A 144,179-nucleotide genomic window follows, 5' to 3' on the forward strand; every position below is an offset into this window, starting at 1 on the left:
AGGTATGGGTCAAAATTCACCCAACTTTTTGTGGGAAGCTTGTGGAAGGCTACCCGAAACGTTTGACCCAAGTTAAACAATTTATAGGTAATGCTACCAAATACTAATTGAGTGTATGTAAACTTCTGACCCACTGGGAATGCGATGAAAGAAATAAAGCTGAAATAAATAATTCTCTCTACTATTATTCTGACATTTCACATTCTTAAAATAAAGTGGTGATCCTAACTGACCTAAGACAGGGAATATTTACTTGGATTAAATGTCAGGAATTGTGAAAAACTGAGTTTAAATGTATTTGGCTAAGGTGTATGTAAACTTCCGACTTCAACTGTAATTATAGTCTCATCAGATGTATCAGGCAAGGAAACATCCAGTCAAACCTGCTTAGTATCATCCCCTGTAAGACAAAAATATTCCAACTTTAAAAAGCAACAATGCCTTTGGTTACAATGTATTTTAAAAAATTCACTCCCCCCTTGTAAACTGATCTTGAAAATGATAGCACAATCAATGTCAGTTATATACTGTATACAGTATATGTGCATGTTTGCATATTATTTTGACAGGTTGGAAGTAACACGTGTTTGTTCACATGCCCTAATTCACTTTTCCTACATTTTTTTCACAGGGTTTGGTCTGAAAGAGGGGAATGAAGATCACACTTTCACCTGTACTCTTTGTGTCTGTGCTGTGTATAGAATTTATGTATATCCAATACTTTGTTTACTCAGACCCTAGCACTGTAGAACCAGCTGTTTTCTCACTGGGTAACCCCAGTGGAGTTCATTATGACAGCGGGGTTCCAAGACATACACCCAGGTAATTGACTTCTGAATATCAATTCACTGCATTTTGTTTGTTTGACAAGCGCAATGCTCTTGTCTGTTTTTAACGTGAAGCTCTTTTCTAGTCAACTGACTAATTGCATAATTAAGATTGGTTTTGTAAAGCTGTAAGGAATAATTATAGGATGCAGTTACTATATTTTAATTGGTGAACTTGCTATATGGCTGATGTGGTTCATGATTTGGGCATGTTACATACAGGGTTGGGTAGGTTACTTTCTAAATGTAATCCGTTACTAGTTACCTGTCCAAAATTGTAATCAAGTAACGTAACTTTTGTTTTACGCAAACTCAGTAACGTAATCTGATTACATTTAGTTACTTTTAGATTGCTTTACCCTTAAGAGGCATTAGAAGAATAAAAAACGCATGTTACCAATTTGAACAACATCTATTGCAGGATAAATCATTGTAAAAGTTTACATAGCTGGATGTTAAATATTACTTTATGGGTTGGTTATGTAAGCTTCTTCTAACCCATTGCTTTCTACTACATATAATAATACGATTAAATTATATCTTTACATTTAAAACCGAGTCTATCAGAATTCCAGTCATTCCAATAAATGTTATACCCCTTGATCTTCACGAGTAGGACTTGGAAATATGGAAGTATAAATTAGTCAAATGATTTTACCTGAGCATGTCACGCCTGCTCCCGCTCTTCCCTCGAGCGCCATTACGCATTCCTGCCACCATCATTTACGCACACCTGCCTTCCCACGCGCTTCAGCGATATTGGACTCACTCAATCAACTGTTTATTACCTCCCCTATATTTGTCAGTTCCCCAGCTCTGTTCCCCGCTGCTGCATTGTTTGTCATATGTCCGTGTTTCCTGTGTGCTCACGCTGTTCCTGACTTGTCCTCTGTCTGTTCTCGTATAAATGTCTGACTCCCTGTACCTGCTTCTCCTGTCCACCATCGGTCCTCACAGAATGCAGCAGCCATCACACGAAGCATCGGGGAGTACTGGCGTTCCGGTTGGTGGTGACGTCAGTCCTGGGTCGCTGCCAATGGAACCGGGGGTGCCTAGCCAGCTTGTCGGGTTTCCTTGCCCCGGTTGGCTCGGAAGGCGCCATCCCACGTCGGGCCTCAGCCGGATCGTCAGGTTTCGTTCGACCAGCCGGCCCATGAGTTTTCTTGTTTTGTTGGTGACGTCAGGCTTGGATTCTGCCGCCGATGGAACCGGGTGTGCCTAAGCCAGCTCGTCGGGCTTACACGTCCTAGCTGGCTCGAGAGGTTTCCTTGCCTCGGTTGGCTCGGCAGGTTCCCATCCCACGTCATGCTCCGCCGGATCATCGGGCTTCTAAGCCGCAGCCGGATCAACATTTGTTCTTTCCTCAGCCGGATCGCCAGGCTCCCACGCCCCTGCCGGTTCGTGGGAAGTTTACCCCCAGCCGGCTTGCCCAGCGCCCATGTCTCGGTCTGCTCGCCCAGGTGGGATGCCGGGTGGTGCCTCTAGAGGGGGGGTGGGGGCATTGTCACGCCTGCACCCGCACTTCCCTCCTGGCGCTCGAGGGCGCCAGGCTGCCCTGCATTAAGCACTCCTGCCACCATCATTTACGCACACCTGCCTTCCCTCATCACGCGCTTCAGCGATATTGGAGTCACCTGGACTCACTCAATCACCTGTTTATTACCTCCCCTATATTTGTCAGTTCCCCAGCTCTGTTCCCCGCTGCTGCATTGTTTGTCAATTTCTGAGGCTGGTAACTCTAATGAAATTATCCTCTGTAGCAGAGGTAACTCTGGGTCTTCCTTTCCCATGGCTGTCCACATGAGAGCCAGTTTCATCACAGCACTTGATGGTTTTTGCGACTGCACTTGAGGAATTGGATTGACTGATCTTCATGTCTTAAAGTAATGATGGTCTGTCATTTCTCTTTGCTTATTTGATAAGTTCTTGCCATAATATGGACTTGGTATTTTACCAAATAGGGCTATCTTCTGTATCACCCCTACCTTTTCACAACACAATTGATGGGTTCAAACTCATTAAGAAGGAAAGAAATTCCACAAATGTTGTTTACCTGTTTATTGAAATGCATTCCAGGTGACTACCTCATGAAGCTAGTTGAGAGAATGCCAAGAGTGTGCAAAGCTGTCATCAAGGCAAAGGCTGGCTACTTTGAAGAATCTCAAATAGTACATATATTTTGATTTTGTTTAACACTTGGTTACTACATGATTCCATATGTGTTATTTCTACTATGTAGAAAATAGTAAAAATTAAGAAAAACCCTAGAATGAGTAGGTGTGTCCAAACTTTTGACTGGTACTATATATATATATATATATATATATATATGTGTGTATATATATATATATAAGTCCAAAAATGTATGTAGCAGATACAGATTGCCCTTTAAGTCTATCAAATTTAGATTGAGCAATAAAAGCTTCACTTTTATACCGGTAGGCTGGGATCTACACTATGCAGCTGTTGCAAGAGCACATTTTTCATTGGCTGCCCACTGGCTTCAAAAACAATGATTGATAGGCAGTTTAAACTTCTTGAATTCAACCATTATTGGATTCAAATACACATTTAGATTTGTGAAGAGCCATCCACACAACCATAATCCATAAGGGGCAAATAGCTAAATGAGAGAGCAGCAGTGTGATTCACATCAATGCACTATTTAGATATCAATAATAAATCATGTCCGTATCGCCGTAGACTACACCACTGCTGTCATCCTTACCTTCAAGCGTTTATTCAAGTTGGATAATCTTTGGATGCCGACAGCAGTCGCACCATTGGAAGACATAGCTTGGACTGTGGCCTGCAAAAGCCTTTTCCTGCACTTTACCCACGATCCATCAAACACATTTGGTGTCATCATAGTGGTCTCTGATTTATGGTCATACTTGCTCAAGTGGAACAAATTTAAACTCAGTGCTGATTTAAATGTCATTGAGAAAACAAAGAAGTGTGAAATATTCTTTCTGAATTCAAAAGTATCTGTAATCTGAATACAATATTTTTGCTGGCAATGTAACAGATTACAGTTAGCGTTTTTTGTAATCCCTTACTTTTAATGGATTACATGTAATCTGTTACTCCCCAACCCTGGTTACATACCAATCTTCAACATAATAGACATTAATGAATATAGAGCAAATTAAGAAAAACCAACTGGGGTGGTTTAAACTATAGAGTAATTTAATAGAAATGTGTTTTTTAATGAAATCCTTTGTAGTGTGGGAACCACGCTTGGGGTGCCAAGGTCTAGTTAGAGCCCCACAGTGGCGGTGTCATGATACCCGTAAAACCTAGAGGTCATACAGGGAAATGGTTCCAATTGTTTTTCCACCATTTATTTTTCCCATATAGGATTTTAGAAACATTTAAAATAAGGGCTGTGTTTCGTGTAGGCTTACCCTGACGTGACGTTTTGATAACCATGTAGCTCTCTCTCGGACAAGGTGACTTTTGTCAATATATTCGAATCTATTTACTCTCAGATTCGAAAATGCTAATTTGCATCAAAGTAGACATCATGCAAAACTACAAATCCCTGCAAGCTCCTGCACGTCACCTCTAGCTGACACCTTCGCTAACAGGTATTGTGTCAGTTTGAAACTTGCACAAGACAGTTCACAGAATTGTCTATTTAAAGTATTGTAGCCTATTTATTCATTACTACATTTAGCTAACATTAGATAGTTAATCCAGGATTCTTACTTTTGCCTCGGTTCAGCAGTCTCATCCAGATCATTATGGCATATGTAGTTCTTTATGAGGGCCACATTAGCAGCTACTTAGCGTTTCATTTTTGGGAGGTAAATACAGGCGAATATATTGATAAAAGTCACCTTGTACTAGAGAGATTTACACGGTTATCAAAACGTCACGCCAGGGTAAGCCTGTTTGACCTCTAAGTTTCATGAGTATTATAACTCATACTGTGGTACTCTATAGAAATACAGATGACAGCCCAGCACAAAGTAGGGTACATAAAAGTTAATATACAGTGTATTTGTTTATCTTGAATGATATCTAATGAAGAATGATTCAACCTGGATTCAAAACCAGGAAAACAGTATAAGAACACCATAAATGCTATAGCTCATTTGATTAACACGGGTTAGTAAAACAAGGATTTAGGCTTATACTGTAGTAGAAAAAATACATGATTAAAGGTTTTTACAGAAACGTGATTCATGGTACTCATGGTCTATCAGTTAAAGTCAACTGTAATGAGTGCTGACAGTATGGTTCATAGTAATATGATATTGATGGCTTTCAGCAAGCATGCTGCAAGTGGCAGGTAGCCTAGTGCTTAGAGCATTGGGCCAGTAACCGAAAGGTTTCTAGTTCAAATCCCCAACCTGACAAGGTAAAAATCTGTTGTTCTGCCCCTGAACAAGGCAGTTAGGTCGTCATTGTAAATATGAATTTGTTCTTAACTGACTTGGCTAGTTAAATAAAGGTTAAAAAAATGCTAATAAAGCAATGTCTTAGTAATTTGAAGCAAAGGTTTCAATACAAGGGCACATGACAAATATGAGTGTTGACAGCATTTGCTTCCTATTGTTTGATTTTATTACACTCCTAAGTGAACAGCTATCAACTGATATTAAATCATAGGTCACCATTTCTCTTCCTCCCCAGCATATCTGGTGTTTGGGTTAAAGATAAGCTGTGCCCTTGAAGTTGTGAACTCAAACAGTCTGTAAGAGACACAGTGGACAAATTGGAACAGAGTTAGGCTATATTAATAATTGAATAGGATACATTTTTGTCAATATAAGTTGATTTCTAATTATTATTTCTAAATTCGATAGAGTTTAAATAACGCCAGTGACTTAAGACAGTAATTTTCATGGAAAACTGTCCAAAATTAAATTAAGTAGATCCATAGGAATGTTACAAGTGAACCAGAAAAAAGCTGATAAACTGGCACCAACTTTTGCAGGCCCTAGCAGATTTACTAAACAACAAGTTTCATATTTTGACTATTTGATCTCCCAGTGACAGAAAGTACAGAATGCAGCCATTTGTCAATGCAACAGGTCTGTACAATAAGATTACACGTGAAAGGAGCTCTGGGATTGTTTTACTTTAGCAGGTGCTTATTCCGGTATGATTACAGTTGAAGTCGGAAGTTTACATACATTTAGCCAAATACATTTAAAGTCAGTTTTTCACAATTCCTGACATTTAATCCCTGTTTTAGGTCAGTTAGGATCACCACTTTATTTAAAGAATGTGAAATGTCAGAATAATTGTAGAGAGAATGATTTATTTCAGCTTTTATTTCTTTCATCACATTCCCAGTGGGTCAGAAGTTTACATACAGTCAATTAGTATTTGGTAGCATTGGCTTTAAATTGTTTAACTTGGGTCAAACGTTTCGGGTAGCCTTCCATAAGCTTCCCACAATAAGATGGGTGAATTTTGACCCATACCTCCTGACAGAGCTGGTGTAACTGAGTCAGGTTTGTAGGCCTCCTTGTTCGCACACGCCTTTTCAGTTCTGCCCACAAATCTTCTATAGGATTGAGGTCAGGGCTTTGTGATGGCCACTCCAATACCCTGACTTTGTTGTCCTTAAGCCATTTTGCCACAACTTTGGAAGTATGACCAAGCTTTAACTTCCTGACTGATGTCTTGAGATGTTGCTTTAATCCACATAATTGTAACTCCACGTAACTCAATATTAGGAAGGTGTTCTGATTGTTTTGTACACTCAGTGTATGTTCTGCCAGTGTCTGTTTGCGCAAGGACCACCAATAACCACCAAGGACAGCGAGTGTTGCTGTTTTATCGAGTGAAGAACAGACTTCTTGGCGTTTATAGAACATTGGTGCTGTTTGATTAGAATGTATGAGAAGAAATGTGTAGCTGAAATAGGCTACTGCCGAGAACTGTTTCCAATTCCGATGATGATGATGATGATGATGATTATATGTACATGATGTGGATGTGGATTATTACCACAACACAACTTGGTCTTCAGGGTCACTGGCTCTGTGTCAGACAGATTTACTATGGGTTCTATGGTATGTAATTACACATGTTCTGTAATCAGTCAATTTCACACAGTTCACTGGTTTATTTTGATTTGATTTGTTTTTATGTATGTATTTATTTAATAATTTTGTTACTTTACTATCTACCTCCTATTGCATTTTATGAAATGTAATCTGACATAATGACCAAAGTTGCATCCCTGAAGATGATTGACAAGTAACACATGTATTTCTTTGTTATTATTGTATGTTGATTGTTAATGCTGTAAAGGATTTCCCCCTCAATTATATCCCAATTCTTTTTTTTGCCTGCCTAGTACATTTATCCAGTAGAGTCCCATTAAGTCTTTTTACCTTCCTTATATCATTCTTCATTTTCAGGAAGGGTTTTTGGGTTCTTGGAAGCTGCTTTCATTCTGCCACTGTTTGAAATGCCCTGATGGAATGGAGGATAATAGTTTCTTCTCCAAAGAGAATGTTAAGAAAGATTTTTCTTAATTGGTACTTAGCCTCTGGGTAACCTCTCTAAGGTCAGAGGTCACCATAAAGCAGAACATGGTAACCTGGTATTCGATCCCTTAGCTGTAATCCAGCCAAGGTGACTCCCAAGCAAGATGTTCAAATGTATAGCCTACTTTGACCCGATGCAATATTAAACTACGCTACATTGTTTTGACCAGGGTCCCGGAACACTTGGAGAACAAACAGATAATCAAGAGAATTTATGCCTGCCTGCCCTTGAGGACGTTGGCAGATTGCTATGAACCTTTCAGAAGAACGTGTCTGTCTCCTCATATGCATGTGTCTGTCTATTGTTTGTCTATTTAATCATTAAATATAGAAGTTGTTCGCCTTCTGCTTGGGTTCAACTTTTTTCACACCTTGAGCAAATCCATTATTCCCGACAGCTCCATTTTTCAACACTGTTGCATTATCCACTATCAGAGGAGAATAATACCAATATTTCAATACATTTTTGTGTGAACAGGTAAGCTAATATAATTATTAAAATATTCAAACGTGTGTTTGTAACTTTAAAAGCAACAATGATTTTGGTTGAGATCCATTATTACAACGCATTCTTTTTCAAAGACTTTTCCCCCTTGTAAGCTGATCTTGAAAGTGATAGCACAATTAATGTTAGTTGTATACAGTATATTTGCATGTTTGCATATTATTTTAACAAGTTTGAAGTAACACGTCTTTGTTCATCTGCCCAAACTCACTTCTCCTTCATATTTGTATCACTCACAGGGTTTGGTCTGAAGGAGGGGAATGAGGATCAATCTTTCAACTGTATTCTTTGTGTCTGGGCTGTGTATAGGATTTCTGTCTACCCTATACATTGTTTACTCAGATCCGAGCACTGTAGACCCAGCTGTTTTCTCACTGGGTAACTCCAGTAGAGTTCAATATGACAGGGGGGTTCCAAGACACATACACTCAGGTAATTGACTTATTACTTATTATTGATAATAAATGACAAATTGCTGTAATTCATTTTTTATTGCAATGTAATATCATTCAGTTATAAAAAATGAATTTAATTGAAACAACTAGGTTATTGGGTCTCTTTCCTCTTAATATGGAGGTGTACACTGAGTGTACAAAACATTATGAACACCTGCTCTTTCAATGACAAACTGACTTTGTGAATTCAGGTGAAAGCTATGATCCCTTATACGGTTACATAAAAACTGCAATATCTTATGCTTCACGGAGTCGTGGCTGAACGACTAAATTATCAACATACAGCTGGCCGGTTATACCTTGTATCGGCAGGATAGAACAGCGGCATCTGGTAAGAAACGGAGCGGGGGTCCTATGCATATATGTAAACAGCTGGTGCACGATATCTAAGGAAGTCTCAAGGTTTTGCTCACCTGAGATAGTGTGGTCTACAGCTTATCATGAGATACTCTATCTACCTAGAGAGTTTTCATCTGTATTTTTAGTAGCTGTCTACATACCACCACAGACCGATGCTGGCACTAAGACCACACTCAATGAGCTGTATTCCACCATAAGCAAACAGGAAAATGCTCATCCAGAGGTGGCGCTCTTAGTGGCCGGGGACTTTAATGCATGGAAACTTAAATCTGTTTTACCAAATTTCTATCAGCATGTTGAATGTGCAAACAGAGTGAAAAACTGTAGACCACCTTTACTCCACACACAGAGATGCATACAAAGCTCTCCCTCACCCTCCATTTGGCAAATCTGACCGTAATTCTATCCTCCTGATTCCTGCTTACAAGCTAAAATTAAAGCAGGAAGCACAAGTGACTCGGTCTATAAAAAAGTGGTCAGATGAAGCAGATGCTAAGCAACAGGACTGTTTTGCTAGCACCGACTGGAATATGTTCCCGGATTCTTCCTATGGCATTGAGGAGTACACCACATCAGTCATTGGCTTCATCAATAAGTGCATCGATGACGTCATCCCCACAGAGACTGTACGTACAAACCCCAACCAGAAGCCGTGGATTACAGGCAACATCCGCACTGAGCTAAAGGCTAGAGCTGCCGCTTTCAAGGAGCGGGACTCTAACCCAGAAGCTTATAAGAAATCCCGCTATGTCCTCTGACGAACCATCAAAAAGGCAAAGTGTCAATACAGGACTAAGATCAAATCGTACTACACCGGCTCCGAAGCTCGTCAGATGTGACAGGGCTTGCAACCATTACAGACTACAAAGGGAAGCGCAGCCGAGAGCTGCCCAGTGACACGAGCCTACCAGATGACACGTGCATGCGCTGACCAACTGGCAAGTGTCTTCACTGACATTTTTAACCTCTCCCTGTCCGAGTCTGTAATACCAACATGTTTTAAGTAGACCGTCCAGTGTCCCTGTGCCCAAGAACACTAAGGTAATCTGCCTAAATTACTACTGACCCGTAGCGCTCACGTCTGTAGCCATGAAGTGCTTTGAAAGGCATGGCTCACATCAACACCATTACTCCAGAAACCCTAGACCCACTCCAATTTGCATACTGCCATAACAGATCCACAGATGATGCAATCTCTATTGCACTCCACACTGCCTTTTCCCACCTGGACAAAAGGAACACCTATGTGAGAATGCTATTCCTTGACTACAGATCAGCATTCAACACCATAGTGCCCTCAAAGCTCATCACTAAGGTAAGGACCCTGGGACAAAACACCTCCCTCTGCAACTGGATCCTGGACTTCCTGACGGGCCGCCCCCAGGTGGTAAGGGTAGGTAACAACACATCCACCACGCTGATCCTCAACATAGGGGCCCCTCAGGAGTGCGTGCTCAGTCCCCTCCTGTACTCCCTGTTCACTCATGACTGCATGGCCAGGCACGACTCCAACACCATCATTACGTTTGCCAATGACACAACAGTGGTAGGCCTGATCACCGACAACGACGAGACAGCCTATGGGGAGGAGGTCAGAGACCTGGCCTTGTGGTGCCAGGATAACAACCTCTCCCTCAATGTGATCAAGACAAAGGAGATGATTGTGGACTACAGGAAAAGGAGGACCGAGCATGCCCCCATTCTCATAAACGGGGCTGTAGTGGAGCAGGTTGAGAGCTTCAAGTTCCTTGGTCTCCACATCACCAACAAACTAACATGGTCCAAGCACACCAAGACAGTCGTGAAGAGGGCACGACAAAACCTATTCCCCCTCAGGAGACTGAAAAGATTTGGCATGGGTCCTCAGATCCTCAAAAGGTTCTACAGCTGCACCATCGAGAGCATCCTGACTGGTTGCATCACTGCCTGGTATGTCAACTGCTCGGCATCCGACCACACGTCACTACAGAGGGTAGTGTGTATGGCCCAGTACATCACTGGGGCCAAGCTTCCTGCCAGGACCTCTATACCAGGCGGTGTCAGAGGAAGGCCCTAAAAATGGTCAAAGACTCCAGCCACCCTAGTCATAGACTGTTCTCTCTACTATCGCATGGCTAGCGGTACCGGAGCGCCAAGTCTATGTCCATGAGGCTTCTAAACAGCTTCTACCCCCAAGCCATAAGACCCCCCCCCTCTCTTTTTACACTGCTGCTGCTCTCTGTTATTATCTATGCATAGTCACTTTAATAACTCTACCTACATGTACATATTACCTCAATTACCTCAACTATCCGGTGCCCCAGCACATTGACTCTGTACCGGTACCCCCTGTATATAGTCTCGCTATTGTTATTGTCTATTTTTAAACTGCATTGTTGGTTAGAGGCTTGTAAGTAAGCATTTCATTGTAACCTGTTGTATTCGGCGCATGTGACCAGTATGATTTGATTTGAAACCAGGCTACCTGATGGCACTCTGATAAATGCAGAAAATCGCCAATCAAAATAAACGTTCTACCACAGCTACCATGATATTTTTGGGAAGCATATTTGATTCTGAATTCGGGGGTACAGTATAATGTTTGTATGTGAAATCTACGCTACATTGTGGGGGTGCAACTCAATATTAGGAAGGTGTTCTTAATGTTTTGTACACTCAGTGTAAGTGCAATCCAGCCTTACGTCTAAGTATAAGTAGTGTTTTTGTTACCCTGGAGTTGTATTGGATGTGTGTGAGTGAATCTTAAAACATCTATTACTCCTGAAAGCATTGTGGTTCCAAGAGGCCAGTGGGTTAGAGAGCACAGTGCTGGGAACACTAGGTGTTTGATTCCCATATAGAGGACACATATCAGGGTTTGGGTCAATTCCATTTCAATTCCAGTCAATTCCGAAAGTAGACGAAATAACGATTCCAATAAAAAGTGTCCTAATTGAAAAGCACTGGAAGATAATTGGAATTGGAGTTGGAATTTAATTGTACTCCCTGAATTGACTGAAATTGAAACGGAACCCAAACAATCCACATACTGAGGAAAACTACTCAATTTCGAAATTGCACCTTGTGCATTCTACTGTTACAACTTTAAAAAGTAAGTTGAAAGCCGGACTCAGTTCGTGGGGGAGGGGGCGTCCTCTCAGTTTGGGAACCACTGTGCTAAATGACCACAATTTTCATTAATTATCTTTAAATTATCTCTTCCAGATGAGGACAGGAGTGTTGCAGCCAACTTGTCCCAGAAAGTGCGTCTGCTATGTTGGATCATGACTGGGCCTAAGAACCTGGAGTCTAGAACTAAACACATCCGGGCCACCTGGGCCAGCCGATGCAACAAAATCCTCTACATGAGTTCAGTGGAGACAGAATTCCCCACAGTGGGGCTCAACGTAACCGAGGGACGAGACCAGCTCTACTGGAAGACCATCAGAGCCTTCCAGTACATCTACCAACATCACCGCAATGACTACGACTGGGTCCTCAAAGCTGATGATGACACGTTCGTGGTCATCGAAAACCTCCACTACACCTTGTCCAAACAGGACCCGGAGAAGCCTGTGTACTTTGGGCGAAGGTTCCGCCCGTTCGTCCAGCAGGGTTACATGAGCGGTGGAGCCGGCTATGTCCTCAGTAAAGAAGCCGTCAGAAGGTTCATCGAGGGATTCGACATGGCGAAATGTACCCACTTTTCCATCATAGAAGACATGGCTCTGGGGAAGTGTATGGAGACAATGGGTGTGGAGCCGGGAGACTCCAGAGATGTGAAGGGAAGGCAGACGTTTCATCCCTACCCACCAGACAAGTACCTGATCAAAAAGCCACCCAGAAAACGGCCTTGGTTTCTTTTGTACGACTACTACAAACCCAGAGAGGTAAGCATACCCTACCCCTAATCAACTGTTCACTTACATCAAGTACACTCATACCATTCTATTCTATTCTCAACTCTCTGTGTGGTTGTGATGCTCTCTCAATCATGTGTATTATAGGAGAGTTGTCATAGGTGCTTAGGGTTTGGCATTCACAGTGTTATGACTGACTAGCTAAAGTAAATCTTTACTCATAGATTTACTCATGGCTTTGTACTTATTATAAATAAGTAGCCTTGCACAAACCTTGGCGTACGTTAGTGAGCATTTCTCATTTGCCAAGATAAACCATCCACTTGACAGGTGTGGCATATCAAGAAGATTATTAAATAGCATGATCATTACACAGTTGCACCTTGTGCTAGGGACTATAAAAGTGAACTCTAAAATGTGCAGTTACACAACACAATGCCACAGATGCCTCAAGTTTTGATGGAGCGTGTAATTGGCATGCTGACTGCAGGAATATCCACCAGGCTTAATACAGCCTTTCTTTCTCCCAGGGCCCAGAATGTTGTTCAGATCACACCGTATCATTTCACTACATCTACAATGTACAGATGTACATGCTGGAATATCTCACCTATAATCTACGGCCCTATGGATACCAGTACAGGTACAACCCTGATTCTGCAGAAACTGAAAGTGAGAGTAACACCACCACACCTGTCTCTGCCTAACACAGAGATAGCACAGACAGACTACTGCGCTGAAGAAAGTATGTATTACTGAAACAACAGCTGACCCTGCCACTTTGTTTGGTATGCTGGGAAATGAGACTGGGGAAATGTAACCGCTCTCAAATTCATCGACACGGTAGTTTTAAACACATTTTGAAACTATACATGGTTTGTTTACAAAGACTCAAATGACAACTATATTAAAAATGAAGTTCTAGAGTTGTTGTGAAAGGGTCAGTTGTACTAAGCTCATAAGGCATCTATTTATTGTATATCATTAATCAAATTTGATTTGAGAAGCAGGGAATCTTCCAGACTGTAGGTTTGTAATACTGATGACAAGTGTCAATCATTTCCCCTGTTTGTCATTCAAAAGTACATATGATACTTATTGTAGCTGAAAGTGCTTATGATTTAAGCACTCCATGTTTTATTATATATTTATTAAAACAAACATGTTTATTCTGTTGTGTGAGCTTCACATTTCCTTCTTTGCTTTTGTTGTACAATATTAAACAAAAATATATTTTACAGTCAAGTGTTCATTTTACAACTTACAGTAAAACAAAGGTTAACATGGTAGTTTGTTAATATGAAAATAGAAGTATCTACTTTATGTCTTCTACAGATTTCTGGAGGTCTCTGAAACTGAGAGAACTGGACTAAATACAGCACACACATACAGTAGATATGTCATTTTATGTCATGAGAATCCTGACCTGTGAGAATCTGTTCAGATCACAGGGTTTATGGTTTGGAAGTTATTAAGGTGTCTTTTTATTGGACAATTATTTGAAGCAACACAATGGGTAAAAACAATAGTGTGTGAAAATATACAAAATGTAAACAGGTTGAACATTTGTACAGTACAGGGGGTGGTTCACAGACTACATAAAGAACATAACAGAAATAAAGAGACAGTATACAGGTCATCTCGGGAGCATCAGTGTAGCAGTGCTGTCGTTCGCCTGAGCTTTGGTCGAACTGTAAGTAATAGAAAGCCTATGTCCCGATTCTCCACCCTTCTGCGAAGTATGCACTTACACACTCCCCATCCTCAGGAGAATTGGGACGCAGCCATAGATAGATAGGAGCCCATGTCCTCAGTGCATCCCTCTGACATTATCATTGGGGAATTTGCACACGGCCCTTCTCTCTTTAAACAAAGCACAACTGTCTGTTACGTGCGGACGCAAACGCTCCTGCACCCGGCCTCCGACTCAAACTGGTTTCCGTTACCCTGGCAACCTCCGTACCAGAACTGGGCGCAGGAGTTGGCTTCCGGGTCGTAGTACCACTTGACCACATACTGACGACACGGCCCAGGGTCCAACGGCTGTCTGCACCCCACCACTGGAACAGACAAGAGGTTTTTGAAATACTTTTTTATTTATTTATTTTTAGGGGGTAGATCTTTAATATTGCCGATAGATTGTAGCTTCCATCAATGTAATCGTCTGCATCATTTCCAATCGCCCATACATATATTTTTTCCTTTCTATTTTCCCCTAACCTTACCATCCCTCCCCTAACTGGAGTAAACTAATGGACAACAACTCTTAAGCTTCTCCTTCCAGATTATACATACTAAATAGATTTGATGGATACAGTATATGTTACAATAGTTATCTTTTGTTTGTTTTTAGTCCCATCCTTCAGCTCCACTCAACCCTCCCATCTATCTCTGAACACCATCCGGTTATGATTTCTGTTTGTCATATATTTTAACTGGACTGTGATGTTTCAGAAAAGTTCTGATTCTAAATGAAAGATAATTATTTTTTCTAAGAGTATTATATTATTGATCGATTGACTATGACCTTTTTAAATCACCCAGCAGCAATTCCTGAAGCTGCGACCAAAAAAAACTACATGTGGACAGTACCAAAACAAATGATCTAATGATTCTCGTCTCTTCTCTTCAGTATTTGTAAGACTTTATAAAGGCTTCTTCATCCTAATAACAAGTTATAAAGCATTACACTTGTTTTATAAATGCTTATAGGACTTTATACTTCAACACACATAGAGAGACAAACGGGTTAATACGTCTGTTTGTTGAAGATGTGATAACTGGTTTTGTAACATTATGACATACCCTGAACAAGTAAACAGATCTGGGTCTACCAGGTAACAGCAGGTAGCCTAGTGGTTAGAGCGTTGGACTAGGCAGGTAGCCTAGTGGTTAGAGCGCTGGACTAGGCAGGTAGCCTAGTTGTTAGAGCGTTGGACTAGGCAGGTAGCTTAGGGGTTAGAGCGTTGGACTAGGCAGGTAGCCTAGTGGTTAGAGCGTTGGACTAGGCAGGTAGCCTAGTGGTTAGAGCGTTGGACTAGTAACCCAAAGGTTGCTAGACCAGATCCCCGAGCTGACAAGGTAAAAATCTGTCGTTCTGCCCCTGAACAAGGCACTGTTCCTAGGCCGTCATTGTAAATAAGAATTTGTTCTTAACTGACTTTCCTAGTTAAATAAAGGATAAATAAATACCATAGACAAAACATTTCAAAGGAGTAAATGAGGAAATGTTTCCCAATCAATTGTTTGTACAGTTGAGATGTATCCTACATAATGTAATTTCTCAAATGGTCATTAAAAAAAAGAGACTCACCTGGTACAAAGATGTCTGGCAGAGGCTGGGTGGTCTTGGGGATGTACTGCCAGTTGGTGGGTGTCTGGGGCGTCTGGGGTCCCACCATAGAGATAACAGGGGGTTGCTGCCTCCCCCCTTGGCCCCCTGATGCTGCTGTCATGACATCTGGGAGCTTGTTCAGGGGTACCTCGAAGACCGATGTCTTGCCTGTGTCGATTTCATTCTCGTTGAAGCTGGGGGATTCTGGGGCCCATGAGGAGGGAGGGCTCTCAGTCTCAAATATTGGTGGTCCAGGCTGGAGAGGGAGAAATATAGAAAGGAAGAAATATCAAATGACTACGCATTCCAGACATAGTGATCACTGCAGCAGTCATGGTAACAGACTGGATGTTAGAGTCTTACGCAGCTATTTACAGCCCTGTGTAGTTTGTTAGAGTGTAGTTTGTTAGAGTGTAGTTCGTTAATTTGAGTGTAATTTGTGTATTGGTATGATAATGTGAAATGTCTACTTTCATGTGGTTTTGGCCATTTGTTCGTCTTAAGTGTCTTAGTAAGTTCATCGTGTAAGTCCTACAAAATTCAAAAGGCACTCGCACATCTGAGCAATCTTTTTTGCAGGTGCATGGCAACAGTTGAACAGATGAAGTAAAAAGGAAACCGCACACTGCTCTTGATAGTATCACTGATATTTAATAAGCTTACGTATCGGCCTCACGGCCTTCGTCAGAGCTTTTGAAAGTGTGCGGTTTCCTTTTTCCTTCATCCCGTAAGTCCTGAAAGTGTTTTCTCTTACTCTTCTGTAATCGTTCTCAAAGTCGGGTATGCCCCCCCTGTCTGGGACTTCTCTGTAAACCTCAAGGGTGGGTATGGCGTTGGGGATGAAGAGGGTTCCATCGTTGTGCTCACAGATCTGGCTGAGCAGCGTACTCTCCAGGGCTGTGCCAAGACAGACAGTTTAAAAGACTGTAATCTACCTCAAGTTCATTTCAAGCTATTAAAGGATTATATAGTCCTCCAGGGAGTTTCAAAACATAGAACATCAATCATCACCAGTCAGAATGTTACTGGCCTGTTTCTCTAGATAGTGTACGGGAACTCCACTACTCGGTCATGTATATAACCCTTGGTTTAAACTTTAAAGAGCGACTGAACACGTCGATTGGCACGTGTGTTTTTCTGTTGCTCATTAGAAAAATTTGATTTCAGTCTTGGAGGTGTATTTTCTGACTGATTCTGCATTTGGTTAGTGATGTTTGTCCCCCATAAAACACTGTATACGGGGAAGCCCTCCTCAAAATCCGCAGAATGAAGCTAAGATACAGTAACTCAAGAAATCTAATTTGGAAATTTTTGCCGAGGATGTTTTACTTGCACAATTTTACATCTAACTAAGGTGTTTGGTGCCGTATTTCTCAAGTTAAATGTGTGACATGTTGTCTTATGTAAACAAAGTCAGAGCTGCTGGGCAGGTCTGTCTCACTGTCTATGCTCCATTTTAGACGAGACTGACTTTATGATCCAAATTATCCTATTTTGACTTAGTAATCAATTTTGACACTAGAATAACTGTTTCTGACTTATATCATTGAAACAGGACGTTTTCAAATGGATGTGTTGCTTTTTAAAGGCAGCCGTTCTTTAAAGTATCTTATGGCAGTGATGGCAGGCATCACGATTAAGGGTGACATTTTCCCAAATGTCATTTTTAAACAGGCCATGCAGTGAGCATAGTTGGGATGTGATGAAACATTATCTATAACACTTAAAGACTTTACAATACTGCAACTATAGTGACAGCGTTTTGTGCAATGCATTTTCACACTGTTTGTTTATACTCAAATACTTCAATTTTAAATATTCTATTTATATATAAAAGTTAATGCATTATCACGTTATTGTTATAAAGCAATTTTGGCACTGTTCTGTGCCGATCTACAGAAATCAAGATATCTCCTTCACAAACCCCTTAATGGGGCTCTTCAGTAGATTTGTTAGAATAGATGTGTTGTCTGTTCTTTTATCAATTTAAGCATATGTATTTAGATAGGCCGATGCCATTTACATGGATTTAATTTCGTATTGACTGCTATGACTGTGGATGTAAATAAAACCAAACTAGAACCATATACTAGGCAGAGTCTTGCACCTCATCTAGAGTCTTGCACCTCATCTAGAGTCTACAACTTCATCTAGAGTCTACAACTTCATCTAGAGTCTACAACTTTGTCTACAACTTCATCTAGAGTCTACAACTTCATCTAGAGTCTACAACTTCGTCTACAACTTCATCTAGAGTCTACAACTTCATCTAGAACCACATACTGGGCAGCATCATGAAGTCGTCGATCAGGTACATGTGTTCCTCGTCTGGGTCCGAGGCGATAGCGATCATCTCAGATTGGAACTCTGCGTACAGCGGGTCTTTCTTATTCACCACGCCGATGACAAACATCTCAATGCCGGCGGTGTGGGCCTCCCTGGCGGCGTCCTCGGGCTGCACTGCGTCACGCCGGTCTGCCTGCCCGTCGGTTAGTACCACGGCAACTTTACGAACACCGGGCCGCGAGGCCTGGAACAGCTGGTTGGCTCTCCCAATGGCACTACCCGTAAAGGTGCCCTCGCCCAGGTACGGCATCTTCCTCACCGCAGCCTGAGAGAAATTACACAGACAGATGATAGACACACCAGGGGATGAAAGAGTGAGTGTAATTACATCAGACAGAAAAAGGATACAGCAGAATAAACACAGATCTGCTTCAAGAATGTCTAGGCTTTAGCTCAGAGGGCTAATACAGTTGTGACGTGCAGGAGACCCGGGATTCGAACCCAGTCTGTGACAGGTACTCATCTGCTTCAATACTACTGACCTTGACGTCGTTCTGGCTGGACTGCTGCGTCAGACTGACCACCACTATGTCCACATGACTGTAGAGGACCACACCGATCCTGCTGGCCTCGCGGTTCACAGACACACGGTCAATCAGGGTGTTCACAAAGTCCTTGACCACCTCGAAGTTCTCCGGTCCAACGCTCTCTGAGCTGTCAATCACAAACACCAGCTCCAGAGGACTCTCTCTGCACTTCACACCACAGCCTGAGAACATAAACATAGAGACAGTCTATATCAATCAAATGTATTTAAAAAGTCATTTTTACATCCGCAGTTGTCACAAAGTGTTTTACAGTAACCTGGCCTAGAACCCAAAGAGCAAACAGAAGCACATTTGATTTATTCATGTTTATCTATTTAGCAAAGAATTGTCCAGCAATAGTAACAATTGCCACTGTTTTCCAGGGAGCTCTGTGCACAGTTCCTTAGAAAGAATAAATGTTGGCTAACACTTTAACAATGGTGTTTATGTTCTGTAGATATGTATAGTCAATGAGCTGTTTTAACTCACCACAACTTTCCCTGATAATTTTGATGACTTCCTCTCTCTGTGGGTGGAAGAGGAAAACATTTAAGATATTAAAATATGGTTGAGAGACATAACAAAGGTGCCATTATGAAACAGTATGGATTTTGTGCTCTACTCACTGTCAAGCCAGGATCTCCCTTCTCACCGGATTTGCCCTGCAAGTTTGAACACAGGTTAGCGATCAACATATAAATTAACCATGACATACGTTATTTTATAACCATGGGACCAGAAGATTATCATACCATGGGTCCTATAGATCCTGGCTCTCCAAATTCTCCCTTGTCTCCTTTCTTCCCACGGTCTCCAAGAATCCCCCTGTCTCCCTGTGTACAGTAATATGACAACAGTATTGTTAAGAACATCAACAAGAACATTTATATTGAACAGCAAATGGTTGTGTGTCCATGTTGGAATTGAACCAGTCTGTGTGTTTGGCAGTTACAGTCCTGTGTGGCTCAAGCTGCTGGTTCAATTCCTGCAAGGATCAAAAGCATTGGTTAAGTTTGTACCTTTTCTCCTGGAAAGTCGTCCCCTGGAGGCCCCCGGGGGCCCATTGGCCCCTCGAACCCAGGCTCTCCCTGAATGTCGAAAAAAGACAAGACTAATGATTAATCATTGCTAATGTTAAATCAGCTCACAATACTGTATACAGCAGCACACAGAATATTGTACCACGTCAGATTGATAGTACCAAAACCAATTTCCCTCTGAACATACAGGTAGCTGCCAAAATAAAATAAACACTTGAGTAAAAGTATATTGAAAGCAAGTGCTTCCACACAGGTGTGGTTCCTGAGTTAATTAAGCAATTAAAACATCCAATCATGCTTAGGGTCATGTATAAATACGTACAGTTGCCCATTGTCTTGGCTACCATGGCTAGAAGAAGCATAGGGGGGTTAAAGGGTGTGTGTCAGTCACCAGATCTCAACCCAATTGAATGGTTATGGGAGACTGAAGCTGCGCCTCAGAGAGCGTTTTTTCACCACCATCAACAAAATGGAATTTCTTGTGGAAGAATGGTGTTGCATCCCTCCAATAGAGTTCCAGACACGTATAGAATCTATGCCAAGGTGCATTGAAGCTGTTCTGGTGGCACGTGGTGGCTCAATGCCCTATTACCTGTACTTCCCCACTTGAACATAGCACAGTCTTTTGTTTCTGGGTCCATGAATGACATACTGCACTATAATTACATTGGCATTTAATTAGAATTGCAGTTGATATATTGTCACTATGACATAAGTATCCAATAAATCGTCACGCCCTGATCTGTTTCACCTGTCATTGTGATTGTCTCCACCCCCTCCAGGTGTCTCTTATTTTCCCCAGTATATTTATCCCTGTGCCAGTTCATCTTGTATGTTTTCCAAGTCAACCAGCGTTTTTCCTGTTCTCCTGCTTTTTGCTCTTCTCCTTTTTCTAGTCCTCCCAGTTCTGACCCTTGACTGTTTCTTGATTCTGTACCCGCCTGCCTGACCTTTCTGCCTGCCTAGACCATGAGCCTGTCTGCCACTCCTTCTGGACTCTGATCTGGTTTTGACCTTTTGCCTGTCCACGACCATTCTCTTGCCTACTCCTTTGGATTAATAAACATTGTAAGACTCCAACCATCTGCCTCCTGTGTCTGCATCTGGGATTCGCCTTGTGTCATTATATAAATATCACACCATTATCATCATTATGATCATTATCTCAGGCCAGTCCAGTGTGATAATGAGGCCCTACCTTGGGCCCCTGGATGCCCTCTCCTGGGATTCCTGACAGACCAGGTGGACCTGGCTGACCCACAGAACCCTGCAAAACACAAACATTAGTTCAGTTCCACATTACAATTTTCAAAAAGAAACCTTTTATAAAGGACACTGGCATTGAAAAGAAACAAGAGATGTTGACAAAAGGTGTCTACAAGAAGATCTACAGCAGATGAAGGATCTAGGCTAGGGGGTAAAGGGTAGGGGCAAGGGGGTAGGTGCTACGCGATAGGGGATAGGGGGTAGGAGTAACAGGATGCAGGCTGTTTCTGAACTAATCCTGTGTTTCCAGTCATCACTAACCTTAAGTCCCAGCAGACCAATGCCAGGAGGTCCTGTGGGCCCTGGAAGTCCTGAAGAACCTCTGTCACCCTGAAACACAAACATAATATGAATTAATGTTTCATTGTACACATACAGTGCAGTATATACACTCATGAGAGAGAGAGAGAGAGTGTGTAAAACCATGCATGTAAAACTGTGATTCATTGTGTGAAGGATTAGAGTTAACATTGTGTGTATAAGGTAAGTTCAGCGCTTACCTTAGGGCCAGGAAATCCTTTCCCTTCAGGTCCCAACTCTCCTGGTTGCCCTGGCAACCCTGGGAGGCCCTGTTTATCAATAAGAACAAGACCGGGTTCATGTGTTGGGATTTCATTTTCAATGCATACTAAATCCCTTATGAAGGCTATGAGGATGCTATGTAACTTAATAAACAAGAGATACTGGCAAACGGAGTGTGCAGTTTTTATATTATATATATATATATTTCCCACACATCTGCAAGTAACTTCAGATACAGAGATACAGGGCTGGCGAACTAGACTAGGGTTTTTAAATAACTAGCAACATCAATAGTCCCACCTGAGGTCCTGTGTAGCCGTCTCCCTTCAACCCTGGTGGTCCAACAGGTCCAGGGTTCCCCCTCTCACCCTGAATGGGAGAGAAACACACACACAGAAAAATATGTGTCATTGTAGTACTAGCTTGCTGCCAAAACCTTGGGAATAATGTAATAAAGCTAAGCTATGTTCTAGCTGTCCGTTGAGGTTACCTTCGGCCCAGCGATGCCCACTCCAGGGTCTCCTACAGGCCCAGACTGCCCCACTGGTCCAAGTTCGCCCTGTCAATGTGGACCATACGGTTTTAGTGCTGTGTATGACAGAGCCATTAAATGCATGGGTGTGTTACTCAGTAGTCACTTTATCTGAGACCTGAAGACTTGAATTAGTTCCTAGAGTTAATGGCTAGGCTTTAGTTTCCCGGGCTTATGGCGCACAGGGGACCAGGGTTTCCAACACAGGTCAAGAGCTGATATTTTTAAGACACTATGCTGTGTGTGTGTGTGTTTATATGTGTTTACCACTTACCTTTGACCCAGGTAGGCCCCTGCCAGGAGGACCTGGTAGACCCATCATTCCAAAACTGCCAGGCTCTCCCTGAACAGAAGAACAGACGTGAGATACATGACACCATGAACCTCACGGATGACAAACAAACAATAGCCAGGTAACTACAGCAAACACACGCAACCTGTTCCGCTGATATGTTGAACCAGCAGTCAAAAGTCACATCTCATATTATGAGCCAAATCTACTGTAAAGGAGTCTAATGGGAGTTTACTGATATTGCATTATAAAAAATATTGTTAAAAAATACCTCTCATAGGGTAAACAAGCCTAAAGAGATGTAAAATACAGTTATGGGTGGGAGAGCTTACTGGTGTCGTTATAAAGCATATTGTTAATCTGTCTTCTTTATCCTTAATCAAACAATATCATACACCAGCTCCAATAAAGTAGTAACTCAAATAGTTTGTAAAGTAACATAAGCAATACTTATTTAAAAAAAATCTTTATTTAACTAGGCAAGTCAGTTAAGAACAAATTCATATTTTCAATAACGGCCTAGGAACAGTGGGTTAACTGCCTTGTTCAGGGGCAGAACGGCAGATTTTTACCTTGTCAGCTCGGGGATTCGATCTTGCAACCTTTCGGTTACTAGGCCAACGCTCTAAACACTAGGATACCTGCCACCTGTGTGCTTTGAAATCTGAGAATTATGCCATGAAGGCAAACACTGATAGTAAAACAAACTGCATTGTATTGAAGTGACTTGATGCGAATTGATGACACTTAAATGCAACCTGGTCTGAGAGTATTTCATATTATTTTGTACATAAATCCGAGACACCCCAGATATACTGAACAAAAATATAAACGCAACATGCAACAATTTCAACGATTTTACTGACTTAGAGTTCATATAAGGAAATCAGTCAATTTAAATAAATAAATTAGGCCCTAATCTATGGATTTCACATGACTGGGCAGGGGTGCACCCAATGTGGAGCGAGGCCCAGACAATCAGAATCAGTTTTTCCCCACAAAAGGGCTTTATTACGGACAGAAATGCTCCTCAGTTTCATCAGCTGTCTGGGTGGCTGGTCTCAGGCAATCCCACATGTGAAGAAGTCAGATTTGGAGGTCCTGGGCTGGCGTGGTTACAAACGTGTTTTGCGTTTGTGAGGCCGGTTGGACGTACTGTCAAATTCTCTAAAACGACGTTGGAAGTGGCTTATGGTAGAGAAATGAACATTCAATTCTCTGGCAATAGTACTGGTGGACATTCCTGCATGCTAATTGCACGCTCACTAAAAACTTGAGACATCTGTGGCATTGTGTTGTGTGACAAAACTGCACATTTTAGTGTCATTTTATTGTCCCCAGCACAAGGTGCAACTGTGTAATGATCATGCCTTTTAATCAGCTTCTTGATATGCCACACCTGTCAGGTGGATGGATTATCTTGGCAAAGGAGAACTGATCACAACAGCAATGTAATTTTTTTATTTCACCTTTATTTAACCAGGTAGGCCAGTTGAGAACAAGTTGCGACCTGGCCAAGATAAAGTAAAGCAGTACGACAAAAACAACAACACAGAGTTACACATAAACAAACGTACAGTCAATAACACAAAATAAAATAAAAATAGAAAAATCTATGTACAGTGTGTGCAAATGTAGAAGAGTAGGGAGGTAGTCAATAAATAGGCAGTAGAGGCAAAAATAATTACAATTTAGCATTAATACTGGAGTGATAGATGTGCAGATGATGATGTGCAAGTAGAGATACTGGGGTGCAAAAGAGCAAGAGGGTAAGTAAAATTATGGGGATGAGGTAGTCGGGTGCTATTTACAGATTGGCTATGTACAGGTACAGTGATTGGTAAGCTGCTCAGACAACTGATGCTTAAAGTTAGAGGGAGATATAAGACTCCAGCTTCAGAGATTTTTGCAATTCGTTCCAGTCATTGGCAGCAGAGAACTGGAAGGAAAGGCGGCCAAAGGAAGTGTTGGCTTTGGGGATGACCAGTGCAATGTACCTGCTGGAGCGTGTGCTACGGGTGGGTGTTGCTATGGTGACCAGTGAGCTGAGATAAGGCGGGGCTTTACCTAGCAAAGACTAACATTGTGCACAAAATTTGAGAGAAATAAGCTTTTTGTGCATATGGAACATTTCTGAAAACTTTCATTTCAGCTCATCAAACATGGGACCAACACTTTATTTATATTTTTGTTCGGTATAGTACGATATGTTACGTTTCGTATGGTATGTATTAATTTGGGGATGTCCATCATCCATTTAGTATGATATGTTCCGACTTACAATTCCTGTGATATGTTACAAATTCCAATTTGTTGTGGTTAACGTTAGCTGGGTGGCTAGGTGGCTAACGATAACGTTAGCTAGCTGGCTAACATTAGCTAGGTGAGGAGTTAGGGGTTAGGGTTAAGGTTAGGAGTTAGGCTAAAGGGTTATGGTTAGGGTTAGTTAAAAGGGTTAAGGCTAGGGTTAGGGGAAGGGTTACGTAAGTAGCTGCAAAGTAGCTACAAAGTAGTAAGTAGTTGAAAAGTTGCTAATTAGCTAAAATGAGATTCGAACACGCAACCTTTGGGTTGCTAGATGTTCTCATTATGCACTGACCAATCCACTACGACCAACCATCCTCCTTTCGTTTTTGCTTTAAGTAACCTTCTGCCTTCTGTAACCATACCAAACATAACATATCATACTAATTTGAGTGTCCCCGGATTTACTTTACTATGTTACGTCTAGTCTATGAGACCAGACTTTAAATTTGTAGTGATGGAATACAATGGTTGCTGGCTTCTTGTCAATGCTTCTGGGAACCATTGAGGAAACAGAGCACATATTTGGAGTTTAGGCAAACGTTTGCATAGAGGGCCTGATTGAGTGTTGAGATAGGTACAACTCAGACTTCCTTGATGTCAATGGGAGACTTGCTTAAAAATGCGTGAAGATCTCAAGTCAGAATACCACCCAGACTGAACATGAAGTTGAAGAATTCCAAGCAGCATTCCATTCATGTAACTTGAACCCTGACATTCCTTAACATCTAACTACAGCAGGGATGATGGGGGTGGTGTCCACAAAAAAATCACATTTTGCCATGGGACGTAGAGAAAATGTTGCCATTTTAAAGCAAGTTTGCGTCAATTCGACACATTTTGCCATGGGGAGGAAAGAAAATGTGCAGTTTTACAGCTAATTTCCTGCAATTCTACACATTTTTGCCATAGGGTGGAGACAAATGTTTGCAGTTTTTAATATGATAACTGATGATCAATGGGGGTAATTTGACCATGTATACTACAAGTTTAGATATCTGGCCACTAGACTAACTTACCAATCTAAAACATGTTAGCTGACATGGGCTAATTGACTGATTGCTGATGGGCAACCAAATTTCGAAATTACACCTTGTTCGATGAGAGTGCAGGGGACCACTTTTTAAGGGTATGCACAAACTAAGAAGTGTGGCTTTAACATACCTTGGCTCCTGCAGGTCCCACGGGCCCTGGCGATCCTGGTAGTCCCCTCACCCCCCGGTCACCTCGATCACCCTGTAGATAAACACACAAGTGAAATCATTCAAAAAATTTTATGTTGATACAAAGACAGAGAAAGTATGTACCAACCTATGATGTGCATACCATAGAGCTATGGTCTAAAGTAGTGCACTATATAGGGAATAGGGTACTATTTGGGATGCTGACACTGTCAGGATTCTCTGGAATGCAGCAATACTGTGTTTGCACTTCCGTTTCCAATGCAGGTGCCATTCATATCTTATATTTTGATGTATAATATTGCTTGGAATTGCTTTTCAAAGGTGAAGCACCGGTCAGGGAGTCTAGTTGTATTGGATAAAGACTTTGTGAAAATGTTCAGTAAATGTTTATTCATCCAGCCTGATCTATACGGCATGTTTAATATTGCGGTAATGATGCAGATTTCTCTGTTGTCACACCCTCCCTTTGACCGGTAAACTTACTCAACTCAATTGTGTAAGGCCCAGTGCATTATTTGTCCATCCTGTACTTTGAAGGTTGACCATTCAGGAAGTGCTCTCCTGTATTGCTTAAGGTGGAGTTTAATAATCGGTCAGACTCCTATACTGGACGCAGGTAATCCTGTGTTTAACGTAGGTGTATGTAGGTATGCCAGCACTACAGTACCAAAGGTTTCTATAGGACTATGGGTGGTTGTCTGGGTAAACATTCTAGATCCAAAACCTTCAAAAAAAGAACTACCTTTTCTCCAGGAATTCCTTTCCCAGGCTCACCCTCTATCCCTCGCAGTCCTGGCAAACCAATCTCACCCTGTTTCAAGACATCAAGGAGAATATAAAAATGCAGACAATGAACAAGTTAGCAAATGAACTATTTCAAATGTCTGTGCTCTGTGCGTTTGCGTGTGCATTTTATAGCAGTTGGACAAATAAAGATTACTTAAAACTTTAGAGCAAATCATTCCTGACTTTACACTTTAAATATACAATGGGGCCCAATGAACTTTGGCCTCCTTTGACCCCTTAGTTACCTTAGGTCCGACCGCTCCATCTTCTCCGGGTATACCAGGTATCCCAGAAGATCCGTCAGGTCCTGGTTCACCCTGGAGACGACCAAAGACCAGACACTCACCTCCACATTCAACACCTGCTCATCTCAGCTGTACATACAGTGAATGTATATAATATCCGGTGTTGTATATTTCATTGGGGACCTTTGCCATCAACTCACCTTTGACCCTGGCTCCCCGACTCCTCTCTCTCCCTGTGGTCCGTGCTCTCCTGGGAAGCCCTGGTCACCCTGTGGAGAAGACAACTGGATCAGTCCCTGATTAGATGTGAAGAATGAAAACCAGCAGTACTACGGACCTCATGGTCTGGATTTGAGTAAGGGGGCAATGTACCATGTCACCCACCACCATATTTAGTTCCACCCACCTTTGGGCCGACTATTCCCAGCCCTGGTGGCCCCCGAGGGCCGGAAGACCCAGATGGACCACTGTCTCCCTGCAAGGAGAGAGAGGGACAGAGATTAGTCAGTTTAGTTATAATTGAGTGATAAAAAAAACCAGAATGTCAGTTGGATTCAAATTGAAATAGTGGAACACAGTGGAAACAGTAGAACAGTGGAAACAACGGAATAATATAATAGGCCTGCCTTTTCTCCTTGGATCCCTGCACCTGGAAAACCCACCAATCCTGGTAAACCTGGAGCTCCTGTGTTTCCCTGGAGGTCAGAGGTTAAAGGGTTCAGGGGATAAGCGGTAGTCCCTTAGTGCAGGGGTTCCCAAATGTTTTTTTTGCTTCTGGGCCCCTTTTATGATAGCAACTTCATCAGGGACCCTGTCATAATATCAGAACACAGTGCTTCTGCAGTGCATGGCCGGACTTACCAAGTCTCGGCCCCTGGGAATTAACATTTAAAAGGCCCCCCTCTTGGCATCAGAGAGACAATTTTGATGGTTTAGGTTCAGGGCCAACATACCTTGTCACCTTTGAACCCTGAACCCGGGGTGCCGCGGGTGCCCTTAGGACCCTCGTAACCCCTGTCACCCTGAAACACATAATACACCCTGAGCCATTAGCTAGGTACACACTTTACTGAATAAATAAAGATATGTGATTCCTACATGTCATATCTCACGTACAGCACACTATAGCCTACACATACAGAACATATCCAAGCTAGACTATTCAGTGGTATGAACAGCTAGTGACGGTGTCTCACCTTAGGCCCTGGTAGACCCTCTCCTGGGAACCCTTGTGTTCCCTGAACCCCTGGAGGACCAATTGGACCCTAGTAGACATAATAAAGAGGATAAAAATGACTTAAATCCATCAGCAAAGAGCAAAGCTCAATTATTAACAATATGTCTCAACCTAGTGGATATCCTGGCACACTGCAGGGTAATTCTACAATTTTATTTTTATTTTTATTTAACTAGGCAAGTCAGTTAAGAACAAATTCTTATTTACAATGACGGCCTACCAAAAGGCAAAAGGCCTCCAAAAGGACAAAACACATCACAACAAGAGAGACAACACAACACTACATAAAGAGAGACCTAAGACAACAACATAGCAAGGCAGCAACACATGACAACACAGCATGGTAGGAACACAACATGGTAGCAACACAAAACATAGTACAAACATTATTGGGCACAGACAACAGCATAAAGGGCAAGAAGGTAGAGACAACAATACATCACACAAAGCAGCCATAACAGTCAGTTAGAGTGTCCATGATTGAGTCTTTGAATGAAGAAATTGAGATAAAACTGTCCAGTTTGAGTGTTTATTGCAGCTCGTTCCAGTCGCTAGCTGCAGTGAACTGAAAAGAGGAGTGACCCAAGGCTGTGTGTGCTTTGGGGACCTTTAACAGAATGTGAATAGCAGAACGGGTGTTGTATGTGGAGGATGAGGGCTGCAGTAGATATCTCAGATAGGGGGGAGTGAGGCCTAAGAGGGTTTTATAAATAAGCATCAACCAGTGGGTCTTGCGACGGGTATACAGAGATGACCAGTTTACAGAGGAGTATAGAATACAGTGATGTGTCCTATAAGGAGCATTGGTGGCAAACCTGAAGGCCGAATGGTAAAGAACATCTAGCCGCTCGAGAGCACCCTTACCTGCCGATCTTTAAATTATGTCTCCGTAATCTAGCATGGGTAGGATGGTCATCTAAATCAGGGTTAGTTTGGCAGCTGGGATGAAAGAGGAGCGATTACGATAGAGGAAACCAAGTCTAGATTTAACTTTAGCCTGCAGCTTTGATATGTGCTGAGAGAAGGACAGTGCACCGTCTAGCCATACTCCCAAATCATTTTATGAGGTGACTATCTCAAGCTCTAAACCCTCAGAGGTTGTAATAACACCTGTGGGGAGAGGGGCATTCTTCTTACCAAACCATATGACCTTTGTTTTGGAGGTGTTCAGAACAAGGTTAAGGGTAGAGAGAGATTGTTGAACACTAAGAAAGCTTTGTTGTAGAGGGCTATGTCAAGCAAGCGTTGACGTAAGAAAGATATCTTGTCACGCCTGCTCCCGCTCTTCCTCCCCCTGGCGCTCGAGGGCACCAGGATCCCCAGCATTATGCACTCAAGCCACCATCAGTACGCACACCTGCCTTCCCCCCGTCGCACGCATCAGCGATCATTGGACTCACGTGGACTCAATTACTTGTGTCATTACCTTCTCTATATCTGTCTGTTCCCAAGCTCTGTTCCCTGCTTCGGGATTGATTGGTATATGTCCGTGTTACCCGTGTTCTGACGCTGTTCCTGTCGTGTTCTATGCCTGTTTGCCAGGCTCCCACACCCCTGCCGGTTCGCGGGGAGTTTACCCCCAGCCGGTTTGCCCAGCGCTCATGTCTCCACCGGCTCGCCCAGGTGGGACGCCGGGTGGCGCCCCCTAGAGGGGAGTTTCTGTCACACCTGCTCCCGCTCTTTCCCTCTGGCGCTCGTGGGTGCCAGGCTGCCCTGCATTACGCACTCCTGCCATCATCATTTACGGACACCTGCCTTCCCTCGTCACGCGCTTCAGCGATATTGGAGTCACCTGGACTCACTCAATCACCTGTTTATTACCTCCCCTATATTTGTCAGTTCCCCAGCTCTGTTCCCCGCTGCTGCATTGTTTGTCATATGTCTGTGTTACCCGTGTGCTGATGCTGTTCCTGTCTTGTTCTATGTCTGTTCCCGAATAAATGTCTGACTCCCCGTACCTGCTTCTCTTGTCCGGCGTCGGCCCTTACATACAGTTGAAGTACGAAGTTTACATACACTTAGGTTGGAGTCATTCAAACTTGTTTTTCAACCACTCCACAAATTTCTTGTTAACACACTATAGTTTTGTCAAGTCGGTTAGGACATCTACTTTGTGCATGACACTAGTAATCTTTCCAACAATTGTTTACAGGCAGATTATTTCCATTATAATTCACTGTATCATAATTCCAGTGGGTCAGAAGTTTACATACACTAAGTTGACTGTGCCTTTAAACAGCTTGGAAAATTCCAGAAAAGGATGTCATGGCTTTAGAAGCTTCTGATAGGCTAATTGACATAATTTGAGTCAATTGGAGGTGTACCTGTGGATGTATTTCAAGGCCTACCTTCAAACTCAGTGCCTCTTTGCTTGACATCATGGGAAAATCAAAAGAAATCAGCCAATTAAAAATTGTAGACCTCCACAAGTCTGGTTCATCCTTGGGTGCAATTTCCAAACGCCTGAAGATACCACGTTCATCTGTACGAACAATAGTACGCAAGTATAAACACCATGGGACCACGCAGCCGTCATACCGCTCAGGAAGGAGACGCGTTCTATCTCCTAAAGATGAACGGACTTTGGTGCGAAAAGTGCAAATCAATCCCAGAACAACAACAAAGGACCTTGTGAAGATGCTGGAGGAAACAGATACAAAAGTAAAACAAGTCCTATATCGACATAACCTGAAAGGCCGCTCAGCAAGGAAGAAGCCACTGCTCCAAAACCGCCATAAAAAAGCCAGACTACGGTTTGCAACTGGGAACAAAGATCGTACTTTTTGGAGAAATGTCCTCCGGTCTGATGGAACAAAAATAGAACTGTTTGGCCATAATGATCATCGTTATGTTTGGAGTAAAAAGGGGATGCTTGCAAGCTGAAGAACACCATCCCAACCGTGAAGCACGGGGGTGGCAGCATCATGTTGTGGGGTGCTTTGCTGCAGGAGGAACTGGTGCGCTTTACAAAAAGATGGCATTATTAGCAAGGAAAATTATGTGGATATATTGAAGCAACATATCAAGACATCAGTCAGGAAGTTAAATCTTGGTCGCAAATGGGTCTTCCAAATGGACAATGACCCCAAGCATACTTCCAGAGTTGTGACAAAATGGCTTAAGGACAACAAAGTCAAGGTATTGGAGTGGCCATCACAAAGCCCTGACCTCAATCCCATAGAAAATGTGTGGGCAGAACTGAAAAAGTGTGTGCGAGCAAGGAGGCCCTCAAACCTGATTCAGTTACACCAGCTCTGTCAGGAGGAATGGGCCAAAATGCACCCAACTTATTATGGGAAGCTTGTGGAAGGCTACCTGAAATGTCTGACCCAAGTTAAACAATTTAAAGGCAATGCTACCAAGTACTAATACTGGGAATGTGATGAAAGAAATAAACACTAAAATACATCATTCTTTCTACTATTATTCTGACATTTCACATTCTTAAAATAAAGTGGTGATCCTAACTAACCTAAGACAGGGAATTGTGAAAAACTGAGTTTAAATGTCTTTGGCCAAGGTGTATGTAAACTTCCAACTTCAACTGTATCTAGCCATAACGAATATTGTGAACTTACCGGCAGTCCTGGTTCACCCATACCCATGGGACCGGTGGGTCCAGGCCTTCCCTGGTTTCCCTTATTGCCCTGGGATACAGAAGAAATTAGGATTAGAGTCTGAAAGATCATTAGAGGGATTACTAGAGAGATCACTAGAGAGATTGCATGACAGAAAATAGGCAGAAGTAACGCCTCCAAAAATAAAGAATATCTAAACTAACTTTAGGTCCAGGAAAGCCGATGCCAGTATCCCCTGGAGGTCCTGTCACTCCACCAGGTCCACGGTCACCCTGGAAAGAGAGGGGCGTCATTCACTTTACCCCATTTTCCTCAATACATTTTAGCTGTATTTTTATCTAGAACATTTCCGGAGGTATTGGAAGTTTAACGTCATCCTTACTTTGGGTCCTACAAGTCCTTCAGGGCCCTGGTCCCCAGGACCTCCACTAAGACCCTGCAACAGAGACAAGAAAACACCTTGGTCAATGCCTGAATTTAAATAATCTGCAGTAGACTAAATTCACAGGGCTTTGAGTTTTTCCTGGATAGAACCCCCCCACCCCCCTAACTTATTTTGTCATTGGAAATGCGTGTGAGCCGCGATGTGTGAGTTATCCCAAAGTAAGCTTTAGTTTCACATTATCTGGTCAATGTTATGGTATGGCAAACAGATAATGTATAGTTTGGAGGGTCAGGGTGTGGTCAATCAAATGATGTGTCCACTAGCCTCATCCTCCTTAATTCTACAATTATTTGCATAGGGACTCCCTAGTCCTCATGGGAACATGATCTAGAACCAGGACTAAAATTGAAATCTAAAAACCACCACCGTATTCAGGTGATGGACTGCTGTTGTCATGCTAACGCAGGAGGGGCGTGAAAAGCGTTTAAGGAGGAATTAAAGGGCGTGGATAACGTGCCGAAACACTAATCCTGCAGGACAATAGTCTGGTGGGAGATAATAAACTGCAGGCTTGGAGGGACTGCTTTAGTTAGGCTCCATTATGGCGGGATAAGGACTAAGCCAGGACTCACATTCCATAAGTGCAGACTGGGAGAAGAGCTTCATACTCAGTGTGCATCTCCATGAGATACTGATGGTTCCAGTGGAGGGTCGGATGTAGGGGTGTAGACACAGGAATCGTTCAATTTGACCACTCACTCATTCACACACAGGTATGAATGGGCAGAGTGTTGTGTGAGGAGTGGGATTCTTCCAAATGTATAAAGCCATGGGGATTTCTTCTCAGTACGTAAATCGAAGACATTAATTTAGAACACATGCAAGTACATATACTGGATTCTGAAGATACTCAGGGCCTTATTCAATTAAACCTAGTTGTTTTACTGTTTCCAGCAGAGGAGGCTGGTGGGGAGAGCTATAGGAGGACGGGATCATGGTAATGGCTGCAATGGAATATTGCAACGGAGTCAAACACATCACACATATGGAAAACACGTTTGACTCCGTTCCATCGATTCCATTCCATGCATTACAATTAGCCGTCTTCCTGTAGCTCATCCCACCAGCCTCCTCTAGTTTCCAGGGTAAGTCAAATATAATATTTTCCCCTTACAGTGCTAAAGTGTGTTCGAAAGAATTGATATGAAGATGAGTTTTCTTTTTGTTTCACAAGCAGTACAGACATAATGACTTTGACTTATCCCTGGGACTTGGCTATCTATTTTGATCTATTTTGTAGGGCCCCAAGTCTGTATCGACAACCAAACAAACATTGTCTGAGGCCTCTGGGAAAAACCATTGATCTGCATGTCTCCAAAATGACCATGCCACCACCATATTGACCATATTGTTCGCTGTAACATATGGACAATAAAGTTGTATTATATTATATTGAGTCACCTGCTCTCCTCTGGGTCCCCGAGGGCCTGGAGGTCCGTCTGGCCCCTGTGGGAACAGGTCACAGTCAGGCGGGGAAGAGGGACATAACAACCTATTGAGGTTGCAGCCAAAAGTCACAAGAACTTTAAAAGGACATGTGCAACTCTCACTCCCAGCTACAAGCTTGCAAGCTGTTGAGTCTAGCATATAGCTCTCTCTTCACAATGCAGTTAATCCTTAGTCAGCAATTCATCCGAATGCACTGAGCAGCAGTCAGTGGGAGGATAGCCATTTACAATGAACAGAGCAGAGACATGGAGAGAGCTGAGAGAGTCATTCATAAAAAACCTACTTGATCTCCCTTCATCCCGGGGACGCCGCACTCGCCTCTTTCCCCCTGGAAGACATTTTAATCAGAGAAGACTGGATTTTGACTGCGCTGAGCGTTTTAAACCGTGGCGTGCCAGAGGACCAGGGTACTGATTAAAACTGATGTTATCTAGCTAGCATGTAGTGTAGAACAAACACTACAGTCTACTGTTTGTTGTCAGGGTAGCATGGGGATCTTGACCAGCTGTTTCACTATGATTCAGTATCTAATCCATCATGGGTCAATTATCTTTGCACAATTAATTTACGGTCACCAAGTAGTACTGGTATCTCACCTTTTCCCCTCTAGTGCCGGGCCGACCCTAAAACAACAGGAGAGTTCTCAATAAAAATCTATACATAAGTTATAAGTCAACAATATACCTGTATAGATTGTTTTAGTCATCTATGCTACAGTACCTCGATACCCTCCATCCCAGGCCTTCCGTTGATACCAGGTTCCCCCTACAGTGACACCAGAGATCAGACAGTGAATGCATCCATATATCCATCAACGTATTTAAAAACATTCCAACGAACATCAACATATATAAAAACATACCAACGAACATCAACGTATTTAAGAACATTCCAACGAACATCAACGTATATAAAATCATTCCAACGAACATCAACGTATATAAAAACATTCCAACGAACATCAACGTATATAAAAACATTCCAACGAACATCAACATATATAAAAACATTCCAACGAACATCAACATATATAAAAACATTCCAACGAACATCAACGTATATAAAAACATTCCAATGAACATCAACGTATATAAAAACATTCCAACGAACATCAACGTATATAAAAACATTCCAACGAACATCAACATATATAAAAACATTCCAACGAACATCAACGTATATAAAAACATTCCAACGAATATCAACGTATATAAAAACATTCCAACGAACATCAACATATACAAAAACATTCCAACGAACATCAACATATATAAAAACATTCCAACGAACATCAACGTATATAAAAACATTCCAACGAACATCAACGCATATAAAAACATTCCAACGAACATCAACGTATATAAAAACATTCCAACGAACATCAACGTATATAAAAACATTCCAACGAACATCAACGTATTTAAAAACATTCCAACGAACATCAACGTATTTAAAAACTTTCCAACGAACATCAACGCATATAAAAACATTCCAACGAACATCAACGTATTTAAAAACATTCCAACGAACACCAACGTATGTAAAAACATTCCAACGAACATCAACGTATTTAAAAACATTCCAACGAACATCAACGTATATAAAAACATTCCAACGAACATCAGCGTATGTAAAAACATTCCAACGAACATCAACGTATTTAAAAACATTCCAACGAACATCAACGTATATAAAAACATTCCAACGAACATCAACATATATAAAAACATTCCAACGAACATCAACGTATTTAAAAACATTCCAACGAACATCAACGTATGTAAAAACATTCCAACGAACATCAACACTGCATTCTTTCTGTCACTACAAATGAACATGGTGGGATTATCTCAGGACAAAACGAAGAACTTACATGAAATCCTTTTGGACCGGGAGTACCGTCAGATCCAGGCTGGGCTGATTTCCCCTGCAGATTTCAAAGGAATGGAGAGATCATTCCATCAGAGGATAGAATGGACAGATCGTTGGACAGAATGTGACTTTTTGGGGCCCTTTTTCATCTCTGGTTGTTCCCATAACATCCCCATAGTGTGTGTAGATTTGTGCGTACAGTAGGTGACCGTGGTCGTTCGGTGCATGTCCCTGTCTATGCTCTTCCTGTGACCTCTCTATGTATTATCAGCCTCAAACCTTAAGTGGTAGCCTATACAACCTCAGTCAACTCAATAGTGTCAGGGGCCTCTGTACCTTATAACCTCAGTCAACTCCCTAACACCCTAATGCTCATCCCCTCCCTGTGTGTTTGCCCACATCTAATCTCCTATCCTTGACCACTGCTTCCAGCCAAAAAGCCTCTCTTCAAAAGGCCTGCTAGTCAAAACACACAAAGTCCCACTACACTATTATTTTATTTTACGCCATGACCCTTCGACCCCTCGCACAGTACAGGCCTGCTACACATGCAGTGTCGGAAACACTTCCTACTCTTTGATGTGATGCCCAGGACCACTCTTGTATACACAGAGGCCAGATACACCTCATCCTATTCACAAAGAGGCCAGATGCCCCTGCTATGAGCACCTGCTATGAGTATTCAGGGGTGTTACAGGGGTGTTGAGCAGTTTAGGGTGGGTTAGGGACAGGGGGGCTATGACTGGAAAAGCCCCTGGTTGCATACAAAAGGATATGTAGGGGGGTTACAGCCCATGGTTGTCCAACTGGTGAACATGCCAGCAATAACACAGGCCTGAGGATTACTGCTCCTCTGTACTGCAGAGTAAACCACTGTCAACCTGGACACATCAACCTGGACACATGAGGTCAATGACGAAACACATGACAAAAATTGGAATTAAAACGTCAGTGTACTTCCTGAATTGAATGAATTGACTAAAGACAGAAGAGAACAACAAATCAAAACTGAAGAAGAGTTATAGCGTATGGTATGTACTGGCTACTAGAGGATGCTTTTGAGCAAAAACAAGAATGGGTTAGACGATGAGACAGAAGTGGACTCACTGGGCTTCCAGGGGGACCTCTTTCTCCTTTATCACACAGACAGGACTTCGGCTGTGGGCACTGGAACCAAGAGAAGCAACATTTGAGTATACACCTCAGAGATAGTCATCTTTACATTCCAAATGGATGGTTACAAGAAAAAGAGACATACTTACCCCTGTGTTGACAAGCGTGTTCTAAAAAGAAGAAATAACAGCGCTTTATATTTTGATAGCTCACACTTAGGTGCTCAGTAATGTACATGTTTAAATTGAGCCCTTTTAATCCTGGTTAGGTAATTCACTGCGAGAGCCCTACTGATTTGGGATTTAGGGGGTGAAGGAAAACATAAACATCTAGAAGTGTATGGCAATGTCAAACATGTTGGCATCCTTGAGGACAGCTCACTCCCACCACCACTCACCAGTTCTCTGAAAAGTTTATCCTCCAGCAGGTTGTCTGTAAGGCTGAGGACGTGCTGCTGTGGCGGGGCGCTGGCTATGGAACGTAACCTGACATTGGTGGGCATATCCCTGGGTAGACCCGACAGCCCGATGGTGAACAGACGAATGTTGTGGTTCTTGGCCTCGGATGCGGCGGTCACAGCACTGGGGCTACGGGGATGGTCCACGCCGTCAGTCATCAGCAACATCACCCTCAGGCTGTTGGCCGCTGTCTCACGGCTAAACATCTGGGTGTTATAATCATTTGATTGTACTTTGGTATTGGGTCTAATACTTGTTTTTTGGTGTGGTGCAATTTGTTCTCAATTGGGTTTACTTTTTTTGAATAGTCCTCTATGAATAATCCAACTATCAACAAACTTTCATTTGTAACCCTATTGGCTTGGGGCTAGGACTGTTAGTGGATAGTTAGTTGAACGGTTAGTTGATGGTTAGTTTAACATCCATCAACCATCTGCAAGGGACAATCCAAATAAAGTGCTACTAGATAATGATATGCAGACCTGTGTAGCGTTAGTGATGGCGTAGGCTGAGTAGGTTCCGTGTCCGATGTAGGCCATGGACGCCACTCTGCTCTGGAACACATCCACATCCTGCCAGTCCCGGAAGTTGTGCTCCAGAGAAACAGAACTAGGAGGAGAAGAAAAAGAAGAAGAAGATGGAGAGCAGTTAAATGGCCAGGTCGCAATTGTAAATGAGAACGTGTTCTCAATTTGCCTACCTGGTTAAATAAAGGTGAAATAAAAAAAATAAAAAATAAAAAAAATAAAATCTAGAGATGTTAGATGGAGAGCAGTTAAATCTAGAGACGTTAGATGGAGAGCAGTTAAATCTAGAGACGTTAGATGGAGAGCAGTTAAATCTAGAGACGTTAGATGGAGAGCAGTTAAATCTAGAGACGTTAGATGGAGAGCAGTTAAATCTAGAGACGTTAGATGGAGAACAGTTAAATCTAGAGACGTTAGATGGAGAACAGTTAAATCTAGAGACGTTAGATGGAGAACAGTTAAATCTAGAGATGTTAGATGGAGAACAGTTAAATCTAGAGCTGTTAGAAGGAGAGCAGTTAAATCTAGAGACGTTAGATGGAGAGCAGTTAAATCTAGAGACGTTAGATGGAGAGCAGTTAAATCTAGAGATGTTAGATGGAGAACAGTTAAATCTAGAGACGTTAGATGGAGAACAGTTAAATCTAGAGACGTTAGATGGAGAACAGTTAAATCTAGAGACGTTAGATGGAGAACAGTTAAATCTAGAGAGGTTAGATGGAGAACAGTTAAATCTAGAGACGTTAGATGGAGAACAGTTAAATCTAGAGACGTTAGATGGAGAACAGTTAAATCTAGAGAAGTTAGAAGGAGAACAGTTAAATCTAGAGACGTTAGATGGAGAACAGTTAAATCTAGAGACGTTAGATGGAGAACAGTTAAATCTAGAGAAGTTAGAAGGAGAACAGTTAAATCTAGAGACGTTAGATGGAGAACAGTTCAATCTAGAGACGTTAGATGGAGAACAGTTAAATCTAGAGACGTTAGATGGAGAACAGTTAAATCTAGAGACGTTAGATGGAGAACAGTTAAATCTAGAGACGTTAGATGGAGAGCAGTTAAATCTAGAGACGTTAGATGGAGAACAGTTAAATCTAGAGAAGTTAGAAGGAGAACAGTTAAATCTAGAGACGTTAGATGGAGAACAGTTAAATCTAGAGACGTTAGATGGAGAACAGTTAAATCTAGAGACGTTAGATGGAGAACAGTTAAATCTAGAGACGTTAGATGGAGAACAGTTAAATCTAGAGACGTTAGATGGAGAGCAGTTAAATCTAGAGATGTTAGATGGAGAACAGTTAAATCTAGAGACGTTAGATGGCGAGCAGTTAAATCTAGAGATGTTAGAAGGAGAGCAGTTAAATCTAGAGACGTTAGATGGAGAGCAGTTAAATCTAGAGACGTTAGATGGAGAGCAGTTAAATCTAGAGACGTTAGATGGAGAGCAGTTAAATCTAGAGACGTTAGATGGAGAACAGTTACATCTAGAGATGTTAGATGGAGAACAGTTAAATCTAGAGATGTTAGAAGGAGAAAAGTTAAATCTAGAGACGTTAGATGGAGAACAGTTAAATCTAGAGATGTTAGAAGGAGAACAGTTAAATCTAGAGACGTTAGATGGAGAACACTTAAATCGAGAGATGTTAGATGGAGAACAGTTAAATCTAGAGATGTTAGAAGGAGAACAGTTAAATCTAGAGATGTTAGAAGGAGAACAGTTAAATATAGAGATGTTAGAAGGAGAGCAGTTAGAGTTAAGTGCCTTGCTCGAGGGCACAATGGCAGAAGATGACATCTTCAGTGGGATACTAATACCAGCAACCCACTGGTTGCCAGCCCACTCCCGCCCAGATTTTTATCCCAGCTGCCATGGGATAGAACCTCTCTGGTTGTTAGCTCATCCCTCTAACCTCTACAGTACCAACCTGCTGTACTGCAGCGCTGCCAGTCTCAACCCTCTAACCTCCACAGTACCAACCTGCTGTACTGCAGCACAGTCAGTCTCATCCCTCTAACCTCCACAGTACCAACCTGCTGTACTGCAGCAGTCAGCCTCATCCCTCTAACCTCTACAGTACCAACCTGCTGTACTGCAGCACAGTCAGCCTCATCCCTGTAACCTCTACAGTACCAACCTGCTGTACTGCAGCACAGTCAGTCTCATCCCTCTAACCTCCACAGTACCAACCTGCTGTACTGCAGCACAGTCAGCCTCATCCCTCTAACCTCTACAGTACCAACCTGTAGTACTGCAGCACAGTCAGTCTCATCCCTCTAACCTCTACAGTACCAACCTGCTGTACTGCAGCAGTCAGCCTCATCCCTCTAACCTCTACAGTACCAACCTGCTGTACTGCAGCAGTCAGCCTCATCCCTCTAACCTCCACAGTACCAACCTGCTGTACTGCAGCAGTCAGCCTCATCCCTCTAACCTCTACAGTACCAACCTGCTGTACTGCAGCACAGTCAGCCTCATCCCTCTAACCTCTACAGTACCAACCTGCTGTACTGCAGCACAGTCAGTCTCATCCCTCTAACCTCCACAGTACCAACCTGCTGTACTGCAGCACAGTCAGCCTCATCCCTCTAACCTCTACAGTACCAACCTGCTGTACTGCAGCACAGTCAGCCTCATCCCTCTAACCTCTACAGTACCAACCTGCTGTACTGCAGCACAGTCAGTCTCATCCCTCTAACCTCCACAGTACCAACCTGCTGTACTGCAGCGCTGCCAGTCTCATCCCTCTAACCTCCACAGTACCAACTTGCTGTACTGCAGCACAGTCAGCCTCATCCCTCTAACCTCTACAGTACCAACCTGCTGTACTGCAGCACAGTCAGCCTCATCCCTCTAACCTCTACAGTACCAACCTGCTGTACTACAGTGCAGTCAGTCTCATCCCTCTAACCTCTACAGTACCAACCTGCTGTACTGCAGCACAGTCAGCCTCATCCCTCTAACCTCTACAGTACCAACCTGCTGTACTGCAGCACAGTTAGCCTCATCCCTCTAACCTCTACAGTACCAACCTGCTGTACTGCAGCGCTGCCAGTCTCAACCCTCTAACCTCTACAGTACCAACCTGCTGTACTGCAGCACAGTCAGCCTCATCCCTCTAACCTCTACAGTACCAACCTGCTGTACTGCAGCGCTGCCAGTCTCAACCCTCTAACCTCTACAGTACCAACCTGCTGTACTGCAGCAGTCAGTCTCATCCCTCTAACCTCTACAGTACCAACCTGCTGTACTGCAGCACAGCCAGCCTCATCCCTCTAACCTCTACAGTACCAACCTGCTGTACTGCAGCACAGTCAGCCTCATCCCTCTAACCTCTACAGTACCAACCTGCTGTACTGCAGCACAGTCAGCCTCATCCCTCTAACCTCTACAGTACCAACCTGCTGTACTGCAGCACAGTCAGCCTCATCCCTCTAACCTCTACAGTACCAACCTGCTGTACTGCAGTGCAGCCAGCCTCAACCTCAGTCTCCAACCTGCTGCCTGGATCTGCATGAGCCGCGTGCTGAAACGCAGGACGAAGTCTTTCTGCTTCTCAAACAGCAGCACCTTGGCCTTCTCTGAGCTGTCCAGGATGAACATGATCTCCACCGGGCAGATCAGAACTATTGGGGAGGGGGGAGAGAGAGAGGGATGGAAAGAGAGACAGGGTGGAGAGGATTGCAGGTGAGTGAATGAATACATGAATGAATGAATTAATAAATTAATTAATTAATGAATGAATGAAACCCACTTACTTTTCCCTTCATTTTGGAGGACCTGGTTGTCGTCTCTCTGGCCCTTCCTCCTCCTGCCCTGAACCCTGGCTGTGTGTGTTAGTACCAACACGAGGAGCAACAGCTCCACAACCTTCCTCATCTTGATCTCTTGTCCAGCAGCTCAGCCTAGAACCAACCAAACATGAGTTTGAGACAACTTCTCCTAATTCAGAACACACACAGACACACAAACAGACACACAAACAGACACACACACACACACACACACACACACACACACACACACACACACACACACACACACACACACACACACACACACACACACACACACACACACACACACACACACACACACACACACACACACACACACACACACACACACACACACACACACACACACACCTAGTCACAGAAGAGTGCTATGACTTCTGTACACACTAGAGGGCGGCAACACCATAATACAACTTTAAATGACGCCAGATCAATTTGGGCTAATGTGATATCATAATTTGTTTGCAAGCAAAGGGAACAGGTTGTACATGAAGCCTCCAGTGAGGGAATAGCTGCAGCTGTAACATCATAATGACTACCCAGGAAACCAGAATCACTGCTCTCTGTGTGAGATCATCTGTTTATTTTACCAAAGTTATTGCCAGTTACTGTTTGTCTTTACAGCAGTAATTTTCAGGATATGGTCAGACAATTTTTTCTTCAGAAAATGTTCCCATTTAGTTACAAAATATATTTTTATTTCAGGAATTTCATTTTTATCAAGTTATTTGAATTGGAATTTGTGATTATAAATGCATAATTCATAAATGCATAATTCCTGAGAAGTATTCGGAGAACAAGTTAATGCTATCAAATCAACGGATTGATTGATTTAAAAGCGCAGACAACACCAAACTCATCATTATTATCACTATTTATTAAAAAATATATATATAAAAAAACATTTCAATCTGGAATACAATATGCAGCAAATGCGATTGTCATTGGATTTTCTACAACAATATTCTCTCTACGTGTTCAATAGCCTACACTTGACACGAATGTGTTACATAACATAGTTTCAATTCAATTAAACCTTACCTTGATTCTCATTTAAATACAATCAATCACAGTAATAGTCCGCTCATTTGGTCTCAATTACATAATCCAGTGGGCGAGTTTTTTATCCCCGGTTTAGTCCTAAAGCGAGAGAGAGCAACGGTGATCAACCCGCTCGAATCGATTCAAACCTGCACGAGGGGGCTGCACTGGGCACACTGAATATTTATGAAGCGCGCCTATCATCGCACTGTTGTCAAACAGCACGGGGATGCCTCCCTTTACCAGTATTGTATAAAGCTACAGGGCTGATTCTTATCAGATTGATGGGAAAAAATGAGTTTAGGTTATTGCACATTTTTCATATTGATAACATCAATAGTAAATCAGTTTTTTTCACTGACAATATTGAGGTCAGTCCCACAACCTTGATTTCTCAGTCATCATTCATGCCAACTATTGGTCTATAATATTTATTTATAGGCCCTATGCATAAACCATATTGTGGCCTATCAACCTTCAACATCCTTCCCACCCAACCTCTAATGTTATTAATGTGTTACAATCAAATAAATAACCTTAGTGGGACTAGTGTATATGTTTATATTCATAGCTGTAGGCGATTGAGTCTTATTGAACCCACAGACACCCCCCCGGAGGGTTTTACTACTCGATCTTTGAAGATTTGAATGTGAGCACTTACTCATCCAGCACGCAATGCATGGTTCAATATTCAGAGTGATTGAGTTTCTACCATGATCCACTGACTCAAATACCAACCCTCACCGACATGCTACTAAAACTCAACAGGGCCAATATGGCACTAAATATGACTTATGGGGTAAAACACATGAGTACTGTAGACCTGGATCAAATATAAGTCAAATTCTTTTAAAAAATGGAGGTGCACTTGATTTAGCTTGACTGGTAGGCTAGCCTACAATGAAACCAATGTAATAATCCCAAAAGTGCAAACTCGGCCCACCTTGTATGTTGGTCAAACCACATAAGTAATGTGCACTTCAAGACTTTCAGTCACAGTTTTTTACCAAGGTCTGGAGTACATGTAGGTCAGCGATCTACACCAAAAGGGTTCCAAAATGATTTTTTTGGCTGTCCCCAGAGGATAACTTTTGAGGTTCTATGTAGAACCCTCTGTGGAAAGGGTTCTATCTTGAAACAAAAAGGGTTCTTCAAAGGGTTCTCCTAGGTGCACAGCCAAGTAACCGTTGTAGGTTCTAGACAGCACCTTTTTTCCTAAGAGCGTAGGGATGGAGTGAATTATCTGTTAAACCTTTGAGTAACATCTTGGACCCACTCCAAGCAGCAACCCCACAAGTTCATGGGATAGCAAGTACCAGACCTCATCTGGATGACTGCAATATGAAAGAAACATCATCACTGTACCTGTCTCCTTCCTATAACTCACAGTAAGGAGACATGACCGACAGGGTTTTTATGGCAATTCCAGACGACGTAAATCAAAGGTGTCTGAGAAAGAGGGGTTTCTCTAGCTGAAAAGGTTAGCAATCTTCACATGAGATATGTCCGGTTTGGTGCAACAGGCCAGAAAGACTACAGATGTTGACACAATGTGTTTTTCTGAAGATGTAACGAAAACACCTAGCGACTTTATCAAGGTCACTCACTATCACAGGAACCCAAGAGTGCAAACTTCATGACATATTATCAAACACAGTCTAAACTACATTACGAACTGTTAAAATGCTCAAATTACCAACCTATATTCACAATAGGACACAGGAGTTAGTTGCATTAGTAGCCTAAAATATTTGTATTTCACAATACTTAAAATGTCCTCCCGAGGAATCGGCCATAAACTTCCCTAGTTCCCTAGTTGAAGGGTGCCTAGGAGGGTGCTCACTAGCTGGAGGGGGGAAGTGATCTACATCTACACTGTGTGACAGGGATCATGATGCTTCTCCTTCCAGGCACTACTAACCCTGTGTCACGGCACAGTAGACTATAAAGATGTCAAACCACAGAACATGCCTGTCAAAAGGTTCTGCTTCCGAGAATGTTGAAGGAATGTTCCTTGATAACTGCCTGGCTGGAATTGAAGTCCTGTGTTGCTCTGTTGGTAAGAGCAGGACACTAGCTAAATCCAAGGTTGTGGCTTCAATTCCCACAGGGATTACAAAGGCCTACACTTACAAAAAATGTATGCACTGTACTGTGCTGTAAGTTGATTTGGATGAAAGTGTCTGCTCAGTGGCGTGTAGTGTTATTATTATTCAGTGTGGTGCTGTGAAAGCCATGCTCTGGCACTGTGTGAGTGGGTACTGAGTCAGTGTCTGGGCTCAGGCTGGGTGTCTGGGCCAGGCTGTTAAACCAACAGAGCCTGGCGGCAGGACCGATGCCAGCCCCGCCACCACCGGACAGGGTGTTTGGAGGGTGGCTTCCTGCCATCTCTCCTGGTACAGCAACTAAACATGCGACTGAGATAATGAAAGACAAACAACATTAGACCATATAGAAAACAACTCCACGGAGGTGGCAGGCTCTGATGGAGAGAAGGGGAATCTAACACAGGTTGTCTTGTCTTTCCATCAGTTGGGAGTTTGCACGGTCTGTCATCCGTGAGGCCAAAACACCAAATAGTGTTATGACTAGACATGGGGGTGTGCTGTTCAACAGGGTCCAATGGTCAGAGCGTTGCTGCGGATATAGATATGGCAACATTCTAAAGGTTCCATGTTCTATCAGACACACTCTAAAGGTTCCATATTCTATTGGAAACATTCTAAAGGTTCCATGTTCTATCGGAAACATTCTAAAGGTTCCATGTTCTATCGGAAACATTCTAAAGGTTCCATGTTCTATTGGAAACATTCTAAAGGTTCCATGTTCTATCGGAAACATTCTAAAGGTCTGTGTTCTTTCTGCAACATTCTAAAGGTGCCATGTTCTATCTGCAAAATCCGCAAGGTTTCATGTTCTATCTGCAAGATTCTAAATGTTCTAATGAATAAGCCCTTGATAGGACTTGCAGTGGCATCCATGGTATTGAACTAGATAAATTCCACAAGGCCTGTCATTTAGGGAGATGTGAAGCTGCAGAGAAGCTGGTGTGTGACCTTTTCCCTTTTTTACAGCATTTGCCTTGCAGCTTGTGTACAAGCACCAACGAGGCTTGGTTTTAAAACTGTAAAACTAAATTTGGCCGGCCTGAACTCTGGGTGTTCAGTTTAATAAAAAAGAAGTGCTCAAAATGTACGAAACGTGACTTCAAAGTGTTACATGTATCTGCAGTAGCAAGCATAACTCAGGAAAGACCGTTTTATGCCCTTGGGTGCTCATACATGAGTGGCCTGCGGGTATGTAGTTTTCCTGAACCTGCCATACTTGGATCATTTGTTAAACATGTGGCAGTTTTCAGCTTCAAATTTGACTGGTTTGAGTGCTTCATCTGGTTGTATCAAACCTTTTAGATGGGTACCTGATAGGCATGATGCTGGGATAGATATGTGAAACTGGGAAAGAGGTTGTTTTAAACATAGTTCATATTGTATGATGGAGAGTCGTTACATTCATGAAAAAGAGCAACATGAAGTTAATTGAAGAAATGTCTGCCTTGGTATGCAAACTATTACAAAAAATAGTTAGTCAGAGTCTCTCTATCCCTCTCTCTGACAGACTGTCTCTGATTGGGAGAAGTGATATCCAGTGAAGGTGATAGGCTAGCAACTTAACAATCTGGTATGTATCTACAGTATGTCTGAATATGTCACAATATGCAACTGTCCTGCCTTCCCCATGGCTACTATTCTCCTTTCCCACCCATCAAGGAGAAGAATATAGCAAGCAACATATCAAATAATAGTACCACTATCAGACAATCATTACAGATGATTGTGCCATTAAGCAATATTTTATTTATTTTTCATTTCAAAATCAAATACAATTTGATTTGTCACATGCTTCGTAAACAACAGGTGTAGGCTAACAGTGAAATGCTTACTTATGGGTCCTTCCCAACAATGCAGAGAGAGAAAATAGAGACATAGACCTTTTTTTATTAAATGTCTTTATTTTTATATAACCTTTATTTAACTAGGCAAGTCATTTAAGAACAAATTCGTATTTACAATGCCGGCTTACACATAAAAATGCAATAACACGTAATAATAACATTTATAATAAATACACAATGAGTAACAATAACCTGGCTATATACACGGGGTACCAGTACCGAGTCGATGTGCAGGGGTACGCAGTAATTGAGGTTGATATGTATGGAATAAAGTGACTAGGATAGATAATAAACAGTAGCAACAGCGTATGTAATGAGTCAAAAAAGTTAGTGCAAAAAGCGTCAATGCGAAAGTCTGGGTAGTCTGGGTAGCTATTTGGTTAACTATTTAGCAGTCTTATGATTTGGGGTTAGAAGCTATTCAGGGTCTTGTTGGTTCGAGATTTGGTGCATCGGTACCGCTTGCCGTGCGGTAGCAGAGAGAACAGTCTGTGACTTGGGTGGCTGGAGTCTTTGACAATTTTTATGCCCTTCCTCTGACCACGCCTAGCAGAGTGGTCCTGGTTGGCAGGGAGTACGGCCCCAGTGACGTACTGGGCCGTACCCACTGTCCTCTGTAGCGCCTTGTGGTCGGATGCCAAGCAGTTGTCATACCAAGCGGTGATGCAGCCAATCAAGATTCTGTCAATGGTCCAGCTGTATTAACTTTTTGAGTATCTGAGGCCCCATGACAGATCTTTTCAGCCTCCTGAGGGGGAAGAGGCGTTGTCATGCCCTCTTCACGATTGTGTTGGTGTGTGGACCATGATAGATCCTCAGTGATGTGAACACTGAGGAACTTGAAGTTGTCCAACCCGCTCCAATACAACCCCCAAAACAGGTCTTCTATATGACTCGATTGAGAAATGAAACTCCTTTGAAAAAAGCACATACTGTCTGTGCAGCTTCTACAGATGAGAACATTACAGTTTGAATATTACACTAGTGATGTTCACTGTCAATGGTGTATCTCAGATTAAGTCAAGAATGCAAACCATTCATAGATGTCATAATATTTAGAGAGCATTTGTCAAAACAATGTGATGAATACATTCCTGTGATACAATAAAAGAAACACAAAGTCTTGAAAGTTAACATTCAGTTTATTGTGTGTGGGGAAACTTCACTTTTTGCTGAAGCTTATTTTAGTCCCTACCTCACCACTTGGTGGCAGGGTAGAGAAGTGTGGTTACAGCAGTACAGTAGCTTGTTGAACATTTGTACCAACAGAGGGTACTATAACACAGCCATTTCAATTCAGATTTGAAATACAGTTTATATCAATTATCCTGAGAAAGTAACTTGGTTGAGATGTCAATAAAGCACAGTTTAGTTGATGCTGATCATCTCAAACTGTATCATAGGTCATTTTAGGTTTATTTACGAAGATTGTTATGACTAAACACAGACAAGTTAAAGGCTTTTATTTTCAAAACAAAGAAATAGAAAAAAAAACTATACATATCTATTTAGAACTGAGATATATATATATATATATAAAAAAAGGCAACAAGACAATTGAGGTTCACATTGACAATGATCTGAATGAATAAGTGGATAGTGCTCATCCACTGGTGGCTAATTCAAACGGATAGTGCTGGGGGTATTCATGGATGACTTTCAGGGCTTCATTGTACAGCTCCAGGTCTGAAAAAAAAAATTATTATATGCAAAAACATAGATCTGTAAAAAAAACTAAGAGATGTCAAACCAGCTAAACAGTCTTTGGCAAGTTAAAAAGTACACTCAGCAATATCATCACGCCATGGGGCAACATCACCAACAAGAATTCAAATAAGACTACCACTACTGTTTCTCCCAAATCTGTGCTCTCCCTTGAGGTATGCTGCGCTGCCCACATTGGCAAGAGAGCATATTATTTAGATTTTGTTGCAGGAAGTCACTCTGCTGTGTGTAATGATGTAATTTTGCAGAGTGTACCTTTTGAGAACACATTCCCTTTTCCACAGGAGAGATGACATACTTACCAAAAGGAATGCCTTGGTCTTCTCTGAGCATGTTGTATGCAGAGGCCATTATTGCCCCTTTGTTGGACACTACACCAACCACCTCCACCACCCCACTCAGCTCCTCATCAAGCTGGGAGAGAAACAATGTTACATCAGGCAATGCACTAATAGCCATATGCCTTTGAAATTCAAGTACAATGTTCACTTTCAGTTTTGTGATGTCATGTTGTCATTGTCAGATCGTTTCATTCCTAATTCCTAGAAGATAGCTACTGTTCAACCAGTCTACTGTAGTTAGTTGGTTACGTCTTGCAACTGTACTCACGGGCTCATTAAGTTCCACTGATGCAGACTTCCCTTCTCCATCCGAAAGAGTGAATGATTTTCCTGTTGGATGGACCTGTCATAGACGACAAAACAATGAATTGCAATTTAGTCATGCTAATTAGCTAGTTAGTTATAAAAGTAGCGAATTTCATTGCCATTTCTGGCTGTGTACCACCACGACCCTTTCGTCAAGACTGCCATCCAATTTCTAGTGCTGAACTATTGTTAAGCCCAATAAAAACACTAACATATTACCTTCTCAACACGTCCAACGAAGCAAATCGGCCTGCTGATATATTGAGACAGCATAGAATTGTTTATTCTGGGTTTTGGTGACTCAAAAACTGCCATTTCGATAGATTTTGCAGAACACAACTTGAAATTCTAGCTACGATTGAGCAAAACAAGCAGGCGATAACGCGGGAAATACTTTGTTACGACGACGTTTCCTCGTTGTTCTATGCTACATTCTTTCCCCGGACAGAAGCTTATGTTAACTATCGTTCCTCATATTAATTTTTAAATGTCACATGAACGGATAATTTCATATAAATAAAACTTCAATCTTTTAAAGTGGAGTCTAATAAATAAACACCAGATTCAAAGCGACAGATTGCGGTACAATCATTATAAAACTGATTAGAATAAAATTGTTCTCGACATTGTTTCTAAACGGACCATTTACAGAACAGGAATGACCGGAAACAGATAAGACAACAGCAACAACACACTGGTCAATGGCTAACTCCACGAAATTGCATAGATAATCTAACAACAACAAAAGTGTATGTTACTTTACTCGACTTTTTAACGAAAAGAAAGACTGGTAGGGTAAGTAATTTGCTTTGGTTCGACGAAAACCTAGCTAACTAGACACTAAAGAACATTTAGCTAGTAGAGCATACGTGACATTTGATACTTCGGAAGTTAATAGAAATCTAACTGAAAGTCACTTTCACTTGTATTCAGTTATGGTATTGCGATCTGTGATCAACTTTCAGGCATACTCCTAGGTTCTACATACCAAAAGGTAAACACAACATGATTTCTTTATGCATTTTCTCATTCCAAGTGCCGTGATGATATTGCCGTATGCTTGCTAACGTTTGTTTTTCTCTCCTTTGCAGACCAAGTAAGGAGTCAGTATGTTCAGTTTTTTCGGGAATCGTAATAAAGACTCTTCCAAGAAGTCATCGTCAGAGGGTGGTACAGATGGGTTCGTGATAATAGGTGAGAAACAAATAATCAAACGTCAACCTGCTGACTTTGTAAGAGTCAGAAATGTGTATTTGCTTGATACTCAAAGTCTAGGTGTTCAACAGAACTTTGACGTTTCAGGTCGTCCTATTGCTCAGTAGACTCCGCTCAGTTCTGAAACTACCACATTTACCAAACATCTAACAAGTTGGGCAGAACACACACACATAAAGTAATTCTATGATTTGTTATTGAATCCATGAAATGTTTGGATTCCACAATCTACTGGTTGTACCAATCTTATTTCATAATTAAATGACCAGGCCTCTCCTGGTTGCCTATTGATATCACCCAGAACAATGTTGTGGGGGTTGTGTGTCAGAGTTGCACACAATGACATGTCCAGTGCTACTGTATTATAAAATGGAATTTTAAATGTTTCAAAGCACTGTACACATTCAGTCAATAACATCGGTCTATATTTTTAGTTTATCTTGTTATTTTAAAATGTTCTATGAATCATTTTTGTCAACAAGACTAAATCCTGAACCTCTACTTTGTATCACTAGTAAATAATATAAGCTTAAAAAGTCCACATGTAGTTTTAAGTTTGTCACCAACTTTGAATAATGTCTTTCACCACTTCCTTGAGGCTGAAATGAACCTGAAATGAAAATAATGAGTTGCGCAAAAAATAAGTTTCCTCGTGCTCATGGGCGTGGTAATAAGTCATAACAACAAATTAGCATATGTTTATCGTTAAGTTCAAAACGATAATATAGGATTGCTACTTGCTTTATGAAGATAAATCCTGCCAATGTTAAAGGTCCAAGGCAGAAACAACCTCTTTGGGTACCTTTCAAAATAATAAAAATGTTATTGTTAGTCAGGAATCTCCCTCCTCCCTCTTCCCTCTACCAGGAAAGTGCAGTATAATTGGCTCTTTATCCCGTGGCTTTGATTGGGAGCGCTGCTGGTGGATCTGGATTCAAATAGTACTCAAAAACAATTTCAAATACTTTAGCTGGGCTTGATTGCGCTTGCCTGGCACTATGGAACCAATAAAGTAGTCGCAAAAGTGCAAACGCTGTCCATCTGGCACTCCAGACAGGCTAAAACTAACACCAAAAGTAGTTAAAGTGATTTCAAATAGTATTTGAACCCAGGTATGGCTTTTGGTGAAGCAGTAGACACAGATGGTCAGGAGTTGTATGTTTCTCTTGGCAGACAGAAGAGAGCCAGTCTCAGAGCCAGCGTTTCTTCCTAGACAAAGGAGAAAGAGTCTGACTGAGATCACAGATGTTTTAGTGTAAACCCAATGACTGTGCTCTGTTTAATCACATTCTCTGATTTAAAGATGCCAATGGTGTGTGTGTGTGTGTGTGTGTGTGTGTGTGTGTGTGTGTGTGTGTGTGTGTGTGTGTGTGTGTGTGTGTGTGTGTGTGTGTGTGTGTGTGTGTGTGTGTGTGTGTGTGTGTGTGTGTGTGTGTGTGTGTGTGTGTGTGTCGTAAGGGAGGGATCAGTCAGATAGCTGATGAAACCAGGGAGTTTAAAAGGCAAATCACCAAAACTGAATTCATAGATTTACTCTGGGTGTAATCAATGTTGATAGGAGTTGTTACAGAGCGCAAATCCAACAATGTAGGACTATGCTTCAGTCAGAGTTGGGGTAGTGGCTTTCAATATAGGTACAGTTAGGTTAGTTTGTCCCGTTGCATTGAATGAATATTCAAAGATAATTTTCTGTGAGGATTTAAAAAAAAAAAGATTTAAAAATAGTTTTTACTGTATCAAATGTAAAGTGTAGCTACTTGTTTCCCTGAAATCTGCCATTACATTTGCCATCTGCACCACAGCCTTTTTCCACTTTTTGAGAATTCCTGGTACTGATGGCTCCAGACCAAAGGGAGCAGATGTTCTTACAAAGCTGATCTGTGGGGCTCAGTCTGTGTCCATATGTTAGGGGGCATATCATGTGCCACTCCACTACCCTTTCAGTTCCCTAGCCAGCGGCCTGCCGGTTGGGTATGTTCGGGCCAGGGCTGGGCTGTGGGAGAGAGCCAGCGGAAAATCCCAGTGGGCAGGGAACTGGGTGGCTGGCAGGCTGATCTTCTGTGGCCCTTCTCGCCTCCATCCACATGTAGTTATTCAGACCAAGATAAATCCTCTTGGGGAAGGAGCAAGGCAGTGCAGTGAAAAAAGTAATATTTTCAATTTTCTTAATGATATTTCAACACTATAAGATTGAAATAACACTCTGAAATTGTGAAAATGATAATTCCCTTTTAGTGAAAGAGTTTTTTTTGTATGTAAAAATATTTTTTTGTATGTAAAAACACACTCACATGATCAGACTGAGCATTTCAATGGCAAAATGAAAATAAATTATAAAAATAGCAAACTTTTTTTTGGGGGGGTGGGGTTATTTTCATTAAATAAACACACAGTAATTATATTAGACACACAGTTACGATTTAAAAATAACATTTATAAAGACTGCATGGGGGCTTTAAGGGAAAACAATCTGCTGAGTCCACCCCTGATGCTAGATGGAGGGATGGCTCATATTTGTCAGGGGGTCATGGAGTCGAATCTCATTCTACATCCGAAGATTAGCTAATTAGCTATTACCATAACGTCCTTTGACAAGGTTTGTATCCTACATCAGGCAAATCTCTCCCCAGTCTAAGCTGTTCATTTGTAACACCTAATATTTTCTCCTCCATTCTGTCAGATGGAATCCAATAACAAAGGATTTGTTTAATTACCTCTGAAGTCATGAAGTCATCTCTGTGATCCAAGTCTAGGGCCTTTAGTCCCTCAAAGTGTGTGTGTGTGTGTGTGTGTGTGTGTGTGTGTGTGTGTGTGTGTGTGTGTGTGTGTGTGTGTGTGTGTGTGTGTGTGTGTGTGTGTGTGTGTGTGTGTGTGTGTGTGTGTGTGTGTGTGTGTGTGTGTGTGTGTGTGTGTGTGTGTGTGTGTGTGTGTGCACCTGCCTACAGCTGACCCTCTTGAGGAGTGGTGCTGGTTGACTGCTGAAGTCATGAGCAGCTGCCTGTGCCTCTTCTGGGAGCCCATCTCCCTCTCTCACAGGCTCCTAACCCAGCCGGCAGACAGACAATAGCCTCACTTGTATTTGGATGGCTGTCAGTGTCTACAAGGAGTCTTTTTCACTAACATCGTGTTCAAAGGCCTACACCCCAACACCACATTCATTTTAACATTTGTCCTCAGATGTTGCTTTTCCTTGTCTGAAGTCTTTATTTATTTAGCCAGGATAGTAGTCCACTCAGTAACAATTGACACTGTTTTCCAGGGAGTCCTAAAGTCGTTGCAGGTAATGCAAGGATGGGTGTGCATGCGTGCATCATGCATGTGAGTTCATAATTGTTTTAGTAATTGGTCACTGGTCATTAACAGAAGATTGTAGTGTCCAGCATTACTAGAGCTGGTTTATTCTGCACTGGCAAAGATGTTTACGAGAAGCCTGCTACCCTGACAAGCTGCATGTCATTGACCATGTCCACGCTCTGAGCAGGTCACACAACTCCAGCACGAATCATGACATAACGTGATGTCATTGACCATGTCCACGCTCTGAGCAGGTCACACAACTCCAGCACGAATCATGACATAACGTGATGTCATTGACCATGTCCACGCTCTGAGCAGGTCACACAACTCCAGCACGAATCATGACATAACGTGATGTCATTGACCATGTCCACTCTCTGAGCAGGTCACACCACTCCAGCACGAATCATGACATAACGTGATGTCATTGACAAGATCCACACTGCACAGAGCAGGTCGATGCAGAATGTAATGTGCTCCTTTTCATTCCTTTTCACTTGATCAGCACATGATCCAAGCCAGAACCTTAGGCCTCTCTCCTGAACTGACACTGTTCAGACAATATTTTATTTTAATGTTTAAAATATACACTGCTCAAAAAAATAAAGGGAACACTTAAACAACACAATGTAACTCCAAGTCAATCACACTTCTGTGAAATCAAACTGTCCACTTAGGAAGCAACACTGATTGACGATAAATTTCACATGCTGTTGTGCAAATGGAATAGACAACAGGTGGAAATTATAGGCAATTAGCAAGACACCCCCAATAAAGGAGTGGTTCTACAGGTGGTGACCACAGACCACTTCTCAGTTCCTATGCTTCCTGGCTGATGTTTTGGTCACTATTGAATGCTGGCGGTGCTTTCACTCTAGTGGTAGCATGAGACGGAGTCTACAACCCACACAAGTGGCTCAGGTAGTGCAGCTCATCCAGGATGGCACATCAATGCGAGCTGTGGCAAGAAGGTTTGCTGTGTCTGTCAGCGTAGTGTCCAGAGCATGGAGGCGCTACCAGGAGACAGGCCAGCACATCAGGAGACGTGGAGGAGGCCGTAGGGCAACAACCCAGCAGCAGGACCGCTACCTCCGCCTTTGTGCAAGGAGGAGCAGGAGGAGCACTGCCAGAGCCCTGCAAAATGACCTCCAGCAGGCCACAAATGTGCATGTGTCTGCTCAAACGGTCAGAAACAGACTCCATGAGGGTGGTATGAGGGCCCGACGTCCACAGGTGGGGGTTGTGCTTACAGCCCAACACCGTGCAGGACGTTTGGCATTTGCCAGAGAACACCAAGATTGGCAAATTCGCCACTGGCGCCCTGTGCTCTTCACAGATGAAAGCAGGTTCACACTGAGCACATGTGACAGAAGTGACAGAGTCTGGAGACGCCGTGGAGAACGTTCTGCTGCCTGCAACATCCTCCAGCATGACCGGTTTGGCGGTGGGTCAGTCATGGTGTGGGGTGGCATTTCTTTGGGGGGCCGCACAGCCCTCCATGTGCTCGCCAGAGGTAGCCTGACTGCCATTAGGTACCGAGATGAGATCCTCAGACCCCTTGTGAGACCATATGCTGGTGCAGTTGGCCCTGGGTTCCTCCTAATGCAAGACAATGCTAGACCTCATGTTGCTGGAGTGTGTCAGCAGTTCCTGCAAGAGGAAGGCATTGATGCTATGGATTGGCCCGCCCGTTCCCCAGACCTGAATCCAATTGAGCACATCTGGGACATCATGTCTCGATCCATCCACCAACGCCACGTTGCACCACAGACTGTCCAGGAGTTGGCGGATGCTTTAGTCCAGGTCTGGGAGGAGATCCCTCAGGAGACCATCCGCCACCTCATCATGTGCATGCCCAGGCGTTGTAGGGAGGTCATACAGGCACGTGGAGGCCACACACACTACTGAGCCTCATTTTGACTTGTTTTAAGGACATTACATCAAAGTTGGATCAGCCTGTAGTGTGGTTTTCCACTTTAATTTTGATTGTGACTCCAAATCCAGACCTCCATGGGTTGATACATTTGATTTCCATTGATAATTTTTGTGTGATTTTGTTGTCAGCACATTCAACTATGTATAGAAAAAAGTATTTAATAAGAATATTTCATTCATTCAGATCTAGGATGTGTTATTTTAGTGTTCCCTTTATTTCTTTGAGCAGTGTATATACACACACTACCGTTCAAAAGTTTGTGGTCACTTAGAAATGTCCTTGTTTTCCATGAAAACATACATGAAATGAGTTGCAAAATTAATAGGAAATATAGTCAAGACGTTGACAAGGTTATAAATAATTATTTTTATTTGAAATAATAATTGTGTCCTTCAAACTTTGCTTTTGTCAAAGAATCATCCATTTGCAGCAATTACAGCATTGCAGACCTTTGGCATTCTAGTTGTCAATTTGTTGAGGTAATCTGAAGAGATTCCACCCCATGCTTCCTGAAGCACCTCCCACAAGTTGGATTGGCTTGATGGGCACTTCTTACTTACCATACAGTCAAGCTGCTCCCACAACAGCTCAATAGGGTTGAGATCCGGTGACTGTGCTGGCCAACTCCATTATAGACAGAATACCAGCTGACTGCTTCTTCCCTAAATAGTTCTTGCATAGTTTGGAGCTATGCTTTGGGTCATTGTCCTGTTGTAGGAGGACATTGGCTCCAATTAAGCGCTGTCCACAGGGTATGGCATGGCATTGCAAAATGGAGTGATAGCCTTCCTTCTTCAAGATCCCTTTTACCCTGTACAAATCTCCCACTTTACCACCAGCAAAGCACCTCCAGACCATCACTTTGCCTCAACCATGCTTGACAGATGGCGTCAAGTACCCCTCCATGTTCTTTGTGATCCGAACACCTCAAACTTAGATTCGTCTGTACATAACACTTTTTTCCAATCTTCCTTTGTCCAGTGTCTGTGTTTTGCCCATCTTAATCTTTTCTTTTTATTGGCCAGTCTGAGATGGCTTTTTCTTTGCAACTCTGCCTAGAAGGCCAGCATCCCGGAGTCGCCTCTTCACTGTTGACATTGAGACTGGTGTTTTGCAGGTACTATTTAATGAAGCTGCCAGTTGAGGACTTGAGGCATCTGTTTCTCAAACTAGACACTCTAATATACTTATCCTCTTGCCCAGTTGTGCACCGGGGCCCTCCCACTCCTCTTTCTTTTCTGGTTAGAGCCAGTTTGCTCTGTTCTGTGAAGGGAGTAGTACACAGTGTTGTACAAGTATCTTCAGTTTTTTTTTTTTTTTTTTTTTTTTTTTTTTTAAATAATTTTATCCCCTTTTCTCCCCAATTTTTCGTGGTATCCAATCGCTAGTAATTACTATCTTGTCTCATCGCTACAACTCCCGTACGGGCTCGGGAGAGACGAAGGTCGAAAGTCATGCGTCCTCCGAAGCACAACCCAACCAGCCGCACTGCTTCTTAACACAGCGCGCCTCCAACCCGGAAGCCAGCCGCACCAATGTGTCGGAGGAAACACCGTGCACCCGCCCCCCTCAGTTAGCGCGCACTGCGCCCGGCCCGCCACAGGAGTCGCTGGAGCGCGATGAGACAAGGATATCCCTACCGGCCAAACCCTCCCTAACCCGGACGACGCTAAGCCAATTGTGCGTCGCCCCACGGACCTCCCGGTCGCGGCCGGCTGCGACAGAGCCTGGGCGCGAACCCAGACTCTGGTGGCGCAGCATAGCACTGCGATGCAGTGCCCTAGACCACTGCGCCACCCGGGAGGCTATCTTCAGTTTCTTGTCTATTTCTCGCATGGAATAGCCTTCATTTCTCAGAACAAGAATAGACTGACGAGTTTCAGAAGAAAGTCCTTTGTTTCTGGCCATTTTGATCCTGTAATCGAACCCACAAATGCTGATGCTCCAGATACTCAACTAGTCTAAAGAAGGCCAGTTTTATTGCTTCTTTAATCTGGACAACAGTTTTCAGCTGTGCTAACATAATTGCAAAAGGGTTTCCTAATGATCAATTATCCTTTTAAAATTGTAAACTTGGATTAGCTAACACAATGTGCCATTGGAACACAGGAGTGATGGTTGCTGATAATGGGCCTCTGTACGCCTATGTAGATATTCCATAAAAAATCTGCTGTTTCCAGCTACAATAGTCATTTACAACATTAACAATGTCTACACTGTATTTCTGATCAATTTGATGTTATTTTAATGGACAATCAAAGGTGCTTTTCTTTAAAAAACAAGGACATTTCTAAGTGACTCCAAACTTTTGAACAGTAGTGTACACATGTTTGCCAGTCCAGGTTCACTTACAGTTATCCAAACACACAGTCTTTCCACGATGTTGAATGTGAAAACATGCAGCCTTACTATAATGTGAAGTCAAGTACAACTGACCTGACCTGTCCTCTGTATCATCAAGCAGAGGTGTGTGTGTGTGTGTGTGTGTGTGTTTTCTTGCTTTTGCCTCGCTATCCCTCTCCTGAAGGATTCAGTGAATGGGAGGGATAAACTCCTGCATGCTATTGAGCAGATGACGGATGCATGCTCTGTGTGTTACTGACTGAGAGAGAACGGGAAGGCGGGGCCTCTGTCTAACTGACTGAGCCCAGAAACAAGGCCATGCATGTACAATGCTGACGACACATAACGAGGAGAACATAGGCTAGGCTTACTTTACATGGCATTATTTAGATGCCCCTGTTGTTCTAGAGGACTTGCTCTGGAGGTGAACAATACCTACTATGCCAAGAATTCCTTCACAGATGTGGATGGAAATGTGGGCTAAATCTTGTGATGAAATTGTGGGAACTTTTGTAATTTACATTTGTACCTGTAGGACTAAAGGGGGAAAATTAAAGCTTTAAATACAAGGCATAGAATGAATTAATATTGCATACTTGTATGCCTCAAACATTGATGGAAATATGAATATGATAATGTCAAAGTAAGACAATAGACAAAATATTTTTATTTAAACAGATTTTAAAGCTGCAATATGTTAAACTTTTTGGGCGACCTGACAAAATTCACATTCACAATGTAAGTTATAGATCTGTCATTCTCATTGAAAGCAAGTCTAAGAAACTGTAGATCTGTTCTATGTGCAGTATTTCTGTGCTTCCATTTTTAAGTTTAGTTTTTGTGTCTTTTACATTAGGTTTTGTACACAAGCTTCAAACCGCTAAAAGAAAATACAATATTTTTGGTTATGGAAAATATATTTCACAGTGGTTTAGGTGGTACAATTATTCTCTACACTATACGTGCTTGTTTTGTCACAAACTGAAATTAAGTGAACCATTCGAATTTTAGCTACCAGAAAATGATTTCTGCATAGTGCTTTTTTTTTTTAAAAAATTGAAAATAATCTGAATTTGAGGTTACTGAAGCTGAGAAACATTGTACTACTAGACCAGAGTAAGCTGATAGGTCCCATATTGATCCTGTGCAGAGTAACGCAACCTCTGTTTTATCATGGGGCTTTGGGCCTCCGTTCCCTTTCATGGAGATCATTTACCCTCTATAGAGAGAGACATTGGGTGACTGGAGACACTGAGCTCAGATCAAAGGAATCTGTTGAGATCAGGGAGGATGACTTCATGCTGCAGAAAGAGTTCAGTCCCACAGGACAGTGGGGGTGGAGATGGCAATGGTTACAGAGGAGAAGAAAGAGGGAGCGAGAAGAGGAGACGACAATGTGCAGTTAGTAACTAGACTAATTAAGGCCCAGTAGTTCTCCCCCAGATGACATGATGCAAGAGGAATGGGGTTGGGAACACAGGCTAGGTTACACCAGAGAGAGGAATGGGGTTGGGAACACAGGCTAGGTTACACCAGAGAGAGGAATGGGGTTGGGAACACAGGCTAGATTACACCAGAGAGAGGAATGGGGTTGGGAACACAGGCTAGGTTATACCAGAGAGAGGAATGGGGTTGGGAACACAGGCTAGGTTACACCAGAGAGAGGAATGGGGTTGGGAACACAGGCTAGGTTACACCAGAGAGAGGAATGGGGTTGGGAACACAGGCTACATTACACCAGAGAGAGGCATGGGGTTGGGAACACAGGCTAGGTTACACCAGAGAGAGGAATGGGGTTGGGAACACAGGCTAGGTTACACCAGAGAGAGGAATGGGGTTGACAACACAGGCTAGGTTATACCAGAGAGAGGAATGGGGTTGGGAACACAGGCTAGATTACACCAGAGAGAGGAATAGGGTTGGGAACACAGGCTAGGTTACACCAGAGAGAGGAATGGGGTTGGGAACACAGGCTAGGTTATACCAGAGAGAGGAATGGGGTTGGGAACACAGGCTAGGTTACACCAGAGAGAGGAATGGGGTTGGGAACACAGGCTAGATTACACCAGAGAGAGGAATGGGGTTGGGAACACAGGCTAGGTTACACCAGAGAGAGGAATGGGGTTGGGAACACAGGCTAGGTTACACCAGAGAGAGGAATGGGGTTGGGAACACAGGCTAGGTTATACCAGAGAGAGGAATGGGGTTGGGAACACAGGCTAGATTACACCAGAGAGAGGAATGGGGTTGGGAACACAGGCTAGGTTACACCAGAGAGAGGAATGGGGTTGGGAACACAGGCTAGATTACACCAGAGAGAGGAATGGGGTTGGGAACACAGGCTACATTACACCAGAGAGAGCTACAGGCATGCTCTGGTCCACATAGTGCTCTGTGGAACAGTATTACTGTGTTACTAACTTTGTTAATGCTGTGTAATCCATTAATGTGATCAGAATGCCACTCCACTCGTTAAACCACATCTAATCACACACTTGAACTTATTTTCCCGAAGAAGGAAAGAATACACCAAAGAGGCTAATGACTTCTGTTATGAAGACCACAGGGCAAGTAGGCCATTGTAGATGGGGCTAGTCGTGGGTCTCGTGCACATGCATGTTAATGAAGAATCCAGGCCTAGGCCCGTGGTGTATAATGACAGAATATCTTTATTTTTTTTTCCTCTCCAGGAGAAACTCTGGACGAACAGAGGAAGAAGATCCAGAACGCGAACATCGGCAAACCATCATGTAACGTTATTGTGCAACCATCAAAGGTGATTGTCTTTTATAACCAGAGGGCAGCGCTATGCAGAACATGCAGTATAACACTCTTTATGGGCTCTGGTCTAAACTAGAACACTATGTAGGAGAAAGGCTGATGGAGTGTCATTTAGGACCCAACCTGGATGATGTTACTCAAAACTGCCAAGTGGTTCGTTTCGCAAATGCTGTCCTCAGTACCAGGAAACACAACTGTTGTAGACTTAAACAGACAGCAGTGAGACTTACTGACTGTCTCATCCTGCCTTCATATAGTCTGCCTACAGTCTGCTGCTGCTGTGTTGGCGACAGATGCTGAGTGGCATGGGTGTGATCCTGCGCACACACACACACACACACACACACACAGAGACTTGAGGACCATCACATGCCACTGCCATTCAGCACGCTCCATGCCTGCTACACTGGGTCTGGACTGAAGTCTGGACATATGGTGGCTGTAGAAGAGCTCTATTGTGTTGCTGCTAGTTCTCTGTTTGATCTGGTTGGTCCTGCTAGTCCTTGAAGTCGCCTGTGGTGATTATTATGGGTTTAATCAAGGCCAATATATATATGTGTGTGTCTGTGTGTGTGTGTGTGTGTGTGTGTGTGTTGAAGCGTAAGCTGCATATGGTGACATGGCACTGCAGCTCTGCTCCCATTCAATGAGTGTTATCTACAGTGCTTTGCCTCCATGTTGCGCACCCTGCACCTACATGATGTACAAACACCTACCTACACCAATATAAACCTGTCCTGCTTCACACACTCACCTGTGTTATGGGCAATATATGAAAAATAAGGAGGGCCGGATGGCAGGACCACTACCTACAGTGTTCTGTATTGGTTATTACACAGGTAATTAGTGGTTAAGATGCAACGGTACTTTATCTGTGAAGTTCTAGAAGTCATGAAAAAGGAAAGCACCACACACTGCTTGCTGATCATGCTCCCAGGTGAGTCCTTGGCACCACCGTGTTTGAGAGAACAAACACTCAGACTTTTTTTTAAGGATGTTTCCGTGGTTATGTCCCAACCGAATGCTCTCTTAATTGAAGAGGAATAAGGCATTTCCTGTAACATCTTCTCTGCATTTAAGCTTTTATTCCAAGGCCCGAAGCACTGCTTAAGTCTCCAATCTAGCACTTTATGTGTACACCAAATCCTTTTGAATCAAATGAGTCAATTGAAGAGTACAAATAGTAGGCCGGTTTAATATCATGGTAGACAGGCAAGAATAATTGTATTGTGTGACACTTGCTTGTGTTTAGTAGTACACTTACTGGTACGCTAGTTTAGTTGCTAAGGTTACGGTTTGGGACAGCACCCTAGTGACTTCCTCCCATGGATTTTGCCGAGTTCTGAAACCTCATCGGCATCAATCTGTTTTCATGTTTGACAAAAGTTAGCCACGTTAAGTGTTCCTTTTTTTATTGTGTAGCCTACACTTGTTTCTAAATGCAATGTCTGAAGGTGGATATTTTCTCACCTCTTCTCCTTAGTCCTCCAGTACGACACCTACCCAGGCCCACCACTCTCCAGCCCCTGCTCCACCTTCAGTGATCGCCCCATCACCAGGGCCTATGTGGAAGCTCCCCGCGCCCATAGTGGAGGCAGCCCTGTCTCTCCCAGACCTACTAGGAGATGTCCCATTCACCCTGGCCCCCCATGTTTTGGCCATGCAGACAGGGGGTCCTGGGTTCCCCCTCTTCTCTGAGATGCTGATGTCCCCCCAAGACATCAATCACAACCTGGCCTCCTTCACCTACGACTTCACTCTGGAGAACTCTGTGCTCTGTGACCATTGACCTGTAGATAGTCTACTTGCTGACTATGACCGCTGGCCTTTTGATCTGTCAACCTCCCCTCCAATACCAGCACTATGTCAACCCTGGGTCGTGTTCATTGGGCAGCAAACAGATGAAAACGTACTGAAACAAGGTGGGATTACCTGGGCTTGTCCAATAAGAAAGACACATGTTTGTTTTCCTTTCCAAAGTGTTTAGCTACGTTTGCCCTACTGAACACAACCTTGGACTGTCTTGGCTCGTTACCATTCAGGTTTAGTTTCAGTTCTATAGGCTCTGTCTGAGAATGGTAGTACTATAATTAATGGTAAACCTGGTTATGGTGATGATCAGAGTTAGAAAACAGGTGTGAGTCAGGTGGGGTCAAAACTGCACCTGCCGCCAGTGATGTATGTTACACACAGTATGTAGGTAGATGGGTACGCAGAGTTCTACCATTAAGATTGTAGACTACTAGTTCAAGGCGAATCACTTTCTGATGTGCATGTCATAGTAGTGCTGGTTCACTGTTTTAAGAACTGTGTGTATCAGAAGAGAGCTAGCTTCATGTCTGATAGGCATGCTTCATCATAACTTTGTTTCATTTGAACAGTGTCTGGGTCTGTAGATTCACCTGTTGCTGCTGTTAGTTTAGAAGTCACTGATTGACCTTTGGGTTTGCACTAATGTACGTATGAGACAGATTTCAGATCGTTTTCAAATCTTATAAAGGAAATTACACGTATTATTCTTTATCTGGTTACTATTTTTTTTTCTCTGCTGTCCTCACTTTTGCCAATGAAGTTATGAACTCTTTAACAAGACATTTGAAAAAACGTTTGTGTAGCATGAGCATTTCTATTGAGTAACTATGTAGCTTTTTGATCTATTTTAAAATGTAAGGATATATATCCCCTATTTTTCAACATGTATTATCAGGACTCACTTGATATGGTGACTCTTATGTGGCCTTTCTCTTTTGATCATCATCAGCATTGCTCTAATGAACGCATCATGTGTTGTAACTTCCCAAACGCTGTATTTATTGTTATTTATTCTGAACAAACCAAGTTTCCTCCAGTCTTCATGGCACAGTTTAGATTTGACAGTGTGTCCAGGTATCCTGTCATGTATACTGTATTCATTGCACACTGGTGAACAAATTATCTTGTGAACACACATATGTTTAGTTACCTCTGACTGCTGTACAAATGTGAGAGGGCAAGAAAATACCAATTATATTTAGTTAAAATAGTTTTTAGGACTATTATTTGAAGTAAACTCCTTATGAGTTAACTCCTAAGACAACCACTCAAGAACCTGAAAAGATGGCTCATAAGTTGCTGTTATTTTCAGTGCAATGTTGTGGTATTCCACATGTGAAATCATCCATAGAGGCTGCATTTACACACGCAGCCAAATTATTCTTTTTTTGATCAGTTCTTTTGCCAATAATTGTGCAAGAAAATCTGAATTGAGCTGCATGTGTAATCACAGCCTTACTACTGCATACATTATGAAATATTTGTGATTTACCCTTTCTGGACAATCCTTTGCTGTGCATACCTGGAAACAAAGTGTATTTATATCTGTCTGTGTTAAATGATAATGTGGATTTCCCCAGGCCTCTTCCTCTCTTTGTAATTCAATCACTGACCTAACATAGCATTTTTTTTATTTTTTATTATTCACCGGCGTGGAAGGCTACAATTTGAGTTTGAGTAACTTAGTTTGTTTGGTTTACTTGGATGTATTTTGGGGGTTTAGTTACGGTGTGGTTGTTGTGCATGTTTGCTATTAACAATACATTGTTTTCATTTATCTTGTCATTTTTAACTGAGGGGTTTTCTCTAAAGATGGTTGACCTGTAAAAGCATGAGTACTGTGTTTTTATTAGTAGTAGCTGGTATATAGGAAATACAGTGCATTCGGAAAGTATTCAGACCCCTTGACTTTTTTCAAATTTTGTTACGTTACATCCTTATTCTAAAAGTAATTAAATCGTTTTTTACCCTCAATCTACACACAATACCCTATAATGAAAAACGATCACATTTACATAAGTCTTCAGACCCTTTACTCAGTACTTTGTTGAAGCACCTATGGCGGTGATTACAGCCTCAAATCTTCTTGGTTATGACGCTACAAGCTTGGCACACCTGTATTTGGGGAGTTTCTCCCATTCTCTGCAGATCCTCTCAAGCTCTGTCAGGTTGGATGGGGAGCATCACTGCACAGATATTTTCAGGTCTCTCCTGAGATGCTCGATCAGGTTCAAGTCTGGGCTCTGGCTGGGCCACTCAAGGACATTCAAAGACTTGTCCCGAAGCCACTCCTGCGTTGTCTTGGCTGAGTGCTTAGGGTCGTTGTCCTGTTGGAATGTGAACCTTCGCCCCAGTCTGAGGTCCTGAGAACTCTGTGGCAGGTTTGCATGAAGGATCTCTGTACTTTGCTCTGTTCATCTTTCTCTCGATCCTAACTAGTCTCCCAGTCCCTCCAGCTGAAAAACATCCCCACAGCATGACGCTGCCACCACCATGCTTCACTGTAGAGATGGTTCCAGGTTTCTTACAGACTTGACGCTTGGCATTCAGGCAAAAGAGTTGGTTTCATCAGACCAGAGAATCTTGTTTCTCATGGTCTGAGAGTCCTTTAGGTGCTTTTGGCAAACTCCAAGTAGGCTGTTATGTGCCTTTTTTACTGAGGATTGGCTTCCTTTTGGCCACTCTACTATAAAGACCTGATTGGTGGAGTGCTGCAGAGATGGTTGTCCTTCTGGAAGGTTCTCCCATCTCCACAGAGGAATTCTGGAGCTCTGTCAGAGTGACCATCGGGTTCTTGGTCACCTCCCTGACCAAGGCCCTTATCCCCCAATTGCTCAGTTTGGCTGGGCGGTCAGCTCTAGGAAGAGTCTTTTGGTTAATTCCAAACTTCTTCCATTTAAGAATGATGGAGGCCACTGTTCTTGGGGATTTTCAATGCTGCAGACATTTTTTGGTACCCTTCCCCAGATCTGTGCCTCAACACAATAATGTCTCGGAGTTCTACAGACAGTTCCTGCGACCTCATGGCTTGGTTTTCGCTCTGACATGCACTGTCAACTGTGGGACCCTATATAGACAGGTGTGTGCCTTTCCAAATCATGTCCAATCAATTGAATTTACCACAGGTGGACTCCAATCAAGTTGTAGAAACAGCTCAAGGATGATAAAAGGAAACAGGATGCACCAGAGCTCAATTTCAAATCTCATAGCAAAGGGTCTGAATACTTATGTAAATAAGGTATTTCTCTGTAAGTTTTTGTAAATTAGCAAAAATGTCTCAACCTGTTTCGCTTTGACATGGTGGGGTATTGTGTGTAGATTGATGAGGGAAAAAATGCATTTAATCCATTTTAGAATAAGGCTGTAACATAAGTAAATGTGAAGGGGTCTGAATACTTTCTGAATGCACTATATGTCATATTGGGTTAGAGGATATGTTTTACATGCTATCTGCCCTACTTACCTGCTTCTGTTTTCATAATGCTAGTACCTGACCATCAGCCAAGTATTTGCACATTATCCTGATATCATGTACTCAGTGTTGGGGAAGCTACTTTGAAAATATAGTTTACTTCACACTGGAAGAAGTTAAGCTACCCGTAAACTATATATTTAACTAAAGTTTCTTTGAAAAGTAGTTCACTACTTCCAAAGTCCTTTATCATACGTAGATCTGAAATGCCATAGACAACAATTTGCAAGAACAGATCACTCTGTAGTCAGATTAATCACAACAACAAAATTCAAGTGAGAATTTGGACGGTCCGATGCTGAAAAAGAAAGATGATTGCCTATTTCACCCATATTTTATTTCTGGAAAAGAGTAGTAGAATGTAGTTCCAGTAGTTAGCCACACCACTAAATGGCAAAAAAGTACTTAGCTACTGAAAACACTACCTTGATTTGAATTTAGTTCAATTACCACCAAGCTACTGCAAAAATGTTATTAAATCACTAGTTGAACTACATGTACAGTACTTCACTACTCCTCAACACGGCAAGTACTGTAACTTCAAATTGTTATTAAGAGTTATGGAGGATGTTACATGCAATAGTACATCCGGTAAACCTCTGAACATGCAGTTGTGTGTTCTTTGAAAATGTGCCTACCTCTGAAGAAGTTTGAATGCCACTTTAAAAGCAAACCATTTTACCTTGTGGTATATCTGCCAAGTTTACACCCCCTTATTCTGAATCCTGTCTTCAGCTTTACTTCCTTTTCAGTCCTTGTCCAATGCCTTTTATTTTGCTTCTGTATCCTCTTTGTGTTTTCATTGTATATGAATTTGATTGTGAATCAGCTATACATAATCATATTTGTTTGAATGTACAAAAGCAGACTATTAAAAAATATGTAAACTGGCCACTCTACTATAATGATTCTTATCTTGTTGGTAGGGAAAATACATATGGTGCAAGTTTACTACTTTGTAAATCTGTAATAAATATGTTTGAACAGCAATATGTGGATTTTTAGGAAGGATCTAGATACAATAGTTTAATATTTAAACTGTGCAGTGGTTGTTTCAATATACTCAAACTTGTCAATGCCATGAAGATGACTGGTCTAAAGCAGCGTGGGGAAAAATCGATTTGATTGGTCTTCCAACTCGGGAACTCTGCGTCTTTCTAGAGCTCCGACTTTCTGACTTGAAGATCACTGACGTCATGATTTGACCTCATATTTTTCAGAGTTCCCAGTTGTTTTTCACTCGGCATTAGGGTAACAGTGCAGTTGTCAACAGAAACCCAGATGACCTTTCTTTTTTACTGAATATTCTGCACAACCCATTTCTCTGAGATTTAACTCTGCGCCACTCAGGGCGGTCTAAGGTACTGCATCTCAGTGCTAGAGGTGTCACTACAGACCCTGGTTTGATTCCAGGCTGTACCACAACCGGCCGTGATTAGGAGTCCCATAGGGCCGCGCACAATTGGCCAAGGGTGGTTAGGGTTTATCCGGGGTAGGCCGTCATTGTAAATAAGAATTTGTTCTTAACTGACTTGCCTAGTTAAAGGTTAAATACATATTTTTTTACGCTATCTCGAGAGCAGTCTACGTTGAATCTTCAGCAAACTTCAATGAATCGATTGGTGGATGCTTAGAATTTGGCCAATGACCTCGACCTTACAGTATTATATTGGCCAATCAGAGCTTTACAGTGAGTGATTTTGCCACGCCCTGATCCGTCAACCAGTAGTTTTGACAGAGGAGGAACACAAGAAAGGGGTTGCGTGTTGCAAAACAGACAACATTGAGACAAAACTAGCTAGCTATGTTGTGATTGCGCTTTTTTAAGTAAAGTTCGTGGTTTAAGTCGTTTTTGTTCAATATGAAGATGTTTAATTGAGAGTTTTTCGAGAATCCATACTTGTTCGAACACTTAAAAAATGACAAGTAGCAGAAAAGTGCGAAAAATGTAGGTAGCTAAGCAGTTTACTCTCAACTAGACTTTTACAAAAACAAATGTTCCAGCTAACTTTTTGGAGAAAGTTACCAACTTGCTTTGTTATGTCACATTTATATACTTGAGCAAGCCAACGAAAATACTTTCCGGTAACTTGAGTTTTATTCAAGACTACTTTGTATTTTTGGCAAGTTTTTCAACTGGAAGAGTTGCACTGTGGCAATCAACATCATGTCGACAGCATCACCAGCAACCAATTCAACCCAGCAGCAGCAAAAGAGGGTCAAGCGCAGCGGTGACGGCTCCCCAACCATCTCTCCAGCCGGCTGCAGCAACTGCAACACCACCACGATCCGGCTGCAGCCTATTCGTGCCACGGTACCGTACCAGCTCTTGCGTGGAAGTCAGCACAGCCCAACCCGCTCCTGCTCCTCTTCATTCACAGTCGCGAGCAATACAGGACCGACATCGACGTCCGGTTGCAACAGTCCTGGCAGTCCGACGCAGCTGCTGCTCGTGAATCCGGTTGGAAACGGCTCGGTGGAGGGCAGGCTGGTCGCAAGGCAAAGACGATCGCCGCTGGACAGCAAGGGCTCACCTGAGCAGTGTCCGAACTCGCCTGTTTTCAAAGGTGCAGTAGTACCCGCTTGTCCATAATGTATTGCTTCCAAAGCTAAATATGCAATATGTTGCTATAACTAGCAAGCTAATTGGGTCAGATCGGGGGTCTCTGCTAGACGCATCAGCATCACTAGCACGCAAACATTATTTTGCTCAAAATTGTGTGTTTTATAAGCCAATCCAGAAATAGTAAATAACATACCTTACTAACCCTGAAAATGCTGTAATTTATTGCGTATTTCGTATGAATAATTATGGACCCAGTAGCCAAATGTTGTCATGTTCAAATAATGAAATGGCATCAAAGGGATACTTCGAAAGCAGACAAGCATATTAACTGTTGTTTAGGGCTTTCGATGTATGTCTCCGTGGCTATTATATTATTATGGTGATGATGCAGTTACTGTACCGCCAGGCCAGCGCGCGCCAGTTAAGCTAAATACGGGTTACATTTCTAGAATACTGGCAACGGCAACCACATATTGGACATGTTAAAATGATTAACTAAATACCAATCATGATTAGTGTGACGTAGTCATTTATTTCGATATCTTGTTAAATGTACGCTTGTTTGCCGGCGCTAAGGAATGGAAAGAATTACGTAGTTGAGGGAAGGTCTTTCGCTTATGGCAACACTGAGGCCTAGCAGGAGCGAGTGCATTTCGAGACGTTAACACGATAATTATATTGCAAGTGCTGCTCCTGCTCGATGCAAATAAGTTTTTCTAAAGCTGCATTGTTATTTGACACCTTACAGGAGAGTACAATGTACTAAATTTGACAGATAAATACATCCATCTAAGAGGTGAAATGCTATTTTGGAGTGCTATTCTTTCCCAGCACTTATGATTGCATGGATTCTAGAAGAGGTAGAGACAGGGTATTCCAATGCATTTCTCTAGGTACCAGGTCCACAATATGCTGTCTCTATTCACCCTCTTTCAAAATAGGTGACCCCAATAGAATACAGTACCCAGGTGTGCAATGCAAATTCTGCAGGTCGGGTAGTACTGTCTGCTGGTAGTACTACTGCTTTGACAATGGGATACCATGACTCAGACCCCCTAGAAAGCCTTGACCTTTGGCCTTACTCTGTGTCAAGCCAGAGATGATGGATGCAATATGGAGAAGTCACTGGTGACCTCAGATGTTCTGCACATTTTAGGTGCAGGGCATTGGACAGGTGGCCCCATGACTTGGGTTGAATCCCATTCTGCATTGCAGCGCACAGAATGGAAAAGCCCCCCAAAATGAGCCGTCTTATCATACAATCTCATAGAAAGCATATGATATTCTAAAGGCTAGATTTCTCAGATGTAACAGTTTGTCGTCTGTACTGTAGTCATTTTGAATTCGAGGTCAGGTCAAACATGTAGGCTCTAGTCTCCTCCAAATAATGACAAGTGACAACCACATGAAATAGTAATTTGATAATATTAATGTCCTCTGTGTTAGAATGCTGCGCTTGTGCAGTGATTGTTGGCAGCCCTAAGTGCTATGCAGTCATTAGTACTCCTCTATTAACACTATCCTGTTCCTACATTAGCATTGAGGTAGTGCCTTGGGTCCTGTGTGTGTTGGTTATGCAGCTTGCACTAGTCTGCATAAATGTTGTTTGTTTGATAATGGGTGACAGGCAGGTCTGTTAGGAGACAGGCTATTCATTCCTTCCTGCTCACACTCTGGTTGGTCGCTGCTGAAAATGTTCAGGCCATGGTGACATATTCTGACGTTCCATCACATTACCTTTTAAAGTGGCAATATGTAACTTTTTGGGCGACTGACCAAATTCACATAGAAATGTGAGTTATAAGAACTATCATTCTACTTGAAAGCAAGTCTAAGAAGCGGTAGATCTGTTCTATGTGCGTTATTTCTATTCTTCCCGTTTTGTTTTTGTGTCTGTTTTGTACATCAGCTTCAAACATATTTTTTGCTTATGGAAAATATACTTCACAGCTGTTTTAGATGGTACAATGATTTCTTACACTATACTAGCTTATTTTGTTACATAAACGGAAATTAAGCAAACTAGATGTTTACCAACCAGGAAATGGTGGAGCAATTACTGTATAATGCAACTTTAAGCATGATGATGGTGATGTCATCTCTCAGAACCTTAGACTTGGTGAACCCCTGTAGAGTGATGGTCCCACAACATTCTCATTCATCATGACTCAAAAGGCCCTATTAACAAATCACCTTTAGTTGAAATCTAGCTTATATGAACCAGAAATAACAGGAAAGTGTTTAAAACCATCTGTTTGAAGTTGGCTGACACTGTCAGTTCTCTGTTGGAGTAGAGACAAGCCTAACTCTCATTGCTACAGGGGTGTTCTGTTGAGGCATTGATTTTGAGTGGGGGTGTTCTGCAGAGTACATCTGCTGCTTGAATTTCCATAGCATATTGAATCTGGGCTCATATCACATTATGTATAGAAGAATCAATACCTTGTTGTACAAAAGGAGGATTCGTGAGACGAGAAGTGGTGAAGCTGTAAAGTTGTGCCGTTATGGTTACAGGTCTTTAAGCATATTGCTTGTAAAGCAGGCTTATAGAGGACTGCAGGCTGGGAGTGATTTAGAATACGTTACTCTGGCATGAATGGCTTTAATGGTGAAAATGGAACCGTTTTATCTTCAGGTAGGGGGGGTTCTGTGCCATAGAAAATGTCCCCTCATGTCAAGTTATGAACAATGGGACAGTGAATATGTTTACGTAGGTGTTATCTAATATATGTTCCTTTTGACACTTGAAGTCATTAACTACAAGGGATTTCTTGTGAACTCTCTCTAGGTATAACTTCAGAGAGAGAGGGTTGTAAACTATGCTGAAAAGTGTGTGTGTGTGTGACGCATCAGTTAATTAGCCAGTCCTATGCTCTCCTGAAGCTGTAAAACAAAGTCAAGGCAGCTTCCTGTAATAGGCTTGGCATTAAGGGAACACAACACAACAACAACCATCTACTTCCTGATGAAAGTATCCATAATGCAAATCTGTGAGCTACGTCCTATATTAAGCTAGTGCGCTACTTTTGACCAGAGCCACAGGCTTCCAAAATTGCACCTAGTGCACTACTTTTGGACAGCTCTATAGGGATCTGTCATGCAAAGAGCCTGTTCTGCTAGTGACAGTCCTTGTGTGACCCTGTGCTGAACTGTCAGCCACACTTAACGAGAGAGCTATTATGACTGATTAATAGGTGACCTCATCACCTTGAACAGTGAACACAACCGGTCTCTCTTCCAAACTCCAATATGGGTCCATGTTGCCTTTAAATAGTAAGGGGTTGAATGAATGAGTTAGTTGTGCAGATGGAGAGGGATTGTGTATCTTGTGTGAATGCTGTGCATTCAAACTCTGGCAACACAAAGACCGTGGGTTAAATTCCTGCAGGGATCACTTGCACACACTCAAAATATATTCACACACTACTGCAGGTGGCATTGGATAACAGAGTCTGCTAAGTGGCATGTATTGTTATATTATTAAACCCCTTCGTAAATCTTTCAACGCTTTTCGGCTACACAGTGAGAGTGATTTAATCTACAACATTTATTCATTTTGAATCATCCCATACTTTTCTGTCACAACTGTCAAATAAGTGTCCCCTAGTTTCTACATCAAAGGCTAAGCTTACATCTTGGCTAGAGAAGCTTGTATTTTTTTTTTTTTTTTTTTTTTAACCTTTATTTAACCAGGTAGGCAAATTGAGAACACGTTCTCATTTACAATTGCGACCTGGCCAAGATAAAGCAAAGCAGTTCGACACATACAACAACACATAGTTACACATGGAGTAAAACAAACATATAGTCAATGATACAGTGAAAAAAAAACAAGTCTATATACAATGTGAGCAAGTGAGGTGAGATAAGGGAGGTGAAGGCAAACAAATATATGTATAAATAAATAAAAATATAAAAAGGCCATGGTGGCGAAGTAAATACAACACAGCAAGTAAAATAAAAACTAAAAACACTGGAATGGTTGGTTTGCAGTGGAAGAAAGCGGAAAGTAGAGACAGAAATAATGGGGTGCAAAGGAGCAAAATAAATAAATAAATACAGTAGGTAAAGAGGTAGTTGTTTGGGCTAAATTATAGATGGGCTATGTACAGGTGCAGTAATCTATGAGCTGCTCTGACAGCTGGTGCTTAAAGCTAGTGAGGGAGATAAGTGTTTCCAGTTTCAGAGATTTTTGTAGTTCGTTCCAGTCATTGGCAGCAGAGAACTGGAAGGAGAGGCGGCCAAAGGAAGAATTGGTTTTGGGGGTGACCAGAGAGATAAACCTGCTGGAGCGCGTGCTACAGGTAGGTGTTGCTATGGTGACCAGCGAGCTGAGATAAGGGGGGACTTTACCTAGCAGGGTCTTGTAGATGACCTGGAACCAGTGGGTTTGGCGACGAGTATGAAGCGAGGGCCAGCCAACGAGAGTGTACAGGTCGCAGTGGTGGGTAGTATATGGGGCTTTGGTGACAAAACGGATGGCACTGTGATAGACTGCATCCAATTTATTGAGTAGGGTTTTGGAGGCTATTTTGTAAATGACATCACCGAAGTCGAGGATTGGTAGGATGGTCAGTTTTACAAGGGTATGTTTGGCAGCATGAGTGAAGGATGCTTTGTTGCGGAATAGGAAGCCAATTCTAGATTTAACTTTGGATTGGAGATGTTTGATGTGAGTCTGGAAGGAGAGTTTACAGTCTAACCAGACACGTAGGTATTTGTAGTTGTCCACATATTCTAAGTCAGAGCCGTCCAGAGTAGTGATGTTGGACAGGCGGGCAGGTGCAGGCAGCGATCGGTTGAAGAGCATGCATTTAGTTTTACTTGTATTTAAGAGCAATTGGAGGCCACGGAAGGAGAGTTGTATGGCATTGAAGCTCGCCTGGAGGGTTGTTAACACAGTGTCAAAAGAAGGGCCAGAAGTATACAGAATAGTGTCGTCTGCGTAGAGGTGGATCAGAGAATCACCAGCAGCAAGAGCGACATCATTGATGTATACAGAGAAGAGAGTCGGTCCAAGAATTGAACCCTGTGGCACCCCCATGGAGACTGCCAGAGGCCCGGACAACAGACCCTCCGATTTGACACACTGAACTCGATCAGAGAAATAGTTGGTGAACCAGGCGAGGCAATCATTAGAGAAACCAAGGCTGTCGAGTCTGCCGATGAGGATGTGGTGATTGACAGAGTCAAAAGCCTTGGCCAGGTCAATGAATACGGCTGCACAGTATTGTTTCCTATCGATGGCGGTTAAGATATCGTTTATGACCTTGAGCGTGGCTGAGGTGCACCCATGACCAGCTCTGAAACCAGATTGCATAGCGGAGAAGGTATGGTGGGATTCGAAATGGTCGGTAATCTGTTTGTTGACTTGGCTTTCGAAGACCTTAGAAAGGCAGGGTAGGATAGATATAGTTCTGTAGCTGTTAGGGTCAAGAGTGTCCCCCCCTTTGAAGAGGGGGATAACCGCAGCTGCTTTCCAATCTTTGGGAATCTCAGACGACACGAAAGAGAGGTTGAAAAGGCTAGTAATAGGGGTGGCAACAATTTCAGCAGATAGTTTTAGAAAGAAAGGGTCCAGATTATCTAGCCCGGCTGATTTGTAAGGGTCCAGATTTTGCAGCTCTTTTAGAACATCAGCTGACTGTATTTGGGAGAAAGAGAAATGGGGAAGGCTTGGGCGAGTAGCAGAGGGGAGGGCAGTGCTGTTGTCCGGGGTAGGGGTAGCCAGGTGGAAAGCATGGCCAGCCGTAGAAAAATGCTTATTGAAATAATCAATTATAGTGGATTTGTCGGTGGTGACAGTGTTTCCTATCTTCAGAGCAGTTGGAAGCTGGGAGGAGGTGTTCTTATTCTCCATGGACTTTACAGTGTCCCAGAACTTTTTTGAATTTGTGTTGCAGGAAGCAAATTTCTGCTTGAAAAAGCTAGCCTTGGCTTTTCTAACTGCCTGTGTATACTGGTTTCTAGCTTCCCTGAAAAGTTGCATATCACGGGGGCTGTTCGATGCTAATGCAGAACGCCATAGGATGTTTTTCTGTTGGTTAAGGGCAGTCAGGTCAGGAGAGAACCAAGGGCTATATCTGTTCCTGGTTCTAAATTTCTTGAATGGGGCATGCTTATTCAAGATGGTGAGGAAGGCATTTAAAAAAAATGTCCAGGCATCCTCTACTGACGGGATGAGATCAATATCCTTCCAGGATACCTCGGCCAGGTCGATTAGAAAGGCCTGCTCGCTGAAGTGTTTCAGGGAGCGTTTGACAGTGATGAGTGGAGGTCGTTTGACCGCTGACCCATTACGGATGCAGGCAATGAGGCAGTGATCGCTGAGATCTTGGTTGAAAACAGCAGAGGTGTATTTGGAGGGCAAGTTTGTTAGGATGATATCTATGAGGGTACCCGTGTTTACGGAATTGGGGTGGTACCTGGTAGGTTCATTGATAATTTGTGTGAGATTGAGGGCATCAAGCTTAGATTGTAGGGTGGCTGGGGTGTTAAGCATGTTAAAATTTAGGTCGCCTAGCAGCACGAGCTCTGAAGATAGATGGGGGGCAATCAGTTCACATATAGTGTCCAGAGCACAGCTGGGGGCAGAGGGTGGTCTATAGCAGGCGGCAACGGTGAGAGACTTGTTTTTAGAGAGGTGGATTTTTAAAAGTAGAAGTTCAAATTGTTTGGGAACAGACCTGGATAGTAAAACAGAACTCTGCAGGCAATCTTTGCAATAGATTGCAACACCGCCCCCTTTGGCCGTTCTATCTTGTCTGAAAATCTTGTAGTTGGGGATGAAAATGTCTGAATTTTTGGTGGTCTTTCTAAGCCAGGATTCAGACACGGCTAAAACATCCGGGTTGGCAGAGTGTGCTAGAGCAGTGAACAAAACAAACTTAGGGAGGAGGCTTCTAATGTTAACATGCATGAAGCCAAGGCTATTACGGTTACAGAAGTCATCAAAAGAGAGCACCTGGGGAATAGGAGTGGAGCTAGGTACTGCAGGGCCTGGATTCACCTCTACATCACCAGAGGAACAGAGGAGGAGTAGGATAAGGGTACGGCTAAAAGCTATGAGAATTGGTCGTCTAGAACTTCTAGAGCAGAGAGTAAAAGGAAGTTTCTGGGGGCGATAAAATAGCTTAAAGGAATAATGTACAGACAAAGGTATGGTAGGATGTGAATACAGTGGAGGTAAACCTAGGTATTGAGTGATGATGAGAGAGATATTGTCTCTAGAAACATCATTGAAACCAGGTGATGTCATCGCATATGTGGGTGGTGGAACTGTGAGGTTGGATATGGTATAGTGAGCAGGGCTAGAGGCTCTACAGTGAAATAAGCCAATAAACACTAACCAGAACAGCAATGGACAAGGCATATTTACATTAAGGAGAGGCATGCTTAATCGAGTGATCAATAAGGGTCCAGTGAGTAGAGGTTGGTTGGGGTCACGGCGATCCAGACAGCTGGCCGGGTAGATGGCTATCGGTAGCAAGATAGCATAGTATGGAAGTCTATTTGTAGATACCTCGTGCGTTTCCGTCGGTAGGTTAGTGGGCTTCCGTGTGGTAGAGGGGATCAATCCAAATTGGCAAAATAGATATAGTGACCCAAGAAAAAAATATAATAAATAAATAAATAATAATAATAATTGTCCGATATACTTATTCAGATAGCAGCCGATAAGACAGCTAACGGTTAGCGGGCCCCAGATGAGCGTTCAGGTAACGTCGGGACGGAGGTGCCAGTTGGATAACTCCCTCGGGCAGATAACGTCGGCAGTCAGTCGTGAAGGCCCGGTGGTGCTCCGTATCTGCAGCAACAACAAAACAAAAAAAAACGGGTCCGGATAGGTGACTGTAGCCCAGGAATGGCTGATGGAACTCCTCAGCTGGCTAGCTCCGGAATGATTTGAGTTTGCTCCGGGATCGACGTAAGCCAATAGTCACACGGTTTGCAGCTAGCTAGCTGCAAATGTCCAGAGCCTGCGGCTGAAATCCGGGGAAACTGAGAGAAAAAAAGTCCCGGAATGCTCCGGTCCGAGTCGCGTTGCACAAAAGTGCCGGTAGATTATCGAGCTAAAGGAATAGCTGATGACCACAAAACGTGGGCAGCTGAAACACCAACGCTAGCCAGCAGACCGGCTAATTTCTGGGCAGCTACAGATTAGCTTCTGGCTAGCTATCGGATAGCTTCTGGTTAGCTTTCTGGCTAGCTTCTGAATTAGCCCCTGGCTAGCTTCCACGGTGGATTTTCAGATTTGAGGTAAATAATACTTTTTTGTAATTGGTGAAGCGGGTTGCAGGAAAGCTTTTGCAGGAAAGCTTTTGTAGTTGAGTTCTTGGATAATAAAATATATAAAAGATATGCGAAGAAAGGTGTAAATATATATATATACAGGACACGACAATACGAAACAGAAATGACGTCTGAACTGCTAAGCCATCTTGGAACTTATCTGCGACCAGACCCAAATGTTAGGCTATTTCAACTTATTCTTTCCATTGTTTACATTTAGAATTTTTGGTCTGGCTGGAAATCATTGAAATTTACGGAAAGCATATGCACACAGGGCATTGTTCCAAAGTTGGGAATATGTGTTTTTCGTATTTTGTATTTTTTGATGGCATGATGATGGGAGCTCTCAATGTAGAGGCAGGAAGTTCTGTTTCCAAAATAGTAGTTTAGCTGAGTTTAGCTTCTTATCCAGAGCCACTGATTTTATAGTTTGTTTGTATGTATAGGCCAGAGATCGGCAATCATTTCCAAGTATCATCAAAGCTTTATTTCAGAAGTAATCTTGGCCAGTTTCATTGAGTCATTCAATGTTTAGGTTAGTTGTTGTTTTAGTCACATTATTATGTTAGTGGTCACATAATGTGAACCTGTGAATGGTCATACTGTAGTCAATATGCTATAGAAATGGAGGCCATAACCATATTAGGGTTATTAAATGACCTGAGACTGATGGTTGTTGCATGGTTTAGCTGTTGTTTCTGTAACCTAGGCCTAAACCTGTGACATGTTCCTGTTAGGATAGGTGTTCCATATGTAAGGCGTTCTGTCAAACATTGTTCTGGTGTGATGTGGGAGAGTTTCTCTGTCAGTTAACACCGTTCCTTTCTCTGTTTGTTCCCCTGGTAAGTGCCATCGATCACCTTCATCTAAATCATTTAGTGTGTATTTGATTCATAGTTGGTCCATGCCTCACCATTGTTCAGCAGCTTAGGGTTAACTGGAAGGTTGCACTGTGCATTTATGTGTGTGTCAAAGGCTATGGTATGGCAATTTGTGTTCGCCTATGGCCTGGGGAGAAAGTGTGTTGGGCTTAGAACAGTCTTTGTAACTGTCATGGCTTCATTTAGTTGTAAGCCCTGATTAGCACTGTATTTTATTTTAAATCATTACTTATAGTAGGCCTATTTTATATAGTATCGTGTTCTACATTTTCCAGCACTGTTTAACTATTATTTTGAAAACTGACTGCAGGTTGGCCTAGCATGGGAACCAAACAGATTTGACTACATTTCTATTGTGAGAGCAGCGTTCAGTCTGGTTGGCTCTCTTTCCTTCATTAAATTCTCTACTTCTAGGCCAAACCTTGTGAAACCTGACCGTAACCGTTGGCTTTATTTTGATAAGATCCCCTGAAGAGCTCAGTTTATATGTTTAGTCTTTATCTGACTAGTGCCATTGGTTTTCTAACCTTCCGCATGACAGTGTGTCACACTGCCTAGCTTTGAAGAACATTTGCATATATATCCATTCCTTTACAGTCCTCCCCCCCCCCCCCCCCCCCCTTGTGTGTTAGGGATTTACACATCGTTGTATCAGATATTATCAAACTGCTGTTTGATTTTCTCGTTCCCTAATGTTGATATTAATGCTTGTATAGCCAACTATGACAAAATACAGGACGTGTTTTAGACAACATGTATCTGACAGATGTTTTCAGCTCTCTAGGCTCTTTCTGGTAACATGTCTTAGTTCTGTATAGCGTTTTCCCTATACCATGTCACTTTTTGGAAAAGGTCAAACCTTGTTCTGAGCTGGACTGAAAGAACTCTCCTAAGGTTGTTGGTGCAGTTTGTTTGTCATTGAATGCCTACGTAACACAAAGGCCTAGGCATGAGGAGGCACATACAAACTCATGTTTATACACACAGACACACAAAGACACATGCAAGCAATGTGCTGTGATGGTGCCAGTGGACTGCTCCGTGACAGCTCCTGGCAGAGTCATGCTCATCTCACTCTCATCTGGTCTCAGGAACGTGGGGGAAAAACTGAGGGAAATGTGTCTGTGCCAGGAGGCAGACACCTAATGCTGTAGGCCTATAGGAGTAGAAGAGGCCTGTCCAGTAGACCTAATGTTGTGGGCCTGCTAGTAGGGCTGGGCGATATGGACAAAATATCACAATATGGTATTTAAAAAAATAAAAAAAATGTTTTTGATTAATAAAAGTTCTACATTTGCTTTATGAGTAGTGCGTGATCCTAGGGTGGCAACACACACATATATATATATATATATATATATATATATATATATATATATATATATATATATATATATATATATATATATATATATATATGATTTAAATGGGTCTTTCTCCTTTCTGATTGTTTTATACTGTTCAATTCAACTTTAACCTAAAATAAAATAATTTCCTGAATTTGCATCAATTTCTGCATTTCCTGCACTCATTTGAGATAATTTCCACACTGCCACGATATGGGCAAAAATACTAGGCCTTATTTTTAACCAAATGCTGCAATTGCGATTTAGATCAAAACACTTGGGTGAACTTATGGAAATATAATGTATTTTCTATAGTTAGAATATATATTTAATAATAATAATAATAAATACCTTTGAATGCTGTGTTTGACATGACAACAAATTAAAATGCCATGGACGAGTTATTGTGACAGGGCTGGGTGGTATACCGTATTTTACTATACCGGAATTGATGCACGAACCGGTTTGGGTTTTTACTTTTCCTTCTATAACGGTTTGTTAAATATGATCTGCCATGTGTAACGTCCATTTGTATAGTTTACTCCACTACTTGAGTCATCCCTCTCCGCTCTCTCTCTCTCCATGCCGCTTTCCACACAGATCTAGTCCCACCCTCTGTCACTCAAGGAGTATTTGTTGTTGCTTGACCACAAGACACTTTCGTTCAGTCTGCATGGTCAGTGCAGCACATGCAACAATGTTGATGACAACGATGTTATTTCCACTTTGATCTTAATATAAATACACAAGCGTTCTATAATTACAAGATTAGTTTGTGTTTCTTACATCTGCAAACAGCTAGTTTGTATTTTCTTAGCAAGTTAAGTTAAATCGTATTAGCCACTAATGCTAATATCTAATTAGCTAACTAGCTAATAAATGTACTGAGTCAGAGAAAACATAGCTAGCTAATACAGCCTGATACCAGTGCTAGTGGAGGCCTAAATCAACATGTTGTTTGTGCAACCATATCTTCTAAATCAAAGAGGAATAAGCGAAGCATGAATATGTTGGCTACATGAATAAAGATTTCATGTAGCCAAAGATTATAGGGTCCCTTAGGAAACACTGAACATCGCTTTGGTTCCTCAGCCCTAGGAGAAGCCTGCACATCTCGGTGGAACACTCGATCCGTTTTGAGCCCAGACCTGTTCCACCTAGCCTCATCATGAGCAATAATCTCCTATGTGTCACAGTGTAACTAGGCTAACCGTTACAGACACAGCCTGGGGCTGTAGAGCTGGTGTGAGGAAGGCCTACACTCTTAGCACCCTTATTCTCTATCTAGAACCGGCTGTCCACATAGGAGAACCCTTTGAACTAGTGTTGTCACGATACCAACATTTTTCTAATGTTACCAGGTCAAGTATCACGATACCAAGTAGTATCGCGATACCAGAATTCTGAGTGGCCTGACGTCCTGTTTGCCTTGTCCCACCGACGCTTGTTCCTGTTTTCTAAATGTTATGCGCATGTGCTACACAAAACAACCTGTCACTGATATTTACACTCAATATATACTCAATATATACTCAATACAACACATATTGAATTTAACTTTACACTGCATAATAGATACTGCATAGAATGGCTGATTTGCTCCTATTTGCAAAGGCCTACCTGTGATCTGGATGGAATGGGAGGGAGGAATATGCTGTACATGCAGAATGATCTGTATCTCATTGTGGCAGTAAGGGGAAAACACTGCATGAAACATTCTTTACTCTTCAGTAAGCGCGTGCACACACACACACTCTACCACCATTCCTCACAGATTCTCTCTCCCTCCCTCTCATAAACACACACACCATACTCTCTCTCTCTCCCACAAACACACGGCTCCCAACTTTAAAAACGTTAGGCACCAAACAAAATTTAAGGAGCACCAGAAATAAATTCATGTTTGGTATAGTTTCGGCCTACATTATGCCTATATGAATCCTACCCTTTGATGCACATCTCATGAGTAGCAGACCCTTTTCCTTTCTTCCTGGGCCAATGAAATTTGCCTAGACCTACTGTCAAGTTACCAGGTTGTTAGCTAGCTAGGTAAGATGACTGAACAACGTTGTTTGTTATCAAACCAATAACTAGTGGCCCGGGATTAATTTAAAACAACTCGTGACATGGTTTGTGAATTTATATCAAATGGAAGAAAAAAGGTATCTCTGGTCATATGAGTCATTTTTTTAAATCGTTTTGAGCTAGACAAGTTGTTTTCTTTGCTGTAAACAATCCTGTTGCAAAGCTGTTTTTCCTCTCTGGCACTGATGAGTGACAGCAAACTTGCAAAGCCTACTCAGACTGCCCTGTGCTCGTATACCAGTGAGGAAATACACAATGCATCAAACTTTGCTCACTCTGCTCCAATGTACAAAATGTAACAGAAGACTCATCAGGGACTACATCCCCACGTGCCATCACGGTTCAATTCTGATTTAAAAACTGATATAGGAATAGATGTGCATGAGGAGTGGAAGGAGAGAAGCAGGTGAGTGATGGAGGGATAGGTGTACAGGAGGAGTGGAAAGAGAGAAGCAGGTGAGTGATGGAGAAATAGATGTGCAGTAGAAGGAGAGAAGCAGGTGAGTGGAGGAATAGATGTGCAGGAGGAGTGGAAGGAGAGAAGCAGGTGAGGGATGGAGGAATAGATGTGCAGGAAGAGTATCCTGGCTGGTTGCATCACTGCCTGGTACGGCAACTGCTCAGGCTCTGACCGCAAGGCACTACAGAGGGTAGTGCGTACGCCTCAGTACATCACTGGGGCTAAGCTTCTTGCCATCCAGGACCTCTATACCAGGCGGTGTCAGAGGAAGGCCCTAAAAATTGTCAAAGACTTCAGCTACCCTAGTCATAGACTGTTTTCTCTACTACCGCATGACAAGCGGTACCGGAGCACCAAGTCAAGGACCAAAAGGCTTCTCAACAGTTTTTACCCCCAATCCATAAGACTCCTGAACAAGTAATCAAATGGCTACCAGGACTATTTGCATTGTGTGCCCTCCCCTCTCTCCCCCAACCCCTCTTTTACGCTGCTGCTACTCTCTGTTTATCATATATGCATAGTCACTTTAACTATACATTCATGTACATACTACCTCAATTAGCCCGACCAACCGGTGTCCCGCACTTTGGCTACCCGGGCTATCTGCATTGTGTCCTGCAAACCCTTCTTTTATGCTACTGCTACTCTCTGTTTATCATATATGCATAGTCACTTTAACCATACCTACATGTACATACTACCTCAATCAGCCCAACTAACCGGTGCCTGTATATAGCCTCTACTGTCCATAGCCTTGACTGTTATTTTTCACTGTCCTTTTCCTTTTTTATTTTACTTACTTATTGTTCACCTAATATTTTTTTGGGGGGGGAAATTGCACTGTTGGTTAGAGCCTGTAAGTAAGCATTTCACTACAAGGTTACCTGTTGTATTCGGTGCATGTGACAAATAAACTTTGATTTGAGTAGCAGATGAGAAGCAGGTGAGCGATAGCTGGTAGGGGATACAGCTGGCTGATTACAGCTGCCACGTGATATGTGCATAAAAGTGAAGTGGACATTATTGGACCGGCACATACAGTGCATTAGGGAAGGGGTCTGAATACTTTCCGATCTCCACATTTTTTTACGTTACAGCCTTATTCTAAAATGGATTTAATACATTTTTCCCCCTCATCAATCTACACACAATACCCCATAATGACAAAGCAACATTGTTTTTGCAAATTTATAAAAAATGAAAAACAAATCTTATTTACATAAGTATTCAGACCTTTTGCTATAAGCCTCAACATTTTGCTCAGGTGCATCCTGTTTCCATTGATCATCCATTGATCCACCTGTGGTAAATTCTATTGATTGGACATGATTTGGAAAGGCACACACCTGTCTGTATAAGGTCCCACAGTTGACAGTGGATGTCAGAGTGAAAACCAAGAACACAGTGGCCTCCATCATTCTTAAATTGAAGAAGTTTGGATCCACCAAGACTCTTCGTAGAGCTGGCCACCCGGCCAAACTGAGCAATCGGGGGATAAGGGCCTTGGTCAGGGAGGTGACCAAGAACTCGATGGTCACTCTGACAGAGCTCCAGAGTTCCTCTGTGGAGATGGGAGAACCTTCCAGAAGGACAACCGTCTTTGCAGCACTCCACCAATCAGGCCTTTATGGTAGAGTGGCCAAAAGGAAGCCACTCCTCAGTAAAAGGCACATGACAGCCTACTTGGAGTTTGCCAAAAGGCACCTAAAGGACTCTGACCATGAGAAACAAGATTCTCTGGTCTGATGAAACTGAAATTGAACTCTTTGGCCTGAATGCCAAGCATCACGTCTGGAGGAAACCTGGCATCTCTATGGTGGAATCATCATGCTGTGGGGAAGTTCAGAGGCAGGGACTGGGAGACTAGTCAAGATCGAGGGAAAGATGAATGGAGAAAAGTACAGAGAGATCCTTTGATGAAAACCTGCTCAGGACCTTAGACTGTGGCGAAGGTTCATCTTCCAACAGGACAACACCCCTAAGCACACAGCCAAGACAACGCAGGAGTGGCTTTGGGACAAATCTCTGAATGTCCTTGAGTGGCCCAGCCAGAGCCCGGACTTGAACCCGATCGAACATCTCTGGAGAGAACTGAAAATTGCTGTGCAGCGATGCTCCCCATCCAACCGGACAGAGCTTGAGAGTATCTGCAGAGAAGAATGGGAGAAACTCCCCAAATACAGGTGTGTCAAGCTTGTAGCGTCATACCTAAAAAGACTCAAGGGAGTGTGTAATCGCTGCCAAAGGTGCTTCAACAAAGTACTGAGTAAAGGGTCTGAATACTTATGTAAATGTGCTATTTCAGGTTTTTTATTTTTCCATAAACCTGTTTTTGCTTTGTCATTATGGGGTATTGTGTGTAGATTGAGGGGGAAACTATTTAGTCCATTTTAGGATAAGACTGTAACGTAACAAAAGGTCTGAATACTTTCCGAATGCACTGTACAAGAGATAGTTGCTGTTGCTTACATTTTTTAACAATGTATAAACAACTGACTTTAGAAACATTTTATAAGAGGCGTCAGCTGGTTATTTTAGATCTGAGAAATTTGGTCGTATTATATGAAACTACTATGGTATTGTAAGATTTGGGTATCATAAAAACTGAGTTTCAAAATTTTGCATGTGATATGGGTCTCTTGCGAAATGGATATTACACGTCAAAATTGTGATTTTTGAATGTGAATTAGATACATTTTGCAGCCCTAGTGTTAAAATGCAACAATTCTAAAGCTTCCCAGTGCTTTTTGTGTTTAGTCTGAAAAAGACTTGAAGCCAGACATGCTGATTTAGCTTTCTGAGATGAAACACAAGCAGCATCTTTCAAAAAGACCTCAGCATATTATTTCCTCTTTCTTACTTCCTGTTCTTCTTCAGACCTCAGCTGTGTCAGGTCGGCAAACTGCTGCTTGACAGTGTGTCAGATCACAGCCACGGCCTTATTATTACCTCTCTCAGAATGTAGTAGTGTTTACCTGTAATCCAGTGGATTTGCCCCAGGTGACCCTGCCCAGTACCTTTGTCAGTGGGCTTTGATCCCACTAAGGCCTACAGGGCTTGTCAGTCACCGCAGGGTAAGGGAGCCCGCTGCCCTAAGTCCACCTAGTACACTTGAGGACACCACTGGTGTCCTTGAGTCTTTTGAAAAATGTCAAATGCTTCACTCAAATCCTGCGATCATAGCCATACATTGAGGTTTTGTAGCACAGGAAAAAAAGATCAACATTTACTCAATAGTTCCCAGTTCTGAGGGACTTCAGCATAGATCAAGTCCTCCATAAATCAGAGGTGTTACGGTACACAGCACAAGTCTGATTCATTTCATACTGGAATGTTGTTCTTAGAAACCTGGCCTGTTTGGTCAACTTTGCTAAATGCCTTATATATTAGCTAGCACCTTGTGAGTTGAAGCCTTTTGCTTTTTAAAATTCTAGCCCCATACAAGGCCACAGGGTTAGGAGGGTGTAAATATTGTTGTTTCTATCTTATGCGAACACACACACCAGAGAGTGTTGCTAGAACAAGCACACAACCCTTGACCCAGATCCTCGGGTATGTGTGAGGTATTTTTATCAGGTTTTGCCTCACCGTGAGGGAGCACAGGCTGGGCTGCTCTCGGCTGCTCCAAGGGTAACCAAGTCAACCTGCAGTCTCTGAAAACAACACCATGACGTTGTCTCAGTCTGCATCCTCACATATTGCCTCTAGAACAGAGATTGTGGGGATTGCTTCTGACTGTACAGAATGTGAAGGTGGATTGGCATAGTAATCTGATCAGTTGTTAATAGATTATAAACACAAAGTATTGGACTAGGTCAGGCATTGCCTTTTGAGAGCCTCCTCAATTAAAATGTGTCTCCCCCCTCCCACTCCAGTAGAGTGGTCCAAACCCCAGCAGCAGGTGCGTAACTCAGGAGCCATCCGGCGGACTTCCTCCCTGGGTACCATCACCGGCCCCTACCTCACTGGCCAGTGGACTCGCGACCACCATGTGCACTACCCCTCATGCATGAAAGATAAATCGACTCAGGTAGGTGCCCCTTCACTTCCTGTCCCCTATGTTTCATGTTTTATTGGGTCCCCCCTGCTGAGATTAATGAATGAATGAATGTACACTATGCTTTGTGCATTAAAGAGAAATCCACTCAGGTAGGGGCCTCCTCACTTCCTGTCCCCCTACCCTTCATGTGTCACGCTTTGTTCGGTCCTCCGACAGAGATGAATGCAAGTGGCATTTATTCAACAAGAAAGAACTGATGATATTCCAGCTAGAAGAAACTAGATGTATAGATGGCTCTGGTTAGCGCTGGTTTATTGATAGCTCTGATTAGCGCTGGTTTATTGATAGCTCTGATTAGCTCTGGTTTATTGATAGCTCTGGTTAGCTCAGGTTTATTGATAGGTCTGGTTAGCGCTGGTTTATTGATAGCTCTGGTTAGCTCAGGTTTATTGATAGGTCTGGTTAGCGCTGGTTTATTGATAGCTCTGGTTTATTGATAGCTCTGGTTTATTGATAGCTCTGGTTAGCTCTGGTTTATTGATAGCTCTGGTTTATCGATAGCTCTGGTTAGCTCAGGTTTATTGATAGGTCTGGTTAGCGCTGGTTTATTGATAGCTCTGGTTTATTATTAGCTCTGGTTTATTGATAGCTCTGATTAGCTCTGGTTTATTGATAGCTCTGGTTTATTGATAGCTGTGGTTAGCTCTGGTTTATTGTAAGCTCTGGTTAGCTCTGGTTTATTAATAGCTCTGGTTTATTGATAGCTCTGGTTAGCACTGGTTTATTGATAGCTCTGATTAGCGCTGGTTTATTGATAGCTCTGGTTTATTGATAGCTCTGATTAGCGCTGGTTTATTGATAGCTCTGGTTTATTAATAGCTCTGGTTAGCTCTGGTTTATTGATAGCTCTGGTTTATTGATAGCTCTGGTTAGCTCTGGTTTATTGATAGCTCTGGTTTATTGATAGCTCTGATTAGCTCTGGTTTATTGATAGCTCTGGTTAGCTCTGGTTTAGCTCTGGTTTTGATAGCTCTGGTTTATCGATAGCTCTGGTTTATTGATAGCTGTGGTTAGCTCTGGTTTATTGTAAGCTCTGGTTAGCTCTGGTTTATTAATAGCTCTGGTTTATTGATAGCTCTGGTTAGCACTGGTTTATTGATAGCTCTGGTTTATTGATAGGTCTGGTTAGCGCTAGTTTATTGATAGCTCTGGTTTATTGATAGCTCTGGTTAGCTCTGGTTTATTGATAGCTCTGGTTTATTATTAGCTCTGGTTTATTGATAGCTCTGGTTAGCTCTGGTTTATTGATAGCTCTGGTTAGCTCTGGTTTATTGATAACTCTTTATTGATAGCTCTGATTAGCTCTGGTTTATTGATAGCTCTGGTTAGCTCTGGTTTATCGATAGCTCTGATTAGCTCTGGTTTATTGATATCTGTGGTTAGCTCTGGTTTATTGTAAGCTCTGGTTAGCTCTGGTTTATTAATAGCTCTGGTTTATTGATAGCTCTGGTTAGCTCTGGTTTATTGATAGCTCTGGTTTAGCTCTGGTTTATTGATAGCTCTGGTTAGCTCTGGTTTATTGGTAGCTCTGGTTTATTGGTAGCTCTGGTTTATTGATAGCTCTGGTTTATTGATAGCTCTGGTTTATTCATAGCTCTGGTTTATTGATAGCTCTGATTAGCTCTGGTTTATTGTTAGCTCTAGTTTATTGATAGCTCTGGTTTAGCTCTGGTTTATTGATAGCTCTGGTTTATTGATTGCTCTGGTTAGCTCTGGTTTATTGATAGCTCTGGTTTATTGATAGCTCTGATTTAGCTCTGGGTCATTGATAGCTCTGGTTTATTAATAGCTCTGGTTTATTGATAGCTCTGGTTAGCTCTGGTTTATTGATTGTTCTGGTTTATTGATAGCTCTGGTTAACTCTGGTTTATTGATAGCTCTGGTTTATTGATAGCTCTGGTTTATTGATAGCTCTGGTTTATTGTTAGCTCTGGTTAGCTCTGGTTTATTGATAGCTCTGGTTTATTGTTAGCTCTAGTTTATTGATAGCTCTGGTTAGCTCTGGTTTATTGATAGATCTGGTTTATTGTTAGCTCTGATTTATTGATAGCTCTGGTTAGCTCTGGTTTATTGTTAGCTCTGGTCTATTGATAGCTCTGGTCTATTGATAGCTCTGGTCTATTGATAGCTCTGGTTCATTGATAGCTCTGGTTTATTGATAGCTCTGGTTTATTGATAGCTCTGATTAGCTCTGGTTTATTGATAGCTCTGGTTAGCTCTGGTTTATTGTTAGCTCTAGTTTATTGATAGCTCTGGTTTAGCTCTGGTTTATTGATAGCTCTGGTTTATTGATTGTTCTGGTTAGCTCTGGTTTATTGATAGCTCTGGTTTATTGATAGCTCTGGTTTATTGATAGCTCTGATTAGCTCTGGTTCATTGATAGCTCTGGTTTATTAATAGCTCTGGTTTATTGATAGCTCTGGTTAGCTCTGGTTTATTGATTGCTCTGGTTTATTGATAGCTCTGGTTAACTCTGGTTTATTGATAGCTCTGGTTTATTGTTAGCTCTGGTTAGCTCTGGTTTATTGTTAGCTCTGGTTTATTGATAGCTCTGGTTTATTGTTAGCTCTAGTTTATTGATAGCTCTGGTTAGCTCTAGTTTATTGATAGCTCTGGTTAGCTCTGGTTTATTGATAGCTCTGGTTTATTGTTTGCTCTGATTTATTGATTGCTCTGGTTAGCTCTGGTTTATTGTTAGCTCTGGTTAGCTCTTTATTGTTAGCTCTGGTTTATTGTTAGCTCTGGTCTATTGATAGCTCTGGTTTATTGATAGCTCTGGTTTATTAATAACTCTGGTTTATTGATAGCTCTGGTTTATTGATAGCTCTGATTAGCTCTGGTTTATTGATAGCTCTGGGTAGCTCTGGTTTATTGTTAGCTCTAGTTTATTGATAGCTCTGGTTTAGCTCTGGTTTATTGATAGCTCTGGTTTATTGATTGCTCTGGTTAGCTCTGGTTTATTGATAGCTCTGGTTTATTGATTGCTCTGGTTAGCTCTGGTTTATTGATAGCTCTGGTTAACTCTGGTTTATTGATAGCTCTGGTTAGCTCTGGTTTATTTTTAGCTCTGGTTTATTGATAGCTCTGGTTTATTGTTAGCTCTAGATTATTGATAGCTCTGGTTAGCTCTGGTTTATTGATAGCTCTGGTTAGCTCTGGTTTATTGATAGCTCTGATTTATTGATAGCTCTGGTTAGCTCTGGTTTATTGTTAGCTCTGGTTAGCTCTTTATTGTTAGCTCCGGTTTAATGTTAGCTCTGGTTTATTGATAACTCTGGTTAGCTCTGGTTTATTGATAGCTCTGGTTTATTGATAGCTCTGGTTAGTTCTGGTTTATTGATAGCTCTGGTTTATTGATAGCTGTGGTTTATTGATAGCTCTGGTTAGCTCTGGTTTATTGTTAGCTCTAGTTTATTGATAGCTCTGGTTTAGCTCTGGTTTATTGATAGCTCTGGTTTATTGATAGCTCTGGTTTATTGATAGCTCTGGTTTATTGATAGCTCTGGTTTATTGATAGCTCTGGTTAGCCTTGTTTATTGATAGCTCTGATTTATTCATAGCTCTGGTTAGCTCTTGTTTATTGATAGCTCTGGTTTATTGATAGCTCTGGTTTATTGATAGCTCTGGTTTGTTAGCTCTGGTTTGTTATTGATAGCTCTGATTAGCTCTGGTTTATTGATAGCTCTGGTTAGCTCTTGTTTATTGATAGCTCTGGTTTATTGATGGCTCTGGTTAGCTCTGGTTTATTGATAGCTCTGGTTTATTGATAGCTCTGGTTTATTGATAGTTCTGGTTTATTGATAGCTCTTGTTTATTGATAGCTCTGATTAGCTCTAGTTTTTTGTTAGCTCTAGTTTATAAATAGCTCTAGTTTATTGATAGCTCTGGTTTACTGATAGCTCTGGTTAGCTCTGGTTTATTGATAGCTGTGGTTTATTGATTGCTCTGGTTTATTGATAGCTCTGATTAGCTCTAGTTTATTGATAGCTCTGGTTTATTGATTGCTCTGGTTTAGTGATTGCTCTGGTTTAGTGATTGCTCTGGTTTAGTGATTGCTCTGGTTTAGTGATAGCTCTGGTTAGCTCTGGTTTATTGATAGCTCTGGTTTATTGATAGCTCTGGTTTATTGATAGCTCTGATTAGCTCTGGTTTATTGATAGCTCTGGTTTATTGACTGCTCTGGTTCATTGACTGCTCTGGTTTATTGTTAGCTCTGGTTTATTGATAGCTCTGGTTAGCTCTGGTTTATTGATAGCTCTGGTTTATTGATAGCTCTGGTTTATTGATAGCTCTGGTTTATTGATAGCTCTGGTTTATTGATAGCTCTGGTTAATTGATAGCTCTGATTAGCTCTGGTTTATTGATAGCTCTGGTTTGTTAGCTCTGGTTAATTGATTAGCTCTGGTTTATTGATAGCTCTGGTTTATTGATAGCTCTGATTTAGCTCTGGTTTATTGATAGCTCTGGTTTATTGATAGCTCTGATTTAGCTCTGGTTTATTGATAGCTCTGGTTTATTGATAGCTCTGATTTAGCTCTGGTTTATTGATAGCTCTGGTTTATTGATAGCTCTGATTTAGCTCTGGTTTATTGATAGCTCTGGTTTGTTAGCTCTGGTTAATTGATAGCTCTGGTTTATTGATAGCTCTGATTTAGCTCTGGTTTATTGATAGCTCTGGTTTATTGCTAGCTCTGATTTAGCTCTGGTTTATTGATAGCTCTGGTTAGCTCTGGTTTATTGATAGCTCTGGTTACCTCTGGTTTGCTGATCTGCAAAGCATGCTTGTTTTGAACTAGTATGCTGAGGTGAAGGACAGGTGCTACAGATGTACGATCTTAATTTTACGTATATTGTCACAGCAAAATAATCCTGCATCAACAGGATTTGAACATTTAGACCATAATGTTTCTTGATCTGTGGTTAGGCTGTTAGCTGGCCGGAGAATTCTCAGCAACAAATTTGATCAAATGAAGTGGCTGTGTACTGCGCTGCATCACCAGAGGGAAGTGGGCTCTTTCAAGTTACTGGTGGCAATCCAGATTGTACACTACTCAGTCACTGATTCACTTACCCACACAGATATGAGTTAGCCTCTGTTGTCCTCTTTCACAGGTCTACACACCCTGTTTCCGCCAGTCACTTTGACGTTTACCACCTACGCATCTGCGGGCCTGTCTAGCCTTGCTATAGATTAACCAGTATTAAATGCCTGGCTTTTTTTGTATTGACCAAGTAGGCCCTAGGTGTCATGGAAGCACAAAGGTGTCATTGTGGAGAACATGTGAGCTCCTGTCTGTCTGAGTGACACATGGCTTCTGCTTGTCAGATGAAGTCAACTGTTTGTACAGAGCCATGTTGCTGCCAGTCCAGCTGCGGCTGGAATTTTCCCTTCCTCCTCCATGTCTTTCTCCTCCTCCTGCTTTTCTTTCTCCTTCTTCCCCTCCTCACCCTTTCCTCGTTCTATTCTGTAATTCTCAGCCATTGGGTCTGTGAACTGGAATTTTTTTCCTCCTCCCCTTCTTCTTCCTGGTCCTATTCTGTATAGTGATGTGACCTGCATCACCCACCCCATCCTTCCAGGTTATGACAGACATGCCCAAACACATAGCACTAAGATTATACCGAGAGCAATAAGTAGAAGTGTGTGGAAGATTGATTGTGCAGGCTAGGTAGTGTACTGGGCCAGTTCCTCTGACCTAGGTTAAACCTACTTCCCAACTGGACGAAAAGGCCTTTTAATGGACATTCTGCTTTCTGCGTTGAACATGATTGTACAGTGTCAGCCCAATATTCTGGATCCCTCAAACTGGTCATTAAAGGGGTAGATTTGGCCTTTAGTTGATCCTTTCTGCTCTGGGTCTAGTGCAGTCAGTGGTGGAAAAAGTACCCAATTGTCATACTTGAGTAAAATAAAATGAGTGAAAGTCACACAGTAAAATACTACTTAAATAACAGTCTAAAAGTATTTGGTATGAGATATACTTAATTATCAGAAGTAAAAGTACAAATCATTTTAAATTCCTTATATTAAGCAAACCAGATGGCCCCATTTTCTTATTTATTGAATTTATGGAAAGCCAGGGGCACACTCCAACACTCTTCATTTACAAATGAAGTCCGCTAAACACATATGTTTATAAGCGTGTGAATTGGACCATTTTCCTGTCCTTCTAAGCATTCTAAACATAACAAGTACTTTTGGGTGTCGGGGAAAATGTATGGAGTAAAAAGTAAATGATTGATTTAAGGATTGTAGTAAAATATAAATGGTCAAAAATATAAATAGTGAAGTACTGATAGCCCCAACAACTACTGAAGTAGTACTTTAAAGTCGTTTTACTTAAGGACTTTACACCACTGAGTGCAGTAGCCAGTCTCAGTGAGAGCGAGCTAGCAGGGTTATGACACCACCGCAGCCAGTGCCAGTTAGAGTCGGAGATGACATCCCATTATTTGTATTTATTATGGTTCCCCATTTAACTGCTGTCAAGGCAGCAGCTACTCTTCCTGGGGTCCAGCAAAATTGAGGCAGTTATACATTTAAAAAAAACATTACAATACGTTCTTGATGCTTGATGCCCTCAATCTTACACAAATTATCAAGGAACCTACCAGGTACCACCCCAAAGCCGTAAACACGGGCACCCTCATAGATATCATCCTAACCAACTTGCCCTCTAAATACACATCTGCTGTTTTCAACCAAGATCTCAGCGATCACTGCCTTATTGCCTGTATCCGTAATGGGTCAGCGGTCAAACGACCTCCACTCATCACTGTCAAACGCTCCCTAAAACACTTCAGCGAGCAGGCCTTTCTAATCGACCTGGCCCGGGTATCCTGGAAGGATATTGACCTCATCCCGTCAGAGGATGCCTGGTTATTTAAAAAAAAATGTCTTCCTCACCATCTTAAATAAGCATGCCCCATTCAAGAAATGTAGAACCAGGAACAGATATAGCCCTTGGTTCTCTCCAGACCTGACTCCCCTTAACCAACACAAAAACATCCTATGGCGTTCTGCATTAGCATCGAACAGGCCCCGTGATATGCAACTTTTCAGGGAAGTTAGAAACCAATATACACAGGCAGTTAGAAAAGCCAAGGCTAGCTTTTTCAAGCAGAAATTTGCTTACTGCAACAAAAACTCCCAAAAAGTTCTGGGTCTCCATGGAGAATAAGAACACCTCCCAGCTGCCCACTGCACTGAGGATAGGAAACTCTGTCACCACCGATAAATCCACTATAATTGAATTTCAATAAGCATTTTTCTACGGCTGGCCATGCTTTCCACCTGGCTACCCCTACCCCGGTCAACAGCACTACACCCCCCACAGCAACTCGCCCAAGCCTTCCCCATTTCTCCTTCTCCCAAATCCAGTCAGCTGATGTTCTAAAAGAGCTGCAAAATCTGGACCCCTACAAATCAGCCGGGCGAGACAATCTGGACCCTTTCTTTCTAAAATGATCTGCTGAAATTACTAGCCTGTTCAACCTCTCTTTCGTGTTATCTGAGATTCCCAAAGATTGGAAAGCAGCTGCGGTCATCGCCCTCTTCAAAGGGGGGACACTCTTGACCCAAACTGTTACAGACCTATATCTATCCTACCCTGCCTTTCTAAGGTCTTCGAATGCCAAGTCAACAAACAGATTACCGACCATTTCGAATCCCACCGCACCTTCTCCGCTATGCAATCTGGTTTCAGAGCTGGTCATGGGTGCACCTCAGCCACGCTCAAGGTCCTAAATGATATCTTAACCGCCATCGATAAGAAACAATACTGTGCAGCCATATTCATTGACCTGGCCAAGGCTTTTGACTCTGTCAATAACCACATCCTCATCGGCAGACTCGATAGCCTTGGTTTCTCAAATGATTGCCTCGCCTGGTTCACCAACTACTTCTCTGATAGAGTTCAGTGTGTCAAATCGGAGGGCCTGTTGTCCGGGCCTCTGGCAGTCTCTATGGGGGTGCCACAGGGTTCAATTCTTGGGCCGACTCTATTCTCTGTATACATCAATGATGTCGCTCTTGCTGCTGGTGAGTCTCTGATCCACCTCTACGCAGACGACACCATTCTGTATACTTCTGGTCCTTCTTTGGACACTGTTAACAACCCTCCAGACGAGCTTCAATGCCATACAACTCTCCTTCTGTGGCCTCCAACTGCTCTTAAATACAAGTAAAACTAAATGCATGCTCTTCAACCGATCGCTGCCTGCACCTGCCCGCCCGTCCAGCATCACTACTCTGGACGGTTCTGACTTAGAATATGTGGACAACTACAAATACCTAGGTGTCTGGTTAGACTGTAAACTCTCCTTCCAGACTCATATCAAACATCTCCAATCCAAAGTTAAATCTAGAATTGGCTTCCTATTTCGCAACAACGCATCCTTCACTCATGCTGCCAAGCATACCCTCGTAAAACTGACCATCCTACCGATCCTCGACTTCGGCGATGTCATTTAGAAAATAGCCTCCAATACCCTACTCAATAAATTGGATGCAGTCTATCACAGTGCCATCCGTTTTGTCACCAAAGCCCCATATACTACCCACCACTGCGACCTGTACGCTCTCGTTGGCTGGCCCTCGCTGCATACTCGTCGCCAAACCCACTGGCTCCAGGTCATCTACAAGATCCTACTAGGTAAAGTCCCCCCTTATCTCAGCTCGCTGGTCACCATAGCAGCACCCACCTGTAGCACGCGCTCCAGCAGGTATATCTCTCTGGTCACCCCCAAAACCAATTCTTCCTTTGGCCGCCTCTCCTTCCAGTTCTCTGCTGACAATGACTGGAACGAACTACAAACATCTCTGAAACTGGAAACACTTATCTCCCTCACTAGCTTTAAGCACCAGCTGTCAGAGCAGCTCACAGATTACTTATAATTTAGCCCAAACAACTACCTCTTCCCTTACTGTATTTATTTATTTATTTAGCTCCTTTGCACCCCATTATTTCTATCTCTACTTTGCACATTCTTCCACTGCAAATCTACCATTCCAGTGTTTTACTTGCTATATTGTATTTACTTCGCAACCATGGCCTTTTTTGCCGTTACCTCATCTCACCTCAGTTGCTCACATTGTATATAGACTTATTTTTCTACTGTATTATTGACTGTATGTTTGTTTTACTACATGTGTAAGTCTGTGTTGTTGTATGTGTCAATGCTTTGCTTTATCTTGGCCAGGTCGCAATTGTAAATGAGAACGTGTTCTCAACTTGCCTACCTGGTTAAATAAAGGTGAAATAAAAGATTTAAATAAAAACATTCACAACAGATTTCACAACATATTAATAAGTGTGTGCCCTCAGGCCCCTACTCTACCACATAACCACAACACAAAGTCCATGTGTACGTGTGTGTGTGTATAGCGTGTATGTTATGGTGTGTTTGTATGCATGTGTCTGTGCCTATGTTTGTTGCTTCACAGTCCCCGCTGGTCCATAAGGTGTATTTTTATCAGTTTTTTTTAATCTAATTTTACTGCCTGCATGAGTTACTTGATGTAGAATAGAGTTCCATGTAATCATGGCTCTATGTAGTACTGTGCGCCTCCCATAGTCTGTTCTGGACTTGGGGACTGTGAAGAGACCTCTTGTGGCATGTCTTGTGGGGTATGCATGGGTGTCTGAGCTGTGTGTAAGTAGTTCAAACAGACAGCTCGGTGCATTCAACATGACAATACCTCTCACAAATACAAGTAATGATGAAGTGAATCTCTCCTCCACTTTGAACCAGGAGAGATTGACATGCATGTTATTAATGTTAGCTCTCTGTATATCCAAGGGCCAGGCGTGCTGCCCTGTTCTGAGCCAATTGCAATTTTCACAAGTCCCTCTTTGTGGCACCTGAACACACGACAGAACAGTAGTCCAGGTGTGACAAAACTAGGACCTGTAGGACCTGCCCTGTTGATAGTGCTGTTAAGAATGTAGAACAGCGCTTTATTATGGACAGACTTCTCCCCAACCTAGCTACTGTTGTATCAATATGTTTTGACCATGGCAGTTTACAATCCAAGGTTACTCCAAGCAATTACCACGTTATTCATTACAACATTTAGTTGAGTTTTAGTGAAGGATTTGTTCCAAATACAATGCTTTTAGTTTTTGAAATATTTAGGACTAACTTATTCCTTGCCACCCATTCTGAAACTAACTGCAGCTCTTTGTTGCAGTCATTTCAGTCGCTGTGGTAGCTGACGTGCAACGTGTTGAGTCAGCCGCATACAATAGACACACTGGTTTTACGCAAAGCCAGTGGCATGTCGTTAGTAAGGATTTTAAAAGTAAGGGACCTAGTCAGCTGTCCTTGGGAATTCCTGAGTCTATCTGGATTATGTTGGAGAGGTTCCATTAAAGAACACCCTCTGTGTTCTGTTAGACAGGTAACTCTTTATCCACAGTATAGCAGGGGGTGTAAAGCCATAACACCCTCTGTGTTCTGTTAGACAGGTAACTCCATATCCACAATATAGCAGGGGGTGTAAAGCCATAACACCCTCTGTGTTCTGTTAGACAGGTAACTCCATATCCACAATATAGCAGGGGGTGTAAAGCCATAACACCCTCTGTGTTCTGTTAGACAGGTAACTCCATATCCACAATATAGCAGGGGGTGTAAAGCCATAACACCCTCTGTGTTCTGTTAGACAGGTAACTCCATATCCACAATATAGCAGGGGGTGTAAAGCCATAACACCCTCTGTGTTCTGTTAGACAGGTAACTCCATATCCACAATATAGCAGGGGGTGTAAAGCCATAACACCCTCTGTGTTCTGTTAGACAGGTAACTCCATATCCACAATATAGCAGGGGGTGTAAAGCCATAACACCCTCTGTGTTCTGTTAGACAGGTAACTCCATATCCACAATATAGCAGGGGGTGTAAAGCCATAACACCCTCTGTGTTCTGTTAGACAGGTAACTCCATATCCACAATATAGCAGGGGGTGTAAAGCCATAACACCCTCTGTGTTCTGTTAGACAGGTAACTCTTTATCCACAATATAGCAGGGGGTGTAAAGCCATAACACCCTCTGTGTTCTATTAGACAGGTAACTCTTTATCCACAGTATAGCAGGGGGTGTAAAGCCATAACACCCTCTGTGTTCTATTAGACAGGTAACTCTTTATCCACAATATAGCAGGGGGTGTAAAGCCATAACACATACGTTTTTCCAGCAACAGACTATGATCGATAATGTCCAAAGCCACACTGAAGTCTAACAAAACAGCCCCCACAATCTTTTTATCATCAATATCTCAATAACAGTCATTTGTGTAAGTGCTGTGCTTGTTGAATGTCCTTCCCTATAAGCATGCTGAAAGTCTGTCAATTTGTTTATTGTGAAATAGCATTGTATCTGGTCAAACAATTTTTTCCCCCAAAAGTTTACAAATTGTTGGTAACAGGCTGATTGAAGATATGGCAAATAGGAGTGGTAGTATAATCCACTAATTATCCTCAGTAATTTGTCAGACCCCGGTGGCTTGTCATTGTTGATAGACGACAACAAAAAATGTCACCTCTTTCCCACTTACTTTACAGAATTCAAAAAACAATGCTTGTCTTTCATAATTCAGTCAGATATACTTGGATGTGGTGTCAGCGTTTGTTGCTGGCATGTCATGCCTACGTTTGCTAATCTTGCCAATGAAAAAATAATTAATGTAGTTGGCTATATCAGTGGGTTTTGTAATGAGTGAGCCATCTGATTCAATGAATGATGGAGCAGAGTTTGCCTTTTTGCCCACAATTTCATTTAAGTTACTCCAAAGCTTTTTACTATCATTCTTTGTCATTTATCTTTGTTTCATAGTGTAGTTTCTTCTTCTTTTTATTGCGTTTAATCACTTGATTTCTCATTTCCCATTTATTTTGTTTCATCCCTCTCAACCATACAGTTTTTCAATTCCTCATCAATTCACAGGGATTTAACAGTTTTTATAGTAATTTAGTTAATGGGTGCATGCTTATTAGTAACTGAGATGAGCAATTTCATAAATGTGTCAAGTGCAGCGTCTGGTTGCTCCTCATTACACACCACGGACCAACAAATATTCTTTACATCAACAACATGGGAATTGCACAAAATGTATTGTATGAGCTCTTATACACTATATTAGGCCCAGACTTTGGAACTTTGGTTTTCCTAGATCTTGCTAATATATTGTGATCACTGCATCTGAAGGATATGGTAACTGTTTTCAAACACGTTTTTGCAGCATTAGTAAAGATATATTCCTGTGCTGTTTGTAACTACCTTGGTAGGTTGATTGATAACCTGAACCAGGTTGCAGGCACTAGCTACAGTTTGAACATTTTTCTTGAGTGAGCAGCCTGTCAAATCACCCAGAAAATATACCTGTCTATTGATATCACATATATTATCAAGCATTTCACATGATATCCAGATACTGACTGTTAGCACTTGGTGATCTATAACAGCTTCCCACCAGAATGGGTGAGGCAGATGAACCTGTAGCCATATTACTTCAACAGTATTTAACATGAGATCCTCTCTAAGCTTTACAGGAATGTGGTTCTGAATATAAACAGCCACACCTCCACCTTTGGCATTTCTGTCTTTTCTGTAGATCTTATAACCATGTATCAAAAATATTATCTAAATGAGTTTCAGAGATTGTCAGAATATGAATATAATCTGTTAGAAAAAATGGTATTTTCAGGAACCTTGTCTTTTAGCTACATTTGTTAACGTGGGATTTTCTTTTGACACTTTTCTGGGATTCTTGATTGCTAAGCTTCCCAGTAAAGCAAGAAAAACGGAGGTAGACATGCTCTGGTTATTTTATGTTAGTACAGGGTGAGCTGCCCACAGTGGACTTCCTGCTAGGGCACACCACCTCAGTGCTAACAGTTCCAACACCCTGGGATAATGTACATTTGCTGAAGCATTATGACAACTCAGCGACGCAATGTTAGGGATTAAATAAACTGGACTTGGGTCATTGATAAATCATTGTCTCAACACAGCCTTATAATGCTGTGAAATGATCCAGGAACCCAAATGATTTGGGTGGAGGCCATCCTCCTTTATAATACGAGCTTTGTTTCCAGAAGGTATCAAAATTGTCAACAGAGCTGCAATAGTCTCAGAGACAGTTATGGAGGCTAAAAGTCTGCTGAAACGTTCAATGCCACAATTTAGGGAGAGCAGAGGGCCAGATATTATGGGCCATTTGTTGGTGTCAAATAGTGAACCAATCAGTTCTTTAAAATCCATCTTCAGCTGTTCTGAGCTGCCCTTCATAATGTCATTCGACCCCTCATGAACCATGACAGTTTCAGCCCCTGGTGACCTCCTACATTCTGTTTGACTGCACTGCTCGGCAACCAGGGCCTAATAACCTCCTCAGCCCAGCCCATAGCCAAATTGCTAGATCATCTCAAAAACTATATTACTGTGGAGTCAACCTGGCAGCCGGTTTACTATATGAATCAACCCGTCCATTCCACTTCTCCTTGGTCCACATGTATAGAAACATCGGGCATATCCACATGTGCAGTACGGAGCTGCTCTCGTCCTACGCATTGGAAAAAGGTTTATGGCTTGTGCCATAAGGACACTTTTCATATGCCAAACAGTCCGAACCCTAACCAACGGAAAAGCTGGAATTTCCTTTGGAGTGTTTGTTCATTGACCGAACACATGCAGGGCAGGGAACGGTATGCGGTCACACATGGTCCACTGTAAGAGGAGAGGATATGGTGTGTGTGTACTCTTCTCTTTAAAGAGGAGATGAAAAAGGCTATGTTCAAAGCTGTCTTTCTCTGTTTCCTGCCTGGCTTGGTGATGGTGTTGAACTGGTTACAGAAGACAACAATGTGAAGTCTCCACAGATTAATAGAAGAACTCACCATTTTACAATATTTACTACCGCTTCCGGCTACATCATTGGCCTAGCACTTCCATTGGCTCTTACAGTATATATTCACGGATGCTGTGATGAAGGCATAACTGCAGAAAATAAAAAGGTGAAATGAGGTTACGTATTCTACACAAAAAAAACATTTTGGAGAGCCGTTGTTTCCCAATGTTCTTGAACTTGATTTTATTTTCTCTCTCTCTTTATTCCCTTTCTCTCTATTTTATTATCTCTCTTTGCCCTCTCTCAAGCAGACACACAGAGTTAGCCTATTCTTTATCACACCACACACTCTATTTAATTCCTGTTTGATGCCTGCCATGTGTTGAAAGAGCCTGGCAATGTACAAGATGGCGCTGCCTGACATGGTCACCCTGTTTCTAGCTCCTCTTATTTCTTACATTATTTGCTCAGAACATTTCTTGCATTATTACATGCATCCGAAAATAACGTTTGGATATTACATCCGTGGTCACTCATCACAAATTCGAGTTCCCTGAATTGGATCCTTTGTTTGAACTCCCCGAGGCAGTTCCATTCATCCCGGGGGCTGCTCCAGAAGAGGAGTGGGCTCCTATTCAGACGCAGGAGGCGTGCATACCATCCACCGCTTCCAAGTATATTACTCTCTAACGTTCAGTCCCTGGACAATAGACAAGCTCAGGGTGAGGATCTCATTCCAGAGAGACATCAGGGACTGTAACATACTCTGTTTTACATACATCTCATTCCAAAATCATTAGCATTAATATGGAGTTGGTCCCCCCCCTTCTGGGAAGACATTCCACTAGATGTTGGAACATTGCTGCGGGGACTTGCTTCCATTCAGCCACGAGCATTAGTGAGGTCGGGCACAGATGTTGGGTGATTAGGCCTGGCATCTGCAAAACCCAGATTCGTCCAGATGGTTAAGCGTGATTCATCACTCCAGAGAAAGCGTTTCCACTGCTCCAGTGTCCAATGGCGGCAAGCTTGACACCACTCCAGCTGACGCTTGGCATTGTGCATGGTGATCTTAGACTTGTGTGCGGCTGCTCGGCCATGGAAATCCATTTCATGAAGCTCCTGACAAACAGTTATTGTGCTGACGTTGCTTCCAGAGGCAGTTTGAAACTCGGTAGTGAGTGTTGCAGCCGATTTTTACGCATTTCAGCACTCTGCGGTCCCTTTCTGTGAGCTTGTGTGGCCTACCACTTCGCGGCTAAGCCGTTGTTGCTCCTAGACGTTTCCACTTCACAATAACAGCACTTAGAGTTGACCGGGCAGCTCTAGCAGGGCCGAAATTTGACAAACTGGAAAAGTGGCATCCTATGACGGTACCACGTTAAAAGTCACTGAGCTAATCAGTAAGGCCATTCTTCTGCCAATATTTGCTATTGAGATTGCATGGCTCTTTGCTCGATTTTATACACCTGTCAGCAAGGGGTGTGGCTGAAATAGCCAAATCCACTAATTTGAAGGGGTGTCCACCTACTTTTGTGTGTGTGTGTATATATAGTGTATTAACATATCTCCTGTGCTACCCGCGTATCGAGCACTCTTGACCATTGCTACTCCCCCTTCTGGGACGGCTATAAGATCCTCCCCCGCCCTCCCTTTGGCAAATCAGATCACACCTCAATTTTGCTCCTCCCCTCCTATAGGCAGAAACTTAATCAGGACCAATCAGAATCTATACTTCAAGATTGTTTTGATCACGCGGACTAGGAAATGGTCTGAGTTGTCTCTGAGAATAGTATCAACATATACATTGACTCGGTGTGCATAAAGGATGTTGTTTACACTGTGACAATTAGGATGTGCATAACGGATGTTGTTTCCACTGTGACAATTAGGATGTGCATAAAGGATGTTGTTTACACTGTGACAATTAGGATGTGCGTAAAGGATGTTGTTTCCACTGTGACAATTAGGATGTGCATAAAGGATGTTGTTTACACTGTGACAATTAGGATGTGCGTAAAGGATGTTGTTTCCACTGTGACAATTAGGATGTGCATAAAGGATGTTGTTTACACTGTGACAATTAGGATGTGCATAAAGGATGTTGTTTCCACTGACAATTAGAACTTACCCAAACCAAAAACTGTGGATTTGCGCAAAACTGAAAGCGTGAACCACCGAATTTAACCACGACAAGGTGACTGGGATAATGGACACGGGTGGCGCAGCGGTCTAAATCACTGCATCTCAGTGCAAGAGGCGTCCTTACAATCCCAGGTTCAAATCCAGGCTGCATCACATCCGGCCGTGATTGTGCGCTGCCCTATGGGACTCCCAATTGGCCCAGCGTCGTCCGGGTTTGGTCGGGGTAGGCCGTCATTGTAAATAAGATAGGCCGTCATTGTAAATAGGAATTTTGTTCTGCACTGACTTGCCTAGTTAAATAAAGGTACAATTTGTAAAAAAAATGTGGCAGGGACTCCAGACAATCACGGATTATGAAGGGAAAGCCAGCCACATTGTGGACACCGTCCTTCTCCCGGACAAGCTAAACACCTTTGCCTGCTTCGAGAAAAACACAGAGCGGCCAACGCGGGCCACCGCCGCTCATGAGGACTGTGAGCTCTCACTCTCTGTGGCAATGTAAGACATTTTAAGCGGATGCCGCTCAGACAGCATCCCAGGCTGCGTCCTCAGAGCATGTGCATCCCAGCTGGCTGGAGGGTTTACAGACATATTCTATCTCTCCATATCCCAGGCTGTTGTCCACACTTGTTTCAATATGTCCACCATTGTTCCTGTACCCAAGAAAGCCAAGGTACCTGAAATAAATGACTATCGCCCCGTGGAACCCACTTCTGTTATCATGAGGCGCTTTGAGAGATTGTTAAGGATCATATCACCTCCACCTATCCTCGACACTCTAGACCAGGGTTCCCCAACTGTTGGCCCGTGGGTGGTTTTATTTGGCCCTCCCAAGTTTTCTGAGCAACAACAAAAAAAAAGATATATATACAGTACCAGTCAAAAGTTTGGACACACCTACTCATTCAAGTTTTATTTTATTTTATTTTTTTACTATTTTCTACATTGTAGAATGAAGACTTCAAAATTATGAATTAACACATGGAATCATGTAGTAACCAAAAAAGTGTTAAACAAATCAAAATATATTTTATATTTTTCAAAGTAGCCACTCTTTGCCTTGATGACAGCTTTGCACACACTACTGTGTGTGTGTATAGATAGATATCTATCGATCGATGCATCACTAATATATACAGTGGGGAGAACAAGTATTTGATACACTGCCGATTTTGCAGGTTTTCCTACTTACAAAGCATGTAGAGGTCTGTCATTTTTATCATAGGTACACTTCAACTGTGAGAGACAGAATCTAAAACAAAAATCCAGAAAATCACATTGTATAATTTTTAAGTATTTAATTTGCATTTTATTGCATGACATAAGTATTTGATACATCAGAAAAGCAGAACTTAATATTTGGTACAGAAACTTTTGTTTGCAATTACAGAGTTCATACGTTTCCTGTAGTTCTTGACCAGGTTTGCACACACTGCAGCAGGGATTTTGGCCCACTCCTCCATACAGACCTTCTCCAGATCCTTCAGGTTTCGGGGCTGTCGCTGGGCAATACGGACTTTCAGCTCCCTCCAAATATTTTCTATTGGGTTCAGGTCTGGAGACTGTCTAGGCCACTCCAGGACCTTGAAATGCTTCTTACGGAGCCACTCCTTAGTTGCCCTGGCTGTGTGTTTCGGGTCGTTGTCATGCTGGAAGACCCAGCCACGACCCATCTTCAATGCTCTTACTGAGGGAAGGAGGTTGTTGGCCAAGATCTCGCGATACATGGCCCCATCCATCCTCCCCTCAATACGGTGCAGTCGTCCTGTCCCCTTTGCAGAAAAGCATCCCCAAAGAATGATGTTTCCACCTCCATGCTTCACGGTTGGGATGGTGTTCTTGGGGTTGTACTCATCCTTCTTCTTCCTCCAAACACGGCGAGTGGAGTTTAGACCAAAAAGCTCTATTTTTGTCTCATCAGACCACATGACCTTCTCCCATTCCTCCTCTGGATCATCCAGATGGTCATTGGCAAACTTCAGACGGGCCTGGACATGCACTGGCTTGAGCAGGGGGACCTTGCGTGCACTGCAGGATTTTAATCCATGACGGCGTGGTGTGTTACTAATGGTTTTCTTTGAGACTGTGGTCCCAGCTCTCTTCAAGTCATTGACCAGGTCCTGCCGTGTAGTTCTGGGCTGATCCCTCACCTTCTTCATGATCATTGATGCCCCACGAGGTGAGATCTTGCATGGAGCTCCAGACCGAGGGTGATTGACCGTCATCTTGAACTTCTTCCATTTTCTAATAATTGCGCCAACAGTTGTTGCCTTCTCACCAAGCTGTTTTTCTATTGTCCTGTAGCCCATCCCAGCCTTGTGCAGGTCTACAATTTTATCCCTGATGTCCTTACACAGCTCTCTGGTCTTGGCCATTGTGGAGAGGTTGGAGTCTGTTTGATTAAGTGTGTGGACAGGTGTCTTTTATACAGGTAACGAGTTCAAACAGGTGGAGTTAATACAGGTAATGAGTGGAGAACAGGAGGGCTTCTTAAAGTAAAACTAACAGGTCTGTGAGAGCCGGAATTCTTACTGGTTGGTAGGTGATCAAATACTTATGTCATGCAATAAAATGCAAATTAATTACTTAAAAGTCATACAATGTGATTTTCTGGATTTTTGTTTTAGATTCCATCTCTCACAGTTGAAGTGTACCTATGATAAAAATGACAGACCTCTACATGCTTTGTAAGTAGGAAAACCTGCAAAATTGACAGTGTATCAAATACTTGTTCTCCCCACTGTATATACATACATACATACATACATACAGTTGAAGTCGGAAGTTTACATATACCTTAGCCAAATACATTTAAACTCAGTTTTTCACAATTCCTGACATTTAATCCTAGTCTAAATTCCCTGTTTTAGGTCAGTTAGGATCACCACTTTATTTTAAGAATGTGAAATATCAGAATAATAGAAGAGAGAATAATTTATTTCAGCTTTTATTTATTTCATCACATTCCCAGTGGGTCAGAAGTTTATATACACTCAATTAGTATTTGGTAGCATTGCATTTAAATTGTTCAACTTGGGTGAAACGTTTTGGGTAGCCTTCCACAAGCTTCCCACAATAAGTTGGGTGATTTTTGGCCCATTCCTCCTGACAGAGCTGGTGTAACTGAGTCAGTTTGTAGGCCTCCTTGCTCGCACACGCTTTTTCAGTTCTGCCCACAAATTTTCTTTAGGATTGAGGTCAGGGCTTTGTGATGGCCACTCCAATACCTTGACTTTGTTTTCCGTAAGCCATTTTGCCACAACTTTAGAAGTATGCTTGGGGTCATTGTCCATTTGGAAGACCCATTTGCGACCAAGCTTTAAAACCCTGACTGATGTCTTGAGATGTTGCTTCAATATATCCACATAATGTTCTTTCCTCATGATGCAATCTATTTTGTGAAGTGCATCAGTCCCTCCTGCAGCAAAACACCCCCACAACATGATGCTGCCACCTCCGTGCTTCATGGTTGGGATGGTGTTCTTCGGCTTGCAAGCCTCTCTCTTTTTCCTCCGAACATAGCGATGGTCATTATTACCAAACAGTTCTATTTCAATTCACCAGAGGACATTTCTCAAAAAAGTACGATCTTTGTCCCCATGTGCAGTTGCAAACCTAGTCTGGCTTTTTTTATGGCAGTTTTGGAACAGTGGCTTCTTCCTTGCTGAGTGGTCTTTCAGGTTATGTCGATATAGGACTTGTTTTACTGTGGATATAGATACTTTTCTACCTGTTTCCTCCAGCATCTTCACAAGGTCCTTTTGCTGTTCTGGGATTGATTTGCACTTATCGCACCAAAGTACGTTCATCTCTAGGAGACAGAACGCGTCTCCTTCCTGAGCGGTATGACGGCTGCGTGGTCCCATGGTGTTTATACTTGCGTACTATTGTTTGTACAGATGAACGTGATACCTTCAGGCGTTTGGAGATTGCTCCCAAGGATGAACCACACTTGTGGAGGTCTACAATCTTTTTTCTGAAGTCTTGGCTGATTTCTTTTGATTTTCCCATGATGTCAAGCCAAGAGGCACTGAGTTTGAAGGTATTCCTTGAAATACATCCACGGGTACACCTCCAATTGACTCAAATAATGTCAATTAGCATATCAGAAGCTTCTAAATCCATGACATAATTTTCTGGAATTTTCCAAGCTGTTTAAAGGCACAGTCAACTTAGTGTATGTGAACTTCTGACCCACGTTTGTCTGTAAACAAATGTTATAAAAATTACTTCTGTCATGCACAAAGTAGATGTCCTAACCGACTTGCCAAAACTATAGTTTGTTAACAAGAAATTTGTGGAGTGGTTGAAAAACAAGTTTTATTGACTCTAACCTAAGTGTTTGTAAACTTCTGACTTCAACTGTGTATTCCAGACTCTGACAGTGCTCGTTCTGATATTTCTTATTTCTTTCTTTTTATTTCGGGGATTTGTGTTAGGTGTTACTGCTCTGTTAGAGCTGAAAACATAAGCATTTCTCTGCACCCGCGATAACATATTTGTACGCGACCAGGAAATTTGATTTACTTTATTCTCATTTCCTTTTACGCTTGTCTTCCTCCTTCTGTCTTTCTCCTCCTTCTCTCTCAGCTCCAGTAGCAGACCAGGGGTAACCAAGGGACGAAGCGAGGTCTACTTTATCTCTCTCTCTCCAGTTGACATCACTTATTCATCACAGTAGCTTTAGCTGAGCCTGCAGTATTTAGAGGGCTCTCCTTTTTCTGTTGTGCTCTGACACACAACAGAGTGCTCACGGCTAGTTGAAGCTCCATTTTAGATCTCGTTATACATGATGTATGCACAGCAACGCATCCATGTCAAACCTGCCACTACTGCATGGTAGAGAGACCAAGTTCACATAACTGTTTGAGGTTTTGTGTCGCAACGGCAAATCTGAAATGGCAAAGTAGTGCACTGCTTAGGCTGGGGTCAAAGGCCCCTCTCCCAGGCTGCAGACTTTTATTCCCTACCATGAGGATCACGATGATTGACATAGCTGATGAGAATATGAGGTTGGTAATTAGATAATGATATTATTGGTTGTTTCCTTGTTGTTTTCAGACACCTGGATGTTGGAGTGAAGAAGCAGGAGAGAGGAGGAGCACACACCAGCGCTCTGCTTCTTGGGGCAGTGCCGACCAGCTCAAAGAGGTACACACTCACTCACGTGTGTATGCATGCATGCACGACACACACACACACACACACCATACTAAAACATGTCATTAGAAACCCTAACCTTTCGTAAGAAAACACAACTTGCAGCACTTTCCTAATGACGATTGGACCGAGGTGTTATCAGATCAACAATGACAACATACTGTACAGTAGGCCTCCATGTAAAACTGATGAAATCTGTTATCCTAGCACACTGCGCGTCAGTATCACTCCTTTAACCCGGACGTAGATTCTGCCAGGTTGAGATGACTTGAAGTTGACATGACGACTAGAATGTCATTGGGGAACTGCCTACCATCTGCCGTGACATGCCCCCTCCCGCTCGCCACCTTCTATATATAACTTCCTGTATGATGTCCGCATGCACAGGGCTTCTCTGTTCTAATGCTGGGTGTCAGAGACGCAGTGCGGTCGTTGTCTTATCATCCCCTCTCCGCTCCACCCTGGTACTATACGGCCACAGGCAGGGAGGAGGCAGATAACACTATCTATCTCCCTCACAACTAACCAGAAACTTCCCCTCACAGCAACCAACCGCCAGCCCAGCCATAACCCAACAGGCAATTTATTGACAGAAAAGATAGCCAGGCAGACCTCAGATTCCTCTCTCTCTTTCAGCCCCTTTCTCTCATTCTTTCTCTTTCTGCCTCTCTGCCTCTCTCTGTTTCTGCCTCTCTCTCTCTACAATTCAAAGGGCTTTATTGGCATAGTAAACACATATGTTTACATTGCCAAAGCAAGTGAAATAGATAAACAAAAGTGGAATACAAATTGAACAGTAAACATTACACTTACAAAAGTTTCAAAGGAAGAGACATTTCAAATGTCATATGGCTATGTACAGTGTTATAGTGATGTGCAAATAGTTAAAGTACAAAAGGGAAAATAAATAAACATTTATATGGGTTGTATTTACAATGGTGTTTGTTCTTCACTGGTTGCCCTTTTCTTGTGGCAGCAGGTCACAAATCTTGCTGCTGTGATGGCACACTGGTATTTCACCCAGTAGATATGGGAGTTTATCAAAATTGCATTTGTTTTTTAATTCTTTGTCTGTGTAATTTGAGGGGAAAATGTGTCTCTAGTATGGTCATACATTTGGCAGGAGGTTAGGAAGTGCAGCTTAGTTTCCAACTTTTTGTGGGCAGTGTGCACAGCCGTTTCTCTCTTGAGAGCCAGGTCTACCTATAGCGGGCTCTCTCGCGCTCTCCCTCTCCCTCCCTAGTTTAGCAGCAGGGAGAACAGTTAAAATAGTGGTGCTCAGGCATGTTCTTTAGTAACGGTAATGGAGCTTGGAGCTGTCGTGCAGAGGGGTTGAGGTCCCCTTCAGTTACACCATGATTGTTCGTAGGCCTATATAACCTCAAGAGATCCCAGGGTTGTTAAGCAACCGTAATCCTAATCTTATAGACCTCATTATTTACCAACACTTCCTCACTTAACTCTTGTGTTCTTATTTCCTCAGCATTATATAGGATGTACTTGCTCTACTTTCAACCCTGTGTTAAGTGCTGCCCAGCCTAGCTGAATGTCTTACACACACACACACACACACACCGTAATGTTTTCAGTTAGCTTCTGTGTACTAGCAGAATGTATTTTTAAGTGAATCGCTGGGAAAGTACAGTGAGAGGAGGAGTTAATTTGTTTTATTTCACCTTTATTTAACCAGGTAGGCCAGTTGAGAACAAGTTATCATTTACAACTGCAAACGGGCCAAGATAAAGCAAAGCAGTGCGACACAAAGAACAGAGTTACACATGGGATAAACAAACATACAGTCAATAACACAATAGAAAGTCTATATACAGTGTGTGCAAATGTAGTAAAATTAGGGAGGTAAGGCAATAAATGGGCCAAAGTGGCGATAAAATTACAATTTAGCAATTTAATACTGGAGTGATAGATGTGCAGAAGATGAATGTGCAGGTAGAGATACTAGGGTGCAAAGGAGCAAATAAATAATAATATGGGGATGAGGTAGTTGGGTGGGCTAGTTGGGCTATGTACAGATGGGCTATGTACAGGTGCAATGATCAGTAAGCTGCTCTGACAGCTGATGCTTGAAGATAGTGGGGGAGATATAAGTCTCCAGCTTCAGTGATTTTTGCAATTCGTTCCAGTCATTGGCAGCAGAGAACTGGAAGGAAAGGCTTCGGGGGTGATCAGTGAAATATACCTGCTGGAGCGCATGCTACGGATGGGTGCTGCTATGGTGACCAGTGAGCTGAGATAATGCGGAACTTTATCTAGCAAAGGCTTATAGATGACCTGGAACCAGTGGGTTTGGCGACGAATATGAAGTGAGGGCCAGCCAACGAGAGCATACAGGTCGCAGTGGTGGGTAGAATATGGGGCTTTGGTGACAACGGATGGCACTGTGATAGACTACATCCAATTTGCTGAGTAGTGTTGGAGGCTATTTTGTAAATGACAACGCCGAAGTCAAGGATCGGTAGGACAGTCAGTTTTACGAGGGTATGTTTGGCAGCATGAGTGAAGGATGCTTTGTTGCGAAATAGGAAGCCGGTTCTAGATTTAATTTTGTATTGGAGATGCTTAATGTGAGTCTGGAAGGAGAGTTTACAGTCTAACCAGACACCTAGGTATTTGTAGTTGTCCACATATTCTAAGTCAGAACCGTCCAGAGTAGTGATGCTAGACGGGTGGGCGGGTGCAGGCAGCAATCGGTTGAAGAGCATGCATTTAGTTTTACTTGCATTTAAGAGCAGGCAGAGGCCAAGGAGTGTTGTATGGCATTCAAGTTTGTCTAGAGGTTTGTTAACACAGTGTCCAAAGAAGGGCCAGAAGTATACAGAATGGTGTCGTCTGCGTAGAGGTGGATCAGAGAATCACCAGCAGCAAGAGCAACATCATTGATGTATACAGAGAAAAGAGTCGGCCCGAGAATTGAACACTTTGGCACCCCCATAGAGACTGCCAGAGGTCCGGACAACAGGTCCTCCGGTTTGACACACTGAACTCTATCAGAGAAGTAGTTGGTGAACCAGGCGAGGCAGCCATTTGAGAAACCAAGGCTGTTGAGTCTGTCGATAAGAATGTGGTGATTGACAGAGTCAAAAGCTTTGGCCAGGTTGATGAAGACGGCTACACAGTACTGTCTTTTATCGGTGGTGGTTATGATATCATTTAGGACCTTGAGCGTGGCTGAGGTGCACTCATGACCAGCTCAGAAACCAGATGCATAGCGGAGAAGGTACGGTGGGATTCGAAATGGTCGGTGATCTGTTTGTTAACTTGGCTTTCGAAGACTTTAGAAAGGCAGATAGATATAGGTCTGTAACAGTTTGGGTCTAGAGCGTCTCCCCCTTTGAAGAGGGGGATGACCTCGGCAGCATTCCGATCTTTAGGGATCTTAGACGATACGATAGAGAGGTTGAACGGGCTAGTAATCAGCTGGTTCCAACAATTGCGGCGGATAATTTTAGATAGAGAGGGTCCAGATTGTCTAGCTCAGCTGATTTGTAGGGGTCCAGATTTTGCAGCTCTTTCAGAACATCAGCTATCTGGATTTGGGTGAAGGAGAAATGGGGGAGGCTTGGGCAAGTTGCTGTGGGGGGTGCAGTGCTGTTGACTGGGGTAGGGGTAGCCAGGTGGAAAGCATGGCCAGCCGTAGAAAAATGCTTATTGAAATTCTCGATTATCGTAGATTTATCGGTGGTGACAGAGTTTCCTAGTCTCAGTGCAGTGGGCAGCTGGGAGGAGGTGCTCTTATTCTCCATGGACTTTAGTGTCCCAGAACTTTTTGGATTTTGCTACAGGATGCAAATTTGTGTTTGAAAAAGCTAGCCTTGGCTTTCTTAACTGCCTGTGTATATTAGTTCCTAACTTCCCTGAAAAGTTGCATATCGCGGGGGCTATTTGATGCTAATGCAGTACGCCACAGGATGTTTTTGTGCTGGTCAAGGGCAGTCGGGTCTGGAGTGAACCAAGGGCTATATCTGTGCATAGTTCTAAAAAAAAATAATGCGGCATGCTTATTTAAGATGGTGAGGAAAGCACTTTTAAAGAATAACCATGTGACTGACTGGCTCGATTCGGTCTTATGTAGGAAAATGAAAATGTGTTTTTTTACATTGTATAAAAGTAGAGACTCAGAGCTAGAAAATGGCATATCATACACTGCAGTTGAGGAACAATGGGAAAGTAATTCTGCTTTTAAAGTTGATAAACTTGTTGCTCACTTTTGAGAAAATGGTCCTTGAATGTTTTGGTACACCTATCTTAGAGAGATCTCTTTAAGGATTCACATGTGAGGCCATACAGAGCGAGTACTGTAGTGTACTAAACAACCAAAGATTTCAAGACTAAAGACTGGTTTATACTGTGTCTATCTGTAGACAGTTGTCGCAGTGACACATTAACATTCTATTGTCGTCCGACATCAAACTTTTTGTTGTCGTTAAGAAAAAGTATAAACACAAAAACTACAGGCTGCATGACATCAGCAGCCTAGTGGTCCAAAATATCATAACTGGTGTATTTTAACGCCAATAAACCCACCTGTTTAAAAATGAATTTAGTATATGTTAATCTTGCAAACCAGGCAACCAGAAGTAACTTGCTAAACAGTGTTTTGGTTTGTTTCTAGCTTGTTGGCTAGCTAGCTAACGTTAAGTGGAGAGCAACAAGACATACTGGTCCCGTGGTCCCGTGTGGCACAGTTGGTAGAGCATGGCGCTTGCAACGCCAGGGTTGTGGGTTCAATTCCCACGGGGGGACCAGGATGAATATGTATGAACTTTCCAATGTGTAAGTCGCTCTGGATAAGAGCGTCTGCTAAATGACTTAAATACTGACCAGCTCATGTTATGGACAGAAGCATGCTACATGACAGACCTATTCCACCTCATCTCTAGGCATGTCCAGTCCATCCATTATCTCAGCCAATCACGGTTTAGTGGGTTGTTTCCTGTCTTTTTCCGTGGCTAAACCAACTAGGCTCGTAAATTAACAATTTTTATTGCATTTACAGATGACATACACGTTTTAAGGCACATGGAAGTTCACATTTCTCCCAAAAATGCATTTTGATAAATAATACATTAAAATGCCTCTCCTGTGAAGTAGTGACACGCGACATATGGCTAGTTTCCTGAAAGAAGTCGCACATAATAGCTTGAGTGAGTTTTCAGTATGTGTGTTTGAGTTGGTGTATTCAGGAGCGATGTTGGTGCTGGAATAAAGCAGTCGAGCAACACTGTTTATAGTATATGTAGGCTTTTCTTTCATTACTATCTTTATTTTGGGCCCAGCATCAAAAGAGAAATTTGTGATGTGCCTATTATCGCCTACTGATTCTTGAGTTATCTGGAAAGCTGACTAACTATTGAGTGCACCAGGCCCACTATGGCTAAAGAAAGTGGATCATATATCAGCCTTTCCATTCAGACAGAGCCTCCTTTGATAAGGACCTGTTAGGCTGGGTGTTTGTGTTGTGTTGCTATAGTACAATGACTTGGTGGAAGAGGACAAGTTGAACGACGGTTTGTGTAAATGCATTGTGAAAATAGCATGTGTTCCTGGTGTAAGAGGGGACCTGTTGCTATAGTAAAATTACTGCAATGACTGAGCCAACAAGGACTTCTGTGTAAAGGCACAGGGAAAATAACATGTCTGGTCGTGAGATGCTAATACATAAAATAGCTACCATGTGGCAAGCAATTTATATCTACCAAGCTATCAATGTAATTTTTGCATCATTTCCAATCCCCCATATAATGAAAGAAAATATATTTTCTTTCATTACTTTCTGCTAACCCTCACCTAATTGGAGTAAACTAATGGACAACAATACTTAGGCTTCTACTTCCAGCTTATTCATACTATATACATTTTACGGACACAGTACATTTTACATTAGTTATCTCTTAAAAAATATAGATATATATCTCACCCTTCAGCTACCCTCAACCCCTCCCATCGATCTCTAAAAACATCCCGTCTTGACTTCTTCTACTTGCCAAATATTTTTCAACTGTGATACTTTTATGATGTTTTAACTAAAGTTCTGAACCTTTCTATTCTCATAGTTTCCACAGATTCTAAATAATAGATGAACACCTTTACTAAAAGCACCCAGCAGTGTGATTGTTCAGCCATTCCTTAACCTGCGACCTGAAACAGGCTACATATGGGCAGAACCAAAACAAGTGAAATAATGATTGTTTCTTCGCAGCCAAATCTGCAGAGTTGGGATGGGTGTATCCCCCATATACATAACATTCTATTGGTTACAAGAATTTTGTATAATTAAAATGGAAAAACTCAGTTTTGAATCCAGCGTTGTTTTGTGTGTCAGTTCATAAACCCTGTGCCATGGAATCTGCACATCAAAAATCTCTTCACAACTATTTTGCAACCTGTACGGCACAGCTGTCAACCTTTTGGTCCTTAAATGGAACTGGTATACGTTCCTATTTATATATATTTTTTCAAAGTTGGTCTTTAATGCAGGGCCGACAGACAACTTCCACTAGCCTTTATTTTTGCAGTAATGCTGCAATCAGCTGGATATAATTGTGGATAGAGCAGACATTCCATATATTGTTGGTAGATGCATTAGTCACACTCACAACTCACCCAGTCCTATGTATGATATAATTAACAAAGACCATCTTGTTTTGTTCTCCAAAAAAATGTATTTAAAAAAAAAAATCAATTAGTATATTTGTGTTTTAACCTTTTTAATATTTGTAGTAATACTTGTTCTGTCTTTTCTAGTGGATTAAACTTAAATTACAACCAGATTTCTATGGCTTGTTTTAAAAATAGTGATATTTTAGAGATTACATTTTCAAATAACCAAAAGAGGTAGAGAGGTAGCGTTTTGAATAAATGGAAAATAAGGGTGAGCCATTCTTACTAATCTGCTGGAGAACCCGTTTGGATTTAGGTATAACTTTTGTATGACTGAAGCCTTTAGTGAGAGGTTCAATTCTTTAATATTCAATAACTGTATCCCTCTGAATTCATATTAATGATATAAATATGCCTGTTTTTAATTTTGTCTGACTTGTCGTTCCAAATAAAATGGAACATTGTTTTGCTAATAAAAATGTTTAAAAACAAGTTGTCCGGTGTAGGCAGGCCATCAGTAAATAGGTAAACTTGGATGTGCCTAAAGAATTAATCAGGGTGATTTTCCACAAATGGACAAGTTTTTACCTTTCCATGGTAGCAAGATCTTACCTATTTTTGCTAACTTTCTATAAAGATTTATTGTATTGAGAATTTATATATTTTGTGATATGAATACCGAGTATGTCCACTTACCCGTCAGACCATTTTATTTGTAAACTACATTGTAATGTAAAATCTTAATTATTTAGTAATCCAATATGTAATATGGTATGCTTCTCATAGTTCGGTTTGTAATCCAAAGTGGTTTGAGAACTGATCTAGATCCTCTGAGGCTGTGCAGGGATCAATATTGTGGATTTAAAAGAAAACGTCATCAGCGTACAATGTCACATTTTGTTTTTAGGCCCTGGATTTCTAGCCCCTTGATATTATTGTTGGATCTGATTTTAATAGTTAACAAATAGATATGCCGATAGTAAACAACCTTGTTTACTCCTCATGACAGTTTTTAATACTTTCTGAGAAGTAGCCATTATTTAAAATTTTACACCTGGGGTTACGATACATAAGCAACTATTCCTCTGATTTGCAATTAACTGACACATAAAAGGACCCCACTTGTCTGAGAGTTCAAAATACTCTTTTAGCAATTGAAACTTCCCTCTGTGGGCTAATATGAATGCAGAATTATGAAGACATATCGATGTGGGTCAAAGATATACCTAGAGCCACACAGGACTGGAATTCTAGCCCTTTAGTCCTTATTGGTCAGAGCCAATACACAGTCATCTTTTCTGTTAGATGCACAGCATAGCACAGTCTGTGGGTCTTTCAAAGGTTTGAACAGCACCATGCAAATGAAAGACATTATCTATATTATAAATGGCCTTTTTATGTGTTTTTTTACGATTCTTCCTCTAGCGATTAGATCGATGACTAGCCTGCCAGATAGTCACATTCCTTTCAGACTGTCTCCTTTTAGATGGAACTAGGGACTGCACAGCTCCAGATAGACATGTAATCTGATGCATTCAGTACTGGAGCTGCCTGCCCTGAGCTATGGTGACCCCTGGTGGATATATGGGGTTATGTCAAAACGTTAAATCGGCTACATTACATGAGACAGAGGTTCACATGTTAACATGTTACTGTTCCTTTCTCTCTCTTTCCCCGTGTTTATTTTCTCTTTCCTTTGTCTCCATCTTACTCTCCCTCTCTTTTCCTCTCCCTCTTTCCACTTCCTTTCCTCCTCCTCTGTTCTCCTCAGCAGATAGCCAAGCTCCGGCAGCAGCTGCGTGGCGGTAGTAAGCAGCAGCAGGGAGGTCATCTGTCTCTGTGTCACAAAGACAGCTCATCTCCTTTACAGGGACCTATCAACACCACGTCCAACCAAGCACACGTAAGGCACAATACTGCCATCCAGACCTGAGTTTATATTTATTTTTTTGTGTCATGCTTTAGGGGTATGCGTGATTTAGCTTGCTGAACGGAATGGAATCAACGCAATCGACCCAAAAGTGCAAACCTAACACACCAGGGAAGCTTAATCACCAAGACTCTGCCCTGCTTATATGTGTAATATTGAGGTTTTGTTTTTGAATGTCTGCGATTGTGTCCCTGGTCCTTGCAGTGGTCCTGCATGTCTAAGTCGTCCCCGATGTCCAATATGACGGTGCCCAAGTCCTCCATCACCAGAGTGCCCAGCAGCATGGAAGGAATCAACCACGAGCTGGAGAAGGTCTTCATCAGAGATGACAACGGAGAGAAAGAGGAGCTTAAGGTGGGGGGACGGACTGGTAGATGCATCCAATCACATATTTACAATATGCACTCTCACACAATACCAGCGGTGGCCACTTGCAGTCAAGCATGACATCAGTCATGTGTCAATGTGTAGTTCATATATCATCTATAAGCAGAATTACTATCTTTACTCAATTAGCCACAAAATCCCTACTTTGAAAGTGACTGTTTTCTTGAAACTGTGCCGTACCATTTTCTCTACATTTAGAGTTTGCAAGAAAGGCATTTCACTGTACTTGTGCACGTGACATTACAACTTGGAACTTGAAAGTCGTGTGTCTGGAGGGAGCTGAGAAGACATGCACACAACCACTCATGCGCCTGCTGTGTCACTGGAAATCCTATTACTTGCAGTACTCAATGACGAGACATCTCTTTTTCCTTCACTCCTCGCCCTCCCCCAGGTGTTGGAGGTACCAGACGGGCGGCGAGCCCCCTTCCCCCCCCAGCAGCGCAGCAGCAGTACCCGTAGCGTGGACACACAGACCCCCTCTGCCCCCGGCCGCTCCAGCAGTAGTTCCAGCCTGTCCCCCTGTCCCTCTCCTGCCTGCCCCCCGGGGTCCTGCTCACACGGGGGCAGCCCTTACTCCACCGACGATCTGCTCTACGACAGGGATAAAGGTAGGACTGTCAGGATGCTCTCTCAGACCTGGGGCAAGGCCTCCATTGGACATCCTACTATTGTGCCTTTGAGCAAGGCTCTGAACTCCCAACGTGGACTGTGTGTCTTGTCCGGGGACTGTAGAGTAATCTTCTTTTCTGTCATTTTCTGACCATTGTCTCTGTCTCTCTGTCTACAGACAGTGGCAGTAGCTCTCCACTGCCAAAATTTTCCTCGTCTCCTAAACCCAACAACAGCTATATGTTCAAGAGGGAACCTCCAGAGGGCTGTGAGAAGATCAAGGTGTTTGAGGAAATTAGGTAAGCACAGCAAGAGACCAGGGATCTTTTAGGATCTCTTTTATCACACCAAAGTCGGAGATACTGAAGGTCAGTTATATATACATGTCATGAATGGAGTTAACACGCCGTCTCTTACTTTCCCTTTTGTCTGTCCAGCTCCAGGCAGTCAGCGTCAGTCCCTCTCTTTTCCTGCCCCGACAAGAACAAGGTCAACTTCATCTCCACCGGCTCCGCCTTCTGCCCTGTCAGACTGACCCCCGGCGCCCTGCACCTCTCTGTGACCTCTCACCCCGACGACGACCCCGAGGCCGGCCCCAGCTCAATGACATCAGCATTCTGCCGCGTCCTCCCCACTCAGGTCCACACCTCCACCAGCACAGACGACGCTCCCACCCCCGAGGAGGCTGCCACTCCAACGCCCACCTCCCCACAAGAGACTGCCCCCCAGACAGACTGCCTGGCCATCAGCTAGACCTGGGCAGAGCTGGCCTCTGACACGGGGTTCTGGTTCTTCTTATTCTGAATAATATGATTATTAAGCCTCCAGTATCATCAGCATCACTGAAGTCTCCTTCGCTAAAGGACCTCCTCTTCTCTCTGTCTCTGCTGAACTCTACACACTCTGCATGGCGTAGCATTAGCAACAATGTCCCAGGCAACAACAACAACAAACGGAGAAAACAAAGACAAGTCTACCACATGTTCCTAGCGTATTCCTAAGGCACTGTTCCTGTCAGGGATAGACATGATGATCTTTAACAGCATGTAGAGATGCTGGATGATGTCATTGGGTGGATGGGAAGAAAATGAGACACTTTGGATGGGGGGGCATGCATTTTAAACCAGTAGTGTGTTTAAGATTAAAGACATGCTCCTGTACTTTGGCGACTAAGAAAGTATTTCTTATTATTGGGCTGGTTGTGTCAATGTGTAGTTTATGCATAATCTATAATCAAAATTACTGTCTAACCTCAATTAGCCTTGAAATCCCTAGTTTGAAAGCGACTCTTTTCTTGAAGCTCTGCAGCGACATTTTCTCTTATTTCCCATCACATGGGCCAGCCCCATAGCGATTAGAGTTCTAGCCAATGAGCTTCAGCCCCTCACATTTCAACCACGTTATCCATTGAGGTTGAAAGGTGGGCATAACTGCTGAGTGAGTGAGTGACGCACACCAAGAGTGAGTGAGTGACGCACACCGTGAGTGAATGAGTGACGCACACCGTGAGTGAGTGAGTGACGCACACCGTGAGTGAGTGAGTGACGCACACCAAGAGTGAGTGAGTGACGCACACCAAAGTGAGTGAGTGAGTGAGTGACGCACACCAAGAGTGAGTGAGTGACGCACACCAAGAGTGAGTGAGTGAGTGACGCACACCAAGAGTGAGTGAGTGAGTGACGCACACCAAGAGTGAGTGAGTGAGTGACGCACACCAAGAGTGAGTGAGTGACGCACACCATTACATCAGTACTACAACTACCATCATCATTACCACTACTACCACCACCACCATCACTAAACTGCTATCATTACCACCCATACCACTACTATTTGGAATGATAAACAACAATAATAATAGTAATAACAATAATAGTAATAACATTAATACTAATAATAACTAAGTTACTATTTACTATACATATGTTATTATTCAGTGTCTCTCAGGCAAATACATACTTGGCTGCCAGAGGAGCCATTGCTCCTTCACCCATGAGTATTTTTAGTTTTTCCTCTGCGTTTAATAAGTTAAAATTTTAATTATTCATTTCTGTGAATAATGAATCTCTTGGTGAGGAATATTTATCACAGTAAAGGAGAAAGTGCATCTCTGTTTCTACCTCCTGCCTGACCACATACACGCTCCTCTTTGGGTAGCCATGTCTTTTTATGTCTGCCGGTTTCTATTGCCAATCGGTGGTCACTCAGCCTGTACTTGGTAAGGATCTGTCTCTGCTTCGTATCTCTGACAGAGTAGAGATAATCAGCCAATTCATATTCTCTGTTCAGAGCCAGATAGCAATTTAGTCGGCTTTGGGATTTTGTTTAGTTTTTCTAATGTTGTAAATATGAGTCCTTTGATTGGTTCATGATTTTGTTTATTGGAATTCTTTCTTTTGATGCAGTGCTGGTGTCAGCTTGGTTGGTTAGGTCCAACACCAGCGGACAGAGGGCTCGTTTCTGGGCTCAGCTCTTGGGTTTGAAGTGCTTTAAATTGCAGACTTGAATTTGGACTTGAATTTAGATGTAGCCAAAATTTGAATAATCTTTCCTGTATTTTCATTACCACTGGAAAGCGGAGAGAGAGACACAGAGAGAGACACAGAGAGAGCGAGAGACACACATGGAGAGAGAGCGACACACATGGAGAGAGAGAGAGACGCACATGGAGAGAGAGCGTGACACAGAGAGAGACAGAGAGACGCAGCGAGATAGAGACACACAGACAGAGAGACACACACACACAGAGAAAGAGAGAGAGAGATACACACAGAGAGAGACACACACAGAGAGAGACACACACAGAGAGAGAGACACACACAGAGAGAGAGACACACACAGAGAGAGAGAGATACACAGAGAGAGAGAGATACACACAGAGAGAGAGAGAGATACACACAGAGAGAGAGAGAGATACACACAGAGAGAGAGAGAGATACACAGAGAGAGAGAGAGAGATACACAGAGAGAGAGAGAGAGATACACAGAGAGAGAGAGAGAGATACACACAGAGAGAGAGAGAGATACACACAGAGAGAGAGAGACACACACAGAGAGAGAGAGATACACACACAGAGAGAGAGAGATACACACACAGAGAGAGAGAGATACACACACACACAGAGAGAGATACACACACACAGAGAGAGAGAGATACACACACACAGAGAGAGAGAGAGATACACACAGAGAGAGAGAGATACACACACACAGAGAGAGAGAGATACACACAGAGAGAGGCAGGCCCAGAGAGCGAGAGACAGAGAGATTTTTGGGGACCAATTTTGGCTTGTGACTTCTACTTTCAGAACTACTGGCTAAAAAGTATATAGAAGTACCAGAGAATCTCTTTAACTTATGTGTTAATTGTGTTCTGTTCTGACATTCCCCACAGCATGAATAAGCTCTAAACACAATATTACACATTATATAGCTTATGGAAAGAAAAAACAAAACAACGCTTGTTTCAATTGAAAATGGTCTGCTGTGTTATGTTATGTACAGTATCAGAGAAATCCAGGTCCTTTGAAACATGCAACGCAAAACCAGAAAAGAATCATCAGAATGGGGGGAAAAGACATGGACATAAAGAAAGTGTCCATTGCGTCTGGCCTTCAGGTGTGTATCACAAACGGAGTCTAAGCTCAGGTCATTTGGAATGTATGCCCATATTCCATGACCCAGATTGACTCTGACTGCAGTTCCTCCTTGAAACAGAACAGATCACTCTATTTCCTTTGCTTTTTCTCATTCCAGATTCCATTCCAGAAATTCAGCACATTTTATTCCCCCTAGACATTCCGTGGCGTTATGATGTGCTGTCCCAAGACTTGACCTGTTCTTGGCTGACAGCAGAGGTTAAAGGTTGACTGTGTTGTTAGGTGTCTTGGTTGCAATTATGAGTGACTAGCAACAAACCAGGCCCACTGTGAGAGATGACGGCTGTGCTTGTTGAGACGAGTTCTGACATGTTTGAGAGAAGTCTATAACGGCTATGACTGTCAACGCCTGACGATTCTGTGTGGTCGTCGGACCCTCTGCTGCCGTCGTGCTGTGGTCAAGGTCATGTAGTCATGTAGTATCCTGGCCTGCAGTAACATCACATAAAACAAGACCATGAAGCGAGAAACAGCATATGATTGGTTACATTCCGTTGATATCCAGTCTGAAACTGTTTAAATATTACATATACAACATAACTATGCTTACTATTGATTCATAAGACATTCCATTAGATTTTAGCTGGTCTCGGGGTCGAGAAGGCTCGTCATGTCAAAACGTTGATCTTTATGCCCTCAGGTTTGGATAGAGAGGATCTAGTTGGTTTATTTCATCTGCAGAATTGGTCGATGTTTCATCTTTGGATTTCAAAGAAAATGGGTAAGCTGTCCTTATCCAGTCCATGTGTTTCTGAACTGAAATGCTTTACAATGTCATGTAATTATTGGCATCATCTTCATCAATGTAGAGCCAAATTGGCACAGATTCACACTATAGGGCTGGCCCGTCTTGTGCTGGCTAAGATATTTTATTTTCCAGCAACTATGATGGATGCGTAACCAGGCCAGCACAGCTCGGCCCAGTTTGGCTCAGTAGTGTGAAAAGCCTAACAGTGTGTTGAGAACCAGCGCTGAATATCATGTCACCAGAGCACATAGCTTTTGGCTAGCAGGTCATCCGTGTTCATCAGCTCATCCAATCAGCTTGCTCCTTATTGGACCTGTGGGGTCAAAGGGCATACACAAACACAATAAAAGGATTGGTTGCTGATGTGACTGTCCACTTTGTGTGTTATTCTGACCATCATTGATTGTGTGCAAGTTATAGGAGGAGAGTGTGTAAGGCACAGGAGGCTGCTGAGGGGAGGACGGCTCATAACAACGGAGCAAATGGAATGGCATCAAACACCTGAACACCTGTGTTTGATGTATTTGATACCATTCCAACAATTCTGCTCCAGCCATTACCACGAGCCTGTCCTCCCCAATTACGGTGCCACCAACCTCCTGTGGTGTAAGGGACAATGACTGTTTTTGACCTGCCATTGAAAGGAAACAAGACGAAAGAAACTGTCAGAAACACGTTACAACAACAATACCCCAGCGGTATAAAGATGAATGCAAACATGTTCCAGCAACCAACCACACTACAACACTTTGAATGTGCTCCTCTCCTCTCTCACGTCTCTGTTAGGCAGAAACCAATGTTGCAAGATTAGCCCATAGGTAACATCTAGAAAAATTGCTCTTAAGAAACCTTTATGGCATTTGTGTTTCCTCTGTTTTGCTCACGATTCCCTTGGTGTGTGCTCAAGATGTTATTGGAGACTGTTGTTAGGTGATGAGCGTGCTCACCAAGTGTACAGTACTTTTAGGTCTACTGTTAGTCTGCCCACTGTTCTCAGTTGACTGGACCTGATGGTGCGATGCCACACCTATTGTTGTGTAACGGACGGCCGTGCGTGGCCGATGATTGTTTAGTATTTTTATCAACATAGAGATCTCGTGTCTTAAAGTTATTAGCAGAACCAGAGCACTTCCTCTGGAGTTGTGTGTGTGAATGACAAATGAGACGCATATACACATTGTTTTCTGAGGTCCACTCACCGTTTATTTCAAAAGTTTTACAAGTATATATCATATACATACCTTTTGTAAATGCACACACTGACACCTTTTTATTTATTTTCACAGCAAGGTCGGTTAAGACTTGTATGTACAGTATATTATCTAGCCATCTTCGAGGGGTCACTATGACAGCAGAGTGTTCTCTAGTGATAGAAAGGGGCCACTATAGAAGAGATTGCACTTGATCTCAAACACATTACTCTCAATAAACCATTACAGTACTGTACACCACACCTGGCACCTACACTCCAGCACATACCTTTCTGACACCGATGGGGAGTGTCTGGAAATGAATCAACACTCTAATTGTTTCAACTCTTTGAATGAATAAAACGCTGAAGCCTATAAAGTGACATCCCACCCCAAGTGCCTTAAAACTGTGGTAATGAATCTCTTCCACCTTTAATGACGTTTTAACATCCGCCAGCTTCATACGTGACCGTTGAAGTTGGTGTGTGTGTGGTAGGCCTTTATATCGTAAACTACAACGAGAATCAAAATCCCGGCAACGATGGCATGACCGCCGCCTGCTTTGTCGAAAGAGAGCGGCCTTCCTTAGCCTACCCTAAGCGTTGCTATGTAAGACTGATGTAAGATGTAAATCTTCCACGTTCAGCCTTTCTCTCTCTGTCAGAGCTGTAGATACACCCTTCTCTACGACAGCAGTAAAGTGGGAATTTACTTCAAACAATCTCCTGTATGCCTCAGGGTAGATTCTGGAATCTCAATAAAGACATCCTGCATCAATGGTGTAACATTTTCCTGGCTGAGGATTGATTGATTGATGAATTGATTGATAGAGGGTGAGGAAGAGGGCGCATGTGAATTGCTGAAGGGTTGATGTAAAAAAAAAAGTGGGGGGGGGACAAATATCGGTATAGGTGATCTACACCTTTTGAGAGGTACCGAGGTCAAAGGGCGGGAATGTATCTTATGTGTCTGACGTTAAAAAAAAAAAATGTTTTAAAGTCGCCTGCCTTAAATTTGCCAAGAGTCTCTATGGTGAAAAGTACAACCTTGACAAGATAAATGTTGCCCCACAGCCATTAGTTAGTGGGTGACCATGACTTAGCTGTCATAGCGAGGTGAACACAGCGCCAACAAGTACACCCCCATCCGGGCGTCTCCCCTACCCCTTTACTCTAATCCCACCCTGTGAGAAACATGCAGAAGATAGCTCTTTCATAGCTGTGGCCTTGAGGAGTATATGAGTGTTTATACTGTGACTGAGGAGCAGGGTACAGGGTGCAATGCAATTCAGTACAGGCTACAGAAAAGCACTGTTACATGGACTGTAAACATGCAGAATGGTGGGTGACAGTGGGTCACGGCTCAGTTATATTTGGATATATCCAAACTTCAAAAACTCTGTCGATTTAGTCTGAAGTATTTAAATGAAGACACTCAGGAATTAAGTCTTATATCGTTACATTAATATTGTGTATATGTAACAGTTTAACTTTAGTCCGTCCCCTCGCCTGACTCGGGCGTGAACCAGGGACCCTCTGCACACATCAACAACAGTCACCCACGAAGCATCGTTACCCATCGCTCCACAAAAGCCGCGGCCCTTGCAGAGCAAGGGGAACCACTACTTCAAGGTTTCAAAGCGAGTGACGTCACCGATTGAAACGCTATTAGCGCGCACCACCGCTGACTAGCTAGCCATTTCACATCGGTTACATATATATGTATATACACTGCTCAAAAAAATAAAGGGAACACTTAAACAACACAATGTAACTCCAAGTCACACTTCTGTGAAATCAAACTGTCCACTTAGGAAGCAACACTGATTGACAATAAATTTCACATGCTGTTGTGCAAATGGAATAGACAAAAGGTGGAAATTATAGGCAATTAGCAAGACACCCCCAATAAAGGAGTGATTCTGCAGGTGGTGACCACAGACCACTTCTCAGTTCCTATGCTTCCTGGCTGATGTTTTGGTCACTTTTGAATGCTGGCGGTGCTCTCACTCTAGTGGTAGCATGAGACGGAGTCTACAACCCACACAAGTGGCTCAGGTAATGCAGCTCATCCAGGATGGCACATCAATGCGAGCTGTGGCAAGAAGGTTTGCTGTGTCTGTCAGCGTAGTGTCCAGAGCATGGAGGCGCTACCAGGAGACAGGCCAGTACATCAGGAGACGTGGAGGAGGCCGTAGGAGGGCAACAACCCAGCAGCAGGACCGCTACCTCCGCCTTTGTGCAAGGAGGAGCACTACCAGAGCCCTGCAAAATGACCTCCAGCAGGCCACAAATGTGCATGTGTCTGCTCAAACGGTCAGAAACAGACTCCATGAGAGTGGTATGAGGGCCCGATGTCCACAGGTGGGGGTTGTGCTTACAGCCCAACACCGTGCAGGACGCTTGGCATTTGCCAGAGAACACCAAGATTGGCAAATTCGCCACTGGCGCCCTGTGCTCTTCACAGATGAAAGCAGGTTCACACTGAGCACATGAGCACATGTGACAGAAGTGACAGAGTCTGGAGACGCCGTGGAGAACGTTCTGCTGCCTGCAACATCCTCCAGCATGACCGGTTTGGCGGTGGGTCAGTCATGGTGTGGGGTGGCATTTCTTTGTGGGGCCGCACAGCCCTCCATGTGCTCGCCAGAGGTAGCCTGACTGCCATTAGGTACCGAGATGAGATCCTCAGACCCCTTGTGAGACCATATGCTGACACATGCACATTTGTGGCCTGCTGGAGGTCATTTTGCAGGGCTCTGGCAGTGCTCCTCCTTGCACAAAGGCGGAGGTAGCGGTCCTGCTGCTGGGTTGTTGCCCTCCTACGGCCTCCTCCACGTCTCCTGATGTACTGGCCTGTCTCCTGGTAGCGCCTCCATGCTCTGGACACTACGCTGACAGACACAGCAAACCTTTTTGCCACAGCTCGCATTGATGTGCCATCCTGGATGAACTGCACTACCTGAGCCACTTGTGTGGGTTGTAGACTCCGTCTCATGCTACCACTAGAGTGAAAGCACCGCCAGCATTCAAAAGTGACCAAAACATCAGCCAGGAAGCATAGGAACTGAGAAGTGGTCTGTGGTCACCACCTGCAGAACCATTCCTTTATTGGGGGTGTCTTGCTAATTGCCTATAATTTCCACATTTTGTCTATTCCATTTGCACAACAGCATGTGAAATTTATTGACAATCAGTGTTGCTTCCTAAGTGGACAGTTTGATTTCACAGAAGTGTGATTGACTTGGAGTTACATTGTGTTGTTTAAGTGTTCCCTTTATTTTTTTGAGCAGTGTATTTACCAGCTGACCTCATATTACAGATGATGGGACATTAAATGGGAATTTTAATGTGGAACTTGAGACATATATCCATTTGGAAGTCCCCATTTGACATATCCATTTGTCGCAGAATTGTAGTTTTGGTCCTTTGAGTACGGATGCTGGCTTCTCTTAAGGCTTTGCATCTGGCACCATATACAGTGCATTCAGAAAGTATTCAGACCCCTTGACTTTTTCCACATTTTGTTATATTACAGCCTTATTCAAAAATGGATTAAATAATTTTTTCACTATACACACAATACCCTATAAAGACAAAGCAAAAACAGGTTTTTATAAAAAAATATATATATGTCACATAAGTAATCAGACCCTTTACTCGGTACTTTGTTGAAGCATCTTTGGCAGGGATTACAGCCTTGAGTCTTCTTGGGTATGACATTACAAACTTGGCACACCTGTATTTGGGGAGTTTCTCCCATTCTTCTCTATAGATCCTCTCAAGCTCTGTCAGGTTGGATGGGGAGCATCGCTGCACAGATATTTTCAGGTCTCTCCAGAGATGTTAGATCGGGTTTGGGCTCTGGCTGGGCCAGCTTGTTCCGAAGCCACTGCTGCGTTGTCTTGGCTGTGTGCTTAGGGTCGTTGTCCTGTTGGAAGATGAACCTTCGCCCCAGTCCGAGGTCCTGAGCACTCTGGAGCATGTTTTCATCAAGGTTCTCTCAGTACTTTGCACCGTTTATCCCTCGATCCTGACTAGTCTCCCAGTCCCTGCCACTGAAAAATATCCCAACAGCATGATACTGCCACCACCATGTTTCACCGTAGGGACAGTGCCAGGTTCATTCAGACGTGATGCTTGGCATTCAGGTCAAAGAGTTCAATCTTGGTTTCATCAGACCAGAGAATCTTGCTGTCATGTGCCTTTTACTGAGGAGTGGCTTCCATCTAGCCACTCTAACATAAAGGCCTGATTGGTGGAGTTCTGCAGAGATGGTTGTCCTTCTGGAAGGTTCTCCCATCTCCACAGAGGAACTCTGGAGCTCTTTCAGAGTGACAATCAGGTTATTGATCACCTCCCTGACCAAGGCCCTTCTCCCCCGACTACTCAGTTTGGCTGGGCGGCCAGCTCTAGGAAGAGTCTTGGTAGTTCCAAACCTCTTCCATTTAAGAATGATGGAGGCCACTGTGTTCTTGAGGACCTTCAATGCTGCAGAAATGTTTTGGTACACTTCACCAGATTTGTGCCTCGACACAATGGTGTCTCGGAGCTCTACGGACAATTCCTTCAGCCTCATGGCTTGGTTTATGCTCTGACATGCACTGTCAATTCTGAGACCTGACATAGACAGGTGTGTGCCTTTCCAAATCATGTTCAATTGAATTTACCACAGGTGGACTCCAATCAAGTTGTAGAAACATTGCAAGGATGATCAATGGAAACATGATGCACATGAGCTCAATTTCCAGTCTCATAGCAAAGGATCTGAATACGTATGTCAATAAGGTATTTCAGTTTTTTATTTGTACAAAATTTGCAAGATTTTCTAAAAACCTGTTTTTTGCTTTGTAATTATGGGGTATTGATGGAAAAGTGATTATTTAATCCATTTTAGAATAAGGCTGTAACGTAACAAATTGTGGGAAAAGTCAAGGGGCCTGAAAAATGTCAGAATGCGCTGTACCTCTTAGGCCTATCCTAACTACACGTTGACAGGTTTAGACACACAATTCAAGCAACACATTGAAGGGGAAGTTATGTAGGCCTTACAATCTCCAACATTTGGAATTAGAATTTGTGTTTTAAAAGCAATGAAAGTGATTTTGGATTACATAAAAAATCTAATAATATTAATAGTTCAAAAGGAAGGTTTGTACTATTTGTATCCATTAGGTGGCAATGCAGGACCAAAAAAGAGTCAACTAAAGCAATTTGGTGTTCAGAACTAGATCCTATGAGATTTTAACATGTAGAAGATGGTTTATTTAAAATGCCTCTGAAAATATAATGCAGTCATAATACATAGTGGAATGGAACAAATATCATGTTCCTTTTTTAGCATGCAATTTACATTATGGCAACACATCCTGCTCTATCTGCTAATATTCAATGTAATGCATGTCATCTAGGCATTAACATAGCATAAGATCACAACGTAGGAATGCCATTCATGATGATATGAATGATTTCTCAGAGTTCTTACTTTTGATTGAACACACAGCAAGCAGCCTTTTTTTTAACAGAGAGAGAACTCAATTTGGCCCTGTTTCAATTCTGGCTAATCGGCTTTCAGACAAACGCCATTCTCTGAGCTAATCTCCACCTCCCACCAGCCTTACTGGGAAACATGGAACAAAGGTAAGACTCTTTCTTTTCAAATCAAATTATGAAGCAAAAAGCCTCTTGTAATCCTCTGTTTTCTGTCTGTCTTAGTAGTGTTGTTGTTATTCAAAGACAATATTTCATGCATAATAATACTAATCTGTCATTCAAATATAGAACCAATGGAACAAAGATAATACAGTGAGGTTCTATCAAATCAGTGACTACCAATATTAGTCATACAGTAAATGATAGGTCTATGTAGCATTATCAATTGATGTACTCAATGTACTTGCATTACAACAACACACAAATGCTACGGACAGAGATTCAAGTGGCAACAACACCCTCCTGACTTTCATTTACTGAACTGTAACACTTTACTTAAAGACTTCAGGTAAAATGCATTATGATGCTGTTTTAATGCATTAAAAAGCCTTATACATGATTATAAAGCATTATACCTGCACAAAGTGTTTTAAACTAAACTTGACAGAGATGAGTACAGGCAGACAGGTTAGTTTCTTCTTCACACTCAGAGCAATCAGCTCCCCAATTACTGGCTAGTTAGTGAGAGCTGGCCCCAATCAGAGCCCTCTTCACCCAACCAATCAGCACGCAGGACACATAGTCCAGGCTCAGAGGTTAAACCCACACTTCCTCACTTTAGTGTCTATTCTCACACTGAGATAGTGCAGTAGATAAGCCTAAACATTGATCACTTTGGTATAGAAGCGTGGAAAAATGTGCCCATTTTCACGCTTTTATACCAAAGTGGAAAATATGGTCTTCTTCTGAGTTTATCTACTGGATTTACTGAAATACTGAATTACCGACAAAGTGCTTATGTTAGTATGCTGTGCTTTAGTAACATGGATATGTTTTACTTGTTTGTAAGGGTGGTATTTCAGAGACAAGATGAAGACAGAATGCTAATACATGTTCATATTGGTATAAACATCAATTGTCAGTAAACACAATTACCATCAATATTTCCTGTGGATTTAATTGTATTGCTTGAATACCCCCCCATCAGAGCCCAATGTTGCATTGATACCTGGGCCACAGACAGCTTTATCAATTCTATGAAACCTATCAAATATCAATTGCCACATCAGTCAAAATGTATTTTATGAATCAGGAAAAACTCAGATATGAGTCAGTCCATGCTCCCAGGGGACAGTAGCCATGGCAGTGGATGGACAGGGGATGAACAGGACTGACAGTCTCAGCTTTATTGTGTGTGTGTCTGTCTCTGTCTCGTGGGCCCATTGTGTTCAATTGGACAGTCCGGCAGGCAGCAGGCAGATCCCGTGGATGTCAGAGCCTTCCTCCCATCCTCCTTGCCTTGTATGCACATCAGCCTCCCCTTCTCCCTGTGAGCCCTGTATCCCATTGTTCTCTCTCCCTTTCAGACAGACCCTTGAATGCTACAATGATCAAACAAAATAATCAACTGGTCTTTTGTTTTAGCAGCTGTTTCAATAGGAGGTAATAAACGTATGGTAATGAAGCCTTATCCTATTCAGTTCAGACGTTCAGGGTGCAGAGACATGTGATTTGTCTGCCAGTCTGTCCAAAAGTAAGCTTTTCTCTCTCTGGCCTGCGATCAGGAGGAAGTTTGAAGCCAGCTGTCTACCATCCAGCTCATTCTAATACTCAAGTGCTTTCCTCTCTCTCACCACTTCACCTAAGGCTGTGTGACTATGAGAATTCTATGACATTGGTTGCTCTCTAACGTTGCAGAGACACTGTGGAAACATTGTATGAATGTTGGGGGCTTGTCAGCTGGCAGGAAGGAGGGGCAGGGGGATACTGCCATGGCATCCGCTGTGCCTTTCGTTTTGTTCCAGGCCAAATCATCCACTGAAAGGCTCTGATGGCTCTCATTGTGTTGCTTAGAGAGAGGAAGCCACACTGGCCAACAGGAGGGTGAGCCTTTTACCAGCCATGACAGACAGGTGCCAGACTGGCCAATGTAATGGCAGCCTTTTCCCAGTCATATGATCGACTGGCCAATAGGACATGATGATACTGAAAGACAGGTGTCAAACTGTATGATGGATAAGAATCCAGGTATCTTTTTCACCTGTCTTCCATATGTATCTGTCTACTGTCATCCAGTCTAAGTACAGATGAAGAGGATGTAATGAAATGATGACTGGGATAGATGACACATAGGCGGAATTCAGTAAACTGCAGATAGTGGTTTGATACCGTTTTCAGATCCTGCTTTTTGGTGTCTCACCTACTCAAAATGTCCACAGGAGACATTTTTATTAAGTCAGAATAACGCCCTGTGAGAGTGAAAATCCAGGGTGTAAATTGCTGTATTAGCCAACCTATGGTGTGTGTGTGTGTGTGTGTGATAGAGAGGTGTCTTTGAGAGAGAGGAGGGGATGATGATCCTGAAAAAAGCATTATTTAAATGGAGCGCTCCGCTAGGGAGATTACACCGACGGGTGTGTGTAGGACACGCTCATCTCATGGAGAGAGAAACCAGAGGAATGGAAGATAAAGAGAGAGGGAGAGATGGAGAGAGAGAGAGAGAGAAAGAGAGACCAGAGGAATGGAAGATAAAGATGAGAATACTGAGAGAAATTACCAGCTAGCGTACCTTTAACCTAGCGCTATCGCCACACCACAGAGCTGGAGGTGAGAGATAGAACAGAATGGTAGTAAAAAAACAAACGCAGGGTAAAGAAGAACGACCCTTCAGAATATTATTCACAGAGAGCAGGGCTAAGCATCCATATCTGTCGGCAACACCAGGGCAACCACTCTCACCTTAAATGGGTGTTTTTCTTCACTGTCAGCTTCTGTGGAGCTTGGTGTGGGTAAGAAAGTGTATTGGCGGATGGGAGGAGCAACCCTGGACTGTACATCCTCATCAGAGGGATACCACTTAGGGTAGGTTACAGCTCTCCGTAGGTAACAACACAATGTAATATACAGTGCCTTCGGAAAGTATTCAGACCCCTTGACGTTTTCCACATTGTGTTCCTTTACAGCCTTATTCTAAAATTGATTAAAAAACATTTTCCCCTTATCAATTTACACACAATACCCCATAATAACAAATCAAAAACAGTTTTTTTTTTTTTTTTTTTGCTATAAAGTATTTACATAAGTATTTACATGGGCCTGCTATGCTTAGTGTATGTGATTCAGTATGTGCTGAAATGTTTACCTCAAATGGAATTAGTCAACATCTGTCTTGAAGACTACCCTGGCATGAGTTACCAGTGTATGGTCTGTCATCATGAAAAAATACAGAACTATATGGTGTTTGCAAGCCTTGCCCTCTTATAATGTAGTATTAGTATAGTATTGTTTTAGTATAGTATAATACTGGTAAAGTACAGTATAGTATTGGTAAAGTACACTACTGTACAGTCTAGTATAGTTTTAGTAGAGTATAGTATTAGCATTAGTATTCATATTAATATACTGTACATAAGGGTGTCAAAACCCACATGTATTTAAATGTGTTTTTTCGCTGCAAAGAAGCTTACTTTCGTTTGAAAGTTTGTTTCTTATTTCCTTTGTTATTGTTGTTATGAATTATTTACAGTTATGTTAATTTTTTCATCATATTTTAAATAACTTGTAGAAATACACTTTATGACACCGTCATGAAGCATTAGCACCATGCGGTGTCACTTTACTTGGACTAAGAAAATACACTTTATGACACCGTCGAGAAGCAGTATGGCCATCATAGTCATATAAGCCAGATAGGCCTATCACGTACTGTACATCAAATCAAGTCAAGTCAAATTTTATTTGTCACATGCGCCAAATACAACAGGTATACTTTATGGCTGGTTATGAAACCTACATACTGTGAAATTCTTACTTACAAGCCCTTAACCAACAATGCAGTTAAAAAAATAGAGTTTAGAAAATATAAAACTAAAGTAAAAAATTAAACAAAAAGTAACACAATAAAACAACAATAACGAGGCTATATACAGGGCGTATACTCGGCCTTGTCTCAGGGTATGGTGTGGGGGGCAAAGTGTGGGGGAGGCAAAGTGAGTGGGGTTATATCCTGCCTGGTTGGCCCTGTCTGGGGGTATAGTAGGACGGGGCCACAGTGTCTCCCGATCCCTCCTGTCCCAGCCTCCAGTAATTATGCTGCAATAGTTTATGTATCGGGGGGCTAGGGTCAGTCTGTTATATCTGGAGTATTTCTCCTGTCTTATCCGGTGACCTGTGTGAATTTAAGTATGCTCCCTCTAATTCCCTCTTTCTCTTTCTCTTCTCTCAGAGAAGAGATTTTCAATGACGGCCTAGGAACAGTGGGTTAACTGCCTTGTTCAGGGGCAGAACAACAGAGTTTTACCTTTTCAGCTCGGGGATTTGATCTTGCAACCTTTCGGTTACTAGTCCAAAGCTCTAATCACTAGGCTACCTGCCGCCCAAATGCTAGCTGCTATGACATATTATGACATGGTTATGACCATGCTATAACGTGTTATGAAGCTGGGTGTTAAGTAACATGTTACCTAGTATGGTATTAGTACGAGTATAGTATAAGTCATGTATAGTATAGTCAGTATAAACTGGGTGGTTGAACTCTGCGTTGCGTCGTGCTTAAGAACAGCCCTTAGCCTTGGTATATTGGCCATATACCATACCTCCTCAGGCCTTATTGCTTAAGTATAGTATAGCATGGTCTATGCTCCTGCCCACTCCCACCATAGACTCTGGCATGTGGTAGCACAGTGCATAACTCAAGCCAGAGTTAGCTGCCCAGGCCAGGGTTGACAGGACAGTCTTTGCTAATCAGTTATTATAATGATTGTTTGTGACTGTAGCCCTACCTGGATCACCGATCCTCAGCCCTGCGGCTGGGCTTGGCAGTGGGCTGTCAGGCTCCAACTAATTCAGTGATGAATCGGAGCAATTGTGTATTTTACGACCAATGGAATGAGCTCTGGTGGTGCGGCCGGGAGCAGCGCGAGGTGGCGGGAATGATACAGGAGCGGTATGGGGAGCAGGCAGGAGCAGCAGGAGGAACAAACGGCTCATAAACAAGCCCTCCTTGACAGATCAGCCAATTCATGGAAACGTAGGAACAACCATTACCTTCCCTTGTAAATCTAGAGATGACCTTTAAATATGTGCAGAGAGAGCCGAGCTGGTGTGCAGATATGGGCTCTGGCTAGAAGGAGATTAATATAGATTTCTTCAGCTTTTTTCAAAGGAGCTCGCTGTTTTATCGGCATCATTGCATGGATATGAAAAAGTTCTGAAATATCAGCCTTCGACTACCAACACAGTGGTCTAAAAGGGTTGGTTAAGGGAGAGTAGAGTGACAAACATATTGGAAACTGGAATGCCGTTTACTCTTAGTACACTCATCAAATCACATTCAAGTGTAGGTCTAAAGCTGTTTTTGTTCTTTTAAGAGTAGTTAAAACTATTTGTCGTGGCAATGGGGGTGTCTGTTGTTCCTGCATACATGCAGCTTGTGTGTGAGCATGTGTTATGCAGTAGATGCTGCGTTTGCAACAGCTAATAGGGATCCTAATAAAATAAACAATAACTCTCTGTGGTCTTCTAGAACTATCTCCACCTCCTAACATAAACTCAACCACTTAGCTTTAACATCTGTCTAACCAGACTTCAAATATATGCCTCAGGGTCCAACATCTCTACCTACACTACTCATACCTCACACTGCAGCCCACTACATGAACTTTGAAAAGCACCACCCCTCAAATCAGCACCTGACCAATCAGCAAATTATAAATCTGCACCTGACCAATCACAGCATGATGAAGCAGGGCTGTAAAACAAGCAGCCAGGAGCCAATTATATGGAATGTTCTCCATGCATCCGTCCAACATGGGAGAGATTTTCGAATGTTGTCAGTTTCCTTCACCCTCTCCTTTCTCTTTTTTCTCTCCATCTATCTTTCTCTTGCACGCACACGCACACGCACACGCACACACACACACCAGCTTCATTAGATTTGCACCAAATTAGTGAAATGGCTTGTGTGGAGTGTTTGGGATGGGAAGGAGGTGAAAACAGCGATAACCTACACCCTGAGAGATTGAATTATGTACGAGTGTTGAAGGGTTTTTATGCCGGGGGTGTGATGTGAACCCCCTTCTCTTCGAAAGTCAATCAGACAGCCTACTTTTAGAGGTTGTGAGTGGGCGTGCTACTGCCGGGCCAGCAGATGGTATTAGGGAGGGTGTGTGTGTGAGACGGGGGGAAATTTATTGCAAATAGATCTGTTATCAAAGACAGGTCATGGAGAGAAGCTAGAACCCCATGTTGCCACGGCGATTTAATAACAGTGCTAAGGCAAATGGCTGGCAGGAGGAAAATTAGAGTGAGACAGAGTAACCTCGTCAGGACTCTGAGACTCTGCACACACACGCAGGCTAGTATAGCTGCATTATGGCAGCATACTATAGCTCCCTTAAACTAGTCATACGTCAACTAGGGAACTTGGACACATAGGGATCGCTGGAGGCAATGAGGCATTGCAAGCCTCTGAGATGCACAGAAACACGTATAAGGCTGTATTAAGGCAACACAGGTTCTAGAACTATGTGAATGAATTCATGTGTATAGTTTAGTATAGCTAACTACAGACCATTGGCCTTTGCAAGACTCTTCCAGCAAGGACGTAAGAATGGAACCTTTAAAGTATGTACCTAAAGTGCTGCATAACCTGGAACTTAACCGTTGAAAGTAGTTTGGGGAATTAAAATATGTCTGTTATTGAAAGGACACAGAGAAGAAATATCGAGAGATAGACGGAGGGAAAATAGAGAGAAATCTAGACTAAGATAACAAGAGCAGAGGAGTATAACAAGAGAGAGGAGTGTCAATCTGCTGATAGAAATCATATTTCTCTGCTGTGTGCTGTGTAGACGCAGAGGGCATTGGCACTCACTCACTTTGAGCTCTAGCATGATAACTCGGTAGCTTTTTTCTCAGCACCATTTAACAGCACACAAACAAGCAGGTACATTAACATTGTGAAACTGTTGTTACACAGTAAGAACAGTGCAGTACACTATGAAGGCTTGTTTGTTTCTTTGGGATTCGTTGCTGCGTTCTTGCTGAGGGAAGCTAAAGCACTAGGGCAGGAGAAGAGAAGAGGAAGTGGAGAGAAAAGAGAAGAGGAAGTGGAGAGAAAAGAGAAGATGAAGTGGAGAGAGAAGAGGAAGTGGAGAGAGAAGAGAAGAGGAAGTGGAGAGAAGAGAAGAGGAAGTGGAGAGAAGAGAAGAGGAAGTGGAGAGAGAAGAGGAAGTGGAGAGAAAAGAGAAGAGGAAGTGGAGAGAAAAGAGAAGAGAAGAGGAAGTGGAGAGAAAAGAGAAGTGGAAGTGGAGAGAAAAGAGAAGAGGAAATGGAGAGAAAAGAGAAGAGGAAGTGGAGAGAAAAGAGAAGATGAAGTGGAGAGAGAAGAGGAAGTGGAGAGAGAAGAGAAGAGGAAGTGGAGAGAAGAGAAGAGGAAGTGGAGAGAAGAGAAGAGAAGAGGAAGTGGAGAGAGAAGAGGAAGTGGAGAGAAAAGAGAAGAGAAGAGGAAGTGGAGAGAAAAGAGAAGAGGAAGTGGAGAGAAAAGAGAAGAGGAAGTGGAGGTAACATAAATCATGCTGCTGTCCTTGGTGGGATGAGAAAGATGGTGTTTGGTGGTTGGGCGCGCTGCACAGTGTCCTTTCTGAGGTGACTGCTTTATGTCGATGCAGGAGATAGTGTCCCTAAATGACAAACACACACACACACGCACAAACACACTCCAGCCTGCATTTATCAATCAGCTTCCTGAAGGCCGTGTGTGTGTGTGTGTGTGTGTGTGTGTGTGTGTGTGTGTGTGTGTGTGTGTGTGTGTGTGTGTGTGTGTGTGTGTGTGTGTGTGTGTGTGTGTGTGTGTGTGTGTGCGCGTGTGCGTGTGCGTGTGTGCGCGCGCGCTTGTGGACAGTACATTTTGTACAGTATAGCTAGACTACTATAGAAATAGACATAGAACATATGCTATGACTCTGGGCCTTCTGTTGTGAAGAAATTATGCCATGTTGTTCTCTTACAGAGGCAGCTCAGACACATTTGAATATTATTTTTACATACCTTGAAAGTCAGCAATCCACAATTTGTGTTTGTACTTAGTGACAGCCACTCCTGGATATTCAATGGCTATGCATTATCAGGATTACAGATCTCAAGTCAATTTCTTTCCTGTTGCCTTTTTGTGAAACATATAATTGCGTAAGAGGCTTAAAAAAGTACCTGCTACAACAGATAAACACCAACACCGTGTCTTAGAATCTGCTTCATCTGGATGTAAGGCCCATTACTGGACAAGGCAGCAAGTGAATGTGGCCCTGGGAGAGACATACACACACAACATACACAACACACACATACACGAATACACACACACACACACACACACACACACACACACACACACACACACACACACACACACACACACACACACACACACACACACACACACACACACACACACACACACACACACACACACACACACACACAGGTATGTGTGTAGATGGTCCTGTGTAGCCTGTTTGTGTCTGTGTGAATTACTCCTGTCATAAAGCTTTAATAGGAAGGCTATCAGTAGCCTGTATCAGGACGGCCGTGTACCTCAATGTATTTACTTTTTTATGAGGTCGTAAATTTGACAGGTAGCACAAAGGACAGAACCTCTTTGTGTGAGTATGAAGCACAACTAAACACAGAGCAATATACTGGAACTGAGATTAAAAAAAGGTCTAATTCGCGTCCTTTCTATGGAATGGAAAAGCATGGCGAAAAGGTTGGACTAATATTCTCCCCAGTCTTTTGTCAACATAAACTGAATCTTACACAACCATTACACAACAGACAAACTCCTGCCTATTTTATTTATTTATTTATTTATTTCACCTCTATGTAAATATATGAGAATTTTTACCCCATTTTCTTTCTCCGTGTTTTAATCTAACAGCTCCTTGTTCCAGCTGTCACAACAACCAGGTATCAGAATGAACTAGTGTGTGTGTGCGTGCGTGCGTGTGTGTGTGTGTTGAGTGAAAGTTCAGCTCTGCTTTTGTCTGACTTATGTACCAGCGTACTGTACAGTCAGTCCCTCTCATTTCTGATTTCCACAGACCTGTGTGTGTGTGTGTGTGTGCTTGTGTGTGAGAGAGTCATTAACGTGGCTGTGTGAAGAGGGATACTTGATGGTGTTAGGAACCTTTTCAGGAGTTTCTCTCATAAGTGTCTTTATCCACACACACGCACGCACTCGTGCACAAACATAAACACACACACACACACACAGACACACACACACACTGAGCAATAAAGAGGGAGAAAAACTGTCATAACACGGTAAGCCTGGAAAAGGTCACTCAAGCACCTCTTCTATACTGAGATGATATCTTAGGAATTATCCACAGCAATTAAAACTGAGAGGGAGAGAGAGAGAGAAGGAAAGAGAAAGAGTGAGAGAGGAGAGAGGAAGTACAGAGAGAGGGAAGGAAGGAAGGAAGGAAGGAAGGAAGGAAGGAAGGAAGGAAGGAAGGAAGGAAGGAAGGAAGGAAGGAAGGAAGGAAGGAAGGAGCAGAGGAAAATATTCAAATCTCCTTGTAAATGTCACAGAGCCACTTAAGTAAATCTTTACTGTAATATCTCCAGGGCAAACTGACTGGATATTAGTCATACTGCTGGGGTGGAGTGTGAGTGCAGAGAAATCATTCCCATAAGGGACACAGGGGCACGTACCCCCTCAACATTTCTTTTGTATTTATTTGTTGTTTTTCTGTAATACTACTAGCCACTTAGCAATTTTATGAAGTTGTCTTTAGCTATCCCAGATAGGTTTCCAATCTGCCAACCTCATAACTAGATACCAAGACGCCATTGCAGGCTATCAATCTAGTTAGAGTAGCTAGCTTGTCTATATCTTAGCTAGCATGCCTGCTGGCAAGGTTGGTAGACATTAGAAAAGCAAGAAATAACTAAATGTACTGAAGGAGACGAACATTCCTTTCAATCTTTTACCTACATTTTAGCAGAAAGGCAGAGAAGCATATTTAGTTTCTTACAAAAAATACAGTCAGGAAGATAAAAACAGTTCAAGAGGTATATTATATATATTTTTTAAATGTAGTATTAAACATAATGATTATGATTCTAGATTGCAGGAAAATGCTGTTTCAGGTGTTCAGGAAAAAATGCGTTTTTATTTTGTCCACCCTCAAGCCACCCTCGCTCCTGTGTGTGTCTGTGTGTGTACAATGAGTATCCCCCATGCCCCTGGGTCCTTTTGACCTCAGAACAGCCTCAATTCGTCAGGGCATGGACTCTGCCCAGTTCTCCAAAGCGTTCCACAGTTGTGGATGCTGGCCCATGTTGCCTCCATTGTGTCAACTTGGCTTGATGTTCTTTGGGTGGGGGGCCATTATTGATACACACGGGAAACTGTTGAATGTTAAAACCCAGCGGCGTTGCAGTTCATGACACAAACTAGTGTGTCTGGGACCTACTACCATGCTCTGTTCAAAGCCACTTGCCCATTCACCCTCTGGAATTTTTTTCTCATCAATTTCTCATCAATCTAAACACTAAGGCGGTGACCCGTTCCTGTAGGTTCATGCTCTACAACATTCGCAGAGTACGACCCTGCCTCACACAGGAAGCGGCGCAGGTCCTAATCCAGGCACTTGTCATCTCCCGTCTGGATTACTGCAACTTGCTGTTGGCTGGGCTCCCTGCCTGTGCCATTAAACCCCTACAACTCATCCAGAACGCCGCAGCCCGTCTGGTGTTCAACCTTCCCAAGTTCTCTCACGTCACCCCGCTCCTCTGCTCTCTCCACTGGCTTCCAGTTGAAGCTCGCATCCGCTACAAGACCATGGTGCTTGCCTACGGAGCTGTGAGGGGAACGGCACCTCCGTACCTTCAGGCTCTGATCAGGCCCTACACCCAAACAAGGGCACTGCGTTCATCCACCTCTGGCCTGCTCGCCTCCCTACCTCTGAGGAAGTACAGTTCCCGCTCAGCCCAGTCAAAACTGTTCGCTGCTCTGGCACCCCAATGGTGGAACAAACTCCCTCACGACGCCAGGTCAGCGGAGTCAATCACCACCTTCCGGAGACACCTGAAACCCCACCTCTTTAAGGAATACCTAGGATAGGATAAAGTAATCCTTCTAACCCCCCCCCCCCCCCTTAAAAGAGTTAGATGCACTATTGTAAAGTGGTTGTTCCACTGGATATCATAAGGTGAATGCACCAATTTGTAAGTCGCTCTGGATAAGAGCGTCTGCTAAATGACTTAAATGTAAATGTAAATGTAATAATGACAACGTGAAAACAGTTTTTTTGACATTTTTGCTCATTTTATTTACATAAGTATTCAAACCCTTTGCTATGAAACTCGAAGTTTAGCTCAGGTGCATCCTGTTCCCATTGATCATCCTTGAGATGTTTCTACAACTTGATTGGAGTTCACCTGTGGTCAATTCAATTGATTGGACATGATTTGGAAAGGCACACACCTGTCTATATAAGGTCCCACAGTTGACAGTGCATGTCAGAGCAGAAAACAAGCCATGAGGTCGAAGGAATTGTCCATAGAGCTCCAATACAGGATTGTGTGGAGACACAGATCTGGGGAAGGGTACCAACAGCATTGAACGTCCCCAAGAGCACATTGGCCTCCATCATTCTTAAATTAAAGAAGTTTGGAACTACCAAGACTCTTCCTAGAGTTGGCCGCCTGGCAAAACTGAGCAATTGGGGGAGAAGGGCCTTGGTTAGGGAGGTGACCAAGAACCCAAAGGTCACTGACAGAGCTCCAGAGTTCCTCTGTGGAGATGGGAGAACCTTCCAGAAGGACAACCATCTCTGTAGCACTTCACCAATCAGGCCTTTGTGGTAGCGTGGACAGACGGAAGCCACTCCTCAGTAAAAGGCACATGACAGCCCGCTTGGAAATTGCCGAAAGGCACCTAAAGGACTCTCGGACTATGAGAAACAAGATTCTCTGGTTTGAACTCCAAGATTGAACTCTTTGGCCTGAATGTCAAGTGCCACGTCTGGAGGAAACCAGGCACCGCTCATGACCTAGCCAATACCATCCCTACCGTGAAACAAGTCTCTGAATGTCCTTTTTTTGATCAGGTCCTTTGAACCTGATCAAACATCTCTGTAGAGACCTGAAAATAGCTGTATATCGATGCTCTCCATCCAACCTGACAGAGCTTGAGAGGATCTGCAGAGAAGGATGGGACAAACGAATACAGATCTGCTATGCTTGTAGTGTCTTACCCAAGAAGACTCGAGGCTGTAATCACTGCCAAAGGTGCTTCAACAAAGTACTGAGTAAAAGGTCTGAATACTTATGTAAATGTGATATATATTTTTTTTTTGTATTGTTGCAAGAAGTTTTTGCTTTGTCATTATGGGGTATTGTGTGTAGATTGCTGAGGGAAAAAACGATTTAATCAATTTCAGTAGAAGGCCATAATGTAACAAAATGTGGAAAAAGTCAAGGAGTCTGAATACTTTCGGAATACACTGTACCTTAAAACAATCTGTAAATGTATAATTATTGTGTAATTTAAATCTACAGGCTACACATTCTTTCATTATTTTACACTATCGGGCATTAGTGCATAAGCCGAAACTTCAGGGCTCAACTGTGCATGTGCCAAATAGCCTACACACAGTTTTGCCATGTTCGCTGATTTCCAGGCAAATTGGGCTACTTTGAAAACGGGTGATAATATATTGTTCGTGGGTTTGCAGGTTTTTGGGCTATTTCTAAGTTGCACCGCGGTCGCCATTGGCATTTCTCTTAAAAATATACGTTTGGGGTCACTTAGAATGCCCTTGTTTTCCATGAAAACATACATAATAAGCTTACGTATCGGCCTCACGGCCTTCGTCAGTGCTTTTGTGATTTTTTTAAAATTTGCACCCTTATGTAGACCTGGCCCCACCCACATCCGTTCTACACATCGAAGGGGGTTGGAGGCAAAGGAAAAACAAATAAGTGCTACCAAATATAACAATATGCATTTCATAGATATTACAAAAGTGTATAAATAAGGCGTATTGAACACGTCTGTAAAACCTCAATGAGGACATAGCAAGTTTTCATTAGTCATTGGGTACATCGTACGAACAACGTCAGAGTAATCTACAATAGGCACATATTTCATGTTCAAATTCACAACATAACATACATAGGCATTTCATCATTAAGTCCTTTAGGAAATAATGTCTGGAGGGTGAAAATCCCAAAACATTCTCTTATACTCAGAGTATTATTAATATCCCCTCCCCTGTCTGATATCTTAACTTTCTCTTATTAAATATCGGTGATACTATCAAGAGCAGTGTGCGGTTTCCTTTTTCCTTCATCTTGTTCAATTGTTGCCATGCACCTGCAAATTAGATTGCTCAGATGTGCGAGTGCCTTTTGAATTTTCATGAAAACATACATGAAATGATTTGCAAAATGAATAGAAAATATAGTCAAGACATTGACAAGGTAATAAACAATGATTTTTTATTTAAATAATAATTGTGTCCTTCAAACTTTGCATTCGTCAAAGAATCCTCCATTTGCAGCAATTACAGCCTTGCAGACCTTTGGCATTCTAGGTGTCAATTTGTTGAGGTAATCTGAAGAGATTCCACCTCATGCTTCCTGAAGCACCTCCCACAAGTTGGATTGGCTTGATGGGCACTTCTTACGTACCATATGGTCAAGCTGCTCCCACAACAGCTCAATAGGGTTGAGATCCGGTGACTGTGCTGGCCAACTCCATTCTAGACAGAATACCATCTGACTGCTTCTTCCCTAAATAGTCCTTGAATAGTTTGGAGCTATGCTTTGGGTCATTGTCCTGTTGTAGGAGGAAATTGGCTCCAATTAAGCGCCGTCCACAGGGTATGGCATGGCATTGCAAAATGGAGTGATAGCCGTCCTTCTTCAAGATCCCTTTTACCCTGTACAAATCTCCCACTTTACCACCAGCAAAGCACCCCCAGACCATCACTTTTCCTCAACCATGCTTGACAGATCGCGTCAAGCACTCCTCCAGCATCTTACATTTTTTTCTGCGTCTCACAAATGTTCTTCTTTCTGATCCCAACACCTCAAACTTAGATTTGTCTGTCCATAACACCTGTTTCCAATCTTCCTCTGTCCAGTGTTTGTGTTATTTTGCCCATCTTAAACTTTTATTTTTATTGGCCAGTCTGAGATATGGTTTTTCCTTTGCAACTCTGCCTAGAAGGCCAGCATCCCGGAGTCGCCTCCTCACTGTTGACGTTGAGACTGGTGTTTTGCAGGTACTATTTAATGAAGCTGCCAGTTGAGGACTTGTGAGGCGTCTGTTTCTCAAACTAGACATCTAATGTACTTGTCCTCTTGCTCAGTTGTGCACCGGGGCCTCCCACTCCTCTTTCTTTTCTGGTTAGAGCCAGTTTGCACTGTTCTGTGAAGGGAGTAGTACACAGCGTTGTACCAAATCTTCAGTTTCTTGGCTATTTCTCACATGGAATAGCCTTCTCAGAACAAGAATAGACTGATGAGTTTCAGAAGAAAGTTATTTGTTTCTGGACAATTTGAGCCTGTAATCAAACCCACAACTGCTGATGCTCCAGATACTCAACTAGTCTAAAGAAGGCCAGTTGTATTGCTTCTTTAATCAGAACGGCAGTTTTCAGCTGTGCTAACATAATTGCAAAAGGGTTTTCTAATGATCAATTAGCCTTTTAAAATGATAAACTTGGATTAGCTAACACAACGTGCCTTTGGAACACAGGAGAGATGGTTGCTGATAATGGGCCTCTGTATGCCTATGTAGATATTCCTTAAAAAACAATAGTCATTTACAACATTAACAATGTCTACACTGTATTTCTGATCAATTTGATGTTATTTTAATGTACAAAAAAATGTGCTTTTCTTTCAAACACAAGGACATTTCTAAGTGACCCCGAACTTTTTTAACGGTAGTGTATATTTCACTGTGACCTACTGCTGACTGTCAGGCAGTGAGGCAAGCTGTTGCTGTGTGAGTGGATGAGTGAGTGAGTGGTTAGGAGGGCTGGAGGGGTGTGTGTGTGTGTTGAGGGACCACTACAGTTATTGGCTGAGTCACTTGAGCGAGAGGCGAGAGAGCAGCAAACATGCATATTGTGACAACTTTCTACCAGTTGTCGTTATGGAGACACCTATTTCCTCATATTTTTCCATAAAACACGTTCATATGCTGGAAGTGATGCACATTAAGAAATAATAGAGACAAAGCACTGGAAAACGACTTTGGGCGCACTAGAGCGCATTACATATATCCACTTGGAGATGGTTTAAACTGCATTCTAATGTTGACTGCTTAAATAAAACTGTATCAAGCGGTGCTTTATGCTCAGTTCTTGGGTCTTGTGGGCTGCCAGAGTGGACATTGGAAATGGAAGTTGTGGAACTCCCTCGCGTGGTTCTTTTTATGGGGAAAAGTCCTCAATGAAACTGACATTAGGCTAAATGTGGAGAATTATACATTTGCCTCTGTTGGCAATCAAGTAGCCTATTTAAGCAATAAGGTCTGAGGAGATGTGGTATATGGCCAATATACCACGGCTAAGTAGTCAGATTAGGCTACAGGTAAAACAAATGAAAATAAATAAACACTGGCTGTTGTTGACAAGCATATTCAGTTTATAAATATATTATTAATATTTCATTCAGGGATTGTAACTATGACCCCATTCTCAGTAGCTTATTCCAGTAAGCTATTGGGGAAACAAGCACTTCCTATTGCGAAATCGCCTCGCTTTTCATGTTGAATAAATTAGTCTGTTAATTTGAACTAAGCAAGCTGCTAAATCGTTCAGTTTACATCTTGTCTAGGCTACTGTAGACTATCTGAAATGAGATGTAGGTCTATCAGGGGCTATAGGCTACCTGCCTTTATCTAAGCAAACTATGGAAAAATGTTACTAGAATCATAAACCCAGATTTTAGACTGTAGCCTATGTCTATTGAAATGACAAGTCAATCTCGCAAATGGGCCATTTATAACCGTTTGTAGTCTTAACATCTGGCACATAATAACAACACAGTTAAAAATAGTGTTTTACGTTCATCCAAGTGTTTCTTGCTCAGATTTTTCAAAATCTACTGTCCAGCTTTCATCACGCAAACTCTCCTGTCTGATTTATCTATAGTTATGCACATGTGGAAAGGGAATTTATTTACAAATATAACCTGGGTGGTTTAAGCCCTGAATGCTGATTGGCTGACAGCTGTGGTATATCAGGCCATATACCATGGGTATGTCAAAACATTTAGGCACCTCAGAGGTTTGTGGTACTCTATATGGCCAATATCAAATCCAATTGTATGTCACATCTATGACTTGGGTGACTGGAGTCTTTGACAATTTTTTGGGCCTTCCTCTGACACCGCCAAGTAGATAGGTCCTGGATGGCAAGAGTCTTGGCCCCAGTGATGTGCTGGGCTGTACGCACTGCCCTCTGTAGCGCCTTACGGTCAGATGCCGAGCAGTTGCCATACCAAGCGGGGATGCAACCCATCAGGATGCTCTCGATGGTGCAGATGTAGAACTTTTTGAGGATCTGGGGACCCATGCCAAATCTTTTCAGTCTCCTGAGGGGGAAAAGGCCCTCTTCACGACTTTCTTGGTGTTGCATCATGTCTAAGACCAGCCCTTAGCCGTGGTATATTGGCCACATACCACACCCCCTCGGGCCTTATTGCTTAATTATAAACCTGGTTCGAGCCGTGAATGCTTATTGGCTGAAAGCCATGCTATATCAGACCATATACCACAGGTATGACAAAACATTACTTTTTACTGTTCTAATTGCGTCGTGCTTAAGAACAGCCCTTAGCCGTGGTATATTGGCCATATACCATACCTTGTGCCTTATTGCTTAACGAGTTAAATCGACATCCATTGGTGGAAAATTATCTGGCAAGTTTAATAAGGGCAA

The 144,179-nt window shown here is 42.5% G+C and overlaps 5 protein-coding genes and 1 pseudogene across 12 annotated transcripts; 3 read left to right on the forward strand and 3 right to left on the reverse strand.

Annotated features, from left to right (window-relative positions):
- LOC139554332 (succinate dehydrogenase assembly factor 3, mitochondrial-like) overlaps positions 1 to 1,528 on the reverse strand; it is a 21,938-nt pseudogene extending 20,410 nt beyond the window's left edge.
- A 6,576-nt stretch (positions 1,529 to 8,104) lies between these two features.
- LOC139554333 (glycoprotein-N-acetylgalactosamine 3-beta-galactosyltransferase 1-like) lies at positions 8,105 to 13,205 on the forward strand. The gene is made up of 3 exons (XM_071367088.1): positions 8,105 to 8,276; positions 11,864 to 12,528; positions 13,029 to 13,205. The coding sequence occupies exons 1-3, from the start codon at positions 8,105 to 8,107 to the stop codon at positions 13,203 to 13,205; spliced, it is 1,014 nt and encodes a 337-aa protein (XP_071223189.1).
- A 523-nt stretch (positions 13,206 to 13,728) lies between these two features.
- Positions 13,729 to 42,590, reverse strand: col28a1a (collagen, type XXVIII, alpha 1a). Its single transcript, XM_071368200.1, has 38 exons — positions 42,392 to 42,590; positions 41,312 to 41,458; positions 41,008 to 41,179; positions 37,511 to 37,637; positions 36,968 to 37,234; positions 36,720 to 36,740; positions 36,565 to 36,624; positions 35,459 to 35,512; positions 34,306 to 34,350; positions 34,182 to 34,208; positions 33,869 to 33,913; positions 33,538 to 33,582; positions 32,074 to 32,127; positions 31,895 to 31,963; positions 31,692 to 31,760; positions 28,073 to 28,141; positions 27,830 to 27,898; positions 27,503 to 27,571; positions 27,283 to 27,351; positions 27,077 to 27,145; positions 26,877 to 26,948; positions 26,588 to 26,656; positions 25,826 to 25,897; positions 22,340 to 22,408; positions 22,024 to 22,092; positions 21,834 to 21,902; positions 21,512 to 21,580; positions 21,273 to 21,341; positions 20,944 to 21,012; positions 19,725 to 19,793; positions 19,458 to 19,538; positions 19,332 to 19,367; positions 19,195 to 19,231; positions 18,661 to 18,887; positions 18,116 to 18,443; positions 16,587 to 16,729; positions 15,812 to 16,088; positions 13,729 to 14,558 (listed from the first exon to the last, which is right to left on the reverse strand). Exons 2-38 carry the CDS (start codon positions 41,430 to 41,432, stop codon positions 14,386 to 14,388), a joined length of 3,519 nt encoding a protein of 1,172 aa, XP_071224301.1. The 5' UTR covers positions 41,433 to 41,458; positions 42,392 to 42,590; the 3' UTR covers positions 13,729 to 14,385.
- Positions 42,591 to 47,466: 4,876 nt separating this feature from the next.
- Positions 47,467 to 49,438, reverse strand: rpa3 (replication protein A3). Its single transcript, XM_071368248.1, has 4 exons — positions 48,935 to 49,438; positions 48,678 to 48,752; positions 48,371 to 48,482; positions 47,467 to 48,029 (listed from the first exon to the last, which is right to left on the reverse strand). The coding sequence occupies exons 1-4, from the start codon at positions 49,028 to 49,030 to the stop codon at positions 47,947 to 47,949; spliced, it is 366 nt and encodes a 121-aa protein (XP_071224349.1). The 5' UTR covers positions 49,031 to 49,438; the 3' UTR covers positions 47,467 to 47,946.
- Positions 49,354 to 63,928, forward strand: LOC139554941 (UBAP1-MVB12-associated (UMA)-domain containing protein 1-like). 5 transcript variants are annotated; one of them, XM_071368242.1, is made up of 6 exons: positions 49,370 to 49,510; positions 49,681 to 49,709; positions 49,807 to 49,909; positions 53,190 to 53,210; positions 60,197 to 60,282; positions 61,771 to 62,216. In XM_071368242.1, the coding sequence occupies exons 3-6, from the start codon at positions 49,825 to 49,827 to the stop codon at positions 62,074 to 62,076; spliced, it is 498 nt and encodes a 165-aa protein (XP_071224343.1). In that variant the 5' UTR covers positions 49,370 to 49,510; positions 49,681 to 49,709; positions 49,807 to 49,824; the 3' UTR covers positions 62,077 to 62,216. The 5 variants fall into 5 exon arrangements, with proteins under 5 accessions (XP_071224348.1, XP_071224343.1, XP_071224344.1 ...); XM_071368243.1 differs by having other exon boundaries at positions 49,379 to 49,510; positions 49,649 to 49,709; XM_071368247.1 differs by lacking the exon at positions 53,190 to 53,210 and having other exon boundaries at positions 49,354 to 49,510; positions 49,649 to 49,709; positions 61,771 to 63,928.
- Positions 63,929 to 67,146: 3,218 nt separating this feature from the next.
- Positions 67,147 to 117,124, forward strand: LOC139554923 (glucocorticoid-induced transcript 1 protein-like). 4 transcript variants are annotated; one of them, XM_071368205.1, is made up of 8 exons: positions 67,147 to 68,138; positions 85,080 to 85,231; positions 106,319 to 106,408; positions 114,810 to 114,938; positions 115,170 to 115,319; positions 115,747 to 115,963; positions 116,143 to 116,263; positions 116,402 to 117,124. In XM_071368205.1, the coding sequence occupies exons 1-8, from the start codon at positions 67,739 to 67,741 to the stop codon at positions 116,715 to 116,717; spliced, it is 1,575 nt and encodes a 524-aa protein (XP_071224306.1). In that variant the 5' UTR covers positions 67,147 to 67,738; the 3' UTR covers positions 116,718 to 117,124. The 4 variants fall into 4 exon arrangements, with proteins under 4 accessions (XP_071224306.1, XP_071224303.1, XP_071224302.1 ...); XM_071368202.1 differs by having other exon boundaries at positions 67,268 to 68,138; positions 85,077 to 85,231; XM_071368201.1 differs by having other exon boundaries at positions 67,321 to 68,138; positions 85,077 to 85,231; positions 114,807 to 114,938.
- Positions 117,125 to 144,179: the final 27,055 nt, after the last annotated feature.

Source organism: Salvelinus alpinus, chromosome 26 (genome assembly GCF_045679555.1).
Source record: "Salvelinus alpinus chromosome 26, SLU_Salpinus.1, whole genome shotgun sequence".
In the NCBI taxonomy this organism is placed as follows: Eukaryota; Metazoa; Chordata; class Actinopteri; order Salmoniformes; family Salmonidae; genus Salvelinus; species Salvelinus alpinus.

Coding starts and splice junctions, on each gene's coding strand:
- LOC139554941 (XM_071368242.1), top strand. CDS start 49,825: ATGTTCAGTTTTTTCGGGAATCGTAATAAAGACTCTTCCAAGAAGTCA. Junction 49,910..53,189: donor AGATGGGTTCGTGATAATAG/GTGAGAAACAAA, acceptor ACTGTTTTCCAG/GGAGTCCTAAAGTCGTTGCA. Junction 60,283..61,770: donor TTATTGTGCAACCATCAAAG/GTGATTGTCTTT, acceptor TCTTCTCCTTAG/TCCTCCAGTACGACACCTAC.
- rpa3 (XM_071368248.1), bottom strand. CDS start 49,030: ATGGCAGTTTTTGAGTCACCAAAACCCAGAATAAACAATTCTATGCTG. Junction 48,483..48,677: donor CAGTGGAACTTAATGAGCCC/GTGAGTACAGTT, acceptor TTTCTCTCCCAG/CTTGATGAGGAGCTGAGTGG. Junction 48,030..48,370: donor AGACCAAGGCATTCCTTTTG/GTAAGTATGTCA, acceptor TTTTTTTTTCAG/ACCTGGAGCTGTACAATGAA.
- LOC139554333 (XM_071367088.1), top strand. CDS start 8,105: ATGAGGATCAATCTTTCAACTGTATTCTTTGTGTCTGGGCTGTGTATA. Junction 8,277..11,863: donor TCCAAGACACATACACTCAG/GTAATTGACTTA, acceptor TATCTCTTCCAG/ATGAGGACAGGAGTGTTGCA. Junction 12,529..13,028: donor ACTACTACAAACCCAGAGAG/GTAAGCATACCC, acceptor TCTTTCTCCCAG/GGCCCAGAATGTTGTTCAGA.
- col28a1a (XM_071368200.1), bottom strand. CDS start 41,432: ATGAGGAAGGTTGTGGAGCTGTTGCTCCTCGTGTTGGTACTAACACAC. Junction 31,964..32,073: donor AAGGACTTGTAGGACCCAAA/GTAAGGATGACG, acceptor CTCTCTTTCCAG/GGTGACCGTGGACCTGGTGG. Junction 19,794..20,943: donor AGGGCATCCAGGGGCCCAAG/GTAGGGCCTCAT, acceptor TTCGACATTCAG/GGAGAGCCTGGGTTCGAGGG.
- LOC139554923 (XM_071368201.1), top strand. CDS start 67,739: ATGTCGACAGCATCACCAGCAACCAATTCAACCCAGCAGCAGCAAAAG. Junction 85,232..106,318: donor TGAAAGATAAATCGACTCAG/GTAGGTGCCCCT, acceptor TGTTGTTTTCAG/ACACCTGGATGTTGGAGTGA. Junction 114,939..115,169: donor CCACGTCCAACCAAGCACAC/GTAAGGCACAAT, acceptor TGGTCCTTGCAG/TGGTCCTGCATGTCTAAGTC.